The sequence below is a fragment of the Zootoca vivipara genome, chromosome 12 (genome assembly GCF_965207765.1).
Source record: "Zootoca vivipara chromosome 12, rZooViv2.hap1.1, whole genome shotgun sequence".
In the NCBI taxonomy this organism is placed as follows: Eukaryota; Metazoa; Chordata; class Lepidosauria; order Squamata; family Lacertidae; genus Zootoca; species Zootoca vivipara.
In genome coordinates this window covers 26213415-26356386 of record NC_142595.1, presented here as the reverse complement: position 1 = coordinate 26356386, position 142972 = coordinate 26213415, and the positions used below count along the sequence as shown (strand labels likewise).

Genomic DNA, 142972 nt, shown 5'->3' with positions numbered 1-142972 from the left:
AATGAGCGATGGATCTCAGTTTAGCTTGGCGTTCCTGTAGCTACACATACAAGGGTTGGCCCTACAAGGAGGCAGAGTGAAGCAGCAGCCTCAGGCGGCAGATGCTGAGGGAGGGGTGTGTGGCCAGAGCTATGAGTGCCATGTGATCTGCCTTATGCCCCCTACATTATCCTGCTGCCCTCAAGTGCTGAGGAAGACACTGTCCTTTCACCAGTATTGGAGTAAGATAAAACTGCCAGTCCAATTGGCTTCTGTGCATGTCTTGGGGGAGGTGCCTTCTTGCCCTTCGCCTCAGGCGGCAAAACGCCTTGAGCCGGCCCTGCCTTCGGACATGGTACGTACGGACACCTGCTGTTCTCACCCTCACTCCTATTGAGTTCTGAATTAGATCTGACACCAAAACAGTCTAAGATCCTCTGCCAACCTCTTCCCTAATCCCAGTGCCGTTAGTGTGATTGGGAAGAAGAAAAGAGAAAGGCTGCTCACCTTGGGGGAGGATATCTTGATATAGACGATAATTGGTGCTAATGAGGTCTTGGACAGTTGAGCCGGGTGATTGATGGTGTCTGCATCCAGGGCTACCAGCTGCAGGGTGCGGGCCAGTTCAAAGATGCGCTCGATCTCACTCTGCACTTCAGCTATTGAGGCAGAGGGCAAGCGGCAGGGAAAAGGAAGACATGGTCAACATCGCTGTGCAAAGAAACTGCAGCATCATTCATACCTCCCTTTTGCTATTCCAGATCTTGTTTAGCATTAAAGGCTCTACTTCTGCAGCCTGCCCAGATTTCGCCATAATTCATTATTCTCACTTACAGGTTAAGACGCTACAGGTTGCAGTATGTATGCACTTATGCAAAATGTTGCCCTTGTAAAAAAAAAAAATGCAGGTCAACTCTTCTGTCCCCAAGGACAGAAAACCATTCCTTGGGCTCCTGAATAGTCAATAGTCAGCCCAGTCCACAGATCTGTGTTTGATTCCTGGCAGCACTGTGGCAAAGCAAGAGGAGGTGGTGGCCGTAAGAGTTTGGGGGGCAAATTTCTGACCTGGAGAACACATTCCGTTCCCCTGTGCAAAAGCCAATGAAATGAATGGGAACTGCACAGCACCCATTCATTTCAATGGGGATTGTGTAGGAAAACATCCCCATGGATTGTTCCTTAATGAAAGTATGTGTGTGTGCTGTGCAGCTGCCATTTTGATTTTCTACTTCAGGCATGTGTAAAGTGGCTGGCTGGCACACAAAGATCCCCTTGCTCTCCTCCCCACAAAAAAAAAATTGCCTGCAGGTACTCTGGGTGCTACTTTGGGCTGTCCACTAGCTGCTCTGCATGTGTGACACTGGATATGGGGGGTTCTTATTGGTGCCCAGGAGCATCTTGTGTTCTTGGGGATGTGGCCCTGCAGGTCCCAGCATGAGATCCAGTGTGGCGAGTGTCAGACTGGAGAGACCCAGATTCAAATCCCTTGGGCCAGTCCCTTTCTCGTTCAGTCTTGCCTGTCTCACAGGATAGTTGTGAGGATCAAAAGGGAGAGAACTACGTGCACCACCTCGAGGAAAGGTAAACAATAAGTTCCTTTCAATGGACTGTGCTGATTGCCCCTCACTTTTTCTCCAGTGGGCACGATCCAGCCAAAGCCCAGAATTTTGAATATCTCATGGGTTCCAACGAGGAGCCAATATGTGATTTAGGCTGCCATCCTATACTTGCATACCTGGGAGTAAGTCCCACTGAACTCAATAGGTCTTGCCTTCCAAGTAGACATGCATAGGAGTGCACAGTTGTTCTCTTCTCATTAATATCAATGGCCTCTGAGATTGCTTAGCTAAATTTCTTAACTAGGCTGTACCGAAACAAAAAATAGTCCCTTCTCCTTTTTTAGTCCCTGAGCAATTTCCCCCAGCAATAAATGTTTACTTATTTTCATTTATAATATTCCAATTCACCCGCCCACCCCCAACAGCAACTCCACATTTTAAAAAAAATACTCTGGTAAAGAGCCTAGCAATTGAAAAGATAGTGAGGATGCTGAGACGGCGGTGACTCACCATTTTTTCACTTTTCAAACACGAGGGCGAATTTCAAAATGAACAAAAAAAACCACAGCTGATCGCGTTTGGGCGAAGCCAAAGCGTAGGTGCGCTTTTTGTTCTGTGTTTTTGAAATTCCCCCCTCCCCCTCCTCTCCCAGAAGGAAAAGCTGTTTTCGATCTTTTTCCCATTTCAACAAAACATCTTTCCCATTCTGCGGAGGGGGAAGTTAAAGCAAGTTAAATTGGCACTGGGGGGGGGCAACCGAGAGCTTGCGGGGGCTAAAGGTTACGTACCCAAGACATCTGTATCAGGAGCAGAGAAAGGAAGAGGAGGCACAGACACAGGGGAAAGAAAATTGTGGGAAGCGGGGGGAGGAGGGAAAAAAAAAGAGAAGAGTGAGTTGGATTTGTTGGGGAGCAGTAAAAAAGAAAAAAGAAAAAAAAGATGCCCCAAAGTCTGGTGCCATAGCAGGGGGGGGGGGACTGAAAACAGAGAAGGCGGCTGATCTCCCTTTCCACCTGTTTGACGATGAGAGGTATTAATTAAGGAGCATCCTGTTCCCCCTCCCCTTGCCCCATGCACATAGGTAGGTTTAGACAAGATGTCAACATATCCCATGATGAACTCGAATGTGGACAACACTTCTGACACCGAAACCAGGACTTTTGGGAACAGTTTCCACACTGTGCATTATGATGTGGGGTGGGGTGGGGGGGTAGAGACTCTCACAAGCACACCCAAGTGTGTCCCTCTCCAACCCAGGATACAGATATTTCATGATACGGAAACAGCCCTGGTGCCCAGCTCAAAAAAATCGCTGAGGTCTTTCTTCTAATGGGGCAGTTTTGTTGGTCCCAACTGCCCCTGAGATCTGGCTGTCAGGGGCGTAGCATGGGTTGCTGGCACCCAGGGTGAGGCAAGTGTTGGGCCGCCCTGGTGGACTGGGAAGCTGCCAGTCCCTTCTCTGGCCAACGTCTAGCCAAGGGAATCTCCAGCAGTGCTTTCTCACCTTCCTCTTCCTTCCTCCTCGGTGGGCGGCACTGGTGCCCTCCCACCCTCTCAGCCGGTCCAGGTATCCCTTCACCTGGCCATGAGGAGGAGGTGCTGCCCCAGACTTGAAGGCCTGGGTGTGGTTCCAGCCTCAATGAGGGGGCCTGTTGTGGGGGCACCTGGTTGTGCCCCCTCAGAAATGTAGCCCCCCACCCACGTTACGCCACTGCTGGCTGGTCTTTTACTAAGAGGCAAGTATTTAAGTATGATAGGCCCTCCCTGTGGAACTCCTTGCCTCCTTGCCAATAGAGGTTTGGCGGGAGCAGTGTCTTCTAAAAACGGTGTTTTTCAGATGGGCTTTTCACACCTGACATTCCCTGCCAACCATCTCTTACTGATATGGTTGACGTGCACAGTGCTATATACACCTGCTTGTGGTATTTTATAACATAGCATGGCTTACAAATACGTACATATATAAATAAGTTCATGATCGGGTGAGAGGAGTTCTGCCAGGGACAGGGAGAGAAAGGGCATTGCTGCAAAGCATCCAGGAAAAGCTGCTCCTGGCTGATACAGATCAGAGGAAAGGCAGGCTAAGAAAAGCTTTTGAAAACGCGTGCCGTGCAAGGTGTTAGGTGCCATGCAATCACAAAGTCAAAGTCACCATTTTTGCCTCCCTCTTTCCACGCCATAGCTGCCAACTTTTCCCTTTTCTCGTGAGGAATCCTATTTGGGAAAAGGGAATTTCCCTTTAAAAAAGGGAAAAGTTGACAGCTATGTTCCACGCGGGTAAGGCCCTGGGAGAAAATGTTGAGAGACAGCAAAGAGCCAAGCTTTTCTCCCAAGGTCTCAGCGCAGCCTTACCCAGGCTAGAGCGGGTGCTGGAGCGTTCGATGATGGTGTGTTTGCTGGGGTTGTTGAGGACAGAGCGCTTGGCCAAGGAGATATCAGCTGTCACACGTGTGATGGATATTCTGTGAAAGACAGGAGTAGAGGCTCAAGGGGGCAAAGGTCATTCCCTCCAGGCACCACTGATTACCAGGACTCTTTGATCCTTGTCGCTGTGCTACAACACAGGGAATCTTAACTACCTACTAGTGAATGCTTAGTCGTTTTAGTGTCCACCTAACAAACCCCCAAAACCTTAGGTTTCTAAGGGCGCTTCCAGATGACCTGTCTAGCAAGCATTTATTCCAATTTGCTTGGGGGGGGGGGAGGTTAGAAGATGCTGCAGCAAAGCAAGTGTCACCCCACACTGTGTAGTGCAGTTCCCCCTTCACTTTCCTTATCGTAGCATGTCTGATTTTTTGGGAAGGTGGGGTTGTTGCATGAGACCTCCCAAACAACTATAATTGCTCAGCCTGAATTTGAGGGTATGTGACTGAATCCCACCTGAAAATAGCAACAGTCTGGAAGTGCCCTACAACTTCACAAACTAGGAAAACAGCTTTTTCGTTTTTGTTTTTAAGGCAATTGGGTCTAGCTGTGTACGGCGGTACCTCGGTTTAAGTACACAATTGGTTCCGGAAGTCTGTACTTAACCTGAAGCGTACTTAACCTGAAGCGAACTTTCCCATTGAAAGTAATGGAAAGTGGATTAATCCGTTCCAGACGGGCCCGCGGAGTACTTAAACTGAAAGTACTCAAACCGAAGCGTACTTAAACCAAGGTATGACTGTATGCACAAAAACTGGAGCACCTTAGCAAAAGTTTCTGGTCTTCGTGTCCAGGAAATGGGGAAGAAGCATTTGGAAATGGACCGATGGTAATGGGGACTGCATAAAACTTATTGTGGGAGGCAGAAAATCTGCCCCCCCCCATTTCCGTTGGTTTCCCCTATGGTAACTCCAGCACCAGGATCTTGATACAAGGACCACAGAACAAATGGAAGACATCGGATCCCCACCCCGTCCCCAAGGCTTCTGCTCACACCTGCCATCGAATCGGCGTTTCAGGAAATCAAACAAAGCTTTCTGCATCATGTCTGTCACCTGGGAAGGTAAAGGGGGTTGGGGTTGGGCAGAAAGACAGAGAGGAGGAGGAGGAGGAGAAGAAAAGTCAGAAATCACAAGAGTCACATGCATAAACGTGGGTGGGGAAGAAAACAAGGTGCATCTTGCTTGTGTTAGTTCTTGGTAAAGGCTCATCAAAACGGAGACCCACCCCCAAGCTTCCCTACCTATTTCCACCACTTCAGACTCGTAGGTGCTAAAGTCACAGCTGGATGCCCACCCATTGGCAGAGAGATCGAGAGGATTACTAAGAGCAGAGTGAGGAGCCAATCAATGAGAGGGCACTGGTGGCCGAGATAGGAGGGATGACCTGTAGGAGGTAAGCTCAAAGGAACAGAATTGAGAGGAGCCACAGCAACTCAGGACATGTCAGTCCTGTTGCCAGGCAGATATCCTGGACAGGGCTTGAATGATGGACTGGGAGATGAGGACACATGCCAATCTATGGCAGCCCAATTCTCTTGAAAAGCAACATAGCCCCTCAGTCCTACTTTCTATGCATGCCCTAACCCGCTCCCCATGCTCTCTCTAAAGGCCTCACCTCATACCCTTTCAAGGATGGGCCTACAAGAATGATGGGCCGCATGGAAGGAACCACGTCATAGGGTGGCACATGCTCCGCCTGAGAAGAAAGGAGAGAGAAGAAAACATTAGATTTGCTCCAGATCAGTGCCGCAGGCACCATAGCTTTTTGGAAGCCTAGCAATTTCAGTGATTCTTCTAAAGGGGGGAACAGCACCTTCATTTTGTGGGCATGGGGGAGGAAAGCTGAGTTATGGGTGGCAGGAAGAAGGGTTGCTGAAGGATCTCAGCCTTCCAGATCCGACACCAACACTAGCCTGAGTGCTGGACATTCAAGATGGACCTAACAGAAGACCTTCATGCAGCTGCAACCAAGGTTTGCTTTTGAGCTTACCTTAAAGAAACAGGGGCCTGTATCTGGGGGGGGGAGCAAATCTCACACACAAACTTTGGGGTTTCATGGTCAGCTTCCTCACAGTTGCCAACTTTGCAGGGGAAAAGCCCGCTGGAATTAGGCAGGGCCCACAGGGAGCCACCACCGCTGTCATCTCGTCTGATTATTTCATAAGCTTACTTACCAATTTCTGCTTCTGCTTGCCTATGTCCAGTGATCGCCATTAATGGGCGGGGTGGGGGCACAGGGGAGGGGAAAGGAGAGACAGGCAAGAGAAAACAAACAAGGCATGCGTGTTACTGACAGCTCACTCCAGCAGAAGCACAGGCAAGGCACAAGAGAGAGAGAAAAAACTAGTGCTGAGAAAAGCAGAAAGGTGGCGGCTTTTCAGAGTTTGCCTTGATTTAGGATTGCGTCCTTTTCCTCCATGTTGTCCTGGCCCACCTGGTGGACAGACATGGCTCATGGTGGCATGCCCATGAACCTCTCAAAACCCAAATGACACATTGGCCAGAGCCACCGCTGGCAACATGATTGGCCTGGTGGCTCCTTTTGCCATCGCAGGGAGCCGTCAGGAAGCAGGGAAGAAGTGGTGCTGGAGAGAGGCCCTGGTCCTTTTGCAGCCAGCCACTCTACACTCAATGCTCCCCTCCACCCAGACAAACTTCTTCCCATCCACCCGTATTTCAGATCCTTGCAACACCGCGGAGGGAAGTTTCAGGCGTACGGTGGCTGGCAGGGAAAGCACTCCCTTCTCTGCTGCAAAGCAGCCCTTGGGCTCCTAGTGTAAAATACAGTTTGGCCCTCTGAGGATTCCCATCTTGAACCCTGAGGTTGCTTAGCAACCAGCATCCCTCCAGACAACTTCCTCCCACTATTTGATCCGCAAGGAGGAAAAGAAGGGCCTGTGGAGGCAAATGCCATACCTCGATGGAATTTACAGGGCAAGGGTGGGTCACCAGTAGGAATGCCCCTCTTATGTGGAGTGGGAAAGCCACTGGAACATCCCATATTCGTGCTTTATTATGGGGTGTTCCAGTCCTACGTCAAAGTGAAGGGAAATGGCTTGACTATTTCATTCACTTCTCTCCCATGCTGGAACGTTCCATTGCTATAATTCCCACAGGTAAGGGGATGGATTATAAGAAGTGGAGCGTTCTTAGTATCCACATAAGGGAGGGACGCATGGAACATACCACTTGCATGTTTCCCATGGGGGGTGATTGGGACCTTTGACTTTCAAGGGTTTACACTGGGAAAAAGAAATGGGAGAATCATAGAATTGTAGAGTTGGAAGGGAACCCTGAGGGTCATCTGGGTCAACCCAATGCAATGCAGGAATCCTGCCCACAGTCATTCCTGGATGAAGAGGATTACTAGAGCATTGCATTGTTATCCTTCCCAGGGGACGGAGGGATCACTGTTCGATTACTAGATTTCTCAGGATGCTTAAGGCAGGGGGAAGAGGGGAAAGGAAGCACATTATATTGGACACATCTTCCACCAAAGCCCAAGTGAGGGTATGAGTTGGTTGCCAATGCATCTTTTAACTCATACAAGGATGGAGAATGTGTGATCACTGGAACATACCCTTCTGAAACATGCCTTTTATATGCTCAGGCAGGTGACAAACACAATCACGTATACACTTTATAACCATTGTCCATGTTGGTCTTTTCCTCGTAATATGCAACAAATCGGCTCGGGGTGTGCATCCCCCCAGCTTATGCTCTCCGCCAATGGGAGATCAGGACCTCAAACCCACTTCCAGAACATGCCACTCCTATCACCCCCATCATTTGCATGAAAGCGCTTGATCTCTGGGCAGAAACAAGCCTACACACACAGGCAGGCATACTTAGGATGGCACAGCAAGCAGGTGCAAGGCAAGGGGGGCACCATTACCTTCTTAAAGAAGGGGCGGCGCTTGGTGGTGGAGGGGGGCGTGGTGACGCTGCTAACACTAGTCTTGGGGGTTCGGTGGTTCTCCTCGGTGGCCTCCTCCTCCTCCTCTAAGTCAAGGGCGTCTGGGTCATAAGCTAAGTTAGTCATGTCCAAGGTACCTGGGAGGAGGATGGAGGGTGAGGGAGGAAGGAGATAAAAGGTAGGGGAGGAAAGGGGAAAAGAAAAAAAAACAGGGGGAAAATGCAACAACAACAACAACCAAAGAATGAAAAGCACTAATGGAATAGGGCGAGAAAAACAAATGAGAAGGAACACCCAGAAACAAAATAAATAAACTGATTTGTGTATCCAGAAGAGGAGCATAAATAAATAAATGGAATGGAATGGAAAACTCCAAATTTCCACAGTAAATGAGCATACGGGGGAGAGGGAGGTGGCGATTAGGCAATGAGAAGCCTGCCATGTGGCTATTAGGATAGAATTTAGGCCTCGTCTATACATGGATTAAAGCCCTGAACTGACGGCATGGATTGTACCGCTTCAGATGGGGATCCTGTGTTTTGTTTTTGAAAATCCTCCCAAGTTAAAAAATATTTCCTTGCAACAGTGGTGGTGGTGGGGACTAGTACAGCCAGGGAGCAGGCTGGACTGGAACCTCCTCTGCCCACTGCATTAGTTTTTGATCAGCAAGGAGTTGTTGTTTTTTAAGTGGGAGAGGATTCAAATACCTGTATGACATCCCCACCTACAGGATGAACTGGAAAAGTCTAACACGACCACCTCTTTCCGTTGCAGGTGCAGGTGAGCAATGCCCTTCTGATGCTTCGAACACTCCTCGTCCCACAGAAATATGCAAAAGTATCCATCTGGGATGGTGGTGGCAGTTATGCCGTTCTCTGCTGGGCGTGAGTAGCCTTACCAGTGGCAGGCGGGGTGGGTCTCCGGGGGCCAGTCACCACATCTCCCAGGCTGGAGGTGGAGTTGTCTCCTGATTTACTGCAAGACAGAAGAGCCATTAACGTGAGGCAGGGAAAGAGGAAGAGGTTTTGGGATGGGGAAGAGCTGTGACAAGGGGGAAGAGCCTCTGAGTCCAAGCTCAGAACTTTTTCACTTGCAAAAAAATTAACTTCTGTATCCAAGTAAGGCTTCATTGTCCTTGGATGCCCATCCATCAACATGGCATTCTGCCCTGTTAACACAATGGACTTGCACCACAGATCTACGCTCCAGTTTCAGATTAGCTCAACTGTCAAGTGTCCCATCCCTTAGACACTACACAGAATGAATTGGCATTAGCCATGGGGACTACAAGAATGAAATAGGCATGAACTGGTGTAAATTGCACGGAGGCTAAGGCAGAGTTGGTCTCCCATTTGTCTTCAAAGGACAGACAAGGCTAGCTCAAGTGGATTGGGCATCCACTTAGAGAGACTTTCACATGGATCTTAAGATCCACATTTTGCAGTCGGGGTCAGGGTGTGTTAGACTAGTGGGATGCATGTCCGTTTTACTCATTTTAGTTTTACTCTGGAGAACACGTTTCAGAAAATAACCACAGGCCTCTAGAGGAAAGATGGTCTGAAATTGACAGACATCTATTCACTCTTAAGTGAATGTTGTGACGTGGGGTTTGTGATTTCAGCTCTCTTGACATAACATGCTGGAGACAGTTCTCTAGTAACACTTCTTTATTAAAGACTGAGGTCTGAGGAGAGCAAAGCTACATTTATAGGGACAGGGAACTAGCTAGAAGGGGATACATTTTGGAGGGAACAATATCAGGCAATCACAGTGCTGCCTTTTGGAGGAAACCAATAAGACAGAGGATCCAAATACAGCAGCTTAAATGAACCAATAGTAGCTGTACCCTCTGGAACCAAAAGGCAGATACTTTATCCTAATGCAAATACAGACAATAATAACACAGATATAAAATCCATTGACTCAATACACAACACACACACCCCTAGTGAGCACAGCAGACGTAATCCCTCAGGTACTGTGGGGTCCTACAACTTCTACTTGATCTCCTGACAACAGGTGTTGCAGGTTCTGGATTGGGTGTTACCTGTGGTGGAGGGGCTGCTATAGGGGTTTCGTCAGGAACAGATGGAGTCCCAGACATCTCAGGGTCCCCTACCTGTACCTCGTCATCCTGAGGACTAGCAGACCCTGGTTCATTTGCTGAAGCCCCTGGTGACTGCACCTCTGGGCCATCTTCACTCTGGTCTCGCAGCTGTGCGTCATTAGCCAGGGATGAATTATCTGACTCCTCCCTGCTGAGCGCCCGGCGCCTCAGCTGATCTATATGTCTCTTCCAAACTTGCCCATTTTCCAAGGTCACATAATAGGACACAGGTCCACTAGCCCGGGTGATCACACCGGCCACCCACCGCGGACCTCGTGAATAGTTCCTCACCCAGACCAGATCTTCAGGGGCGAGATACCTTGTTGTGTCAGTCTCAGCCTGGGGGGTTGCTCTTGAATTACGGTTTGGCATTTTATCTGGGTGGACATAATCCAGCACCGTTACCAGTCTTCTACCTAAGAGCAGCTCGGCTGGCGACTTGCCCGTCGCCGTACACGGCGTCGCATGCTGCAAAAATAACATTCGCGCAATGCGAGCCGACCAGTTACCCTCCATTAAGCGCGCAATGGATTCTTTGGCTGTTCTTACCATGCGCTCAGCCTGCCCATTGGAGGATGGGTGAAAGGGCGCGGATGTGACCCCTCTTATGAAGTTATCAGCCAAGAATGCCCTGAATTCTTGGGATACAAAAGCTGCCCCATTATCTGATACAATGGTCTCAGGTAACCCATGGGTTGCAAAGAGCTGCCTCAACACCTTGATTACGGCAGCTGCTGCCATGCTAGGGACCATCGCCACTTCTAACCATTTGGAATATGCATCAACGATAACCAAAAAGACCTTCCCTTGGAATGGCCCAGCAAAATCTATGTGCAGCCGGCTCCAGGGAGTCCTGGACTGCTCCCACCAGTGGACTGGTGCTCTGGCCACTTCTGGCCGCACCTCTTGGCATGCCTTGCATGTTCGTACCCATTGTTCTATGTTCTGGTCCATTCCAGGCCACCACACATAACATCGGGCTAGCGACTTCATCCTGACCATTCCCGGGTGTCCCATGTGAAGCGTCTCAAGAACCCTGTTTCTCAGTGGTGCTGGGATGATCACCCTATCTCCCCATAGGAGACAACCCTTATGCATGGACAATTCGTGCTGCCTTGTCGCATAAGGCCTGAATTTTTCTTCATGCGGACCACCTGGCCACCCCCTCCCCACCCAAGTGAGCACACGGGAGAGAACAGCATCTTTCCTCGTTTTCTCAGCTATATCAGTAGCTGTTACAGGAGCCCCCGGAAGTGTTTCTAGCATCATAATGTGCTCCGCCGGAGCAGGATCCTCATTGCTCCCGCCAGGAAGGGGCAATCGACTCAGCGCATCAGCGTGGCACAACTGTTTCCCCGGCACATGGGTCAAGGTGTACTGGAACCCATTCAGGAATATTGACCAACGCAACATTCTGGGGGAGAGAATTTGTGGCGTTTGTTTGGTTGGGTTGAACAACCCTAACAGTGGTTTGTGGTCCGTTTCAATGGAGAAATGGCGACCGTACAAATAATCATAGAACCTTTTGATTCCTGACACAATTGCTAGTGCCTCTTTATCAATTTGAGCATAGTTGCGCTCCGTGGGTGACAACGTACGGGAATAGAAAGAGATGGGCTTTTCCGACCCATCCGGTTCCCTATGACTCAGCACAGCCCCCAGGCCGTATTGAGAGGCATCACATGCCAGGACCAGCGGCTTCGACTCATCATAATGAGCAAGGACGCTCCTGCTACTCAGCATTTCTCGCAAGGAGTCAAAAGCCTTCTGCTGCTCCCGCCCCCATCGCCACACATTCTTTTTCTGCAAAAGTCTATGTAATGGTTCAGCTACCGAAGCTTTCTGGGGTAAGAACGAATGATAAAAGTTAATAAGTCCCAGGAATGACTGCAACTCCGTCTTGTTCTGTGGTTGTGGTGCCTCGATGATGGCCTTAATCTTAGCATCTGTGGGGTGGATGCCTGATGCATCAATTTTAAACCCCAAGAAATCCACAGTTGGCACCCCAAAACTGCATTTTTCTTTTTTTAGTTGCAACCCCACCTCCTTGAACTTGAGCAACACTGCACGGACACGCGCAACCAGTTCCTGTGGGTCTTTTCCAGCAATCAAAACGTCATCAAAAAATGGCAAGACCCCCGGCAGACCTCTTAACAGGCATTCCATGAGCCCTTGAAAAATCCCTGGGGCCACACAAACTCCGAACTGTAATCTGTTAACTCTGAACGCCCCTTTATGTGTGACAATAGTCTGTGCTTCCGCTGATTGTGGGGTTACTGGCAGCTGTTGGTAAGCTTATGCCAGGTCAATTTTGGCGAACACCTTGCCCCCAGCCAGTTTAGCCAACAGATGTGATACGACTGGAATGGGGTATGAGTTTCCCCTGAGTGCCTTATTGATAATACATTTGTAATCTGCACATATCCTGACTTCCCCATTTGCTTTAAGGGGCGTGACGATTGGAGTCTCCCACTTAGCAGAGTCCACGGGTGAGAGAACTCCCTGCTTGACCAATTTATCCAGCTCTGCCTCGATCTTGGGTTGCAGTGCAAATGGCACTCGCCTTGGTTTGAGTCGGATTGGAGCCACCCCGGGGTCCAACTCGAAGTCAACTCTCCATTAAAGAGACCAGCAAATTCCTTGCATAATACGTCGCTCATCTCAGGGCAGGTTTGGATTGAATTAAGCCCTGAGATACTCAGTCCCAGGGCGGGGAACCAGTCAGTGCCCAGGAGACTGGGGCGACTGCCCTTCGCAATCACCAGTTTGAGTACAGCCTGTTTGTCCCGGAACTGTACTCTCACGGCACACATTCCCATAACATGGATGCGGCCTGCTGAGTACGACTGCAAGGTTGCCGGGAAGGGCTCCAGAGGGGGCAACTTACCCCTGGGGAAGAATGTTTTCGCGGTCTGGTCCGACACGATGGTGAATGCAGATCCGGAGTCCACCTCCATGTTGCACTGCTGACCCTCAATCTTCACCTTGACGTGTGCCTTGCCTTGCGCTGGAAACTGCACGGCCCTCCCGTTGATCTCCGTTACGTAGTGGCAGTCCTTTAGAAAACGAGTTGCTGTGGGCGGTCTGCGATGCTCCAGTCGCTCCCGACGCCGCCGATCTACAGGCCCTGGCGATGTGACCCGTCTTTCCGCACGTCCGGCACATAGCATCCCTGAAACGACAACTCTTCCTTTCATGGTTTCCGCCACAACCTGGGCAACTGCCTTGGTGATCTCTGTGCACTGTGCAGGCCTGACGCACCGACTCGACCCCACGGACTGGGCTCTGGCTTGGAGTAGCCTCTAGCTCGTCCATGGCATGCACAACTTCTATCTGTGGCTTAGTGGCCTTGCGACTGGCATCAAGCTCCTCTCTTTCATAATTCTCCGTGGCGGTGGCCTCCTTCAAGGCTGAAGCAAGGGTAACCTCTTCTTTAGCCACGATGCGTCTTCTGGCTTTCTTGCTGCTCAGACCCCCAATAAACCGATCCAGGAGAGTCTCTTCCAGATTTTGGAAGCCGCAGTGCTGAGCGAGCTTCCGGAGTTCAGCCAGAAATGTGGATACAGACTCCCCAGCACGCTGCTGCCTCTTATGGAACTCCATCCGCCGGGCCATCTTGGTCTCAGTAGGCGCCAAGTGGCTCGTTAGGCAGGCAAGAATATCTTTGAGAGATGTCTCACTCAGCTTCGCTGGAGCAAGCAATGCCTTGGCCAGCTTGAAGGTCTCGGGCCCACAGTAGCTCAGGAATGTGGCCCTTCTTTTGCTGGCATCGGTGATCCCTTGAGCCACTGCGAAGAACTCGAAGCATTCGACATAGTCTTCCCAGGTGTGGGGCTCTGATGGCTGGAAGGGCTCCAATACCCTTGGACTCTCCATTGTCCTAGCGGGCAGGGTCGTCTTCTCAGCTGGCCAGTGAGTCTTGTTCTCAGCTGCAATCCGGACTCTGAGGCAGGGTTGTGTTTAACCGCTCCCCAGCATTCCGGATCCCACCTTCGTCGCCAGTTGTTGTGACGTGGGGTTTGTGATTTCAGCTCTCTTGACATAATATGCTGGAGACAGTTCTCTAGTAACAGCTCTTTATTAAAGTGAACAAGACTGACTGTGAGGGCAGGAAGGCTACATTTATAGGGACAGGGAACTAGCTAGAAAGGGATACATTTTGGAGGGAACAATATCAGGCAATCACAGTGCTGCCTTTTGGAGGGAACCAATAAGACAGAGGATCCAAATACAGCAGCTTAAATGAACCAATAGTAGCGGTACCCTCTGGAACCAAAAGGCAGATACTTTATCCTAATGCAAATACAGACAATAATAACACAGATATAAAATCCATTGACTCAATACACAACAGTGAATACAAAATCTCTTAAGGTCAATGTAGATAAAGTCCTCAGATTTTTTCTCTTTTGATAAAAGCAAGTTGCTAGCTCTCTTGATTGTGGAGGAAGGTTGGCTATGCAAGGACGGTACCTGGGAGCTGCCGTTTGTTAAGGGTCCTGAGAGCTGTTAGGAGGCCTCCTTTATCCCTCCCAGATCTACAATTCCCAGAGCTCCCTGGGAAGAGGAACTGATTATTAAATCTGTGCAAACTGTAGCTCTGGAAGTGGAATAAAGGGGCCTTCAAACAACTCTCAGCACCCTTCACAAACCACGGCTCCCAGAATTATTGGGGGGGGGGGATACATGACTGGTTAAAGTGGTTTCCCTGTTCTGTAAATGTATGGTGTGAATGTGGCCTAAAGTCCATCCTGGCAGGTATTGCCAAGTATGCCTGGTAGAAGCCATGGAGCTTTTTAGGAAGAGGATTTCTCAGCCCTGTTACGAGACAGCCTTTCCCGGAAGATGGCAGGGGCTGAATGTGGGACCTTCTATGCAGAGGATTCTGGGTGGCTCAGGAGCCTCCTCCTCCTCCTGCATCCCAACCCACCTGGAGCTGAGTCGGTGCTGCCTCATCTTTTGCTCCTGTAGCATCCGCATGTTCTCCAGCTTGACGGGGCTGGGGATGAAGCCGACCTCGCAGCCTTCTTTGACCAGGCGTCCGATCCACCAGTCATTGTTGTATTTCTGGAGCGCAGGGGGGCAAAACATCCAAAGCGTGAGACACCCGGAGCAGGCGTGGAGAGATGAGGCTGTAGCTTGTGGGTGTGCATGTGTGAGTGGATGGACCACCAGCTTGCCCCACCAGATCACCCCTCACTGTCGCTCGCACATTTGGACCCCATGCAGAGAAGGGAGATGCTCAAGAGAGCCTCTCACAGCCCCTTTCTTGCCCAGCTGCTGCACAACTTAAAGAGTAATGGGGTGGGGGGACAGGAGACCAGGGTCCTGTGTGACACATTGTACCTCTTTGATATGAAGGAAGTCTTTGGGTTCAAAGGAAATAGACAGGCCTTGGACCGGCACATCGTCATTGGGAGATGGATTGTAGCCCACGTTCGTTCTCACAGCAAATGCCACTGGTTTGGTCTGCAAAACGAAAATACAGAGGTGTTTTTAGCAAAGCAGGGGGAACACAGGTAAATTGTGCCCTATCCAAATCCCTTTTCCAACAAAGGAAAATTTATTTCCAGTTACAAAAAAACCCCTACACATTTCTGCCTTTTTAACAGGTCACTAAGGGAGAAACACCCTTCTTTACTAAGCAAGGGGAGAGAGGCATCGATGAATGTGTTCTTCTTAACCCTTCTGGCTATGAAGAAACACTTTCAAGCCAATGGGCATTGATGCATCTGAACCCAGAAGAGTGACTGAATGAAATCGCCAGAAGTTGGAAACTGGGGCTCCAATGCTCAGAATAGCGTCTCGTTCTTCCTCATGGCAAGCAGAAGCACCAGACATGATTCAAAACAGCAACATATAAAGCTCAGTGGGACATCATCTGCTTTGTATGCAGGAGGTCATAGAATTGTCGAGTTGGAAGGGACCCCAAGGGTCATCTAGTCCAACCCCCTGCAATGCAGCCCTGGGTTCAAACCCCAGTGTTTCCAAGTGGGCCTGGAGAGTCACTTCCAGCCTGTGTCAGCATCACAGAGCAAAATGGACCATTGGTCTGACTCAGTGTAAGGCAGCTTCCTACGTTCCTAATGATGCAAAACAAAGAGTGCATGTTTGTTCAACAGGAAAAGCCACACCAAAATGTCCAAGGTAGGCCAGGGGGCTTTTTCCACAGAATGGCTGGTTTTATGCTCTGCTTAGCTCACTGTCAAGGAGGAGGTGGTGGGAAAGCAAGCAGCCGCTCCTGGCATGAATTCTACCTGAAGCAGCAAGGCAGAGTTGTCCCCCACCCCACCCCCAGGCCCCACAGTTAACCCGAGCCTAGTCAACAGATAGCTATGAGACCCGCTGATGAAGGCAAAGGATGAGACTTGCTGGCTGAAAGCCCAGAGTCAGAGAGCTAGGGATGTTCTGGGTGCCAGCCACTCCCTCCCAGATCATCCTGGCAGCAAGGAGTTTGGACCAGATCCCGGCGGTCAAAACACCTCAGGCATCCTAATTGTGAGGGCTGCTGCGGCAACAGGCTGCGCCAAGAGCCAGTAAAGAAAGGGGGGGATTGGGAGGCTTAATTAGCTAATTGCATCCGTCAAAGTCCCAGGGCTGCCGTGAAAGTGGGAATCGCTGCTCCAGGGAAGGGAAGGATGGCTTGTGTGATTAGGGCAGAAATGGCAGGACCTCCTCATCACTACTTCCCCTGCTGGCCCAAGCAAGTGGGAAATTCTGGAAAGACCAGCTGCGAATCCCCACAAGGTTGAAATACACCACAGGGGAGGGCCCCCTTACACTGGCCACTCACCCACCTCACTTTGGGATTCTGCCTTCCTTCCCTATGACACTTTAAATAACCAGATCCCAACAACCCCCCTCCCACAACCAGGGGAAAAACCCGAGAGTCTCTGCTCTCATACTCTGTTTGGATTTCAATCGTTAAATCCTGGTCCTTTCCTAAAGATGTAGGAACAGCTCAAAATTTGCTATGTGCACTCTATTTTAACTAGGCAGAGGTCACCTGCAGAGGTGTTTGTTGGCATCAATAAGGCCTCCCTCCTCCCTACTGAAATGAGGCCTGAAAGAAGCATAGAATAGGCTGCAGTGGATGCTTGGTTTGGGGTATATGTGTTTGTGGGGAGGCACGGCACCTATGACAATTCCTCTGATTTGCAAACACCCTCTTGCTTCCTATTCTTCAGTAACCCATCCGCATTGCTCTTCCAGATCCAAGGGTTAAGGCCCCACATCTCAGCTTCCAGTCCACGTTCTAAGTGAATACTTGATGGACGAATGGATTTTCTTGAGCAGCCTCTGGGCAATTTTCTGCGGTTGTGGCACCTGCTGCAGAAACATGCAACCTTAGGAAGGCAAGCCAGAGCAAGACACCTGTAGGGTACATAACAGAGTGTGCTGAAAGGAGGTCTGGGGCCCTGCCAACCCGCAGCAGAGCCCCCTGGCTTTTGCGGCGTTGCTTCCTGGGGCCAGTTCGCTTCAATCGAGAACATGACTCAAGCTTCCTCTTCCCTCTTCTGCCTCCTGGCGTGATAAAACATTACCATGGCCATTAGCCAAATGAATTTGCGGGTGCCTGGCCAGCCTGAGATTTATGGGCATCGATGGGCTTGAGCCGGTTGTGAAGAACATGGTGAGCCATGTGGCAGTCTGAAAGCGAGCATGGTAGGGTGATTGGAGTTATAGCCTAGTGCCAAAAACACCTGGGTTCAAATCTTCACTCAGCCATGACGTTCAATGGGCCAGTCACCATCTCTCCATCTGATTTGACACCACAAGGTTGTTGTCAGGAAAAACAGGGGAAGATACCATTTATAAAGTTAGCCCATTGGTTCCCAAATTCAGCATTGCTCACCAGTGACCCTCCAGGTTTCAGGCGTAAGTCCTTCCCAGCCCTGCCTGCAGATACCTGGATCTGAATCTAGGAGTTTCTTCATGCCAGCCATAGACCAGATGGCCCTCGGGATCCCTTCCAACTCTATGATTCCCACTTGACCCACTGAGTCACAGCCCTTCTCACATTTAGCGTAGGATAAGAGGGGAAGAACCACACACACTGCCCTGAGCTCCTTGGAGAGAAGATGGGATATTGAACACAGTAAAACAAAATTTAAAAATAGAAGTCTCTTTGGGACCATCAGAATGCCTTTCAGCAAAACAAGTTGACGTTTGCACGGAATGCTCTGTTATCAGTTGCACCTATGGAAAAAGGTGCCACCCATGTGACTCACTGGAGTTTCTGCAGAAACAGAAAGCTGGGATGGGCAAAAGAATGACAAACAAACAGAGGGGGAAAGTAGTAGGTCCCAGCAGAATCCCACGTTGGGTGCCTTGTTTGGTCCTGTCACATGCAAGATACACAACAGAAACTGAGGTCTCTGATTCCTAGACTAAGCACATTTTATCCATTTGAAAGTGATTTTGTGTAACTTGGATTGCCCATTTTAACGCATGCTGGCTATTGTGACATAATATCAACACACTCTCATTCATGATCTCCATTACCTGGCATCCCTTTTTCACTCCTGGCATTGACCCTTCTTCTGTGGGAGTGGAGAGCGGGACCCAGAGTTTCTCGATGGAGGGGTGCCTTTATGTATGGCTCTCCCCAACTCCACTCTTGCTCACGAGACCCAATTAAAGAGCACGTGCATGGCTTCAAAATCATTTTCAATCCAGCTCTGCTCTTTGATGCCCAAGTGGCATCCATAACACACAGCTTCATTCGCCAGCTCTGGCTGGTGATCCAGCTGCCACCCGAAAGAGAGAGATTGCTTCTGGCTGCAGTAATCCATGCTCTAACAGCATCCAAGCTGGACCACTATAATGCACACTGCATGGGCTTGTCTATGGAGAGGATTTGGAAATTTTATCCGGTAATAGAATAGCCAAGGCTATTCACTGAGGATAAAGCCTATTACACTGCCATGAAAGAGCAGCACTAGCTGCCAGTTTGTTCCTGTGCGCCATTCAAATGGATAGTGTGATTTGAAGCTTTTAGAATGAGCTTGGGGAACCTGTGGCCCAAGATAGCCCTTGGCCTAATTTCATGCAGGTAGTGGGAGCCTAAGGAATAGAAGGAAGGCGGGAGCGGGGGATGATGAGAAGAAAGCTGAAATAGATGCAGCGATCGAAGGAAGAAAGAGAAACTTATGTAAGAATTCATGTAGACCTCTGGAAAAAAAGAATTATCTAACCTTCTCCTTGCAACTTGGTGGATGGAGGAGGAAGAGGGGGCAGGAAAGGAGGGGCTCTGTCCACTTTAGGTTTTGGCTCTGGCCCTACTCACTGCTGGCTCCAGCTCCTCCCGCTGCTGGCATTGTATCCAGAACACAGAATCCGTATCCAGAATCCTTAGCTCAATAACCCCTTTAGCATTTTGATGGAAGCTCTCCTGCAGGGATATTTTGCAGCCAGGGGTTCAGAGGTAGAGGCCTACTGAGTCCAAAAGCACAGCGGCAATCGGCCAACTAGCCGAAGCAAAATATGGAGCAACGGAAATCAATGTGTAGTCCTGGTTTGTGTGTGCATGAACACTGAGCCCAAAAGTCAGTTAACTGATCCCACTGAGGCTTCCATAAGCCGGCCGGGCATCATTGCGGTTAATGTCCCCCCCACTTAAATTGCAAGGGTTGGTAACAGACAGCTTGTTTAATTAACGTAAGGCAGTGTGGGCAAGAGTCGGCATTTTGAAACTCGCCTTAACAAATCGTACACCGGCTGTGACCACCCCTGGAAGGGACACGTCCCTGGAGAACACCTGTAAAAGAGGCCAACTATGCTGTGGGCGTGGCAGGAAGCTACAGGAAGAAACAACCCACAGAAATAAAGCAAAAATTAAAATGAGGGAGAGTGGCAGAGTGGAAGGAAGGAAGACCTGAAGTCCACAGATCCAGCAAGACCACCCACTGCTGAGTCAGGCAGGGTTGCAACCATGGCATTCCCTCCCAGCAGGTGTAGGCTGTGATGGGTTGTTTCCTTGGTGGGGACAAAACAAACCCCCTACTTTCCTCTCTCACATGCTGGAAGATGGGCCATCGGGATAAGCTGCTCCCCACAGACTCTCACATGGATCTCAATGGGACTCTGTCTTGAATCAGATCCTGATGCCAGATAGCTTTCTCCAGCAGGCTGCATTACGAAAACCATCTCCCCCAACCCTACCCTGCAATTTCTCTAGGATGCTTGAAGTTACTTTACCTTTGCCTTCTCCAGCTGTGCTAGGGCTTGGCGCTCTGCCTCCTTGCGCAGGGCCTCACGATCTTCCTCCAACGACACATCGGAATCAGAGGGCCGACTGGTGTAGGACTCAGCAGAACCCTAAAGGGAGGAGGAGAAAAGAGGGGTGGTGATGGGGTGGGTTAGGCTAGGAGACAGGAAGCTGCCTTATACCAAGTCAAACCATCAGTCCATCTAGTGCTGTCCATTCTGACTGGCAGTGGCTCTCCAGGGTTTCAAAAGCAGGTGTCTGTCCTAATCCTACCCGAAGATGCTGTGGGTTGAACCTTCTACATGCAAAGCAGATGCTCCACTGCTGGAAATCAACAAGGACTCTGCCTCCCAGGTCCTCATGCGACCTTAAGGCAAGGCCTTTGTTAACCAAGCAGGTATAACCAGATGCTGGCAGCCTGTGCTTCCTCCCCATCTCTTGTCTCACACCTGAGCCAGCAACATCATCTGCCTGCTGGTTAGGTCTCTGGAAAGCATTTCGCTGCATCCTGGCATTGCATCCTGTCATTCCTGGGCAGCATAAGCAGCCCAGCCAGAGCACTGTTCGTAGGGGAATGAATCCCATCTGCTGCTTTCAAACTAGAGAGTACCTACTGCTGTTGAGCCATAAGGCTAGCGAGGTTGTTTGCCTTTGGAATCTGAGCTTAGACTACACCCAGAATATTGGACAGCACTCGTGAATTTAGTCGTGTTGACTACAGTGTTTTTAACGTTCTTCTCCTGCGCTGGACAAAGGGCGCAGGAAGTTGCTGACCAGATGCAACATCAACAAGGGACAACTAGGGATGAAATCTGCATCCAGATGGAAAACAGAAGGATGGGTGCCATCACTAAGAACACACAGCGCAAGTCCTATACAGTACAGTGGTACCTCGGTTTATGAACACAATTGGTTCTGGAAGTCTGTTCATAAACTGAAGCGTTCATAAACTGAAGCGAACTTTCCCATTGAAAGTAATGGAAAGTGGATTAATCCGTTCCAGACGGTCCGCGGAGTAACCGTTCATAAACTGAAGCAAACTTTCCCATTGAAAGTAATGGAAAGTGGATTAATCCGTTCCAGACGGGTCCGCGAAGTACTTAAACTGAAGCGTTCATAAACTGAAACATGGGTGTAATTGGTTCCGGAAGTCTGTTCATAAACTGAAGCGTTCATAAACTGAAGCGAACTTTCCCATTAAAAGTAATGGAAAGTGAATTAATCCGTTCCAGATGGGTCCGCGGCGTTCATAAACCGAAAATTCATAAACCGAGGTGTTCATAAACCGAGGTTCCACTGTACACTGGTCTCACAAAAAGGCAGCAAATTGTTAGTTACCTAACAATTAACTAATTGCTCATGGGCTTTTCTTCCTCAGGTGCCAAAATAACTGGCCTTGGTCCTGGGCACAGTGAAGCTTGGTTGAAAAGGGGTTGCCAACATCCGTTCCTCCGCTTCAGGCAACACAATAACTTTCTATTCATTTCTTTTAACTTATAGTATAAAACATGGAAAGAGAATACTGTACTGAGTCAGCTCTGCATAACTAGGAGCGACTGAGCGAGGTTTCAGTTACGTTTATTTGTATCTAGTCATCAAGACCGTCACAAAATAAAAATTGAGCAGTATGGAAATAACTAACACAGGGTAATATCAGGAGATTTTACCTCGCACACAAATAGAACTACAACACAGACCAGCTTAAAATGACGGGATTTCCCTGGCAGATCACAGCAGGACCCGCTGAAAGGGAAAATGGTCCTTCTTTTAACAAATACAGTATTAAAACAAAATAAATGTATTTGTGCCAATCTGAATAAAATTATGCGAAACCCAAATTAATAAATTAAAGCATAAAAGCACATAACTGAATAAAAGCAAAGGATAATTCTTGGAGGCATTTGCCTATTTTATATGGTCTCTTGGCACAGGCGGTTTCTGTTCCATGGAATATATATTTTTCTGTAAGAAGGTAGATTTTTAAATATATATTTTTAATAAGCCACACCTTCACCCAAAAATCATTTTCAGGGTGGTATACATGAACATTTACAATCTATAAGCACAAACTGGAACATAACCAACACCACAATGTAATTGAGAAGGTAATGTTTCTGAGAGTTCAGTGTGTGTGTGTGTGTGTGTGTGTGTGTGTGTGTGTGTTGGTTGGTGAATCTGCCTGATTTAAACCAGTCAGCCAGGCTTCGAATAATGCTGGAATGGCAGTAGAGGGAACTGCATAGACTCTAAAGTAGTTTTTAAAGCAATTTTTAAAAAAACTTGAAAAAATCACGAAAAAGCCACAGGTTGGAGGATAACGAATGGTACCACGTTGCCTAAGAAAGCATGTGTGTGTGTGTGTGTGTGTGTGTGTGTGTGTGTGTGTACTTACATTGGCAAATAAAATAAAAAATACTATAATGCTATCTTATCATAAAAGTACTTGATAGGATTCTTGCTTCTCTTTCCAGCCTAGTCCTTCCTAAACTTACCTAGAGGTTAATACCGCAGGGTTTGCTGGGCCTTATTCCCAAGAAAGAGCACACAAAACTTAAGCAGGTGATTTTCTTGACAGTTACTGAATCTTGGCATACCCGTTCCCAAGTGAGGACACCACACATAGTCCCCTCATATATAGCTATGACCAGATTTTGGTTTTCCTTCACAAAGTTATCCTCTGCCTTCTTAACAAAGCAATAAAAAGGCCTAAACTGAATTGTTGTGGGATTTTTCTGTTCATCTGTAACCTGCCATCGCTCTTGATTATTTTCTTTCGAAAGAGACATTTTCTTCCTGTGAATGGCTCATTAAGGCTCAAAATGAGAAGGGCCTTATTTCCCTTTTTCTGAAGAGAGGTAGCTTGACTGGGGTGAGAGTGAGGGGCTGAAATGTCACCGTTAATTAGCAAGCCCCCCTATGAGGCTAGGAGAGGAAAAGTAGGCTCACTGCAAGGACTAAGATGGACTCTTAAGGGGGTCAGAACTCCACAGGCAGCTGTCAATCAATGTGGAAGGAAAGGATGGAAGGGGCTCACCTCCACCCCATTCTATGCAGACAACTTCTTGAGAACAAAAGCCAAATCTACTGGCGTCTCTCCAACAGAAGTGGTTTGCTTTTTAAAATATGCGTTGAACTCCAGGGGGATACAATCTATTTAATTATCTGCAATTGATCTCCTTCCCTCTACTCCCTTGCTGTGAAAGATGCAAACACAAAACAGGTCCTCATCAAATGCAGTCACAACAGAATAAGAGGCAGAACCCAAATGCACGTCACAGCACTCCCCCCAAACCAAAAAGAGAAACTATGCTGTTGAGAAGGTGGAGCAGATTTATAAATAAGGAAAGCCTTTCCATGCCAGTTTCCCAGAAGGCAAGTGAGACCAGAGAGTGGGCATCACTACAAATTGTAAAGTTGCAAGGAGAGGAATCATAGCAGCCTGCAAAGATGGCACTTCCTAGCAAAGAGCTACAACAGCTTTGGATAGAGACGGCTAAAGCTACAAAGAACACCTCCACCTAACCCAAAGCCAGCTAGCCATGGGTGGTCCTGAGCAAAACATAGCTGAGCAAAACACACACTCTCTCTGTTCTCCTAAATGCCCACAACTTAACTTTTTGCCCTCCAATTCTACTCCAAAATTGGGAAGCCCACATAGTGGTAGCTTCTCTGAGCTTGACAGGATGAGATTACTCAGGAGTCAGCAAACTTTTTCAGCAGGGGGCCGGTCCACTGTCCCTCAGAGCTTGTGGGGGCCCGGACTATATTTTGAAGAAAATAATATTGAACAAATTCCTATGCCCCATAAGCAACCCAGAGTTGCATTTTAAATAAAAGGACACATTCTACTCATGTCAAAACACGCTGATTCCCGGACTGTCCATGGGCCGGATTTAGAAGGCGATTGGGCCGGATCCAGCACCCGGGCCTTAGTTTGCATACCCATGGGTTACTTAAAGAGAGATGGGGAGGGGGAGTCTGCACACACAGAACGCACAAGATCCCAGACCTCCAAAAGGTGTGCTTGCACCTCAGGTGTAGCAACCTCAGCCTGATGTTCACCAACATCTGGAATTAAGGAGGAGGTGAGGTTACAATAGATCTACCCAAACTCCTTCCCCCTATAATAAAACCCTGAATATTCTTTACATAAATGACAGTGTTTTAGGAATCTACATCATCTTCTGTAGTGATCATGCCTAGACAGAAACCCGGAAACATCCCTACTAACGAAACACACACCACACAAAACTTTTCCTGACAAAACCAATATTTGGGAAAAGATGGAGCCAGGAACATCCCCACAGTACAAATGAAGAGACCTGCCAGAGTGGCAGTCAAGGACTAATCCCCACAGAAGGGATTTGGGACCAGGATGTCACATTATCCTCTTTTGGGGACCTTTTGATTTATCTAGTAGAGGAGAACATTCTTTGAAAAGAGAGAAGGGTGGAAAGGAAGAGCTGAGATTCAGAGAGCAAACGGGATTCAGAGTGGAAGGCGAACATAAAAGAATGAAAAAACCATGGTGCTGATGAGAGGAGGACCCCCCCCCCAAGATGAGCTAGCAACAGGCAGGCATGGATAGTGCGGGGAAGGACCCAAATCAGCCAGGACGCATTACTCACCGCTTCTGAATCATCATCCAGCTCGTACAAGGACATCCTGGCAGGTGGCGGCCCTAATAAGGTGAGGGGCACCAGAAGCACCTCCCCAATTGGGCAAAGAGGAGGTCAGAGGATGGGGAAGCTCGACACTTCCAGAAAGACAGAGGCTGAAGGCACCTAAAGAGCCAATGATGTTAAATCCAGATGAAGAGTTGGCTGTCTATGTCCACCCCCACAACCCTGCCTGCCACACTTTTGGAAAAAGAGAGAGAGAGAAGAAAGGAAAACCTGGTTGAGAGGCTTGCTGGTTTGGTAGCTTAGCCTCATGTGCTACAGGCAGGAGATGAAAAGAGCCAAGAGCTGGTGACGTGCCTCTGAGATGCAATTGGCTTACTCATTTATGTGTCATTTATTAGCAAAGCTGGTGTGTGGCCAGGGCTGTGCATGTGTGCCTGTGTGTGTGTGTGTGTGTGCCTGGTCTCACTATTTAAGAACTTGGAAATTTTCAGAGTGGGTCCGGTGGTGGAAATGTTTTAGAGCACATTGGAACTTGGGTTGTTTCAATGAGAAACAGGTCTGTTTACATGAACCATTGTTTCATGTTAATAACTCCAGTCTCTGTCTTTCCAAAGTAAAAAGGAGCCTTGCATGCTTGTGGTTTTCTGGATCACAAGCACTGGGTCTTTCTAAAAGAACAAGGTTCTACAGCCATGTACACCCTATACCTTTAAAGCACATCAGAAGCACATTTTCCCTCCAAAGAATTCTAGCTTACCCCTCGGAGTGTTACAATTCCCAGCAAACTTTAACCAACTGCAGTGCCCTGAATTCTTTGAAGGAAAGAATGTTTTGCTTTCAATGTGTTTTAAAGGTAACAGTGTGTGCACACATGCTAGATTTCAGACTTATGAATAAGTAAAAAGTGAAGGTAGAGTTCAAAGAAGTCTGAGACCTCAGGGGACCTAAATGGCACTAAATGACCTCTGGGGACTTAACTGGCCAGGAAGCAAGATGTGTCTGATCTACTGTAAATGATCTTCACCCATGTTTGCAGGAGCTGGGCACTCTGCATCCAGCTATGACGATGCGCTCTAAACAAACTGGTTTGTGAACAGTGTGCTGGAGTAAGACCGGCACAAGGATTTCGTGGCCAAATATCAAGGAGTTCTTCCTGCACAGTCTCACAATCCTAGTTCCCCAAACCGTGTACCAATGCATCTCACTTGAAATCTAATGACAAAATGGAAAGGTCGCTGTGCTGACCCAGAAGAAAATGCAGTCTCTTTATTAGGCCAGCCCATTTTGTGGTATTTTGGTTTGCCTAATCAAAGTGTTGCCCTAATGTGGATTTTGGGATGTTAAAATAGTTACTTTTTAACCGAAAGTTACCTTTTCCAAAACATCCATGCCATACACCTTCACTTAAGTATTTCAGATATCTTTTCCTTTCTATCTCAATGCAGTTTACATTACACACCCAACCTTATTTTATCCTCAGAACAATCCCTGACAGTGCATGACTTCCCAGAAACCAGCTTGCAAGTTTCAAAGCTGGAACAGGAATTTGAACTTGGATCTTCTACTTCCAAACACTTCCAAACGCTAACTGCCCTGGTGGATTCTCTTGCCCTCCAAAGCCCCATTGCCCGTCCTTTCCACATTCACGCTACTACTCCAACCCCTGGCATTTTTTTACTTCCAATATTATGCAATTAAATAAAAGAACACAAACATCTTAAAACCAAACGGAGTTTGCTGCATTTGCATAACACATTCCAGGAACAGAGTTTCTGTCTTGGGTTTGTTTTTAAAAAGAACACCCTGAACATCTTACATCTATTTCACGCAAGATACTAAACTGGCTTTCAGCTGTCTAGTGTCATATGTGCCTGCTGTTAAAACAGGGCAGAACGTAATTGGGGGGGGGGGGAGAGAGAGAATACACATTGTCACCAGTGCCATTTTTTCTGTTACAAATATACTTAATTGGAAGCAGATTTAAAGCTGCAATCCTATGCCCCCTTCTATGGGCATAAGCCACACCAAACTCAACAAGGCATATTTCTGAGTACTGTAGATATGTCCAGCATGGTGCCATGAGTCTCACATGCAAAAACTGTCAAAGCGAACATTGACTATTCAGCAGCTCAGAAGAGATGAGGGTGAGTGAGCACTAATATACACAGGGAGGCATTTTATATTAAGTCACACCACGGGTCATTGAGTTCTATATTATCTTGTAATGATAGCAGTGGCTCTCCGGGGTTTCAGTCTTTCCCGACCCTACCTGGAGATGCTGGGGATTGAACCTGGGACCTTTTGCTTTCAAAGCATTCGCTCTGCCAATGAGGTCTATGCCCCCCTCTCAGTACAAATTATACATCTTTTCTGCAACACACACCATATTGTTGCACAGCATGCAAGAATTGCATCCTGCCTGTCTACACTCACAGCCTTCTCCTCCTCCACTTCACATGCCAATTGAAACTAAAGAAGATCCTAAATCTTCTTGGAATAAGAGAAAGGATGATCCCCTATCACTTAAGCCAGACCCTCCAAGTGTCCCTATTTCCAGGGACGTCCCTGATTGAGAGAAGGTGTCCCGGTTTCTGATTTGATCCCTGAATGTCCCGCTTTTCCTTAGGATGCCCCTATTTTCATGGGAGAAATGTTGGAGGGTATGGAACTATTATTAAACTTCCCTGTATAGGGAAGTTTTTTAAATGTTTAATGTTTTATTATGTTTTTATATATGTTGGAAGCTGCCCAGGGTGCTGGGGCAGCCCAATACGATGTGTGGGGTATAAATAATAAAATTATCATTATGGAATGGGATGTCCCTATTTTCATCGGAGAATTGTTGGAGGGTCTGCTTAAGCACCACCTCCCCTGCCTCCCCAAGCACCAGGCATCCTCTTTAGCAAAAAGAGGAGCATCTACTGTAGGTCTGGATAGGCTTTTCTGTGAATTACAAAGAGCTCTGGCTGTGGGTTGCCAGATATACTGGAGTTTGAGCGTCGGGGACAATACAACCATTCTTACTCTCTTCCAGAGCACATGTCAGAATTAATGAATAATGTCCCTTTGTGTGGTCAAAACCACCAGGTAATGAATGGATTAGGAAAAGGAACGGTGATAGGTATATCACTGGGAAGGGGAAACAAAGAGTCTATAACATTTTGTTCCAGGGATCAATAAATCCAAAATTGCCACAATTCCCTGTTGCTCTACTCACAGCTGCTGACATGGATTCTTTGTCACCACAACAGATATAATAAAAGTGCATTCAAATAATGGCAGATTTCCTCTCCGCCCACTCCATTTTGCCCTGCTAAACTACACATACAAGAAAGGTGATTTCATACACGTCTTCCAGCTCTCAAACAGTACCACTTTCAGGGTTGAAACATTTCAGGAGAGACCCCAAAGTTCTTACATCTAAGCAGGGGTTAGTAACAGCCTGCCAACCAAATAAGTACAGTTGGAAGAAATATGAACATTAAAAATACATTTGGAACAGACCAGCAGCTAATCCACATCTAAATAAAAAGATCCACTGTACCAACCACGACGATACGTTAGAGCTGTAAGGGGAGATTTGCAGAAGGGCTTTAATATCCTTGCAGGGGACCGGGGCAGGAGGTGGGTTTCCTGGGCAATGGAGTGGGCAGAAGATGGGCCTGCTAGGGAATGGAGTATAGAGAATTGGGGGAGGGTGCAATGAGTAGGGGAAGAAGTGCCAGATTAACAGGTTTTCTAGCACAGTGGGATGGAAGACCCCATGAAGTCTATTTTGAGCTCAGAGCCCGAAGGCGGGGTGGGGGGCAAGCTAATGGCAGAGTGGATGATGGATGGCACGGCACAGAAAAGGGGTCTCCCTCCTGAGGCCTGTGAGGGTGAGGGGGTGCAAGTGCTCACCAGAACGGGCCTGGGGTGGTCCTTGTCGCCGGGCGTCTCCATGCTGCCTGGGCCTGGTATTATGTGGACAGAGGTGGCTCTGCCTGATGGCTGGGGGCTCGGGTTACAAACATACTGCAACATTTGCAAACTGCTGGGGTATATTTAGCCCAGGGACTGAACATCCCAGCAGTGGGGGTGGGGGTACAAGGCTATGCCAGGAGTCATTCTGGTTGACTCCTCTATTGGAGCCAATTCTCTGAGTTGGTGGAGGGTGGGGTGGGGGTGTTAGTAAGTAAGAAAGAGAAGAGCCTTGAGGAGAGCCAGGCATTTTAAGGGAAGCCTCTGCAATATGGGATATTAGGGGTTAGAATAGCTTATTCTGCTTTGTAAACCCAGCTCTTCCAACAGACCTGACTTGATGGCAGGGAAGCGGGGACCCAACTCATTTTAAAAGTCTCAGTTTCAATTTTATCAGGAGGCTCCAGATTCCCACCCACCCACCTCCATGGTCAGTAACTCGCTGTGTAGGTATACATCAAAAGCTTATATGCTAAGCTCAGGTTCATATGGGGACACTACTTTCCAAGTAACGCCAAGGATGCTTCAGATTCTGCACAAATCTAATTGTGCAAGTCAATGAAATGCTTGCCGATTATTCTTATTTTGAATGAAGCCATTTAGCTTGCATGCTTTCTTCTGAACTCAGTGTTCGGGAGGGGGGCTACAAAGGGGGTGCGTGCGTAACAAATGGTGTGCTTAATAGGCTACTGTGTAAATACAAGGCAATTGGTACTTATTGACAAGGCAGTGTGGCTGGGGGTTGTGCATGATAGAAGTTTAGTTCCGGGACTGGCCCAAAGGTTTCTGATGCCCTAGGACAGAGGTTTGCAACCTTTTTGAGTCCACGGCTCCCTTGACCAACTCCATTCTTTCTGCGGCACCCCTGTGGGGCTCAGGAGTCCAGTTATGTCACCCCTTGCCTGCAGAGCTGGCAGCTTCTCACCCCTTTTTGAACACCCACCCTTGTGGAGTGTTCCCTAAGCCTCCTCTCCTCTCCCCTCTCCTTTGGAGTCCTCTGGGCAACTGCAGCTGCTGCCCCATGTCTCTGAGCTGCCCCCCTGCCTCAAAGAGAGGTGACCCACAGGGGCCTGGGAAGCACCCCCTGGCCTGCCCCAGAGGCACCATTCGCCTGGGGAGCTGGTAGCCAGGGCTGCTGCAACAAACAGGCCATGCAAGCCTTTGGGAGGCAGAGACGCAAGAGGGCATCAGAGGAGGGAGGGAAGGAAAGAGGGACAGAGGCCAGTGTTGCCCACAGCACCCCTGGCTATCATTCAAGGCACCCCAGGGGGTCATGGCACATGGGTTGAAAACCACTGCCCTAGGAGAATTCAAATTTTGCCCTTGACGCTTTAGGATTACATGTATGCTAAGCAGCCACAAATAGCACATTAAATGATAGCACAACATAGCATATAAAAAGAGATGACTGGGATATTATTTTCTCATTTTCATTCATAATGCCTGCCACTCCTTATTCTCTCCCCTTCACAACTGCATGTGTGTCCTGGGTGGCTGACTCAGAGCAGAAAGCTTTTGATCGTGTCACGTGGAATGCATCAAGCTTATGAGCTAAAAAGCTGTGTCTGTGCAGCTCGTACAAATGTACATCCAGAAGATCCCTTTTGAAGACACAGGATTGGTTTGGATGTCACAATAAACCAGGGATGGTGAACCTAGGATCCTCCAAATGCTGTTGGACTACAACTGCCACAATTCCAGACTATTGGCCATGCTTGCTGGGGCTGATAGAAGCTGGATTCCGACAACATCTTGGAGAGCCACAGATTCCCCATCCTTTTGATAAATCATGATTGTTCCTGAATGGAACAAGCCTAGGTGAGCCTTCAGCTCCTACACAGCAATAAGGAGGAGTTTAGAGGCTTCCATATCTCCATTTTTTAAATTTAACTGCAGTGCAGCTTGATGTTTTATCTAAACCCAACACGCTGGTTTGCTTCAAACTGAATTATGAAGCTTACATTTTGCATCTAACCATAGTTAAGATTAGATACACTAAAGGGTTTGGGTGTAACACTAAACTGTGGTTAGCCAAAAACTGAAGTGAAAGCTCCTGAGTGTTTCCTCTCCTGAGAGGAGAGGAGAACATGGAGCACAGGAGGCTCAAGCTTGTCCCCAATGTGGTAAGCCATAGTTTACTGTGATATCTGAATGTAGCCAAGGCAGATGTACCCAGAACTTTGGCGATCAGCCTAGTTTGTCTCCGTAGCTGGGCCATTCCTGAGCAGCTCTATAACGTACAGCAAATCTATCTAAACATTATAGCCATAAACGTTCCATGATCTAACAAATACAGTCTTCACGAACAGTCTGATCTGCTTTACAGGGTGTGTAAAATATTGTGTTGATGGAGGATGCAGGTTGTGTATGTAAGGGGTGGGGAGAGGATAGGGGTAGCAGAAATCCTATTTATCATGCATAGCCCAAATGGGGTCCCCATTCATCAGCCTAACCCCAGCTAGGTTTTTCTTCTTGGATGCAAGCTCTCCTGCTGCTTTTGTGGTCCTCTTGATGGTGGCTAATTTGGCTTCTAGAATTCTGACAGAAATTTGATTTTAGAGAATTCTAAAATCAATTTAGATTTTCGAATTCTACAGACACAAAAATAAACAGTGCATGTAACTGCTTTAATCTGCCATGGAGAAGCACTTGTTTGTTTCTCCCCAATTCAAGGTCAATTCCTTCTCTGGCAGCCTTAATTTTCCACCTTGATTCAATAACCCTGCTGGGGCTTCACTTGAATACTAAGGAATGAGCAAGGCTTTCCTAGCCACATCTTCTGCATCTCTTTCCCCCCTGTCATAAGGATTCTTCCAACATCTAGCATAATTAAAAGCTCCAATTCCTTGGCCCTTCCTGGGAAATGGTTGAGTAAGGATTTATTTCATCACTTTCAAATGTATACATAATGCTTGCATTCAGAGCTCAGAGCAGCGTATTAGCCTCACCAGAGTCCTCACTGCATGCCAGTGCACCAAGTGGCCTAAAGGTCACCCAAAAGAATACAAAAACAAATATATTAATAAAAAGCATTAAAATTAAACGCAAGACTGAGAGATAAGAAAATTAACTTGCCCAAAGCCACGTTCGTGGAGTGGAGTGGGGTTTTAACTTAGCTTTCCTACAGTCGGTAGCGCATGAGACTCTTAATCTCAGTGTCCTGGGTTCGAGCCCCAAGTTGGGCAAAAGATTCCTGCAGTGCAGGGAGTTGGACTAGATGATTCTAACGGTCCCTTCCAACTCTATGATCCCATGATTCTATGTAAAACCAACAATCCTTAGTGTTAGGTAATCACATCAACTCTCTTGCTTCAAGATCATAACACTGGCTGTGTACACACTATATATTTAGAGCACATTCTTTCCTTGCAAAGAATTATGGGCACTGTAATTTCTTAAGGGTTCCTGGGAACTGTAACTCTGTGAGGGGTAAATGGCAGTGCCCAGAATTCTTGGCAGGGAAAGGCTTCGAATGTGCATCAGAAGTATTTTATAGTGTGTACGCAGCCACTGTTTCTACGCCTCATTCTCCTAGCCACCTTTCCCCAGTCTCAGAGTAACAAGCTGGAAGAAGAAGAAGAAGAAGAAGAAGAAGAAGAAGAAGAAGAAGAAGAAGAAGAAGAAGAAGAAGAAGAAGAAGAAGAAGAAGAAGAAGGGAGAGGGGGCCAGCCCTTCACCTTCATAATTTGGGATGTGGCTTGTCAATTTGTCTTCTTGGCTATGGGCATCAGAAGTCATACACTGCCCTCTTCTGGGCAAAGGAGAGAAACTCATATTCAGAAGACAGAAGAGGAAGGGCATGAGGTGATAACGGACATTTGGAGTGCCCCCCCCCCCGGTATTTGGAGCCCCAAGTTTATAATTCCCCTCCCAGCCAGTAGGAGCCCCTGCCTTTCCCCTTGTCCCAATTTCCCTCTCAGACGGTGTCCTTGCAAAATCTCAAAAATAAACCTTTTGCTGTGATTTGTTCCTCCTTTCCTCTCCAGACCCTGCAGCAGCATTGAGAACCACAAAAGGGCCTCGACTGTGGACGGAGGGAACGCTCAGCGTGCAAGCGCTTTTAAAAAAGTGCTCTGGTGCTCTGCTGGAGGCCTGCTCAAGGAATCTCCACCATAGCAACGGCCTCCTACGTCATCACTATGGCAACACAAGTTCAGGTCACAGATTCCCCATCCCTCCCTCCCAGCAGCTCTCCTTTGATTCCCCAATTCTTTCTATTCACACATTAGAAAACGGGTGTGGGTGAGGGAACCACAGGGCCTGGGTTAGAGACGGATGTGTTATAAAGGGGGCAGGCTATTAGGCCACAACTTGGTCATGATGATGCTGAAGGAACAGGACCTTCATAGATAATTTTGGTTTTTTTGCTTTTTTAGTCCTTAATTTCTCCATTTAAGCAGACCCTCAGTATTACGCAAGAGGCAAATTTACCCCTGCCTCCGTATTACCGTATTAACACTCCAATTTCAACAAAATGATGCTTTTAACTTAGATTCTAGAGGAACCAGTGAGACTTTGGTTACAATCAGAACTTCACTTGCCAAGGCCCAATGAATTCAATAGGATTTACTTCTGAGCTGCAGCATGAGCTTTCCTCGGCAACAACCTATTGTGGAAATCTTTTTAAAGAAGATTTCCAGTCCTTGTAACTGTTGTCAAAATGTGAAAAGGAATAAATAAATAAATGGGCAAGGCACGGTGACGTCTACAAAGCCAGAGAGGAGACTCACAGAGACTCACCACAACTTGAGCCTGAGTTGTTTCCTGACACAATAGGAATTAGGTCACATTTTGTGGCCAGGACTAGAGTGATAGAAGCGTTGTTTTCAAGATTTAGAAATGTTTTCTGATGTTAACCTGGCCAAAGACTTTAGGATGGGGGGGGGGGTTACAAATGGAATGTAGCTACTGCCCCCACTAGTTCCTGCCCCTGAAGTGCTTCTGTCACCAAACTCTATTCCCTCCCTCCATTCTGCCACTGCTCATCCAAAAAGATGCATTTAAAAAAACAACAACTTGGATCTTCAAGGCAGAATAAGTCATGCAATACAAAACATGCAGGTTTGCTTAATTAGAATACTTTTAAAAATACTAGAATTTGTCAAAGTTGTACAGAATTTGAAATTTGTGTGACCATGTGATGTTGAGTACAAACAGCTGTAGCCTTGGCTAAAGTTCATAGCCAGTCCTGAAAAGCAAAAGGAGTGTAGCAACTCTAAAATGCAATTGAATAACTTAAGTATGAACTCATGGGACAACCCTGGTACAGATAAAGTTAAAGGTAAAGGTAAAGGGACCCCTGACCATTAGGTCCAGTCGCGGATGACTCTGGGGTTGCGGCGCTCATCTCACTTTACTGGCCAAGGGAGCCGGCGTACAGCTTCCGGGTCATGTGGCCAGCATGACTAAGCCGCTTTCTGGCGAACCAGAGCAGCGCACAGAAACACCATTTACCTTCCTGCTGGAGCAGTACCTATTTATCTACTTGCACTTTGACGTGCTTTCGAACTGCTAGGTTGGCAGGAGCAGGGATTTGAACTGCCAACCTTCTGATCAGCAAGCCCTAGGCTCTGTGGTTTAGACCATAGCGCCACCCGTGTCCCACAGATAAAGTTACCAGATAAAGTATCTTTCTAGCATAGACAGAGAGCACAGAGTAGTGATTCCACCTGGCAAGGGGATGGAAATATACACATCTCACCTCAGGCGCCTGTTGCCTTTTAAGTAGAAGACCATGGATTCTGGTCTGATGCAATGTTTCAACCACAGAGTCACCATCAGAGGAAACAAGGTTTCTCGCACTTACTTTGTACCTTCTTTCTTAGAAATCTACTACACAATGGCTGAGTTTCTTTCTCACTCAGTTCCAGACACTCAACCAGATGGGGGATCGCTATGGCAACCTCACTGCTTCCCTACGTGAGGGACAAAGAGGTTTCTGTTTGTCCTCAATTTGCAGAGGCAACTAAATGCAAGAGTGGCCAAAATTAGAACCAACACATTGGGTGGGTTGGAGAGGTGCAGTTCCTGGCACCTTCCACCCAGGTGTCAAATTTGGGGGCCAGTAATCCAACTATGAAAACACTGGACATCCAGCAAGTAATACTTGGAACAGAACCTTAGACTCTCGCAGATGGGCTTATGCCTTACTAATAATCCCTTTGCGTAAACATACAGTAAATAGCAATGAAACAAAACACTGCTTAACAGTGATGAGCTGAAGCAGGGGTGGAGAACCTCTTTCAGCCCGAGGGCTGCATTACCTTCTGGGGGCCACATGCCAGTTGGGGGTGCACAGGCAAAGATGGGCAGAGCAACGGGTGCAAAATTTACCTTTGCACAGCAGGTTGGTTTCTACGCACATTCAGACACCTCTCTGTCTCCTCCATCCACCAAAGCAGGTATGGGGCGTGGCCTAGAGAGAGGAGGTGTGGTCCCAAGGGCCAGACAGAGATGGGGCCTGTGGGTCTGAGGTTCCCCACCCCTGAGTTAAAGCTTCAACAGCCAAGTTAGCAGCCAAGCTGAAGGATGAAAGGAAATGGCCTGTCTTTGATCTCAAACTGCGCTTCTGAAAATTTTCCTATGTGGGGTAAAAAGGCACAAGGAGCCAACAGATATCAGTGCCATCCCCTTTGTTAGTTTACTCTATAGGAGGCATGGACTGATTTCCAGAATCTTAGCTTCCTCATCACCTCTACGCAGATTGCTCTCTTTGCTGCCTTGGCTTCTGTAAGCATTTAGATCCTCCTCCATACGATGCAGCTGCAGCTTTCTAACAAAGCAGTTTACTCAGAAGTCAGGCCCACTGAGTTCAGTGGGAGTTGCTCCCAGGTAAGTGGGTGTAGAATTGTACTTGTTCACAGAGCCCTTGGGGGGGGGACCAAGTGGATCTATGGCAGTGTTTCCCAACCAGTGTGCCTCCAGATGTTTTGGGACTACAACTCCCATCATTCCTGACCACTGGTCTTGCTAGCTAGGGATGATGGGAGTTGTAGTCCCAAAACATCTGGAGGCACACTGGTTGGGAAACACTGATCTATGGCATCTATGTTAGAGAGCACAATTTTCATTCTTAGGCATAGTTTTTCCCAGTGCCTTTTTTCTAGAAAAATAGGTGCCATGAAGTTGTTACCACACTTTTTAACAACAACAGAAGAGGTTCCCGTACTGCATACACTTGAGTATCCCCTGAAAAAAAGCACTGCTTCTTCCTGGTTATTGTACACGGGGAAATGTGTGGATTTGCTGCCACCCACGATTGGAAATACATTCCTCATTGCCCAGAGCAAAACATTTTGAGAGGAGGAAGGTGCCAAGAGAGTTAGAGAGAATTCCTAATTCTGCATCAATGACATTTAAAAGTAAGTGTTCAGAATAAACATTGTCAAATGATGTAATTCGGCTTTTTAATAATTGCATGAGATCTTGCGCCAATCCACTGGTTGTACAGTGGTACCTTGCAAGACGAATGCCTCGCGCAACGAAAAACACGCTAGACGAAAGCGTTTTGCGATCTTTTTGTTGACTTGCAAGACTAAGTTTTCTATGGCCATGCTCCGCAAGACGATTTTTTTGCTTTTTTTTTTTTTGCTTTGCTTTGCTTACATTGGAAAACTGCAAGACGAAATTTTCACAATACAAAACGACTCGCGGAACGAATTAATTTCGTCTTGCGAGGCACCACTGTATTAGCATTTCCTTTGGCAATGGACAAGGAACAGGAAGGCAAGGGAAGCAGAGAGATGTAGCAAGATAAAAGAGAGAAAGAGCCTGTAAGCCATGGAGAATGACTAGGCATGTGCTTGGGAAGGAATCTCTTTGCCCCTGACTCCCATCCCCATAATCCTGAAAGCTGTCTCCAAACTCCTCATTCAGTTTCTCATTCTTGAGTTACGCCTTCGTAGCAGGTGGGAGAAATAGCAAACTTGCAATGAAAATGCTGCCCGCTGGAGGGAGATTCTCAAATTCAGAGAAATCACAGCAGGGCACATTGAAATTAATGTGCGCTGCTCTTTCAAATGCCATGTACTAATAATCAGCAAACAGCACGTGAGAGCTATGAATTCCCTCAGTTATAAACTTCACATTTCGCTCCTGCAGCCTTTTGATTCCCACTCCCCTCCCTCTGCTTGAGCTTACCTGCCTGACGAAACTGTTTGAAGTCGTGTCAGATGAGGTGCTGCCATCGGAGCGTTTGAAGCGATTCTTCCTTTTGCTATATTTCCCCTAGGAGGTTAAAGAGGATGCAAAGATCAGAGAGTGTGCAAAGGTGGTAGAAATAAATGCAAGCACAGACCTAGGTAAGTGTATGCAACTCACCGCTAAACCAAAGCTACAGAACAGAACAAAACAAAACTAGTTTTGCATTGTTCTCCTTGGCTTGCTCCCCCAATACCATATTGTTGGACCCCAACTACCATTGGCCCCAACTAGCATGGTCAATGAACAGGGGTGATGGAGGGCCAGAGGTTTACCAGACCTGAGCGAAACAGTACAGTATCTTGATCTTCTCAAGGAAGGCAAAAACACTGGACAACAAATAGGTAAAATACATTCAGTACCAGAAGTCTGCTATGTGCTGAAAGCAACAGGCACAGCTTCCTGCTTGGAGAGTTTATATCTACCTATGTAAGATGGGCATATAGAGAATAGTGTCTGACGAAGGTAAAGGGAGAGGGGGTGGATGGGGTTAGCCAACAAACCCACACATCACATGATTGTTTAGGGAGACTTTTAATGTTTAATATATTATTTTATTTCATTTTTCTGTTGGAAGCCACCCAGAGTGGCTGGGGAAACCCAGCCAGATGGGCGGGGTATAAATAATAAATTGTTGTTGTTGTTGTCCCAGCATGGACCAAAATGATTATAAATCATGATGAGCTGTAATTGTTTTGATACTCAAATCAGAATCCTCTCCACCCTCACACAGGGGCAGCTGGACATCAGCCACAGTAATCAGAGAGGATCTTCTCCGATATGCATAAGGAGGCAATTGCATTTACCTGAGTACCAGGCCTTGGCAGTTGTCAAAACAAGACTGAATAGGGTTTTCAGACTCCATTTATGTTTTTATTTCCATTTATGTTCCATTTATGTTTTTATTTGCTACTTCTCTCCCACACATACCCATTTTCTCTCATATATCCTTGTGCCTAACCCTAATCAGAGTGTGGGTGCCTGTGAGGAGATGGAAAAAACAGGCGCTCTCTCTCTCTCTCTCTCTCTCTCTCACACACACACACACACACACACACACACCACTTGACCCTGCATGGCCCTGCCATAAAACCATCTGACACATCCATCTGCTCTTCAGAGTCCTGGATGGTCTTGCCACCCACCCACAGCATCATAGGCCAGACACCAATTATCAGAGCGCAGGGAGATGGTAGTGGAAGGCTATCCAAACACTAATTAACTTGCAAAGCATATTAGCAAGCATAACGGGAAGCCACACCTCACAGAAGGCCCTGGATCAAAACAATCAAAAATTGCTTCAAAGCTGCAAAAGGAAAGGAACTCCACACACAAGGGTAGATGCAAAAGATGACCTTCCTTTTAGTCTGCGGTAACTTAAGAGGCGCTGATTCTGCACTTGCATTTGACTAACGCAGATTAGGATCGCCACTCCAAAACTCCACACAAACATGCCCAGAGTTATATATGCAACTGATTCATTGCGAAGGAGTAGCTCAGCTGGGATATTTTTTGTACTCAAACCTGCTACAGGCACAGAAGGGTTAAAAAGGAATGTCAGAATATTCATTTCTACTTAATGGGAGGGGCAACTGAGAACAGCACTGCAAAATTCATGAGCTGTGTATGGGTCACGTCAGACGCAAGGACTCTGCCACTCGGATCCAATGCTAAGGATGCCAGAAGTTGGCCTAAGGATGGCCATGTTGCCTGGGGGTAATGGGAGTTGTAGTCAAAAACATCTGCATGGTACCAGGTTGGTGAAGGCTGTTGAAAGCAACAGATCAGTGCTCTATAGGCCAGGCCCTGAGATAGGCAGGGAAGGGCCTGTTGGTGTCGCCACCACTGGTGCTGCCCAGTTGGCACTGACCCATAACATAACACAAGGGAGAAACGTGCTGAGAGGAAGGCACGCTTGGCAAATCCACACCGTGATCAACTCCCGCCTGGAAACCAATTTCCCCACTGTGGAAGGACGTGTGGATCCAGAATTAGCCTCCACAGTCACTTACGAACCCATTGTTAAAATCGTGTTTATGGGAGACAATCTTCGCCAAAGAATAAGAAGACAACATTCTTGGTGGCAGCTCCCCATTCATAGAATGCCCTCTCTGGTGAGATGCAGCTGCTTAATTTTCAGCAAGAACTCAAAAATATTGATGGCTGAAACATAAACCAGGGACTTTATGGCTTAAAGAAACCGCCCCTTGGAACCTTAACATTATTAGCTGGGGGGGGCTGTTTTACGTGTTTTTAGATGTTTTAAATTGTTTTTTGTTTTGGACCAGGCTTCCTCAAACTAGGCCCTCCAGGTGTTTTTGGCCTACAACTCCCATGATCCCTAGCTATCAGGACCAGTGATCAGGAATGATGGGAATTGTAGTCTCAAAACATCGAGGAAGCTGTTTTGGACCATCCAAGGATTGTTGTAGAGCTGTGGAACCTGGGGCCCGCCAAGTGTAGTTGGCCTCCAGCTCCCAAGAGCCCCAGTTAGGGATGATAGGAGCTCCAGCCAAGGAACACCAGGAGATCACAGGCTTCCTTACCCAGTTGTACAAACTGCCGAGATGATTATGAGAAATTCTTGGAGAATTTAGAGAAAGCCCCTGATCAATTGCAAATGTTGCTATAATATTGCAGGCCGTGGGACATTTCCCTCACATATGAGGCCGGAAAGGATGGAGAGAACTAAGCACAGTTTTCAGTGGGTGGGAGTCTGGGAGAGACCAGGAAGATAACTTGGAAAGGCCAGCAAAAGAACAGGAGCAGGGAGGTAAGTGTAGGACTCAAAGCAAAAAGAGAAAGAGAGGAGGAATCTCTCTCCTGCATCCTCAGGTGTGTTAAGTATCAGGCAGCCTCTTACCATATTCCCCACAGTCCTGCTTCCTTCCCTGCCCAGTTCATCATCCTCTGCTGCTCACGGCAGTGTTTCCCTCTTTCTCTTTATATAGAAAGCAAGCATCACTAGGTTCCTTTTTTGGATAGGGGGGAAATAAATGTACTTCATGCTTCCACCTGCTTCTAAGAATCACAGCTCCATCCCATGCCTGCCTTTTTTTTTTTTTGCAGAGGGACAGTCCTTCACAGAAGTCCCCAGAAAAATCCAGACCCTTCTCTCTAGGGTGTGTTGAGAGAGGGAGTGTGGAGGGGGGGGCAGGCCTGGAATGAACCAGGCACTTCCCAAGTATGTCTCAGGGAGAGGGAGAGGGACAGCTGGCAGAGGAGAAGGCAGTTGTTACCAGGCCCCCGCAGACATGGTTCTCGTAGTTCTAAGGCCAGGCAGGGCAAGGCAAGGAGGCAGAGACCAGAGGGCTGGGTATTTTTAGGCCTTTCCTCCCCACTTGTTCTAATTAAGGCACGTGCGTCATTCATAGCTGCAGAGAGCAGTCGGGATCCACCACCTGGGGGGTGGGGGTGGGACCACAGAGAGGGACAAAAGGAGGGAAAGGGGTAGACTCACTCAGGACATTCCACACACCAAGAGAGTGGGTGGAGCACTACTCTCTGCGAGTTTCAGGTGAAATGGGGGAATTGCTGGTGCTAAGGTTGGGGTGGTGGTGGTGGGGAGGTATTGCTGCTGCACTGAGCTAGACCGAACTACTTAAGGACCACATATTTCACCATCACATCAATAGGAGCAAACATGTACTCTAATGTAGAGGTGGCCAACGTTACACCCTTCAGGTGTTGTTTGGAGCACAGCTGCCATCAGCCCCAGCCAACGTGGCCCAGGATCAGGGATGATAGGAGTTGTCGTTCAACAACATCTAGAGGGCACAATTTTGGCTAAGATGGCCTTATAGTGTCACCAGAAGCCTTGGCTTCATACTCCCATCAAAACTCTCTTATCCATCATTCAGCTTGGGGTATATCTCCTCTGAGGTCTCCCTTCAAGCTTTCTCACACTCCCTTGAAGCTCATAAATAGGCTTTAGAACCTGGAATCTTGACTACAACAACAAACAACAACAACAACAACGGATCCTCTTTTTCTGTACTTGGTTGTCTGTAAATTCCAACCTCCCTACATGTACCAGTGACTTACTTGATAGCTATGTTTTGTTCTTTTTCTTTGGTAAGCATACTTGAATAAAATTGGTAAAAATATAAAATGAAAGAAAAAGAATCCAGAATCTCCCATTTCTTAGATCTCACAAACAGGACCAGGTAGGTGCATTTGCTTAGTACATTCTGCCACTGAGATCCACTTACTCTGTCATTATCCACCCAAGCTGGAAAGAGAGAGGGAGGCTGGACACTTTGGCCTCTCATATTATCTAAAACTGACCTGCTGTCCAATCTCAGTTGTCGTCTCCCAGCACCTACATTTGCTCACTAGAGTCAAATACATTAGTACCCCTTCCCTAAAATGAATCAAACAAGGTCTTGGCAACCTCCTTACATGCTCCATCAGAACCACAGGTTCACACTAACCCTTGTCTCCCTGGGCCAATCCTCTACCCCTAGGACAAGAGTGAAGCAGCAGGTAATAGTGGACTTGCTAGGGGAGCACTGCCAGTTTTCAGTAGACCACTTGCAGCAGGAGTGGGGGATCTATGGCCTTTCAGATATTGCTGGACTGCAACCATCACCCCTGACTACAGGCCAGGTTAGCTGGGGCTGATGGGAGTCCGACAACATCTGGTGGGCTAGAGGTTCCTTACTGCTTGCTGGGATTCTTGGAGAGAATGATGAACTAAGCAAACCTCAGCCTGAGCCATTGAGGCGCTTCTTATGTGCTTCAGGAAGAGTGCGTACAAAAGATGACAACTATGATGAACAAGAGAAGCAGCGAGACAGCCATCTTGCACTTTGAGATAATGGAACAGGGACGTTTGAGTCAGAGGTTACAATCATTCCAGCAGTGCACAAACAAGCCCTTAATCTGTATGAGTTTATGTTGCAAACCCACTTAGGGGGCCATTATAATAAAATATAGTAAATAAACAAGGACACACTACCCAGAGCGCCTCAGTGTAGTGTTGCTATGCCTGAACTGTTAAAAAGGGCTGAGTATGCATTTTTGCTATATAAATTTGAGCATACAGCAGCAGACGACAAGAATTGTAGATAAAACAGAAATAGTTAGACCATACAAGATTGATGTTGGCTTATCCTCACCCTAGAATTTTCTTACCCCATAGAGAAGACTGATACCCCCCTCCTTAGTCCTTTCTGAAATTTGTTGATAGATCCACCAATGTCCTATTGGCTGTAGTAGCTGCCTGGCGATAGAGAGGTGGGGGAGAAGCTCTGGGTGGTCTTGTGTGTTTAGCGCCAAGTTTCCTCAAGAGATTGGTACACTCCCAAACCAACCCATGGAGATTCCATGAGCACCTTCTCCATGTGGAGCTGTGTGTGCCACCCAAATACCTCAAATCATTACTCCTCTTTTTCTAGATGACAGGAATCTGAGTCATGGGAGATGGTGCTGGAAGTCAGCGGCAGAGAGCAGGAACAAGTGGTCCTCATCTCCCAAGATGTTTTAGCCTAGTCTTCGCCAAGCTGGTGTTCTCCAGATGTTTTGGACTACATCCAAGTTGTGGTCCAAAACATCTGGAGAGTACCAAGCTGGCCAAGGCTGCTTTAGCCTCTAGTCCCTCACCTGAAACAGGAACAGATCTCAGGGGCTATGGTGCTTAACATATCTGGTGCAATCCCTTTCTTCATTTGATGCAGCCCCTTCTAGACCCGGCACAGGCCACAGCAAGAAGATCCTTTGGTCTGGCTTTCTGCAAAATGTTTGGATGGATGGACGTGCATTGCTTTAATCTCATCTGTTTGCACGGAAAGGCACAGCAGCAACAGCATGAAAAGCAATGCATTTTTTCCACTAAGTGGGTGCCCTTGGCGTCTGGGAGCCGATCCCTTAATGGAAGAGGCAAGGGAGCGGCTATTAACTGATCCCAAGCGGGAGGAGAAGGGCTATGCAAGGTACGTTCCTGGTGCGCCTCTATGTAGCTAGGGAAGCTTCTAAAAAACCACCGCCACCCTCAAATATGCCATTCTCTCCTTCCAACTCCATGACTCACATCTTTCTACCTTTGGCTCAATGCCCCCCCCCAGGTGCCTGTGTGTCCAGGATCAAAGTCAGGATCCAGGAAAACATAAAAGCTACCCTCTCCCTGCCTCGACGACCCCATCCCCCTCAATAACACTCGGGGCGGGGGTGGTGAGAAACGGGCGAAAGCCAGGACCGAGGGTGGATCAGCCCATGTCTGGGAAGGATGCCTGGCAGTGGCTGTCGCTTACGATTAAAGGTCTCTCACGTTCACTATTTGGTCTCCTTCCCTCTCCTCCTTCCGATTTCCTCCCCGCGCAAAGATCTCCACCCGTCCAAAGTTCCCCACGCCCTAACGCCAGGAGTCCTCCACCCAGCGGGCTGGCAGGAGAAGGCAACGGATCGGGCTGCGCCGCTGCTCACCTGGAGGCCCGGGTTGTCCAAGACCTCCATCTGGATGTCTTGGCTGGAGCTGTAAGGTGTGCGTGACATGCCGCCGTCCTGCACCATGGAGATGTCCGTGCGCCCTCGGCTGCGCTCACGCCGGACTCATGGTGGAAGCTGGAGGTGGCTGGGCGCGCCTTTCGCCTGCCAAGAAAGCCAGCCTCTTCCTCCTCCTCCTCCTCCTCCTCCTCCTCCTCCTCCTCCTCCTCCTCCTCCTCCACCACCACCACCTCTTCCTCCTCCTCCTGCCGCCACCCACCCCCACCCGCTAAGCCCGTAGCCTCGGCATGGCCCCTCCTGGTCCGAGACGCGGCGAGGAGCGAGCAGGCACCCTCCGCCGGCCGCCCTGATGGATGAGCGCAGCGTTCCAATCAGAGGGCATCGCCGACGGACGGCTTCCTGGCAACTGGCGAGGGCTGGCTGGCTGGCTGGCTGCTGCCTCCCGCTCCCCCGGGGGAAGAAAGGAGCGGGTGGGTGTGGTCTGAGCCAAAGTGCGGCCGAGCAGATGGCGGGGAGGGAGGGAGAGCGAAGATGGAGACTCTGCTTGGCACTGGCTGCCAGCCAGCCACACCCCCACCCCGCGCACCGAGATCCTATCAAGATCTACCTGCTGCAGCAGCTGCTGCTGTTGCCGCCGCTCCAGACTACCTATGCAGCCTATTCAGCTATTCTCTCTTATCTTCTAGTCCTAGCATTCACCCCCCCTCTAAACACACACTCTTCTGTTTAATAGGGGGGTGGATGCACACGACCATTTTTTTTCTCCCAGTTGCCAGCTCTTTTCTATCTTTCTCACTACTCAGGCTCGGTACACATCAATATTGCTAAGAAACACAATATCACAATCTTTAAATTTTGGAAAGCCAAAAGACATACCTGCTGCCAGTAGGAGGGGAGTTTCTTCTTCCTCCCACCCCAGCAGATGTTCCTCCATCAGTGACCATCACTGTTTCTTCCTTCCACCAGTTCCTTCTTTCTTCTGCCCTTAGGGAATCCCACTTGTCCTCCAGGTGGTGGTCTCTTCCTAGCACTTTTCTCCCACAATCTCAAGTGGCGAATGGGTAAGCTAGGGTCCCTCTCTGAATTCAATTATTGGTGGGGTGGGGGTGGGCAGGAATTGGCAATCTGTCTCCACTCTAGGAAATTGGATTATCTTTCTGTGCCATTGCATGTGAACATAAGAGCCTGCTGGATCAGGCCAATGGCCCATCTAGTTCAGCATTCTGTTCTAACTGCAGCTACCAAGATGTGCTTAGGAATCACACAAACAGGACCTGACCCCAGCAGCACTCTCCTTTGCTTGTGATCTCCAGTAAATGGTATTCAGAGGCATACTGCCTCTGACAGTGGAGGTAGAACATAGCCATCCTAGGCAGCGGTAGCCATTGAGCGCCTTATCCTCCTCGACTTTGTCAAATTCTCTTTTAAAGTCATCCAAACTGGTGCCGATCACGGCCTCCTGTAGGAACAAAAGTCCGTAGTTTAACAATGCACTGTGTGAGAACTTTCTCTTGACTATCTCAAATCTTCCAACATTTCAGCATTCTGCAACAGGTGCCTTTAAACATTCGTCAGCTTTGTATCTAATCTTTTGAACGTGCCATTTTACCAGTGCATAAATTATACCTCAGATACTGGACAAAGATTTTTGTAAGCAGATGTTGCAAGACAGCTTGGCTTATTTCTGTGCTAAGAAAACTTTGCAAAACCTTAGCTTCTAAAGATTGGAAGCTTTGCAAAGATGCTGTGCAAGTCTTTAGTTCCAAGACCGGCAATCAAGCAGGAAGCCTTAGAATTCATTGAGTACTGGTAGTTTGATGACCTCTTCTTGGCTTTTGAATCCTTGACATTGCCCCTCTTGCTGGCACAGAAAGAGGATGAATTAGTGTTGAACTTCCTCTAATAAATGTTTATCTCCTGGTTTATCTCCTAGTCACTCTCTTGGGAGGTTAGCTCATCCCTATTGAATATAAGTGTGTGTGTGCCTGTGCCAGTTCTCACTTTGTAATCGTCTGCAGCAGGTTTCTGCAGGAAAGAGATTTGGCCTGTTTTGCTGCAGCTGCTCTCAAGGTTTCATGTCTTTAGTTGGTTCCTTCACCAGCAGCCATGCTCTCCCAAGGGACCAAGTAACAAAGAAAGGGTTGCAATGGAAAAACAGGCAGGATTTTTTTTAAAAGCAAAAGAAACTGCTGAGGGAGTTTCAGGTTGGAAGACTGCAGCAGGTGTGTGAAGGAAACTGGGGAGTTTGAAAGAGTTGCAGTCTGTAAATACACTTAACCCACATGGGAAACATATTCCGGGTTGTGCAAGGACATAGGCTACATATGGCTTTTGTAGTTTGGTACAGTGTTGCAATTACTGCAAAATGCTAGCATGGATTCTTAAGGGGGGTAGCAGGATAATCCATCTCAAAACTGACCACTAGCGAGAGTAGAAATGAAAAGGAGTCTTCTGAAGTTTATGAATGTTCTGGCAATAGCTATTTGATGTAAACCAACCCTACCTGATGTTTACTACTTTTAAAACTGATAAGGAAGGACACCAATACTCAAGAGAACACTCAGACATCTAATTCTCATTCTGAGGAAGGCCATCTTCCACCAGGCCAAGAGACAAGTCAAAAGGTGCTTCTGGATTGTCCCTATTTTCAGGTGGGGTTAAATCAGGCTTCCTCAACCTCGGCCCTCCAGGTGTTTTTGGCCTACAACTCCCATGATCCCTAGCTAGCAGGACCAGTGGTCAGGGATGATGGGAATTGTAGTCTCAAAACATCTGGAGGGCCAAGGTTGAGGAAGCCTGGATAAATCACATACCAGGGAATTCGGGTTGTACAGTGAGAAAGCCTTGCACAACAAACCTGTTCCCTACAAAGATCAAATTGTTCGCGATAAGGAACTTGACAGGAAATTGTACTGGAAAGTGTGGGCAATACTTGTGTTGATGCAACATCTAACCTCCCTGAGAACAAATCTGAATGCATAGGTAGTCTAGAAGTGTCCGAAGTTTAAGTTTCTGATTCTTCATGCAACGTGAGAGCGATTGCACAACTTTTCCTAAGAACAGCAAGGATCATGGTTGGGCCACCTAATTCAGCATTGTCTGCACTGACTGGCAGTGGCTATGAAGGGTTTCAGACAGGAGCCTGCCTTTCCCATTCCTACCTGGGGTACACTAGATACTGCACCTGAGACCTTTTGCATGCAAAGCAGATGCTGTACCACTGAGCTATGGCCCTTCCCCACATGCTTCATCACACTCTCTTCACTTTAAAATGAACACTGAAAATGTTACATTTTATGGATACAAGGTGGGTGGGAAGAGTCAAACTTGAAGTTGACATGAATTCCCCAGTGAATAATAACAAAATCAGTAGAAAAAGATTGTCACATTTAATTTCACTCCACCATTCAATAACACAAATAAACCTCAGTCCAGTTACCAAAGTTCTAGGGTTTATTTTTTAACTATCTGAGCTTACACCTTGCCATAGCCTGGATGCTCAGAGCACATAACATTGTTGAACCACATTACAATAAAAATAAAACTTATTGTGTGGGCACACACTTAACTCTAGTGGCCAATTGCCTGTTTTATAAACATGCTTCGGCTAGGGCTTTACTAAGCATCAAGGTGAAAGGTGTTTGAAAAATGTAATTCAGCTATTACTTCCTTTATGTTCCAGGTCAGTACAGATAAGGATCACCAGGACAGAGACATAGGAAATAGGACACAGAACAGGAAGATTTAATGTTCAGTTTTAAAAACTTGCAATCAGGTGAAGGTAATAATATTATTAACAACAACAATAAAAATAATAACACTATTTTAAACAATCATATGTTATCAATCAGTTTACTTTTCAGTAACACTGGAATTCTAGGCATATTTCCCAGGAAACGTTTCAAATGGGGTTACTTCTGAGTAAACACATTTTGGGAAGGGCAGAGCAACTGCTTTGCCTCCCAGGTTCAGTCCTGGCATCTCCACACAAGGGCTGGAACTAGAATGTCAAAAATCCTGGAAAGCTGCTTCCAGTCAGTGGATGCCTGATGATCGTCTTCCAAAGCAACTACCATAGCTGCCAAGTTATCCCTTTTTTAAAGGGATTTTCCCTTATGCTGAATAGGCTTCCTCGTGAGAAAAGGGAAAACTTGGCAGCTATGAACTACTCTTCTGAACTTAAAAATGGAAAGCTTAATGCTGGTGGTCAACAAAAGAGGATTAAAGACTCAAGGCAAATCAAAAAAAAAAATGTAGTATCAACACAGACAACTGGGAAACACTGGCCTGCGAGCGCTCCAGTTGGAGAACAGCCTTTACCAAAGGTGTCCTGGGCTTTGAAAACACTCGAACTCAGGATGCAAGGGAGAAACGTGCTAAGAGGAAGGCACGCCTGGCAAATCCACACCGTGATCAACTCCCGCCCAGAAACCAATGTCCCCACTGTGGAAGGATGTGTGGATCCAGAATTGGCCTCCACAGTCACTTACGAACTCCTTGTTAAAACTGTGTTTATGGAAGACAATCTTACTCGGCTACGAGTGATCGCCAAGGAAGAAGAAGAAGCCAATAATGCGTAAGATGCACTAGTGCTCTGATTCCAGTAGAAGTTGGCTTCCTATGTAGACAGTAACACTACTACGTATTTACATCCAGTGGTAATGTAATGGCAAGCCTCTTTCCTTATTATTTATTTATTTATTTATTTATTTATTTATTTATTTATTTGTGTCATTTCATTTATAGCCTATCCTTTTCTCCGAGGGAGATCAAGGTGACACACCTGTTTATCCCCCTCCTCTCAATGAATCCCCACAACCCCCCTTGTGAGGCAGGTTTGGTTGAGAGGCAGCGACTGGCCCAGGGTCATCTAGCGAGCTTCATGGCTGAGTGGGGATTTGAACCCTAGTCTCCCAGGTCCCAGCCCGACCCTGTAATTGGCTTTTTTTTGTCCTTGTTGTTTTTATACATCTGCATGGAGTTTAAGATAGCATAGATAGTTGTCTACCCCTCCCCGCTTTTACCCACACAAGGATGGACTGGGAGGTAAGGTAGGCTGAGTAAGTCATTGACCCCAGGTCACCCACTGAGTTTCAAGGCCAAATGAGCTATTAGGGACTTCAACTCCCATCAGACTCAGGCACAGCCAGCATAACTTGATGGGAATTAAAGTCAAAATACGTGGTGAAGGTTGCCTTAGTCCAGGCATAGGCAAACTCGGTCCTCCAGATGTTTGGGGACTACAGTTCCCATCATCCACTGGTCCTGTTAGGTAGGGATCATGGGAGTTGTAGTCCCAAAACATCTGGTGGGCTCAGTTTGCCTATGCCTGCCCTAGTCCTACTCTCTGATCAAGCAGTAGGCCTACATCACTATATATATTTACTCAGCATTCAGATGCCACAATGGGTATTTTAAGATGCCCAATGAAAACATACCGGTGAACAAACCAAAATAAAAAGATAAAGCACCGTGTAAGAATTAATTCAGCGCTAGGGAAACCAGTTGTCAGAAAGGGAAAGGGGAGAGTGTTTCAGAACACATCTAATATTGCTGTTCTGCTTCAATGCCTTATCACATGCGCCCAAGCCACAACCTTATTTGCTGTCAACCGCCCCTTCTCCCCGTCAGTCAGTCAACGAAAACAACCCCAGTAAACATATTAAGGATTTCACCGAATACATCAGAAATTGCAACATACTACACGCATCGCGCAGGCGCACTCTTTTCAAACAAGCGCGGACATGTTTTGGGCTATCAGAGTCGCAGCGCAAAGGCGGTTGGATTTAGCCATAGACTTAGAAATGTAAAGCAGCACACGGGAAATAACTTTCGGGTTTACGTTGGGCGCCATTTTTTTAGTCTCTTCCGAAAGGGAGGTGAGGGCTGCCTGCAGGAAAACAGGGTTTTCGCGTAAGTGTGATTGACCAGACTCCGGCAAAAGGTTGCAGCAATGGACAGCATTTTCTACTTTTCCTAATTCAGACCTTTAGTGGGTCTGCAGGAGTCACTAGCTGCAAGTTAAAGGCTGTTTTGCATAAGTGAGTTTTAGCTGGAAATCTAAATCAGCCCTACCCCACACCAAATAATTTGCCCTATTAATAGGCTACATTGCAAATCCTAAGCCGCTCTCTGTGCCACAGCAGCCCATCCTGCAAATAGAGAGTAAATGGACCGTATTGGTACTGTCCTATTTTAGCATGCGGGTGGGACGCTGTTTTCAAACACAGTTAAAATAAAATGTGGATTTCTCCATTTATGGGCGGCTCTCAGGCCCAGAGGGAGAAAGAGGAAGCCTCAGAAATCATCAAATTTAATATCTCCAGTATGAAGAGAAAGTATCCACTTGTTTCTTTTCTGCAAGCACCTCACAGCAAAACTATGGCATAATCTTTCCGGGCATGCGCAAAACGCTTTCTCTCTCTTGGCTCAGGCGCAGAACCCTCCCGGAAGCGCCTCCCCAAGCGAGCATACGCCTAGACATTCGCGCAGGCGCAGTTGAGCTTTAGGCCATACCACTTTCAGCTCCATTGGGGGGAAAAAGAATTTGTTGTTCCTGTTGTTTAAACCGCTTACCGCAGCCGCCTTAACTCTCACATTTTCCTCCAGTTTGTCGTTTAACGCGAAGAAGTTTCAATCCTGCTGGGGACCGAAGGCGAGTCGATGAAGGCGGAGTGAAAAGGAAAGAGAGGGGTGAGTGGTACAGCCCACTGACGCGTCGGCTAGTAGGCTGGCCCGTGCGCGCTTCCTTCCTTCCTTTCTTTTTAGTGCCGTCGGCGCCGCCGCCATGAGGTAAGGAGCTGCGGAGTAGTAGGCGGCGGTGGGGGGGCCTTCAGTCTCCGTGAGGAGTTTGGGGAGGAAAGGCCGAGGGTCGACGAGTGAAGGAAGGGGAGAGAACAAAAGCCAATAGAGAGGGGCTGCTTCGTTGCGGGCGCGCGACACCGTTACGGAGGGACGGTTGGGAGACGCGGCCTAGTAGCGCGTGAAGGCGGCGGCGGCGGCGGCGGCGGCTGGGGGTTCTAAAAGGGAGGAGCCTCCGCGGCTGCCACGAGGAGCCGGAAGAGCCGAATATGCTATCTTAAACTCCATGCAGATGTATAAAAACAAAATTGGCGGGTTGGGTGGGGGTCCTCTCTCCTTTGGATGGTTCGAAGTGGGCGGTGGGCGTTAAGAGGCGCGATGGGGCCCGAAAACTGAGGAAAGCAATTGAGGATCATAGAGTTGTAGAGCTGGAAGGGAGGTCCACGTCCCCATGGGCCATCTAGTCAAGCCCTTTCCAATGCACGGATCGCAACCTTGGCAGGTGGCCTCTATACAACCTCCGATGGGAAACCTCCAGTGAGGAGAGAGGCCGTCACATCGTCCGAGGGAGACCCTTACCACTGTCGAACAGCTCTTCCTGCCACAAAGTCATTTCTTAATATTTAGTTGGGAGCATCGCAACAAAAGGAGGGGGAAAATTTATTTGTTGCAATTATATACCATTTTCTTTCCTCCGAGGAACTCGAAGGTGGTGTTGAGGCTCCCCTCGTTTAATCCCCACGATCAACCTTGTGGGATGGGTTAGACGGGCAGGCAGTGACTGGCTCACTATTTATTTATTTTATATGCTTATTAAATCTGCCTTTATCTGAAGATTTCAGGGCAGTTCACAGCATAAACATACAAGATAAAAACACAAAATACATAATAAAAGTGAGCAAAATAAAAGCAAATCTATAACCCCCCCCCCCACACAATCACATTTAAAAGGACATACACTGTTAATCAGCCAAAATCCTGATTGAAAAGGAATGTTTTCCCCTGGCACCCAAATATGTATAATGAAGAACCGAACCCTGGCTTCCTAGGTCCAAGTCATGCCACTAACCACTATACCACACTGGCTCTCAATGTTTCTGCTTCGCATGCATTGTTTCCATAATTTTTTCAGCCTTTCTGGAAGATAATTACACCCCCTTCCCCATAGTGCAGATAGTGTTTCATGAGAGGAGAGTGGTCAGCTGAAGGCTGCCCGGTGTGTTCCATAGCTGTGCAAGAGTTAGAATATCCAAACTCTCATCTCTCCCTTGCATACACATCTGGATCTCTGGATCTCTGACATCACATATCACCAAAGCAAAAAAAAAAGTTATTACAAATGTTATAAAGGTGTGCCATGGCTTGCAGATGGTTGGTGGCTGTTGCTTCTTTACCACCACAATAACCCACTCCTGATTCGAAAACATCTTAATAAATAATACTATTGGATTTTGATATCCTGTACTGTACTTTAGCAGTACTGTGTTATGTTAATAAAGTGTGCACTGGAGTTATAGGAAGGAGTCCTCATATAGCGAACTTATTTTTTCTCTCAGAGTAATTGGGTTAAAATCAGATTAAAGGAGGGCAGTTATATGCTCATCAGGGTACTGGACAGATAGACTTAACTTGCTGCCCACCCCAGTATTTCCTGCCCCCCCTTTGTGTCACCACTACCAAAATTAGTGGAGTCTTGGGGGGGGGGGAGAATAATTTGCTGGGAGCCTAGATTGGGTCCCCAGTGTCTAGGCTCATTGCTCAGAGTCCTGTATAGTTTGCTTATTTTAGTTATGCAGATGAGCAGTTAATTTTGGCTACTTTGGGATAACACTCCCATCTAATACCTCCACAAGTCAGGATAATTTTCTTGTTGCTCTTTGAAATCTCTAACCTTGTATGTTTGTCCTCAGTATGTTAAGGCTTCAGAAGAGGCTGGCCTCCAGCGTCCTACGCTGCGGCAAGAAGAAAGTCTGGTTGGATCCCAACGAGACCAATGAAATTGCAAATGCCAACTCTCGTAAGTGAACATTTGCCATGTCACAGAGGCACATGAGTATGTACAGCTTGCTTACATTGTTGGTACTTCTTGTAGCAGATGCTAGTTTTTGCTGATACAGTGGAACCTCTGTTCCTGAACGCCTCCGTTCTCGTACATTTTGGTTCTCAAACGCCAAAAACCCAGAAGTAAATGCTTCACTTATTGAACGTTTTTCGTAACCCAAATGTGTGACGCAGCTTCCGCTGAGTGCAAGAAGCTCTTGCAATCAGTTTTGTTTAAAACCATAACAAACATCTGTTCATAGTGCAAGCCACTAGCTTAGTAGCACTTTCTTACTCTTTTATGTAGACTTTCCTTAGCTTACCTGTCTTTAGTTAATTCAACAGACCAGAAAATAGACAATGCCTGTGAATCAGATGGATTTTAACTTGGAAACTGAGATGTAGACATTGGCATAAACGTAGTTTTGCTTACTTATGTGGAAATAGATTTGCAGATTCTCCTTGGTGATACAGTATTAGTTATTTTTTCTGATTATTGTTTCCCCCTGTCTTCTAGGTCAACAGATCAGGAAACTGATCAAAGATGGCCTGATAATCCGCAAGCCAGTTACTGTTCACTCACGAGCACGGTGCCGGAAAAACACTTTGGCTCGCCGTAAGGGCAGGCACATGGGCATTGGTAAGAGTTGGTTTCCATCAATTTTTAGAATCTCCAATTTAGAGGCAGTTTAGTTTAGGCAGATGATGTAGCAACAAGGCATCAGATACCTTTAATTCTACACTTGGGATGCTTTTACAGAAATGCAAACATTTTTGTACTCTTAGCACAGATCACTGAATCATTCTGCCTAAAATTTTCCTTTGCTCTCCAGGTAAGAGAAAAGGTACAGCCAATGCCCGTATGCCTGAGAAGGTTACTTGGATGAGAAGGATGAGGATTTTGAGACGTCTGCTTCGCAGATACAGGGAATCCAAAAAGATTGATCGCCATATGTAAGTCTGGCAAACAAATACATTTGTCAATTTTGTCACCTGAAGCATCTCTGGCATTTTCTGCCTACTAATGTGGCTAACTTTTTATATGCGTCTATTCCAATGGTGAGAGCCAAACCATGCCAGTTTATGGAAGGCTTACTGAATAGTGTGCTAGGTTTCAGAGTTTATTTAAATTGAATTTAAGGCATTATGGAGCCCACATACTTGATGCCAAGGCAAAGCCACTTACAGTTTGTCCAGGGGACATTGCTTTCTGTTAAGGCGTTAATTTTTCTTCAGAGCTATGGAGTGGCATACTCAGTCCTTGCTGTTTCTGCCATATTTTCCAGGTACCACAGCTTGTACTTGAAGGTGAAAGGTAACGTGTTCAAAAACAAGCGGATCCTGATGGAGCACATCCACAAGCTGAAGGCAGACAAGGCTCGCAAGAAGCTTCTGGCGTAAGTGTTTTCTCATTTTGCTACTGGACACTTGCTTCCTTTGAGTAAAATCATTTCCCTCCTTTGCTCTCCCTCCCTGAATAAAGACCTGTTCTTAGCATAGCAGTACTAAAATTCTTAAAGTAGCAATAAAAAGGTGTTGCAGGCTGAAGAATGAGCGTTTATAGCACAAACTCCACAAGTAATCATCTTGCAGTGGTGAGTCATCTGAGGTATTAGAGTTTGCTCTCTCTACTCTTCTGTTACTTGCAATGGGGCTTCTGTTGAAGGGGTTCCCTCATCTTGATTGTTTGTCTGGCTCCATCACTGAGTTGGGAAGTGATGTTTCTTTGTTGCCTCCAAGTTAATTCGCTAATTGGCTTTTTAGTGTAAGTTGGCAGCAGTGACAAACATTTCTCTATGGGGAAATGTTTGGTTAGTAGACAGGATAAAAATGCTCCAAAAATAAAATTTAAAAACCACAAAGTTATCAAGGGAGCTAGCACTCTATATTAAAAACAATGAAATAGGCAACAGTACAGTAGTTGTTAGGGAAGGGACAAAAGTTCTCTTCAAATGTTCCTGCTGTCAGACTGCAGACAAATCTGGATTCATATACATACTCAGTGACTTTGCTGACAGCAATGAAGTGAATCTGTTGTTGCTGTGCTTTTCACGGGCCTTCCTTTGCTTTTCAGTGACCAGGCGGAAGCCCGTAGGTCCAAGACCAAGGAGGCCCGTAAGCGCCGTGAAGAACGCCTGCAAGCCAAGAAGGAAGAGATCATCAAGACCCTGTCCAAGGAGGAAGAAACCAAGAAGTAACTTCTGCCTTTCTGTGTACATAGTGCTCAAAGGGTATCTAATAAATCTCTTTAACAACCCACCTGTGTCTAGTAGTTTTTCCTAGATAAGTGGGAAGGTGATCTTAGAATAAATACCCATTTTGGGGATAACATGGCAGCTTGGCCTAAATCTTTGTCCACAAAGAATTTTAAAAGCTTGTACAATTATTCAAGGTGCGTTGGTTGAAATATTTCTGTAAGTTGGTTTCTAATTTTCTGTTTCATATGTTTCCCAAACAAGTGTGGATACTCATCATTTGCTAACAATTAAACCAGGTGTTGCCAACGTTTTTTGGCCATGGGCTATCATCCATGGGCCGGACATGCGCAGAAGCGATTTCCGGTGCCACGCTGCCCATGTCCGGGGCGCTGGAAATGGCTTCTGCGCATGTCCGCAGCACTGGAAATCGCTTCTGTGTCTTCCAGTGTCTGCGCAAGCGCCATTTCCGGCTTGGCGAGTCGCCGCGCTGCGCTGGTTTAGCGCAGCACACGGGGGCTTGCCAAGCGGGCGGCTCAGTAACTGGGTGGCTTGTGGGCTGGAGGTTGCTGATGTATGAATTAAACCTTGTTGGTTTCAAACTAGAGGCTTTAGTCAGGCAGCTTGTGTGCCTTATGCACTACATAATTTATATCTGCTTTAGGGGAGAGTAGTTATAGTTTCAGATGATTTCCTATACATTTCTTGGGACACTAAAGCCCTATTTGGACATTCAACCCAGTTTTTTTTAAAAATAACAATTTATTAAATTTTCCAATTAATACACATTTATAAACGTCCAATCAAAACACACACATATTCAAAACATCGCAATAACATACATTACTCTTTTGATCTTTTTCACTATCTTCTATTTACTATGCTCCGCCGAGCTTGACTTCCCTCCCTCCCGTCAATAGGTTTTCTGGTCCTCACAGTTCCTTTATACCTTCCCTTTAAAGTCATTTCGCAGGGTTTATTTCAACCCTGCAAGTGTTTTTAAGCTTCTACAGTTTGTTTCCATGTAGTCCACATATTTACTCCAGTCTTTTAGGAACCTTGTTTCCCCCTGGTTCCGGATCCCACTAGTAAGTCTCACTAATTCCACATAGTCCCATCATTTTTGTCTGCCACTCTCCAATCGTCGGTAAGTCCTGCATCTTTCATTTTTGGGCTAATAAAGTTCTAGCCGCGGTAGTTGCATACAGAAATAATACATTGTCCTCTTAATTTCCGGGCCTGTCATTCCTAACAAGAATGATTCGGGTTTTTTAGGGAAGGTATATTTAAAAATCTTTTTCAATTCATTATATATCATTTCCCAAAATTCTTTTTTTTTTTTACTGGCCCTGCTAACATTTTTTTTTAAACATACTTTTTATTAATTTTACAAAATACAAAAAAAAATGGTACATACATAAACACCTTTTCCACCTCCTTCCTACCCACCCACATGGGTCCTCCCCTGCCACAGAAGTATCCCATGTATGTGAACAGTCAGAGATGGTCCATTTTATGCTTGGATTTCTGTCCTCCTCCCCCTCCCCTGACCCCAAAGCCCCCCCCTGCCACCAGGGAGCTCCAGCAAACCAGGGCAGTACGCAGGAGGCCATCCATCCAACCATCTATTGTCATACCAAAAAAAGAAAAAATAGAAATAGGAAAAAAGAGAAAAAAGAAAAGGCAAAAAAAGAGAGAAAAAAAACAATACAAAACAGAAAAAATTTTCTTACATTCATAATTGTAAAACCATATTTTGTGGGCTTCCCCTCCCCCCCTTCCCCGGTTTTCATCCCTTTTTTATCATCTGCAACAGTTTCTTACTTTATAAAAATACACCTTTGTATCTTATACAACTTATAAATCAATTATTAACATTTTCATCTAATATTCAAATCACTGAAAAATCAAACTCCCATTTTATCTTCCCGTGCCTAATTTTTTCTCCCTCTATAAGCCTCCATATTTTCACATTTTTCCAAAATCCATTCACCTTTAAAACTATAACTATTCTCAATTTAACCTTACATCCCCGATTACCGGCTCCACCCCCCCAATCCAGCAAATTCCATAATCAGCAGACCAGTTATAAACCTGTTAATCCATCCTTATAATCACAACATCACTTTCCCTTCACCCCACCCCCTGTTTACAGTCTTTTGCCATCCAGGCCACCATGCAGGACCCCTGAATTTCTTCTCTGCATATTTTTTCCTTCTTCCCTGTGGGCGTTCTGGAGTTCCAATAATACCAATCGTGCCCCCCTCAAAGGCAGGGCACTCCATCCAACTTTTTGTAGAGTAAAGTCATCATTTTTTTCGTGGTGTGCTTCATTTTGTGTTGAATCATCACAGTCCTCATCTTCATCTTTTCCTTCCAAATCACAGTCACCATCATTGTCATTCTCACATTCATCTTTTTCAGTGTCAAAAGCTTCATCTTCTAAAAAATCATATTCTGCCATCACCATCTGAAATTTTTGCTGTAACTCTTGCCGTCGTGTCTCCTCTTGACATATCTCTATTCTTGTTTCCCACATTAAGGTCAAAACAGACCGCTGGAACTCAGGGGAACACTTTTTTGTTGACATAATTCAATCCTGCCAAGGTCAAAACTTGTCACGTGGGGTGGAATATGATCACAGTTTATTTTCTCGACTCCATTTTAACAAGCTGGCTGCATTCTTCAAGTCTTATTAACAATAAAGTTCGAACTCACATTTCACAAACATTTAAACCAGAAAAGAAATTCCACAAAGTCCAGAAATACAAAGTGAAATAAAAATTGACTTATAAATCCTGATCAACTCACTGGGTTGTCTGGGCTGCCGGCTCCCGAGGAAAAGAAAGGTTTTTCTTAGTCTTTACCTCTTGCTGCAGGGCACTCGTAAACCACAGTCTCTCTCCCCTTTCACCCTGCATCAAAGGGGAGATTCTCTTTGATGCCTTTGAGGGATCCTTTTGAATTGCAAATCTTCTGTTTACGGCTTCGGGTTTCTATTTACTGTCTCTTTTGTTGCCGTGGGGGGGGGGTGGCTTCCTCTTTTCTCCCCTCCCAGATCCAAATTGTTTTATAATCCAAATCATGAGGTTACTTACAGTCTTTTCCAATCGTTTTATTTTCGGAAGAATCCAGCGCTCTCCGCCTTCGGCTTGAAGCTTCTCCCTGCTAGAATAACGTTGCCGCTCAAAATGGCCCCCGCGACTTCTACCCTCCTCGCTCCGGAGCTCTTATTAGAGCTAGCCGAAGGATTGGGGAGTCCGGATTGGGGCTGTGCCGAGCAAATTTGCCCCCGGGACGCCCTTCCCGAGGTTCTAAGGGGCGCAGCGTCGCTCTCGCTGCCCTCCCCACTCCTAGCAGGGACGGGCCGTCTCGGAGACGAGACGAAACCCCGCCGATCGGGTTCTTTAACCTTATCGCATTTCCACCACATATGATAAAAGTCTCCTTCCTTCTCCTTACATTTCCAGCACATTTTGTTACCCATCCTATACATTTTAGATAATTTTACTGGAGTTAAATACCATCTATATATCATCTTCCAAAAATTCTCTTTCAAGGCGGTACATGCGGTAAATTTTAACGTTTGATTCCATAATTTCAACCACGTATCATACTCAACATTATGCCCAAAATCTTTTGCCCATTTAATCATCACCTCTTTTGTCAGTTCATCTTTTGTATACCATTCTAACAACAGATCATACATTTTTGACAATAATTTTGTTTTGCCTTCTAACAGCTCTATATGGAATTTGGATCTTTTGTCCTCAAATCCTATCTTTTTATCTTTTGAAAATATATCATTTATTTGGTGGTATTGCAACCAACTAGTCAAGGAATCTTTGATTTCTTCATATGTTTTCAACTTCCATCCTTGTTCTGATTTCCTAAAAATTTTTTCATATGTTGGTCTCTCTCCTTCCATATTAACCTTTTTTACTGTGAATACCTCCACTGGTGAGATCCACCATGGGGTCTTAGTCTCTAACAGCGGTTTGTTCCTTTCCCATACTTCATACAGTGATCTTCTTATCACATGGTTCATGAATCCTTTATGTGTTTTTTTCCTATCATACCATAAATATGCATGCCAACCGGCTCTGTTGTTGTATCCTTCCAGATCTAGCAAGTCCGTATTTCCTAATGTTATCCAATCTTTTATCCAACAGAGACAGGACGCCTCAAAGTATGTTCTTAAGTCTGGCATGGAGAATCCGCCTCTTTCCTTCTTATCAATCAAAATTTTATATTTTATTCTTGGTTTCTTCCCCTGCCAGACGACATTCAACCCAGTTTTAGTCGTCTGAGAAGTCAAGTGGGGATATATGTGCTGGCCTTGCTCCCCCACTTCCACCACCCTCCATGAGTTAGGCAAGGTATGTATAGGGAGACTGCTGAAGGTGTGTGAGCTCCCCGTATAATTTAGAACCCTGCATGATCAGTGCTCTAAATTGTATAGGGAACTTATACAAGCACATTGAGCAGGCTCCCTGTTTCATATCTTACCAGCAACACCTGCAGAGTGCTAGGACTGCACCAGTGAAGTGACCTGGATGGTGGAGAGAACCAAGCATGTTCCTGAGCGTTCCACAAAGCAGGAATTGAATGCCTGAATAGGGCCTCAAGCAAGCTTACCTGATTTGAAGGTGCAAGTACTCAAAACTTAAAAGGAAGCAAGGATGGATCTTTATTGGACATAAACAGCCTCTCTTGGGTAGGAAGCCAAAGATTCAGTTTTAAGGATAAATTTGGCACAACATTCAGATATTTAAAAAACTGGTATCTGATCTTTATTTTATCTTTAAAAAAATCCTTGATCCACACCACATGTGCTTTGTGGTGGTGACGTTACTTTTAATTGATATAATAGATCACTTCTGCAACATGCAGCGTTGATTTTACGTTTCTGGCTGCCTGACTTGCAGAAGCTGACACTTGGATATTTCATAGCCCTGTTGGTACTTGCACATTTAGAAATTGCAGGCATTGTATTGAATTGGACAATCAGGGCTCCAATAAAGGGCAATTCTTACTTTGAACTGATGCTTTCAGCAGTTGAGATTCAGAGAAGCTAAAATAAGGAAGTATCTACTAATCCTTTTTCAGCTTTCTACCTTCAGAGAACCCTTTGCTCTTTGGCTTCTCTTACAAGGAGCCCCTGCTATGCATACTCCCCATATTCTACAATAAATACAGTGCTCAGTTTGTGAGATTGTTAGACTTGTTAGCCTTATATGAATTAAGTGAAGCTGAATGCAATCCCCTGCAGCTGTATATTGGAGGGAAAGAGCAGTGAGAGCAGACAAGCTGTCTTTCATAGGAAAGATGATGTCATCAGTCTCATTGAGAAATGTCTGCTGGGCTGCTCAGATACCCCAGGGTTCACAACAACACTTAATATAAACTTAGCCGAAATGTATTACAGAGCAACAGACAGGCTAGCTTCCCCAGTGATGCAGGAAGCTACTTATTTTTTTTAAAAAAAACACCCCACAGCTTTTAAATTCAGAAATGTCCAGCTGGTGGACAAAACAGTTAAAACATACCATAAACAATAAAAGTGATACAAGTGGTAATATGAAACAGCTGCACATTTATGTTTGGAAAGGAAGCTTATTAATTAGTCTTTAAGCTATCGTAGTGTTCTTGAAGCACCGTGTGTTTAAGATCTGTTTCTGTTGCCACTTGTTTCAGTAACGCCATGCTTTATTACCAATTTCAATTTTTTAAAAAAGCAATTGAGAAACTATTGGTAGAAAAACGTCTTACTGACGACGAACTGGCCAAGGGTTTACATGCAAAATAGACAACACTAGGTTGGAATGTGGAGTTTCTGAAATGGCATTTAAAATGGGAATAGAGCAGTTTGAAATGGCATGTTCTATCAATTTCTAAATCCCTGTTCACGTATGAAACTACCCTTAGGCTGAGAGATACTGACTATCCCAACTTTCTTGGCAGTGTTTGTGTGAGGTTAATGTGGGATACCACCCTGATGTAACCTTGTAGGAAGGATGGGATTGAGTTGTGATAATGAAAAATAAATGGATGGAAGAGAATATATGGTAGTGTCTCGGTCAATATATCTCCAGCCAGTTACTGCATGATGTGGCCTGGTCAATGGGAATGCAGGTACACAGAAGGTGCTGTGTCAGTTTCCGGCAGGGGAAGTGTGAAGTGTGAATCTGTTCATTTGGAACTTCTAAAACATCCATTGCACGTCTCCCCGCCCCCGCCGAATACATTAACAATTCCAGCACATGTTAACACAAAACAATGACCAGCAGGAATTTCAATAAGCCAAAGAATCCAATTAACTCTACTCAATTAGGTTGTGAATTTTAATTCCCAAGGATGACTTTCAAAATGTACGTTGTACAAGTTTTGCTTTAGGCTTGATTCTGACATTGACAGTTCAACCTTCATAACCAACGTTAATTTCAAATGTGAAATCAAGTTTTGTTTGGGTCCAGAGGTGTGCCACATTGAAAGGTAGCCCTTTGCCCATCCATTTTGGTTGACATTCAAACTGCTGGCCTTCCTCCCCCTCTGCTGCATTTATTACTTGAGGCAATCTGAGTACCTGTAATAACCAGAAACTAACATGATCCCATCTGCCAAGTGTTGTCTGTTAATTACCTAATTAATCCCAACATAGACAAAGAAGATCAAGACAATTAACCCTTGGCATGAATGAGGGGCACATTCTAGGCACATTCCTGGATTTACTGAAGCTATCCTAGTTTCTGATTTGATCCCATAATGTCCTGCTTTTCCTTAGGAGGTCCCTATTTTCATCAGAAGGTATGGAATTATGCAACCCCTGAGCCAAGGAGATACAACCTTTAGAAGACATCTGAAGGCAGCCCTGTATAGGGACTTTAAAATTTTTTTTTTAAAAAAATTTTCTTTATATACATGGGAAGCCGCTCAGAGTGGCTGGGGCACCCCAGTCAGATGGGTGGGGTATAAATAAAAACATGACGGTGATTATGATGGAATAGAACATCCCTATTTTCATCGGAGAAATGTTGGAGGGTATGGGGTAGGCCACTGATTTCCCTCTTTTCTGGGCAAAAAAACAGAAAATTAGAAGTATTAACTTTGCCCGAGCAGTTGTGTGCCAAAGACAAAGGCTTCCTAATGCCAAAGGCAATCAACAATGTAATAAGCCTAGCAGCTGAAGCAATGATTGCAAACAAACAAACAAACCAAAAACAAAACTGTTGAAGGGAATCCTTGTTAAACATCAGTAGATCTCCAGTAAGAGAAATAATAGCTGATGGGGTTCCCTAGAACAGCTTTTCCCTGCCTGTGTATCACAGCCTGCAAGTAGGTCATAGGGTTTTATATGTAAGCCCAATATAATTACTGCTTTTTAAGTACAGTAGACACGATGAATACCGCTTAACAACTTTTTGTTTCGTTGGCATGTTGTTACAGTGCTGTGCTGACAGTTGTAACTGAACATCAGAAACTCTCGAGTCCTACATTTTAACACCTGGGAATTGCTCTCTGGTGGCAGATCTGGTGACAGTTGTTATAATTTCCTTTATTTATATCCCTTGGGTGCTGCAAGCGGTGGTTATAAAATAGGCAAACCTGGCAGCTAAAATGTGTGAAACAGAGAGCAGGCTGCTGAAGAGCTACGATCCGAAATCCATGTGACGATAAAACTGATGGGTCACAATTCCAGGTGAATTTGGACTTGAGGGTCACCATACCAAAAAGGTGGGGAAGCACTGCCCTAAAAAACAGCTTGCCTGAAACTCATTATTTTCTCCTGCAATCTTGGGTGTGTGTCATGTTCCTGTAGAAGAATGGTGAGGCCTGACAAGAGTTGGTCAGTGTCCTCTGCAAAATGAAGGTTCGCTTGAAGTGGCATCATCAACCTGCATATGGGCTATGGACAACAGGTGACGGGCCTCACAAGGCCAAAAGTCCCTTCATACAAATGCATTCCTTGCAGAAAGAACACTGGATTTCGGGGAAAGCAAAAACTCTTCTCTGTGATGCATAATTTTTCTATGTGCAGCAGATGTTTTTGTAAGGAGGAGCATTCAGGCTTTGTGAGTCCCCTTCACCTGCAGCTGCAAATCTCAGGCTTCTACTTCAGCACTGGATATAGGATGCTGGTCTTCTTCAGTCTATGATCTTACATTCTTAAACTTTCAGGTTTGGAGCATAACTTTTTTCTTCTTCTTCACCCTATTGGTCTTGAATCTGGTGGTTTCTTACCCCTGACCGACTGCCCCCCGCCCTGGCCAAACCATGCTTTTCAGCATCTGCATAAAACTGCTGTGAGATCACCTGAGGATTTGGAGCAAGGCATAACCAGAATTCTGATTGCACAGAGCCTTCTTGGGGGTGGCACTCATTAATGGAAAGCAGCTCACCTGGCACCTACATATTTAACTTTTTGATGCCCAAGGTTTTGATTTCTGGGCTTTAAAACAGGTGGAGAATGTTCATTTGGAGGTAATCTGTCAGAGGTAATATGGGTGGGGCTCAGAGCCAAAAGTATGTGAGAAACCTACCCCCCCCCCCCTGCAATCCTCTTCCCCTCCCTAGGCCACCTGCATGAAATCAGACCAAAGACTTCAAGTTGCCCAGCCCTGCTTAAAACAAAACAAAACAAAACAAAACAAAAAAGCTAAAAGCAAAACTCACAAACATACATTGAATTGGCTGTATACAGTATTCTTCTTTTTTATTGTAGCTTTCTGGAATGATTTTTTAAAAAACCTGAATGTTAATCGTGTGTTCAGTGGGGCTTACTCCCAGGTAACTGTGTATATGATTGCAGCCTTTGCTCTCACCCTTGTCGTTCCCCTTAGGAAGCAGAAGAGGGCAGCAGAAAACCACATTTCTTCTCTTCCCTTCCTTGCTGGGTAAGGAATTGCTCTTCTCTAGCAACTAGCGCTAAAATGTTGGATGCAAGGTTCTGGGTGACACAGAACTCTTCTCTAGGTGCAAGTGCCTATCAATTTTCTCCTTTTTTTGGAAAAAGAAAATGCTTAAAATTTATTTAGTGCTTTTAAGTATTCAAAACATTACCTTCTGAAATCCATAGAACAACCTCGGAGGGCCTGGTACTCTGGATTCTGTCTGAGCTTCAGGCCCAAGAGGGCTCTGATATATCTCCTTGTTGCAAACTTTTTGACTGATACGCCTCCTGGTGCCTCTCCCTTCACGCTAGCAACAACTGATGGTTAGTGAATATTTAGTACTGGAGGGTGAGGTTGGGGGCCACTCTTAAAGATGGTAATGTGCTTCAAAATAGGGTAAGCCAGCTGCCGGCAGGATGAATCACATGCCCAGAAATGAGGCATCCAACTGGCAATGGGAGCTGGAGCTGAGGGGTGAGCAAGCAGAGGCAGGTGGCTGCACTTTGAATGAATGAATGAATGAATGACAGAGGGAGGAAAACGAAGGTAGATGGGATGAATGGGTTATAAAAAGTGGAGACAGAGAAAGAGACGGGAGGAATGCAGAAGATTTAAGATGGGGGCCAAGAGGGAGAAAGGGAGAGAGATTAAAGAGTGAGGGGTGTGAGACAGAAGTGAGGTGAGGAGGAACAGAAGTAGCTGGAGTTGGGGCCCAGGAAGTCTCCAGTGGAAAGCTTAAAGCAGGGGTCAGCAAACTTTTTCAGCAGGGGGCCAGTCCACTGTCCCTCAGACCTTGTGGGGGGGTGGTGGACTATTTTGAAAAAAATCATGAACGAATTCTTATGCCCCACAAATAACCCAGAGATTTATTTTAAATAGAAGGACACATTCTACTCATGTAAAAACACCAGGCAGGCCCCACAAATAACCCAGAGATGCATTTTAAATAGAAGGACACATTCTACTCATGTAAAAACATGCTGACTCCTGGGCCGTCCGTGGGCTGGATTTAGAAGGCGATTGGGCCGCATCCGGCCCCCGGGCCTTAGTTTGGGAAGCCCTGGCTTAAAGGATTTTAGAGGGGATTGCACAGCCTGGGGAAAGGCCAGCTGGACCTGCCCTCTGGAAACATAGCCCCTTCAAACTCATAGACTCTTATATCCACCCTGAATGACAACTCCCATAGCCTTGTAAAGCATTTTTATTTTTAATAACTGGTATATGACCGTAATAAAGCTTGATTGGGGATTGCACAGGGGCAGGGAACAGTTCTTGCCTGAGGAAATAAAAAACGGACAGTCAGCGATGATAAGGGCACCCAGGTTTGCGAGAGTAAGGGGCTGATCAGGTGGTCACTTAAAGTAAGAGGCACACTAGGGTTCTCCTTGACACTGACAGGTTGGATGTGACACCAGCCTTTGGGGTCCCTCTCTACTCATCTCTGTTGACTTCAGCCTCGATGGCACCAACGCCAGTCTCTTTCTAACCTCTTCCTTCCTTTCACTTCCCTTCGCTCCCTGTCGATTAGTGACTTTGCGAGTCCAGTTTCGGGAGTGCGTTTCCCAATCTTACAATGCTTCCAAGCCACATCCCAGCCTGGATTTGGAACTCCCTTTTTATCCATAGCTATTAGCTTCCAACTAGTCCTATCTTCTCTCTCCCCCCCCCCCCTGCCTGACTTCTACATGCCAGGGAAGCCCGGTGACAACTGCTTGAGCGTCGAGCCAAAAACGCCACTGTGACAAAAGATGTTTCCCTAATAAATCACCTGCTCTTTATTATACCTCCACCGAAGAGTGACAAGGACAGGCTGCACTGTTCCCTGGAAGAGATGGCGGAGCTGGGATGCACCACATGGCTTCTAGTCACCAGTTCAGGAAAGGGCAGAAATGAGACATTCAGACACAAGGTATGCAACACAAGGTCTGCTCTTCCCTTGAATAAATAAAAGAGATTAAAAAATCTGGCTGGAGCATTTTTAATGGTCCTTTCGCAGCCTTTCCTCACCTATCTCCTTCTCTTCCCATACCATTTCACCTCTCCCTTGCCTGTCTCTTTCTCTTCCACCCATCTGTGTCTCTGACTACCTTACCTCTGAATGAGAAACAGGAATTTGCTCTTAGATCAGGCATAGGCAACCTCTGCCCTCCAGATGTTTAGGGACTACAACTCCCATCATCCCTAACTAACAGGACCAGTGGTCAGGGATGATGGGGATTGTAGTCTCAAAACATCTGGAGAGCCAAGTTTGCCTATGCCTGTCTTAAAAGGTAAAGGGTAAAGGGACCCCTGACCATTAGGTCCAGTCGTGACCGACTCTGGGGTTGTGGCGCTCATCTCGCTTTATTGGCTGAGTACAGCTTCCGGGTCATGTGGCCAGCATGACAAAGCTGCTTCTGGAGAACCAGAGCAGTACACAGAAATGCCATTTACCTTCCTGCTGTAGTGGTACCTATTTACTTACTTGCACTTTGACGTGCTTTCGAACTGCTAGGTGAGCAGGAGCAGAGACCAAGCAACGGGAGCTCACCCCGTCACGGGGATTCAAACCGCCAACCTTTTGATCAGCAAGCCCTAGGCTCAGTGGTTTAACCCAAAGCGCCACCCGCATCCCTATCTTAGATAGGGACTTAGATAGTGCCTGTCTTAGAGTCAAACTAGTAGTCAATCTAGCTCAAATACTGCCTTCTCTGACTGGCAGCAGCCCTCCAGAGTTTCAGACCGGGGACTCTATCCCAGCCCAATCTAGAGTTGCCAGGGATTGGCCAGGGGACTTTCTGTATGCAGAGTGCAAATATTCTACCACTGAGCTGTGTCTCTTCCTCTTTCTTTCTCTCCCACTTACCTTCCCCTTGACACATGCAGTTTTGATGGGGCGGGGATTCTGACCCCGTGTCCGTTGCAACTCAATTATTCTATCAGGATGCTGTTGTTTACATTATCGGGGGTAGGTGGGCTGAATGGCCTTTTAGGTCCTTGCAACCCCTGTGGGTTCTATGATTCACTGCACAATACGATACTAGACAGATCCGTAAAGTTATTGCAGAAATGCATTCTCATTATTATAAACTCCCCCTCCCCCTTTGTGGCCTTTTTAGTTACCTCTTTGAGGTGCCTTCTACCTCTCTAAGTCCTGGATCATCTCACACACACACACACACACACACACACACACACACACACACACACAATTATATATATATTTTTACAAAAGCATCGAGTCATTCTCTCAACACAGTCCTGCACATCCACTTTTAACTATAAAAAAAAACCACTTCTGGCTATATATTTCTCCCCGTCCCTTTTGATCTGGCAAGCCCTGAGCCCCAGAAGATTGGCTTTAGGCATTTTGGCACGCAGCTCCAGTGGATGTGCTGACGGGCTATTAATAGACAGAAATCGGGCTGACAGCGTCTCAATCCGTGACCTGCCCCCTGGAGTGGGACACACTGCGGCAAAGAGACCTGCAGTTCATCGCAGTGAAGCGTGCAGCTTTTGCTGCTGTCCTGTCCTGTCCTCTCCATGTCGTGTAAGCACCCGAACCTGCCACCCCTTGTTTTCTGCACCACTGTTCATGGGGCTCAGCAGGCTGGAGCACAGACAAAAGATGCTCTTATTTTCAAGTGATGGACCCCCCCTCCCTCCCCCCTTCTCCTCTTAAACCTCCCTCCATTGAGAGCTTCCCACTGGCGCTTTCCCTGCCATTCTCCCCAGCCTTCCCCTCTGAAGCTATAGTTTTCTTGCTAGAGTTTCCCAAGGACGAAGCTGGGACTGGCTGACGTTAATCAGAATGGTTTGCATAACAAAAGGCAAGGAGAAGGAAAAAGGAGAAAGGGGAGGAAAAACACCCAGCAAAATTGATTTGTTTCAGAGCGCTCATGATTCACTTTCGAGAATGTCTGGAGATAGATATGGGCCCTTGCCAGGGCATAGGAAAAGGTTACGAAGCCAGTTGTAGCTTCTAATCCAGGGTTGGGAAGGCTCCAGGCTTCATCGTATCTATTTGGAACCCCAAGATCTACTGACCAGCCTCTGGTGCAAAAGTCAGATAATTGGAATGCAAGAACCGAGTGCCTCTCTGAGCACATTCTGAACCTGGGAGTTTTTCCTTTTGGTCCCAGAACAGAACAGAACTCACGGTCATTTCACATAAAAGTCCGTTCCTGTTTAGGTGTCTTCACGCGGGTGGCGCTGTGGTCTAAACCTGGGCTGGGCTTGCCGATTTGAAAGTTGGAGGTTGGAATCCCTGCGACAGGGTGAGCTCCCATTGCTCTGTCCCAGCTCCTGGTAACCTAGCACTTCAAAGGCACACCAGTACAAGTAGATAGATAGGTACCACTGCGGTGGAAAGGTAAATTGTGGTTTCCGTCACGGTGTTCCGTTGCACCAGAAACGGTTTAGTCATGCTGGCCACATGACCCGGAAAGCTGTCTGTGGACAAACTCGGCCTGAAAGTAAGATAGGCGCCGCAACCCCATAGTCGCCTTTGACTGGACTTAACCATCCAGGGGTCCTTTACCTTTACCTTCTACCTTATTCATTTCAGCCAACTAATTTAGATGGGGATAAAGTAACATTGTTGTTGCAATCGACAAACAACCGAGAGTCAGAAACCCTTGCGATCTACTGCAAATATCCCAGAGATCGACCAGTAAACCTGGATCTAACTTAAGAATGTTAGAAGAGCCTTCTCGACCAGGCCAGTGGCCCATCTACCCCAGCATCCTGTTCTCACAGTGGCCAACCAAATGCTCATGGGATGTACATGAGAAGGACCGCAGCACAAGATCAGTCTCCCCTCCTGTGCTATCCAGCAACAGGTTCTCAAAAGCATACCAAATACAACCAAGGAGGCAGAGCATATCCTCCAGTATTTATCCAATGCTAATAGGGACACCCTATTCCATTATTATTATTATTATTATTATTATTATTATTATTATTATTATTATTATTTACACCCCATCCATCTCACTGGGTTGCCCCAGCCACTCTGGGCAGCTTCCAACATGTAATAAAACATTAAACTTCCCTTTACAGGGCTGCTTTCAGATCTCTTCTAAAGGTTTTCTCGTTACTTATCTCCTTGGCTCAGGTGTCACATAGCTCTATACCCTCCAATATTTCTCTAATGAAAATAGGGACATCCTAAGCAAAAGCCGGATCAAATCAGAAAGCAGGACAGCTTCTGTAAATCCGGGACTCTCCCTGGAAAATAGAGACACTTGGAGGGTCTGGCATAGCTTCCATTGTCGCTAGTGCTACTGATATCCTCCATGAATTTGTTGAATCCTCTTTTAAAGCCTCCTAAGCTGGTGGACCCAGGTGGCGCTGTGCTTAAACCACTGAGCCTAGGGCTTGCTGATCAGAAGGTCGGCGGTTCGAATCCCTGTGACGGGGTGAGCTCCTGTTGCTTGGTCCCAGCTCCTGCCAACCTAGCAGTTCGAAAGCACGTCAAAATGCAAGTAGATAAATAAGAACCGCTACAGCGGGAAGGTAAACAGCATTCCCATGTGCTGCTCTGGTTTGCCAGAAGCGGCTTTGTCATGCTGGCCACATGACCTGGAAGCTATACGCCAGCTCCCTCGGCCAATAATGCGAGATGAGCGCGCAACCCCAGAGTCGGTCACGACTGGACCTAATGGTCAGGGGTCCCTTTACCTTTAAGCTGGTAGACAGGGACGCATGTGGCGCTGTGGATTAAACCACAGAGCCTAGGGCTTGCTGATCAGAAGGTTGGCGGTTCGAATCCCTGCGATGGGGTGAGCTCCCGTTGCTCGGTCCCAGCTCCTGCCAACCTAGCAGTTCAAAAGCATGGCAAAGTGCAAGTAGATAAATAGGTACCACTCTAAGCGGGAAGGTAAACGGTGTTTCCGTGCACTACTCTGGTTCGCCAGATGCAGCTTAGTCATGCTGGCCACATGACCTGGAAGCTGTATGCCGGCTCCCTCGGCCAATAACGCAGCCCCAGAGTGGGTCACGACTGGACCTAATGGGCAGGGGTCCCTTTACCTTTACCTTTAAGCTGGTGGACATTACTCCCTCCTGCAGGAGGGAGTTCCATAGTTTATTACCGGGTATCTGTCCCGAACCTTCTGCCTATACCTGTTCTAGTAAGAGTGTGATTCTGTCAGGCTTCTTAATTAATCTGAGCTAGGATTTAGGCCTGTTTGGAATATGCCATGTGAGAACCAGTTCTTAAGAGCTAGTGGAATCCTGGGAAACAGCTGTCTGTGTTTACTTCCGAGGGCAAGAAAACCTCCAGCGAGAAACCAGAGGCATTAAAACAAAAGTGAGTCACAATGTGACAGCCCATCTCCCTAAGGGAATAGTCTGAAGGGAATACACTGCACCAATGCTCTCTGGGATGTTTTGAGGGTTTTAAAGAGACACTTGGCCATCATTTCCCTCCCTGACCCTGCTTCTGGCCCTTCCTCTGCTTCTGCTCACACAGGCAGATCACCTCCTCCGCCTTCCTCAATGTGGCAGCCTGACTGGATGCTGTTTGGGAAGCTTCCGCTCAAGAGACGCTAACACAAACTGATGGGAGGGATTCTGCTGACCCTCCAGGCGCTTCCTCCATCTCTGCCGCTGTGGCTTGGCATCCCGTATCCTAGTGTGCTCATGGCAAACTGCATACATTTCTGAAGTGAGAAGTACCAGGCCACCCACCCAACTGCCCAGAGGAAGTCCTGCTCCCTGTCTGCCAGGGATCTCCCGGGAACAGCGGGGGTGGCCTTGAGTTCCCCCTATGATTGGCCAGGGATGTGTGTTGAGTCCTCCTTGGTTCATCTGGCAACAGCAACCACTGCTGCTATAAGTGATGAAAGGAGGAGAGGCGCAGTTCTGGGACTTGGCAACTACCCGGTAACAGCAGTGTCCATCTTCTTGTGTCTTGAGAGCTGAGCTTAGCTGTACAGAAAGGAGCTGAGAACTCGTAAGTGGGGTGAATCGTGAGACAGGAGACAGAGCTGAGCTTGATAAGGCCTTACTCGCCTTATAAAAACACCTCAGGGGTCCATGTTATTGAATTGATCTCTCCAGGCTTGGCCCAAGACAGCAAGGAAAAGGAACAAAACAGAGGCTTGTGGTCAATGCCAGCACTTCTGTGAGGCGAGGTGAAGCCATTTTCCTCAGGCGGTGCTCTGAAGCCCTGGCCTACTGGGCAGCAAGTCAGTTTGTTAAGTCTCCAGTCCAGGATCAATCCACATGTCCAAAGTCCAAACTAAAGCACAGTCCCACAGACCCTAGAGCAGGCATCCCCAAACTTCGGCCCTCCAGATGTTTCGGACTACAATTCCCATCATCCCTGACCACTGGTCCTGTTAGCTAGGGATCATGGGAGTTGTAGGCCAAAACATCTGGAGGGCCACACATGCTTGCAATATAGCAGGCATAGGCAACCTTGGCTCTCCAGATGTTTTGGAACTACAACTCCCATGCTCCCTAGCTAACAGGGCTAGTGGTCAGGGATCATGGGAGTTGTAGTTCCAAAACCTTGGAGAGCCAAGGTTGCCTATGCCTGCCCTAGAGCATCCAAACTGGCCATCAACATGGACAGCTGATGAGACCCAGCCCCAGCTGATCAGCCCCAGCCCCTCAGCTCTGCTTCCCTTTTGTACTTTGCATGATAATTGCAGCACCTGGGCTTGACGAGGCAGGTGACCCTCACCTGTTCTAATCCTGCTCCAGCTGAGGAATCATACCCCTCCTCCAGAGCTAGCGAGCCCCACCTGGCCAGCTAGGGGGCTGGGCTGTGGGCCCTTGCCTGCCTCAGCCTCCTAGAGTGCCATTCTCTGTCAGGAGGCAGACTTCAGGCAGCTCACTTGGCTAACTGCTGAGTGAAACCAGACGTGCAGAGAGCTTATTTTCAGTACTTCTATTAGAATCAAATATGGAGACCATGGAATGTATTCCCTCAAAGCTGAGCTGTTGCCCAGAATGCCTGCTTCTTTCCCCCAGTAGCTAACTTCCTAGCTCTCAGCCCCCTCCTGCGGTCTACGGTGTGGTGGCGGCACAGGTGAGGCTGTGATGGTGGGGCAGGCGCAATGTGGATGTGCCCACTGGGTCAAGGAGGGGCACCAGATCTGCGGGTGTTAACAGTCGGGGTGTCAATGGAGCATTTTGCCTACAAAAATGCCCTGAGTCACCCCTGCCTGAGGTACCCGGAAGCTTGGCGCATTTGTTACAGGATCAGCATTCACAGAATCCTAGAACAGCATTCACCGATTCCTAGAACCGTAGAGTTGGAAGGGATCCCAGGGGTCATCTAGTCCAACCCCCCGCAATGCAGGAATCTCAGCGAAAGCATCCACGAGAGATAGATATCCAACCTCTGTGACCTCACTCGCAGGCTGATGCTCACGTTTTTCCTATCCTGGAGCCACGCAGTACATGTGCAGGAGCAAGATTCGCCTGGCCTTGACTGCTTAAACGCAGCAATGAGCAGCAATGAGGAATGTAATAGAATCACTCGAGCGCCATCTTCTAAAAGCGAGCCGCTCATGATCTCTGCCCTCGGATACAGCACAACTTGTAGCGTTATGCTAGGAGCGCTGGTATTCTGCCAGCCGGACACATTACTTGCCTGAATGAAAACATCTCATGGTGGTTGTTTTTTTTTTTACTAAGAGTATGTTCACATTAAAGGTAAAGGGACCCCTGACCATTAGGTCCAGTCGTGACCGACTCTGGGGTTGCAGCGCTCATCTCGCTTTATTGGCCGAGGGAGCCAGCGTACAGCTTCCAGGTCATGTGGCCAGCATGACAAAGCCGCTTCTGGCGAACCAGAGCAGCACAACGGAAATGCCGTTTACCTTCCCTATTTATCTACTTGCACTTTGATGTGCTTTCGAATTGCTAGGTTGGCAGAAGCTGGGACCGAGCAATGGGAGCTCACCCTGTCGCCGGGATTCGAACTGCCGACCTTTTGATTGGCAAGCCCTAGGCTCAGTGGTTTAACCCACAGCGCCACCTGCGTCCCATGTTCACATTAGCAGCTTAAAATAAACCAAAGTCATCCTGCTTACCCACTGATTTTCAAGCCGTATTTACATGACGTTGCTCACTTTGGAAAGGGAGCAGGGATGTCTTTACCTGACAAGCGTGGCGTTTTTGGTTCTCCCTCCACCCTATCGGACTCCTGTTCATAAAGCTGTTGTGCATGGGCGCCGATCTGTGCATATCCGACGACCCTCTCAAATGTTAACAACATTCTGAAGTGTGAAGTGCACATGGCGCAAATGTTCTAGTTGGACTGAAGCAGGTTTTGGGGGAAAACCTGCATCAAACAGCAGTATCTGTCGAGAAGTGACAGGATCAATATGGATTTGTGGTTCATGTTGTGCGAATGCGGTTTCAAAAACCTAGCGCACTGGATGACGAGTGAACACACCTTAAGAGATGTGGGAGAAAGCATTTGTGGCACTTCCGATCAAACGGAGGCGTCAACCACAAAGCTTTTAGGAAAGCCAAACAATTTATTTTTGTGATTGGGATGGAGGAAAGCCATTAGAGTTGAAATGGCTCCTAACTGGCATAATATATCTGATGTTCAGCCTTTCTCACATAGGAAGGAGGAGCAGAAAGACCACACTGCTCAAACACAGAATTCTCTATGCAGTAACCCACGCAACCTCAATACTACACTCTCTGAGTGTGGATCCTTTTGTAATTGAAAAGGGATTCTGCAGTCAGTGGCGTAGCATGGGGGGCACCGGGGTGGTTGCCCCGGGCGCAAATTTGTTAGGGGCACAAAATTTCAGCACCCGGTGCTGTCTCAATACGCCTGCACCCTTTAGTCTCTGGGCTCTGTTGGAAATGGCTTCTCCATGTTGAACCAGGAAGTGACCTCTCCAGACAACGGAATGACTCTTCTTATCTCTGTGGCTGCCATCTCCTGGGTGATGCAGATGCCATAAAGCAGTTGGATGTGCATGTGTACATGCCCCAGTCCCGAATGGGGCAACTGTGCCCTGAAGGATCAGGTGCGGAGCCTGGGAGTCATTTTGGACTCACAGCTGTCCATGGAGGCGCAGGTCAATTGTGTGTCCAGGGCAGCTGTCTACCAGCTCCATCTGGTACACAGGCTGAGACCCTATCTGCCCATGGACTGTTCCACCATGGTGTTATCTCCTGCCTGGACTACTGCAACGCGCTCTACGTGGGGCTACCTTTGAAGGTGACCTGGAAAGTATAACTAATCCAGAATGCGATCCAGAATGCGACAGCTAGACTGGTGACTGGGAACAGCCGCCAAGACCACATAACACCGGTCTTGAAAAACCTACATTGGCTCCCAGTATGTTTCCGAGCACAATTCAAAGTTTTGGTGCTGACCTTTAAAACCCCAAACGGCCTCGGCCCAGTATACCTGAAGGAGCGTCTCCACCCCCATTGTTCTGCCTGGACCCTGAAGTCCAGCGTGGAGGGCCTTCTGGTGGTTCCCTCACTGCGAGAAGCCAAGTTACAGGGAACCAGACAGAGGGCCTTCTCGGTAGTGGCGCCCGCCCTATGGAATTCCCTCCCATCAGATGTCAAAGAAATAAACAAGTACAGTATCTGACGTTTAGAAGACATCTGAGTGGCTGGGGAAACCCAGCCAGATGGGCGGGGTATAAATAATAAATTACTACAACAATAACAACAACTACTACTACTACTACTACCATCACTACTACTACTACAATGTGTACCCTCCCTCCCACCACTCCTTCCACGGAGCCCCGGGTGCTTGCAACCCATGCTACGCCACTGTCTGCAAGTAGCAGCAGGATTGTGGGAGCCCAGCACTTTTAGTAGTATAAACCTCGTTAGAAAAACCCCTAAGGGATAGGGGACCCTCAAAATAGTCTAATGAGGGCTGAGTATGCTCCATGGTCCTAAGAAGTGCCTGTTGGATCAGGCCAATGGCTCATTTAGTCCTGCATCCTCTTCTCACAGTGGCTAACCAGGTGCCTGTAGGAAACCTGCAGAACCTGAGCACAAGAGCCCTCTCACCTCTCGTGGCTTCCAGCAACTGGTGTTCAGAAGAATGGTCACAGAATCTGGCGTGTTTGTTGGTGGTGGGGAGGATCAGAAAATCAATGAGTAGGGGGAGGAGAGGGGGAACGGAATGGAGCATTGTGAAAGGGGGCATGGCTGGCTGGCACCTTGAACAGCAGCACTCCACTCTGTAACATTTTGTTTCTGCTCACACCTTATGCTCCAATCTAATGGGTACAGAGAAGCAACTTGAACCACTTGCATTAAAAGATAACTGGCAGAGCAGCATTCCAGGAGATGCGTTCAGAATCAAGATAGGTTTTAAGGCATAAATCCCTGAATGGTCTAGGATTGCAGTATCTGAAAACCTGCCTTCTCCTCTATAAAGCTTTTGTTCATTTATTGAGGGCATCGTTTGAGCTCTTGCTCAAAGTGCTGCCCTCTTTAGAGGTCAGGTAGCTGGCTACTAGGCTTAGGGGGGCTTCCTCTGTAATAGTACCCCAATTATGAAATACCCTTCCCAAGATTGCCTCCTCTCAAGATTGCATAGCGCAGAAGCAATCAATTCGGCTGCGCGGCTCTTTAGTATGTGTGAGGAGGAGTAACTCAAGGTTACCCAGAACAGCTGTAATGGAGCCAGGCTTTTAAAAATTCTTCCCTACCCTGTCTTTGTGTCAGAACCAGCTCTGCCTAGATAGTAAGCACAGGCTCAGCAGCCTTGCAGGAGAAAGGGCTGATCATGTCACCAGATGGCGTGTCTTTATAATAAATCATCCATCGTTGGTGCTTAGCTGGGAGCGCCCAATGTGTCCAGAGATGAATGAACACCACCACCAGTCACAGCTGGGAGCCTGGCAGGCCTGAGCAGTTAAAGCGATGGAGATCATGGGGACCAGAATTGTTGGGTTCAATTCCCAGATTCTGCAAGATGGGGGGGGGGGAGAAGAAGCCATAATAACAACAACAACAACAACAACAACAACAACAACAACAACAATTTATTATTTATACCCCACCCATCTGGCTGGGTTTCCCCAGCCACTCTGGGCGGCTTCCAACCGAATATTAAAAACAGTACAGCATCAAACATTAAAAACTTCCCTAAACAGGGCTGCCTTCAGTTGTCTTCTGAAAGTAGAATAGGTACTTATTGCCTTGACATCTGCTGGGAGGGCGTTCCACAGGGCGGATGCCACTACCGAGAAGGCCCTCTGTCTGGTTCCCTGTAACCTCACTTCTCGCAATGAGGGAACTGCCAGAAGGCCCTCGGTGCTGGATCTCAGTGTCCGGGCTGAATGGTGGGGGTGGAGACGCTCCTTCAGGTATACAGGACCGAGGCCGTTTAGGGCTTTAAAGGTCAGCACCAACACTTTGAATTGTGCTCGGAAACGTACTGGGAGCCACAGAAGCTTTGGGTCCTGCCCATTTGGAGACCTATGCAAGAACATTTTTAGGGGGCAAGTCCAACCTCCCCTCCCCTTAGCCTTGCAGAGCCACTACCCACCCCTGCTTTTCACACAGTCAGTGTGTGTGTGTGTGTGTGTGTGTGTGTGTGTGTGTGTGTGTGTGTGATGGAGAGAGATCAGGCCCAACGTTGCATGCTAGCAGAGAGGCTGGCTTGAGATCCAGTGGATTCTGGGCTGGCTCTACCCTTGCCACACCCTGTTTTTGGGGCTTTCTGCTGGCTCCGACCACCCACTGGCTTGCTCAGTTTAGCCAGGAGACCAAGGCAGAGGGTCATGACCACACACCCTCCAACCTCTGCCCTTCCCAGCCTGGCATTAAGGGTTTGGGGACTGCTTAGTCTGTGTGAACAATGTGGCACCCTCATTTCAGATACAGAAACTCTTTGCATTGGTAGTGGAATTTTCATTTTAACCTCATGAGAGCAGCAGGCTAGATTAGGGGACACAGGCAGATTGTCTTCCAACACTTTGCCACTACTCCTTGTCCCCACAAATCTGCCACCTGAGCCAGCCGCTTCACGTCAGGGCTAAGAAGACACACACAACTATTTTTATTGTATCCACTGTTTAGTGCAAGTCTGCTAGGATGGGAAAGTTGTGTCTCAACAAACAATGACATCAAAAATTGGCTGGGAGCACATAGGCAGGCACAGATACCCACAATGGAGCTCAGGTTTCCAGACCTCAGGAAGTCTGGGGCAGTACTACTGGTAATTGAGGCTGGGTAACAACACTGTTGTCTTTTTTGGTTGCCTGCTGAAAACCTTTATCTTTCAACAAGCAGAGGTCTTTCACTATCTATTTCTACACTGGAATTGTTCAAAGAAGAAGAAGAAGAAGAAGAAGAAGAAGAAGAAGAAGAAGAAGAAGAAGAAGAAGAAGAAGAAGAAGAAGAAGAAGAAGAGTAGTAGTAGTAGTTTGGATTTGATATCCTGCTTTATCACTACCCTAAGGAGTCTCAAAGCGGTTAACATTCTCCTTTCCCTTCCTCCCCCACAAGAAACACTCTGTGAGGTGAGTGGGGCTGAGAGACTTCAGAGAAGTGTGACTAGCCCAAGGTCAACCAGCAGCTGCATGTGGAGGAGCGGAGACGCGAACCCGGTTCCCCAGATTACAAGTCTACTGCTCTTAACCACTACACCACACTGGCTCTCTCAAAGTTTGTCTTTGGTTGGTTTGTTCTTAAGATGTTCTGATTGTTTTATCACTTGCCTGTTTGCCACACTGGGAGGACAGGTGGCATATAAATGTATTAAATCACAAGCTATGCAAAAATATCCCATCAAACACCATCAGCTAATGTGGATGTGAAACACCGAACTGAAAGAGGTCATGTGTGGATGAACTTGCACAAAAGCCCACACAGATCTGTGCTGTCCCCGGGTGCAGTTGACACTCTGGCGTGTAGGTCAGCCTTTATATTAAGAAAGCTGGAGATTCCTTCTAGGCGATGAACTGGGTAAAATAGTCAAGTGAAGCCAAATTGCATCATAGCAGTTAGTCCCAGTGACCAGAGGGCATGAAAATCCTTGTAAAATCAGGGGCTCTTGCTCCGTCCAACTCTTCTCAGGACTTGCATAAGGGATCAGCCCGACAAAAGCAGGCTTATCTCTAGTGTATAAGAGAGTCAGCTGCCTACAAAGTTTTGCTGCCAAAGTGAATAAACCAAGATAAGAAGCAAGGGGTGTGTCGCTGAACCACACTGGCATTCCTTGTCCATGGTGCTGATTGAAAATAATAATCATGGGCCAATAATTTCTACGTGCACCTGATAGGGTTGCTAGCCAGCTAGTTTACCCGTAAAACTATGTGCAGTCAGGAAATCAGTTGTGTGTCTGAAAAGCCGGTGAACTCCAGGTCGTGTCACGTTCCACTCATGATGACCCACCATATTCTGCGAAGCTCCACCCCGTGGTCCGTCAAGTGCTACCCTGATTGGGCACCTGATCCACTTGATTGCATTTCAGTTCCACTCCTGGGCTACTACATTCCATCCTGTCTTACTCCAATACCCCCACTTGGGAGTGACACACCGAGATCGACAAGACTGCATAGCGTAACCATGCGGTAGCAGTGGCAGGGCCGGCCCTACCATTAAGTAGAGTGAGGTGGCTGCTTCAGGCGGCAGATGCTGGGGAGCAGGCAATGGTGGCGAGGCATTGTAGGACGTGTGTAGCAGTGTGTGCCACACAACCTGCCTTGCATTTCTAAACAAGCCTGCTGCTGTCAGGTGCAGTGGGAGACACTGTCCATTTACCTGCACTGAAATAAAAGCCACTTACTCATCCAGTTGGCTTCTGTGAATTAGGGGATGCTTGCTTCAGACAGCAAAATGTCCTGGTCTGGTTCTGAGCAGTGGCGACGGTGGGTTGGTTCTATTTCACACTGCAGGTTTAGCCCGACTGCTTTTAAAAGAAGGGCTTTAATAGTGCTGTATGCTGTTTTTACTATCAGCATTGCAATAGATTTATTTTTACATCTTTTTAATCCTACTAGAGATTAATTACTTTTCAACTAGTATCTTTTTATGGTTTTAGCTATACAGTGGAACCTTGGTTTTCGAGTGTCTCGGAAGCCAAACGTTTCAGTTTTCGAATGCCAAAAACCCGGAAGTAATTGCTTCCGTTTTCGAATGCGCCTTGGAAGTCAAACGGTTTCCGAGGTGTGTTTTCTCCATTGAAATTCCCGGCCACCTATTGTGCCTTGGTTGTCGAATGTTTCGGAAGTCGAATGAACTTCCGGAACGGATTACATTCAACAACCAAGTTTCCACTGTATCTGCATTTTATCCACGTTTGTTTTAATTTTTGTGAGCCTCCTTGAGTCCTGGTACTTGGAAAGAGTCTAATAATAATGATGATAGCCTTAAGAACATAAGGAACACAAGCTGCCTTACACAGAGTCAGGTCCTTGGGTCCATCTGACTCAATAATGTCTACACTGACTGGCAGGGTAGCTCAGTTGGTGGAACATGAGACTCTTAATCTCAGGGTCATGGGTTCAAGCCCCACTTTGGGCAAAATAATAATAATCCTGCATTTCAGGGGGTTGGACTAGATGACCCTCATGGTCCCTTCCAATTCTACGATTCTATGATTCCAGAAAGCTGACAGGATTTCAGGCAGAAATCTCTCCCAGTCCTACCTGGAGATGCTGGGGATTGAACCTGCAGTCTTCTTCCTGCCAAGCAGATGCTCTGCTGATTAGCCAAGGCCCCTCTGATGACGCTGTTCCTTTTCTGGATGGAGCCATCAAACCACACTTGTCTCCCACCCCCGTCCCCGTTTCTTTGCTAAGAAACTGAGGGTTAAAAGAAGCGACACCCCTCTGGAGCTGCTTTGCCATAGCCATCCATCAGCTTTTGCTCACTGGTGCCAAACAAGCCCTCCCAAAATGAAAGGCCTGTCTAGTCTGAAGGGGGACACGGAAGGCATGACAGATTGGCACAGGCTTTTAACCTTTCAGAAAGTGCCTCGCTTCTGCGGCGGGAGGTGCTCTCTGCAAGACAAATCAGTCTCCAAGTGAGACAAGACAAAAGGGCAGCTGGCCTGACACGGTGGCTTGACGGGAATGGCAATAAACACTGAAGGGAACGCGGCCCTCCCTTGTCGCAAGCCTCTGCGGATTGGTGTGGCGGCTGTAAACCAGCATAGGTTTGGTTCCTCATTTCAAACGGAGGCATGGAAATGCAGGCCTCGTAGTCCTATATGGTGTCTATGTCTTCTTCTGCAAGCGGACAGGATGCAGCAGGAACCGTTTCCTACTTTAACACCTGCCGCTGCAATGGTACTCCGGGCTTGCTTTGCACGATCGAGATGCAGCCGTGGAGATCGCAAGGTTGTTACTTGAGACGGCAACCTGTGTCGGCACACAGGTGATGCTCCAGTGTATGCTTTCTGAGGGCAAAGGCGACAGACATGTTCTCTTCCTCCCCTCAGAAGCCTGTGAGGTAGGCTAAGCAGAACCTAGCAAGAACCCTCCGAGAGTTGCTGACTGGTCAAAGGCCACTCAGGGAGCTTTCACACTGAGTGGGGACTTGAACCCAAGTCCTAGGCTCACCCTCTAACCATTATACCGCACTGCCTCTCTACTGGAGTGACACTCTCTTGCTGTTTCTTTGTGAGCTAGAGGCAGTAACTTATTTTACATCAGATATGCCCATTTTTATTTTCTCTTCCTGCCCCAATCCAGGCTCTCATGCGTAGGCTTTGGCAAACAAACAGAACAGAAGGCAAGCACAATGGGATAGGCTGGTGGCTTTCCTTTGCAACAAGTTTTCCTGACATTGGGAATGCATCAAATCAGCACTGAGGAATCTTTTTTCTGTTAAGGGTCGCAGTCCCTTGAAGGTCCCTCAAAAGGTGGTGGACTCTCTTTCATTGGAGATTTTTAAACAGTTGGCCACCTGTTAGGGACTGTGGTGGGGGCCACTCTGAGTTCCTGAAGAGGCAGTTCTGGAATAGGTGGATTAATGGCTTGATTCAATTCATACAAATACAGGAGAGGGAGAGATAGATTTTGATATTGGCAGCAGCTTTCTGCTCTCTTTGCACTCGTCTCCAAATTCCAAGCCACCCCTCTGCTGCTGAACACATTTAGTTGTGCAACCAATCCCAACCCAACGTTGACTTATATTTGCCTATTTAACTATTTGTACCCTGCCTAATATTGACTTGAAAGTCACCGTGGTGGGTTAATGACAAGATGGATCGCAGCAAGGGTGACCCAAGGAAAAGGCCTGCCTTGGCCTGATTGGCTTTAGATGCCCCCAAACTAATATGGAAGGAGCAAGGCATCATCACTTTGGTAGTGATAATGTTAAGGTCCACATATCTCCATGCCCAGAAATGCAGAACAGTAAGTGAAGGGTGAAATACTAACTTCAGTCACAGAGAATGTTTTGCTACCGTAACAGTAGCCCAGGCAAAGGAGCTGACCTCCAGAGAAAGACTGAGCTGGTGTGTGTGTGTGGGGGGGGACGGGACTGCATCAAGCCTATATTTATCCAACCGAAAGGCAACAGAGCAGACACTCCTTCCAGCTGGCAAGAAGGAAAAAGGAAACCACAAGGTATTTGGTGCATTGTCGTCATGTTTAATCCAGGATTTAGTTCATAGCCAACCAGGTTCTTTGGCCATCAAAATTCAGTTCTAACGCCATGCATTCCTCCACAAATACAAATGTGCCGTTTTGCAAACCTACCTTTCTACAGTGCAGCCGGCGAGAATCCGGATGTTATTGCTTAGGTGCATGGGATCCCAGGTAGGGAATCGAGTGTGCTACGGGGACTCTGTACAACAAGGGTATCAAGAATGCGTGTGTGTGTGTGTTCATGACTGGCCTCTCAGTCTACACAAGTTGGAGGGATAAAATGCTTTGATTTAGCATTAGCTTGAAGCCACCTTCCTGTTGCTGCAGCAAACTGGCCACATCCAAGCAGAAAGAGGCGTGACAACTTAGGAGCTCCAGCAGCAAGCAGCTACACATAATTCCTGGCAAAGTAGACGCTTCCCAAGTTTCCACACCACTTCATCACATCTATTTATAGGTGACTGAACATGTTTTGTTAAAAGCATCTGTTCATTTGCTTGCTCCAGTCTCGCCAGTTTAGGCTGCAGCCTCACAATATACGCTTTCCTGGGAGTAAGCCCCGTTGAACTCAGCGGGGTTTACATCTGAGTAGAGATGCATAGGACTGCGCTGCTGGTAACGTCAAACGTTTTTACAAGGAAAAAAGCCAATGCTGTGATTTGCCGACAGTGCAAGAAACAAACACCACGTCCTTCAATACACTTGAGCGTCTTCCATTTGACGCTATGGAATACACCTTTGGAGAGCCATACCAAGTCCACTAGAGTCAGCTTAGCAGCTGATATGAGAGACATTGTAGTGTTGGGGGTGGGGGAGAAGGCTGTGTTACTGGAGCCAACGTCCCATTATGTAAGGAAAAGTAAACATAGAAATTATTATTAAGTCCTATGAAGTCTCTCATCCATGCTCGGTATACTGGGCTGGATCCAAGATAAGTTAGTCACACTTTAGATTCATTGGGTTTCAATGAGGCTAAAGTTAGCCTTCATGACTAACTTGTTCCACTGTTTAAAGTACAGCTACCCTAGGGCTCATTCACATTCCCTGTGCCTAGAAAGCACTGGTCTAAGCCATGGATGTGATCAAGTAAATAATAATAATAATAATAATAATAATAATAATAATAATAATAATAATAATAAACATGACCAAATGCATCACAGAGAACTCGGTTCTGTCTCCCCTGACATAAAGCCAGCCCCCCATTCCCTAAAATAAACCCTGGCTTCACCCATGGTCCAAGCAGTTTTCCATTTGCCTTGCTGCTTTCCCCAGGAAAGCCTACTCCGTACAGCTTCAATCCATGGAAAACCTGGTTGACATTTGCTCCGATTCAGTGGTAAAGAGCAGGTTTTCCCAGGGGGGGAATCAGTAGGACAAGCAGAAGTGTGGAGGTACCCTTGGTTGGGATCCAGCTCACTGCTTACAAGGCCGCAGATGTTGGGTATTTGGGGTTTGGCAAGCCGGAGCATGACGAGCCCAACAATCCCACCTGCAAACAATGATATACCCTCTTAGATGGAGTGAATGCACCATGGAGTATATGCCATGCATCTCAAGAACGTGTGTGTCCTCCAAGGGACCAAGACCATGGCTGAATGCCCAGGAACCAGCATGTGCTAAATGAGGCCTGAGATATCCCTAAGCCGATAGGAAAGGAAGGAGAAACAATTCAAGCAGTACTGTGCTGTGGAAAATTCAGCACAAGGTGAATGTGTGTGTGTGTGTGTGTACGTGCAAAAAATGACCATGGAAAACAACTCCCCACCCCAAGAAAACCCCTCACATTTGAAATCACTTTACATGGTTTTTCAAAAAGAATTTGTTTTGGTCTATCCCAGCATTCTTCCATTATAGTCTGAAAACTTGGTGGTGGGTTCAGCCTTCTGAAAAAGCAAGAGAAACCATTTGGCTTATGTGAGCTATTCTCTGAATTACATCCTATGCCCTTTTAAAATGTGTTTTTTTTGTGTGTGTGTGGCAGGGAGGGAGCTATTGGGTTGTTGTTGTTATTATGTATTTTGTGGTTTTATATCTTAATTTTATTCTGTGAACCGCCCTGAGGACCCCCCCCACCCCGGGTATAGGGCAGTATATAAATTCTAATAATAATAATAATAATAATAATAATAATAATAATAATAATATTCTCAATACAGAAAAGTCCACAATTTACATTCCAAGGATTGTGCCTAAAGTCAAAATTGCAAGTTGTGGGCTTACTGTACATTACCGGGGAAATGTATCCACAGACCTGACTTGGAAAATAAGACTGATGCAACATTCCTGTTTCTGTGTTTAAGGGACTACTTCTATAAGTGAGCCAGTGCACTGAAAATGTTACACGGGTGGTTTAGTGCCCTGGAATTATCTGTTCAATCCTGCTGGGCTCCTACTGCTCCAGAGCAGATTCCACCAGAATTTGAAAAAGTTCTTACCCCATGTTCTCTTTTTCTAGCCCTGCAAGCAATCACAGCACAATGGAAAAAATATGCGAAATTAGAGGCTTGCTTGTTCAGACATGTATAAACATTGTTTGATTTCACTAGCCTCCTGGTGAGTGAACTGACTTTGCTGAAGGGTGATACTGAAATTCTGTCTGTGGACTTTGATATCTGTGGTGGCTAATTCACACTTCAAAGGAGGTTTTAGGGTAGCGAGACTGGTTCAGCCACACTGGGTGCCTTCACCATAATAATGCCGTAGAACGAACACGAGATGCATGTGTGGGAATTTGAGCGTCGCACAGGGGACCGCTGAAATTTGAGAGCTCAAAGTCTGCCACTGCACACTTGCAAGCCATCACTTGGTGTTGCAGAAATCCTGCAATGAGCACTGCATGTATGGATCAAAGCCAAAATAGTGGCTTCTTTCCTCAGCCGCTCTTTCAAGAGAATATGGGGCAGAAATTCGAATGGGGGGGGGAAAGGTTCTCTGCGCACACCCACTACCATTAAAAAACCATTTTACATATACCTGAAAGGAACAGTGGGAAATCCCATCACACAGAGTGCCCTGGCTTCAAACACATGTCTGAAAGTCTTCTTGAACTTCTGAAAGGGCAATGCTTTGGTGTATGTAAAGTAAAATGGTAAAGGACCCATGGATGGTGAAGTCCAATCAAAGGCAACTATGGGGTGTGGCGCTCATCTCGCTTTCAGGCTGAGGGAGGCAGCGTTTGTCCACAGACAGCTTTCAGGGTCATCTGGCCCGCATGACTAAACTGCTTCTGGCGCAGCGGAACACCGTGAAGGAAACCAGAGTGCACGGAAACACTGTTTGCCTTCCCACCGCAGCGGTACCTATTTATCTACTTGTACTGTTGTGCTTTCAAACTGCTAGGTTGGCAGCAGCTGGGACAGAGCAACAGGAGCTCCCTCCCTCATGTGGATTCGAACTGCCTACCTTCCGATTGGCAAGACCAAGAGGCTCAGTGGTTTAGACCACAGCGCCACCTGCGTATGTGGCAGGGAATGTATGACAAGGGGAGGAAATGATGAACTTGCACCAGCAGAAAGACCCAGATCTCAATCTCAATCTCTTTTTAATGGTGCCAGTGCCATCCTACTGGCTACAGCAGGCATCCCCAAACTGCGGGCCCCCAGATGTTTTGGCCTACAACTCCCATGATCCCTAACTAACAGGACCAGTGGTCAGGGATGATGGGAATTGTAGTCCAAAACATCTGGAGGGCCGAAGTTTGGGGATGCCTGGGCTAGAGTATTGGACCTAAGTATGGGAGATTCAGGCTCATCTACCACTTTTGCCATGGGTTGCAATGCTGGTTCCTTTTTGGCAAATCAAGGTATGACCATTTCAAAGCATTTTGCATTCTGAAAGTGCTACAGAAATACTAAGAACGGCATTCTGATTACAACCACAGTTAGTTCCTGATTTCCCACTTTGCAGATTGGAATGAGTTTTGAAATGGGGAAGACTGAGGATGCAATAGACCAGGCTAATGGATTAGATCAAACACAATGAGGATCGGCATTTCGGTTTCCTGGAAGCAAAGAAATACCTATCTCCCGTCAGGCTCAGGCCATTTAAAAAAAGGTAGAGAGGGGAAACTCTCAGACAGGCCTGATTCATACATGGTGTGGGCCACAGACGAAAGTGCTTCCCTCTGTCCATGTTCTTTGTAAATGCAATGCCCATCATGCACTTACCACGAGCACTGGGTTATTTGCATGCAGTTAGCAGATCAGGGACCCCTGACTTCTATGCCTATAGTGTGCTGAGCGTGAATGGTTCAGTAGCACACAATGCATCTTAACGGGGCAGGGCGCATGTGGCATGTTGACACAGGCAAATGCTGTGCCTCAGAAACATGGGATTTGGCAGGCGTGCCTCCTTCTCAACCATTTCATCCAGTGATGAAAAATACCAGCTGAGTCAAACTGCAGATGCTGGACAACGAGGCTGTACTGATTAACTCTCTCCAATGGCTGGGACTGAAGTCATCTTATCTTCCTTCCTTCCGTTGTTCTTTATATATATATATATATATACAAAAGTACATTTACAAAGGACAAATAGCCGGAAGCATGCTGGAAAAGTGAGGGAAGATGGGATGGTCAGGGTCTCTGAACTCCTCACATGAGCAATGCCGCGACATTCTCGGTGTAGGTCAGAAATGCATCCAGCTGAGGAAGTTCCCTGAGAAAATGGTCCACACGGCTGTCAGTCATGCAGTGGGGGTAGGCCACCACATGCTGGGGGTGGGTGGGGCACAAACGGAGGTCAAGGAATAGCCGGGGAGCCAGGAGCGAAGGCAGCACCTCACATCAAGGAACACACCCACCCACTCCGCACGTAACTATCGGTTCCCAGGAGCTCACTGTGGCTCAGGCTCTGCGGGGAAGACTTTGAGTACATGACAAACGAGAGGCTGCGTGGAATTGCTCCGCCTCTTTTTTTCTTTTTTGGCAGGGGGCTGCCCCAATCCTGAGCGACAGCCACCTCCCAACACATATATATACTCACACACACACAAATATACAGACAGCCCTGAAGGTTTTAGAACTGATACAGGGACAGACAGACGACAACACACTCAGGCGGCCTCTCCCTGCCCAAAGGCGGCCTTTTCACATGCGACATAGAATTATCAGGGAGCGTGTCTGAATGAGGGAGTGGTTTGGGCAGCGGGAGGGAGTGGTATGCCAAGATATAAAGAGTCCCCCTCGGGTCAGGCGAGCTGATGTCAACCAGCATCTGTTGCCGTGGAAGTGTGACCCGGAGGCAAAGTGGGGGGCGGGGAAACGGGCGTGAATTACAGCGGTGGAAATCTCCCTCACACTCAGCACCCATAAGAGCTGCCTGAAACGACCTTCGAAAGGGGTGGTGGAAAGCAAAAGCGGGCTTGAGCACACATGTCCAAGCCCAGCTGGGGGCAAGCGAGAGATCACGCAGGTCCTGGCGCTCAAGCCAGTCCCTCCCCCAGTCCTCTTCCCTTGTCCAAACCAAAGCCATATCCTCAGTCCATCTAGAAGATTCCATGAAATAGTGATTAGCCAGGTGCTCAGGGTTGGGATGGGCTGGAGAGCAAGGCAGGGCTGCCCCCGCCTTGCTGCTGCTGCTGCCGTCATCTCTTTTTTTTACTCTTCTGCCTTGCTTTGCGTGCTCATCCTGCCTTCAAATTTCTGTGAGTGCGTCAGCAGGCACCAGCCCTCGCTTTTTGCCACTCGTCACCTTGATGAAGCCCTCATTCTCCTTGGACTTCCCCACACCAACACAGATCTGGGAGGAACAGAAGATGACGGAACGGAAGGTGAGCAAACAGGTCAAGATTTTATAATGCAGAATGCAGCCGGAACAACAACAAAGCCAGTCCTTCCTTATTTACTAGGTGGCGCAGGAACTGGCATCCTCAAAATCTCAGGTGTTTTGGTGTTTGTTTGTTTTTGTAATCTTCTTTAAGGAAGCAAGTTTCTAGTCCCAATGGTTGCAAAGAAAAGCTGGAGGCAAAATGCTTACAACAAACGGAGAGTGTGCATTATGAATACTCAGCTCCCTGAGTTATAATGGACAAAGTTCCCCTTGATATTCTCGTGGTAAAATGTGGGTCTGGACAAGGCAACTGTTAGGTGGTTGACTGGCCAAACCCAATGAGTGCTAACAAATGGTTCTTCGTCATTCTGGGGGGAAAGGGGCAAGTAGGGTGCTGCAGGATAGCTAACGCTGCAGAAGACAGCATCAGGATTCTTGGTGACCTTAACAGATCAGAGAACTGGGCCCAAACTAGCAACATGAATTTCAATAAGGATAAATGTCTACCCTTAGGCAGGAAGAAACAGTTGCACAAATAGAAGATGGAGCACATGTGGTTTTACAGCAGTACATGCAGTGAAAAGGATCTGGGGTCTTAGTAAACCACAAGCTTAACATGAGTCAAGAGTGTAATGCAGCAGCAAAAAGAAGCTAATGCTACTCTAGGCTGCATCAACAAAAGTATAGTGTCCAGATCAAGTGATGTAATAGTACCACTCTATTCTGCCTTGGTCGGAACCACACCTGGAGTACTGTGTCCAGTTTGGGGTATGGCAATTTAAGTGGGATATTGACAAGCTGCAACGTGTGGAGAGGAGGGCAACCAAGATTATCAAGGGTCTGGAAACCAAGCCTTATGAGGAATGGTTGAAGGAGCTGGGTAACAGGAGACTGACAGCCATCTTCAAATATCTCATGGGCTGTCACATGGAAGATGGAGCAAGCTTGTTTTCTTCTGCTCTGGAGACCAGAAGATTTCAACGGATTCAAGTCATTAGAAAGGAGATTCCGACTAAACAACTTTCTGACGATATGATCTGTTCAACAGTGGAACGGACTCCCTCAGGAGGCGGTGGACTGTCCTTCCTTGGAGGTTTGTAAGCAGAGGTTGGATGGTCACCTGTCATGGATGCTTTAGTTTAGATTCCTATAGTTTAGATTGCAGGGGGCTGGACTTGGGGGCCCTTTCCCACTCTATGATTCTGTGATTCTCTCCCTTACAAATGAAACAAGCCTCCGATTTTATCCCTCAGCACCATAAAAATCCTTGCACAATCCAGCAGCGGTGCAGATAAAGGAATAACAACAAGGTCGCAATTTCCCACTTCATTGACTTCATATACACGTTGAACATGGTGAACTGATTGTATCCTGCCAGCGATTATGCAGAGGCATTTGCTATCCATACATTCCCTTATGGGAAAAAATAGAATTGATATTTCTACAGTGGCCCATTATGACATAGAAGGGGTTCCCCCCCCCCTTTGTCCCCGGTGGTGTGACTCGAGAGACCTTGTCGCATCTATTGTGATGACTATGTTCTTGGTTGATCACGTATACAATCCGTACAAGGAGTCAACACCGCCAGTGGTTATCACTGTAACATTTGAGTTGAACACTCCTGTGCATTCCAAGTCCCCCATCCCTCTTGAACTAACAAGGACCTGCTAATGATCTACTCAAAGCCACTCGATCCGCCTGCTTGATATGCCATCCTGCTGGTCTCAGTGGGCCAAGTGCCAGCAGACAGCATCTTCCAGTGCATCTTAATACACACTTCAGGCAAAGCACAGCAAAGCATGCAAATCTCAGACGTGGAAGAAGCAGGTGGCTTCACACTTGGAGCAAAACGAATGAGACCCAGAAAATTCTGAGGCAAACCATAGGAGGAGGAGGTGCAAGGGACTCTGTGGAGCTCCTCACCTTCTCCTTCAGGGTCTGCACTCTCGTCCTCCTCATTTTTCTTCTTCTTCTTCTTCTTGGGGGTTTAATAGGGAACTCTCCTTCTGACTGGTTGCTTCTAAGGCAGGGGTCAGCAAACTTTTTCAGCAGGGGGCCAGTCCACTGTCCCTCAGACATTGTGGGGGGGCCCGGACTATATGGGGGGGGGAATGAACAAATTCCTATGCCCCACAAATAAGCCAGAGATTCATTTTAAATAAAAGCACACATTCTACTCATGTTGAAAACAAGCTGATTTCTGGACTGTCTGCGGGCCGGATTTAGAAGGTAATTGGGCTGGATCCGGCCCCTGGGCCTTAGTTTGCCTACCCATGTTCTAAGGAGTAGTAGTTGTCGGAGGAGGCAAACTCTTCTTCTATTGCTGGGCTGTGACTAAGTGCCTCTTGTGGCTCACAATCAGGAGAGAGCACTGATAAGCCAGGGAAAAAAATGTAAAAAGGATCCATACTAGACTCCACTTGAGACATCTAGCTCGCCTTCAAGTGACAGAAATGTGGCATTTTAGATTGAACTTTCGTATTTGCATAAACATTGAGCTAGTCCTCTAGAAAGTGGAGTGGGGGATTATTGGGCTGTTTTTGTTATGTATTTTGTGTTTTCTATATTGCAGTTTTATGTTGAGAACCTCCCTGTGGCCTGCGGGTATAGGGCAGCATACAAATTTAATAAATAAGAATGATAATACAGTCGTACCTCAGAAGTTGAACGGAATCCATTCCGGAAGCCCATTCGACTTCCAAAACGTTCGGAAACCAAATCACGGCTTCTGATTGGCCACAGGAAGCTCCTGCTGCCAATCAGAAACCGCGGAAGCCCCGTCGGACATTCAGGTTCCAAAAGAATGTTCGCAAACCGGAACAATCGCTTCCGGGTTTGTGGCGTTCAGCGGCCAAAACGTCAGAGTTCCAGGGCATTCAGGTTCCAAGGTACGACTGTAATTGATGCAGTCTAGAAGAGCATTACCTTTTTTTGCTGCCTCATCACACTGTTAACTCATGTTAAGCTTGTGGTCTACTAAGACCCCTAGATCCTTTTCACATGTACAACTAGTAAGCCAGTTGTCCCTCACCTTTCATTTGTGCAGGCTGGTTCTTCCTACTTAAGAACTACCAACCCCCAGAGGAGCTCATGCCCTGTATGCTAGTGGGACTGCTTTGGGGGGTGGGGTGGCGTGTCTCCTCCAAGGGCAGGCAATTTGGCAGAGATCCGGCAGCAAGAGAGATTGAATGCTCCAGACGTACCCGATGGGAGAGAACTGTGACATTAGTTCAGTCCTGGCACACAGATTGGAATCATTACAATCTCTCCTGTTTTAAAATTGATAGCATTTCATATTGCTTTTGCAATATTTGGTTTCTGCAATGTTAGATGCAACGCGACAAATAACTGAGTAAAGTGACACCATCCCTCGAGAGAGTAAGTACCATTGCTCAGTTAACCAAAAGGCAACTCACCGTATTTACTCATATCCAATGCCCCATCGAATCTAATGCGCACCTCAATTGTCAGAACCTTGAAACCAAAGAGAGTCTTTGCTGGCGAATGTAAATGTGCCATCGAATCTAATGGGCACCTTAATTATTGCAAAGTAATCGGCCAAAAAAGGTGAGCATTAGATTCGAGTAAATACGGTAATATGAGTCAAAGCACAAAGCACCTCAATCTTTCTCTACAACCTACCTCTATAGCCCATCTGATAGCTCAGTCCGGCAGAGTGTGATACTCATAATCTCAGGGTCGTGGGTTTGAGTCCCATGTATGCAAAAGAAAGGAAGGGTCTGGCATAGCTGACCATGTTAACAGGCCACTTGCGAAGCCAATTTGGTGACATGAACTAGGCTTTGAGAAAAAACACATTAGCAGATATGTAGCTAATTATGTATGAGATGCCACGCCTTGGAAAGCCAAAATTCCGCAAACTTACATGTGATGTTTTGTTTTGTTTTGTTTTAACTGCAAATAGCAGTCACTGGGGAGTCTGATCAAGACTGGAGCTGTGGCATACAGGGAGAGGGACTTTAACACTTCCTGCCCTGCTGCAGTTCTGACCAATATCACCCCTCTGAAACTGCTCTTTACATTGACCGCAAAGCTCCCATTGGAGGCAAGTTAATGTCATGTGCTTAGCATCTCGTATAGCTCCAGGCAGAACGCAGGATGCAAAAGTGTGATTCCCCCTAGAGTTTTCTTCAAAACTACAAGGACTAGAAACTTGCTTTTTTTTTTTTAAATGACACTTGGGATTTTCAGATGTCTACAATGTACAGATACTTTGTGGGCAAAGAAGACCCCAAAAAGGATGTTTGCTCCTACCTGATTTTCCTTAACGCTGAGCTGCCCCTGTTCCTTACTTCCATAGAAAGTCTTGCAGCATCTCCAGACTGTTTCACCTGGGCGGACCCGCTGCACAAAATTGGCTGGAAAGAAACCCACGCGGTCGCCCATCTTCCCCTAGGATACAAAAAAGAAAAAGTGAGCTATACATACCATCCAGCATTGTCTCTAAAGGCCCATTTGGCCTTCGTGGCTAAGAGAGCCTATTTGCAGCTCCAGTTGGTTTACTAATTACAGCTCTTCGGGGAGAGAGAGAGAGAGAGAGAGAGAGGGAGGGAGGGAGGGAGGGAGGGAGGGAGGGAGGGAGGGAGAGCTTGGAACCCGTGATCCAAACTCTGGTTGGGCTACTGAAGTGCATTTTACATGGAGATGCCCTGAAAAAACAGTTGGGCAGTTGAAATGGGTACAGATGGCAGCAACATCGGTCAGACTCATTTTACCCCATTCCTATGCGATCTGCACTGCCTGCCAATTTGCTTCTGAACGCAATTCAAAGAGCTTATGCTTACATACAAGTCCTTAAATGCATTGAGCCCCAAATATCTGGAGGAGAATCTCCTCCTGTATAGATCTGCTTCGTTGCTGAAACCAGCCAGGGAGGTCCTGTTAGCAGCATCGCTGCTCTCTGAGCTCAAGAAGGTGGCAGAGCATGAGAGGGCCTTCTCTGTGGTGGCTCCCAGCTTGATGAATTCCCTCCCTTTCCAAGGAGCAATATTGCATAGCCATGATACATATTTCAGTTACAGCTAAAGAAGCACCTCTTTGCCCCAGGCCTTCGGCAGGGAATGAAAGAGTAAACTTTCAGTTTACTGTTCCCCTCTTCTTTTAATTGTCATTGTAATGCTCTTATTCAACTCTCATTGCAATGCTGGTTGATTTGGGCAAGATTGATAGTGGTGTTCTCAGTAGGGGTCCAATTGGGCAAGGCTGTGGGATCTGCCAGAGTTTCTTAGCAGGGGGTGGAAATTTGCAAGGTTCTGCAGTTTGTTTCTTTCTTTCTTTGCAATTCTCTGCCCTCTTACTCAATGGGAAATTTCTGAGGCAGAAAAAATTAAGTTACATTTCCCTTTCTTTTTAAAAATTTGTCCTATTTGATACTTTGTTAATAAAACAATTTTTAGAAAATTCGGGGGGAGCAGGAAAGAGATGTAATAGTCTGCCCTTCAAACCATGAAAGGCCAGTGTGGTGTAGTGGTTAAGAGCGGTAGACTCGTAATCTGGGGAACCGGGTTCGCGTCTCTGCTCCTCCACATGCTGGGTGACCTTGGGCTAGTCACACTTCTTTGAAGTCTCTCAGCCCCACTCACCTCACAGAGTGTTTCTTGTGGGGGAGGAAGGGAAAGGAGAATGTTAGCCACTTTGAGACTCCTTAGGGTAGTGATAAAGCGCAATATCAAATCCAAACTCTTCTTCTTCTTCACTTCTTTTTTTCTGATATGTCCCGGCTGGTTATGGGGTCATGAGAAAGACACTCTCTACATGCTCAGATGCACACTCTTCTCCTTTATCATTACTTCAGGGCTGAGCTCTGGGCACCCGAAACAGGTCCAGACAGAGGCTTGCTCTCAACGCTGCAGGAACTCTTGCCTTTCCAACCTCACGTGGCATCAAACATCAAGAGAAGGTGGATAAAATTAGATATTTCCACAATATCACACTGGGGCTTTCTGAAGAAGCACAGGAAAAGCAGCTGAGTCAGAGTGGACAGGGCAACAGAGGGCAAGGCTCCATCTTCTGACTCTTTATGGGCAGCCCAGAGGCTCTGGAAGTGTGAAGAAGGATGCTCTTGGAACCTGCCATGTTGCTATAGCAACGGGGACAAGGAACCTAATGTGTGTCTGGCTGCCTCAGAGGCCAAGGCCTTTCCCTGAGGGCCTATAAAGTGCATATGAGAGAGAGGGGGGGGAAACTGGAGGGAGGGAGGTGTGTTAAGGACGCTGTGGGCTTGTGGGTATAGACAGAGGAACCTGCAAAAAGCAGAACCTACAGAACAAGATGTGTACATTTGCAACTGTGATTGAGGGGGTCCTGAAGGGGGAAAAAAGCATGGTAGCAAAATAGATAATAGGTTTTTTAAAAAATTGGACATAGGAGGCACAGGTTCGAATCTCTGCGCCCTCTTCCTTTATCTCTCAGGGATGTCCTTTATTTATGGAGAGAATATTTATATCCTGCTTTTTTATTATTTATTGCATTTATACCCTTTCTTCCCTCCAAGGAGCTCAAGGCAGCCTCAAGGCACTTCTCTCCGTCTCCGTTTTATCCTTCCAGCAACCCCATGAGGTAGGCTAGGCTGAGAGGGAGCATGCGACTGGGCCCCATGGGCGAATGGCAATTTGAACCCTGGTCTCCCAGGTCCTAGTCCGGGGCTCTAACCACTACACCACACTGGTTCTTCAGCCAAGAGATCCCAGAGTGGTTTACGCAGTAAAACTGGAGAAAACAACTAGGATGCTTCGGTTCTGCTCACCTTCCACCAGTCCTCATTGGAATCATCCATCAACATAATTCGATCTCCAGGCCTGAGGAGAGACAGAGAAAGTCATGACTGAGCTCCATGACAGTTCACCTTTACAAAAAGAGCGGCAAATAAATAAATAAATAAATAAATAAATAAATAAATAAATAAATACAACAAATAAAAGAGGGGAGTCTCCAAAATGGCACTTTCTTTTCTTTTTTAAAAAAGTATTCATACATTTCACTGATTTTACACTCATTTTTTACATTTCAAAACTGGACTTCCTTCCCCCTCTTTCTGCGGTTCCTGAAATTTATTTTTAATACCTTCTGCATATCCAAATTAACTGACTCATTTATTTATCTTCTTTAAATATATGCTCTTATAAAGCTGCAGGTTATTATAATAATCGTTATTATAATAATCCTGCCAGTGTTTTTATCTGTTTGCAATTTGCCTGTAAATATTCAAGAAACCATTTCCATTCTTTTACAAACAGTTTGTTATCTTGATTTCGTATTCTTCCGGTAAGTTTCGCCATTTCCGTATTTCCCATACGTTTTTGTATCCAGTCCCAGCAAAGGAAGAATGGATACAAAATGGCACTTTCAGTCCGCTAGCTACAGAGATCTGCCGATTCCTAGAGGGGCCTGGAACTGGTGCAGTGGGGGAAGTAAACAAAACCAAAACCGCCTCCATCTTCTGCCCTCGCACGTGGATAGGGCTTCAGAGGCATATAGCGCAGGCAGGCATGGGGAACCTTTGGCCCTCCAGTTGTCGTGGAACTACAACTCCCATCAATCCCAGCAGGCCTGGCCCAATGGCTAGGAGTGATGGGAGTTGTAGTTCAGAAACACCTGAGGGCCAAGGGTTCTGCTGCTCCACCTCTCCCTTCATGCCACCCTACCTAGGATTGCTCTGTTAATAGTTAATAGACTGGCCAGAACTTATTGTTATTCCCAAATTGTGGGTGTGTCTCGGTGGCAGTGTGTTTCCATAGGCCAGCAAGCAAGTTCCGTTGGCCAAGGGGTCCCACGATCCAAATAATCACCAGCTTCTGAACCAATGGGCTCTCAAGATGGGCCAAGGGGGGCATACTTACTTCAGGGGTAAATCGTTGATCTCCTGAGGCAAAAATTTGTAGAGAGCGACATACGAGTACATGGGCGAGACCTCCTTTCGCGCACAGCCTTGAGTTGACTGCAGGAGGAAGAAAGAACCGTAAGGAAAAACAGGGCTTGGAAGTTTTAGCCCAGGCCTCGGGCATTTTTTTATTTTCATTTTTGCAACTAGGGCTGCCAACTTAAAAAAAAAACCAGTCTTTTTTTTGCTCCTGTACCTTTGGAGAGCAGCACGAACTGAAGGTATAATCCTGCTTCTCTCAATGCTGTAAGAAGTAGCACCTGCACACAAGGTTGTGATCAGTTGGCAACCCCTATTGCTGTGTGCTATTTTAAACAACAGACTCCATTCTGGAGCAAACAGCTACATCGTTCCTGTCCATTTTTCACTAGAGGCAGGAAAAGAACACACCCTTAGGTGCCTTGCAAGACAGGTTCTGTTGTGGGTGAGTGCACTTTAGCCTTTTTTTAAGCAAAAACTGGAAAAGGTTAAAAATACTTTTTTATTAAAATAAATAAATCAAAACCTTCCCCAGCCAAGGTGAGGGAAGTGCAATACAATATCTGCAGCGGCTTTTCATCTGTCTTCCCAAATGTGCTTTAGCACAATGCGAAGGGAAAAGGATCTCGCTATTCTCCATTTTCAGGGCTGGGTTAGGGCTTCAAAAGGGAATGGCACATGGTGGGAGGGATATAGCAGGGAAGTGGTAGAATGCAGGAGGAAGTGATGTTGACGACATACGGATGAAGGAAGAATTCACCTGTTGCCCTGGGCTCTTTTCTTCCGGCGTAGTGCCCTCACTCTCTGCTGGTGCTGAGAAAACTGAAACAAAACGAGTGGTGGGATATCAGGCTTTGCAAGTTCTCAAGGAGTGTAGCAGACGGATTGGCTTTTCTCTATATCACCTGCAGGAGCCTGCTGCCATGCACAATTCCTCTCTCCCGCGCAAGGTTATGCTACAGCCATTGGAGACTACCTAGGATTCTGCCGCGTGGGGAGGGGTCAACACCAACCCAAAGTGACACTGGTTCCCATCAGAGAGTTAACGGCTAAGAGTAGGCACACATTTAGGACCTGGCTTTTGGTTTTCTCTCGCCCCACTTTATTCCTCCCCTGCGGCAGAACAGAGATCTATCCAGAGAAATAGAGAATTTTAAAATTCCAGATTTGGGCATAGCTATATTTAGGCACCCGCAAAGCAAAAGTTAGCATTGGAGCTACGATTCCGTACTCTTTCTAATGTGGGTTTTGTTTGGGGTACAAAATGCAATTTATTTATTTTTAAAAGTGGCTTTTAAGCGCATGCATGCAATATTCACAACAGATGACATTGCAGAACAGTCCGAAGGCTCTCCCCACCCCACCTCCCAACACAATATGGATTGAATTTTCCATGGAACCGGCACCGACAGGGCAACTTTTTAATGTTTTAAAAAGTGACATGAGCACATCATTTGTTTATTTTTTCACGTGAGTCTGTTAGACAGACCAGAAACTTTTGGCTTTGCTGCAACCTTTTGCAACTGATGCCTCCCCCCCCCCCATGCATTAAGCTCTCCTTGTGTGGGTTAACTTCTGGTGAGAGCAAGTGAGATGGGAATTCTTATCTCTATCATTCCCGTTAATCAAAAAACAGTGGCTCTACTCACCGTCATCAGGTTGACTTTCCTCTGTTGCCTTCCCAGCACCTTCTGGGTCCTCAGCCACTTCTTCCTTCTCATTCTAGAAGAGAGATGCGCACACACACACAAACACACACGGACATGAGGGAGCAGAATTGAGTAGGAAACAGTTCCTTAATGGTGCAGGACCTACACCTCTGTGTTCATGTGGCTGAGGGGACTTGCGTGGTTTGCCCCATTTAGAAGCCTCGGCTTGCAGCCATGGAAAACGGCCAGATAACTAGACAAAAGCTTTTCGTATTGTGTCTATTAGGCAATAATTATATTGTTGTTGTTGTTTTTAAATAGTACAGCACCTAAAAATTGTGGGCAATTATTAATTAGACTTGTAAAACACAGGTGACTTTTAAGCCTGGCAATCCGCTTCTATTCTTTCCTAGAAACTCAAGTGGGGAGCACACAAAGGGTAAGATCAAAACCACCCCCATTCTGTTGCCATCTTCCATCAAAAAAAGAAAGGATGGTGTGGGGAGTATAACGTATTTCCCATAAAATTGTATTTAAAAGAATTAAAAGAATTTTTGGGAGGGGGGTTATAATTCAAAATGAATTTTGTTCCATTCCTTGTTCCTTCTCACTCCTGGCCCCACTAAAACCCAAGTCACAAATCATAAGGAGAACTGGAGTTTTTCCCCTACAAGCTTGAAGAGTCTAGATCCTGGCTTGATACAAACAATTGTGTGTATTGCTTTATTGGTTTCGTATTGGCTTCCACCTGAAGGGCCAATCAGGGACTGCTAGTTATACCTGTCTTGTGCTAGCTCCTCCTCCTCTTTCCGGTGCACCCTTCCCCTGCAATCCTTCCCACAACCATGCCCTTGATCTCAGACGTGGGATTCCCACAACCCCTGGAACCTTCACCTGTGACCTCTCCTGTCTACCCAAATGCATCTTTTGCACATGGCATGACCATACCAGGCTCCTGGTGGGGGACTCTGAGGTGCTGCTGAAGCTGGAGCGATTCATGTAGGCCAGTGAAGTGCCATAGCGCAGGGTCTCGTAAATGGGGTCCACCTTTCCACTGGGGCCTGCTGGTGAAGGGAAGACCACTCAGAGCTGGATTCTCAAAGCAGGAGTCAGGGGCAATGGCAGCCGCCTCATATCAAGTCAGTCTACCCCACTATTCTGAGTTTATCTATCTGCCCCCAATCTCTCTCACACACCAGAATTTGTAAACTGCAAAAATTTTCTATAGACCCACTCTGTCCTGCTCGTCCTAACCCTAAATTCATGGTAGTTTCATTTTCTAGAGGGGTAAAGTCCTCTGCATTATATCAACATTGGAAGGCTAGGACTCAACCTGTAAAATAATTTGAGGCTCAGCTAAGAAGAGTTTGGATTTGATATGCCACTTTATCACTATCCGAAGGAGTCTCAAAGTGGCTAACAATCTCCTTTCCCTTCCTCCCCCACAACAAACACTCTGTGAGGTGAGTGAGGCTGAGAGACTTCAGAGAAGTGTGACTAGCCCAAGGTCACCCAGCAGCTGCATGAGGAGGAGCGGAGATGCGAACCCGGTTCCCCAGATTACAAGTCTACCGCTCTTAACCACTACACCACACTGGCTCTCAGCAGCTCGACCCAATTTTACTTATTTTAACAACGCGGCAGGTTTGCGACATTGCTCATGATCAAGCAGATCTCCACCAACCGAGACTTATCCACTCCCCACTTTCAAGTTCCACCCACAAAAGGGTAGAGTTGGCTCCCATGAATCCCAAAGTACCCCACTGCCTCTGTAAATCGCAACAGCATGAAAGTCAAATGACTCCCCTTCCCTGTCCCCACCCCCAGAAGCTATCTAATAACAGAAGCATAACTTCTTCCTACTGTTGTGGATCTGGGAAAAGCCTCAAATCCAAAAGACCAACTGTCTTCCCCAAAGGCTGAGTTGCTGTCAGTCCTTTTACAAGTCCATTGCCCAACCAGCCCTCTGTGGACCAGTCCACTCCTACCTGTAGGGGGAGACTCCTTGGGGGCTGCTGGCGGGGGCTGCGGCTCGTGCACCAGCATCGGGGAGCTGAGATTGCGTCGGAAAGAGGTTGCCTGCTGAGGAGCAGAAGTGGGAAGAATGTGAGCGGATTCCGTGAATATACCAGACTGTGGGCACATTCTGCCTTCCATGAGCGGAGGGCGTTAGGCAAGGCAGATAGGGAACCAATTTTGCCCTATTGGCTATTAGGAGCCTGCTAGCCACGTGACTTTTCCAGCGTCCAGCAGCTCAGACAGAGAGAGTGCAAGGCTAGAGGAATGGCCACACAGAACTCCGCACCTGAGCTGTCGAAAATGGGGATTTCCCAGTTTTGCACTCTCTGCTCCCAGAAGCTGGTCTGCGGAGTCTCTCCAAAAGTAGGCTACTCGCCCAAGCAAGCTATTCGCTGCTGTGAACTTCTCAGTGCACATGAGAGCTACGAGAAGTTAAGTCGAGAAACGGGAGCAGGCTCTAAGTTGACAGCAGATCTGCAGTTTGAATTACTACCAGCAAACACCAGTAAACATGTCAATACATTGAGACTAAACTACTGAAGAAGCCCAGAAAAGTTAGGGAGCGCGCTATCTGCCTACCCCAACGAATTGGTCCCATTGTGAGCAAATCAGCAGTCTTCCAACAACACGAACTGCTTGGGCGAAACAGCGGGAGAACTCCAGCACCCTGTCTTTTCTACAACCTTACAGACTGAGCTTTTAGCACCCTACGGCAGGCATCCCCAAACTTCGGCCCTCCAGATGTTTTGGACTACAATTCCCATCTTCCTCGACCACTGGTCCTGTTAGCTAGGGATCATGGGAGTTGTAGGCCAAAACAACTGGAGGGCCGCAGTTTGGGGATGCCTGCCCTACGGCTACTGGGAACAACGTTTTCTCTTGAACTCATTTGGAATAAACAAAGAAGATGAAAAACCAGGCCAAGAATTTGTAAGAACTTTGCTATATCGGACATTATAAGTTCACTTTATTTTGCGTAGCTTGAAAGTAATTGTCTCTTGTTCACAAATCAGACAAAGAATGCAAAATTTCTTTTGAAACAATTGTTGCCAACGTGTTGTACGCGTTGCATTGCCTTCTTTTTGTGGCAATTGCTAAGCCACACAGTGTGGGCCCTTGTGCCTTGTCTTGGTTGTCTCGGTCACAAAGGGAGTGCAGTACTTCTTCTCCCTTCAGCAGGGCTGACATTGGCAGCTCATAAACTGCAGCTGTCTCTGTCTCTTTCCATTGGGTGCTGACTCGTGTAAGCCACTTACCGTCTTGCCGGGACACTGCTGGTGGGAAACCTCTTCTGAACACCACAAATGAACGCTAGCTTTGCATGTCTTGCATCGGAGGCCTTGCTTGGAGTTCCCTGTGAGGCAAAACAAACCCACAGAGATATTTTAGGTCCTTATGGAGGGTAAGGGGCTTGGGCTAGGTCCCTTCTACAATTCTGTGGCTATATACCGGTATATACAAGTCCTCATGACTCACAATGGCTATATATTGTACCTCTGGGACCAGAGGCACAATGTCTCTGGGTGCCAGTTGCTGGTGGAGAACAGTGGGAGAGGGATGCTCTGCTCATGCGTTTCCCATAAGTAGCTGGTTGGTCCCTGTGGGATGCTAGACTAGATGGCCCTTTGGCCTGATCCAACTGGAATCTTATTATGTTCACAAGGTCCTATGCAGGTGGTGTGTGTGTGTGTGTGTGTGTGTGTGTGTGTGTGAACTGGGGTTGAGAAAATTTCCACAAGAAAGGAGACAAAGGGAGGAAGGGCCATAGTTCAGTGGTGCAGCACATGTTCTGCATGCAAAAGGTCCCACGTTCAATCCCCGGCAGGCCTGGAAGAAACCCTGGAGGAGCTGCTGTCAGCTGTTGCCAAAACAACTGGGCTTAGATGGGCCAAAGGTCTGGGGCGGCATAATGCAGCTTCCTAGGATCCCAATTAGTCAGGCGCCAGGCGCATTTTGCAACTGGGGATTGTCAGATTGCGAGCGCTTTGAGAAGTCTGGCTGCCATGTACGGCGACTGAGACTCAAGAATGAAATTGCCGCTGCTGGCTTCAAAGTAGGATCGCTGCTGCACAGCAAAGTGCCGCTTCCCCGGCCTCAGCACAAGTCACCCTTGTAAAAAAAAGGACTAAATGGCAACTAGACTTTCTATTTTTCCACCCATAACCCAGGAGCCATGTGGCGAATAGCTTTTCTATCCTTGTTTCTAACACTGCCTAAGAGTAGCCTGATAGAAAGCACCGTCTATTGTACAGAGAGATGCAGCTGTTTCCCACACTTCGCTTCCTCCTGCGATAAGATGCTTCGAGGTGCCCGCTTACCGGGTCAGTTTCTTTGTGAGAACTGGAGGCGTTTTTGAAACACTTGCTCATTTACGAACAAAGATGTCGAGGAACTGGCAGTAGCAGGCAAGTCCCTATATGCAGAAAGCAAACGGCATGGCCACCACTGAGCACCTCCTGCCCCAATTCCCCCTCTAGCAGCCTCTCGCCAGCCAGCTGCAGAATCTAGGATGTTTCCTTCGCTGGCTGCATCCCAGCTGCGAAGCTCTTTCCCTCCAGCCTCCACTCGCAAGCAGATGAGTTATGTTAGCACCCGGCAGCCACCGAGGCTCATTTGCGCCAGGATCTTCTAGCGTCAAATAACTAATGCTTATTAAGGATGCAAAAGCTAGGGCCGAAAAGGTCATCTCCACATCTAGCCATAATGCAACATTTGAAGACAGCCACGTATGCCGGTGGTAAAGGGCAGGAGAGAAGGATGACAAGAGTTGAGGGTACCTCGTTCGTGTGTGTAGACACACATGTATTAGCAAGAACTGCAAAGTGCAAGTCAGGACCTGAGAGCAAGAGGCCTTCAAACTACATACCTACGATAAGCTGGTGGCAGATTTCGCAAGGGCTGTGCTTCTTGAAGATGTGTTCTTGGAAGCTGTGCGTCTTAATGGGCTTGAGGGGGGCCAGAGCCCTGGGGGTCGCTCTGGGAGAGTGTTCTGCCTCCGTGAGGGCCGGCGGTGGAGACGGGGGCGGCAGAGAATCTGGGGGGCTGAGGAGCACGTCGGAGGGGAGCTTGAACTCGCTGTTGGAGCGCAGGAAGAAGTTCTCGACGCTCTTGCTCCGCAGGATGGTTTTGAGAGAGAGGGAGCGCTTGAAACGCTGCAGCTAAAAGGCAGATGGGAGAGAGGGTGGGAAAAAAATAAGAAAAGCTATGCTTTGCAGAGAGGGGGACTTTACACACAAGTAGAAAGTTTGCCGAACTTTCTCTGGGCCGTTACTGGACCTCCCAAGCCTTGAGAGCAAACAACCGCGTTGGAAACAACTATAAGAAGTGCTCAAAATGTGTAATATATTTGTCCTTTAGATTTATTTAGAAGCCACTTCTAACCTGCTTAATACTCAAAAAGCTCTCCAAGCAGTATGTACCAATGCAAGACAAAAGCACCACGGAAACAGATACAAACACAAAAACAGTATAGTATTATAAAAACAAACTTTCAGTAATAACAGGGGAGTCTCTCATCTTGCAGGTCAGGGAAAGCACATGCGAAAAAGGTTCTGAAGCCAGCAGTTGTATGAGGCTTCATATATGGCAGAGGGAAGGGAATTCAAGTGGGAAAGGGCAAAACACCTAATAAAAACAAAAACAACCCAATAGTCCCCCCCCAAACCCCACATTTTAAAAGGGCATGGGATGTAAATCAGATCAACCAAAGGCCTGGTTAAAAAGGAACATTTTTGCCTGGTGCCTAAAGGTGTAAAATGAAGGCGCCAGGCGAACTTCTCTGGGGAGAACATTCCACAGACGGGGAGACACTGCAGAGAAGGCCCCGTTCTCGTGTTGCCACCCTCTAAACCTCTCAAAGAGGCGGCACACAAAGGAGGGCCCCGGAAGATGATCTCAGGATCCAGGTAGGTTCATATGGAAAGAGGCAGTCCTAGCTTTGTAGTCCTTATGATATGCCTAACAAAAATTGCCAGCAAACGCCCATCGTATTTCCCCAAACTGAGGCTCAGAGGCAACTGTTCAGTGCGGCCCAGTGGGTTTATAGCTGGGCTGACATTTGAACTGTGGATGCCTTGACTTATATTGGAAGAAAGGCACCAACTTGAATAAAATATTGTGGGCGGCTCAGGTAAGCCCCGCCCCATAAGCTGGTAAAATGTACTCCTAGCCACAGCAACCACATGTGCTTCCACTGATATTGCCAAATCCAGGAGGACCCACAAGCTGCAAGTGTGGTTTCTCAGAAGAACTGCAATCCCTTCCAGAACAGACTCCAGACCACCAGGCTTCCCCACCCACAGCACCAGGGCCGTCTTACCCATAGGCACTAGGGTAGCAGGGCACCCGGGTGCCAGGCTCTCAGGGATGCCAGGCCGAGAGTCCGGGGCCTGAGAGTTGAGTCCGAGGAAGAGCCCGTCTGTTGGTTGGAGCGCTGCGGTGGACTATTCTTCTGCGGGCAGCTCTGCGCCGCGCGTTTGGGGGCGACTGAGCCAGTAAGACGCTGAGGCGGCTGGCCGGCTCCGCCTGCCTGCGCGCCTGGGATTGGGTAACCTGGGGGGGTGGGGCGGACAGATCGTTGCACCCTGGCACCATATATGCTTAAGACAACCCTGCATAGCACCTCTGCCTTGCCTGAGCTCATTTCAGCCTTTCGCTCTCATCCAACCCCAAACACCTGTTTAAGAGCTCTACGTCAGGCATCCCCAAACTGCGGCCCTCCAGATGTATTGGCCTACAACTCCCATGGTCCCTAGCTAACAGGACCAGTGGTCGGGGAAGATGGGAATTGTAGTCCAAAACATCTGGAGGGCCGAAGTTTGGGGATGCCTGCTCTACAGCCTCAGTGTGGGGACCAGGCAGAAGCAATAGATTAGAGCTACATCAATACATGTGGCAGTTTAACTCTGTTCAAACTAGATGAGAACCGGGAGACATGTGTCCTGGATTTTTTTAAAAAAATATCCAGTTATAAAGGTCTCCGAATTAGATTGCAGGGGGGAGGAAGAGGCAGGGGGAGTCAAAGGCACGGAAGGAGGGGGATACTTAACCCTGCAGGCCATCTCTCTCCTAAAAGCCACCCTTCTCCCTACGCCGCTTTTCTTCCTGCAGGGAAGACTCTACCATGGAAAGGCAAAGGCTCTTAACTTGCTGCAAGGAGGATTTTGTATGCTTTTCCCGCCTGCCTCGGCATGGCAATAATAAAGCAAGGAAGACACAGACAAGAGACAGCAATTAAGCACACTCGGGGCAGTTTATGGGCCTGGAGGAACAGGCCAGCTCATCGCAGCAACAGCCCGTTGCTTATTGCTATGGGCAGGAGTTCCGACACAGATGCTGCAATGTCTAGGCTCTGGCGCACTCCATGCCCTTTGCTTTTTCTCATCTATTCCCAACCAGTAATGGCAGATCAGCCAGCAAGCTGACTCAGCTAAGTCTGTTACACAACAGCTGGCTAGTGGCTGTGTTGGAGTCCAGGGCCGGCAAAAAGGCAACAGAGGATATCTTGGTTATATTGCCACCTCATGTTGAGCAAAGGGCATGCCCAATCCGGAAGCCCAGTGCTCGTTTTTCAGTGCGTAGGTATTAATAGTGCTGAACCCAGAATCAAAGCTATTAGCTACAACCCACACTTCTGTGGTTTGGGAAAGGGCCATTGCTCAGGGTAGAGAAGGTAGAACAGGGGTCAGCAAACTTTTTCAACAGGGGGTCGGTCCACTGTCCCTCAGACTTTTTGGGGGGCTGGACTATATTTTGAAAAAAAATATGAACGAATTCATATGCCCCACAAATAACCCAGAGATGCATTTTAAATAAAAGAACACATTCTACTCATGCAATAACATGCTGATTCCCGGACCATCCGCAGGCCGGATTGAGAAGGTGATTGGGCCGCATCCGGCCCCCAGGCCTTAGTTTGGGAACACCTGAGGTAGAGCATCTTGTTTTGCATGCAGGAGGGTCCCAGGTTCAATCCCTAGCATCTCTAAAAAAGACTGGAGCTGCCGACCAGCGCAGACAACACTGAGGTTGATGTGAGGTCTGACTCAGTATATTCCTATGTACCTGCTTAGCACTTTTAAGCAGTTTAGTCTTCACTGTTGTTATGTATGTTGTTCCTTTTGTGGCAACTGTTACGCTCATTTTAAGCCATTTATTTTGTGCTTTTATCCAGTGTTTTCATCTTGTGAACCGCTCTGAGATCTTCAGCTGAAGGGCAGTATATGAATGTAATAAATAATAATAATAATAATAATAATAATAATAATAATAATAATAATTTTACAGACTGGGGAAGGAGCCCAAGACGGAAGAGTGTGCCCTGGCGGTGCAAGAAACCCATGGCAGAGGCATTAGCTGTCAAGTCTCCCGTTTTTCACGGGAAACCCCGTATTTAAACCCGTTTCCCGCTGTTATCCTGAATTGAAAAAAATCCCGTAAATCCCCCGATTTAGAAAGCAGCTCCTACCGGCCAGAGAGGCTCCTTTTGCGCATGTCTGGACATGTGCAGAACCGATATCGGATGCCGCTCCGCCCATGTCTGGGCACCAGAAATCGGGCAGCGCCGGCACTGGAAGTCACTTCTACGCATGTCTGGACATACGTAGAAGTGACTTCTGGTGCCGCGCCGCTGCTGATCCCTTATTTTTCAATCCGGGAGTTGACGGCTATGGGCAGAGGTGGGATTTGAACCCAGACCCAAGTCCTGATTTCTCCCCAGTGATCCAAGCGGCTGCTGGTGCTGCTGATTTATTGCTGATCTCATGGCATATGCCTTGCATCTAAAAGGAACGGGGCGGAGTGGGGGGAGGGAGGAATAAAACAGCGTGGCAATAGTTGTGCCAGGAAGGAAAAATTAGCTGATTAGCTGCCGACAACACAGGAAAAGAAGCATTAAGGAAGGTTGGCAATTAGATGGCAATTTAGCAGGGGTATTTTTAGGGTCAGGAACCAGCTGAGTGTACAGAGCTGAGAAAGGGAAAGCAAGTTTCGAGAGGGGGGGAAGGGAGGCTGCCCCAGCTGCAAGGTGCTTCCTTATGCCCTAGATGCCAAAACAGAAGAGGCGGAGCTCCCCAGCACCTGCTGCCTGAACGGCTCGGGGCCATTCCGAGGTCTGGCAGATGGGGGACAGCTGCATGCAGCCCAGAAAGCGGTTTGCAGCGCAAGGCTGGAGTGCAAAGGCAGGTCAGAATCTTGCAGGGAACTTTGGCTGAATGTTGTTGCTGCTACTGCTGCCGCCACCAGCAGCCAAACTAAATACTTTCCTGCTGTAGGCACAAAACCTAGGGACTCCTGCTCCGTTTGGAATGTTGGGAAAGGAGTTGCGTCGATGGGGAGGGAGCAGAATTACCTTCACATTTCATGCTATCCTAAGGGGTGCAAGGGTGAGAAGAAAAAAGGCACACACACCCCAAGCAGGTTTGCCTGCAGCCTCCTGGAATGATGTAGCCCCAGGCAATTGCCTGCACTGCTTAATGGGTTAGGCTGGCCCTGGAGACAGACCCAGCATGTAGGGGGGGGAGAGAGAGAGCACAGAGTGCCGCTGCGTTTATGTAGCTTAGCTGCTTCAGGCACCTTTTCCAGCTACTGTTCCAGAGGGAAAAGAATCCATTTGCCACATAAACTGGTCACCATCCAAGCACACATAACACCTTCTCCAGTTTTACTCCTTTAAAAACAAGGCAAGCCCCTGAAACTGTTTATATAGCAATGGAAAATGTGCAAAGCACTTAAAAGACCTGCGTGAGAAGGAACCCCCCCCCCGACTGCCACCCTGTGAAAACAGGGTGTCACTATTCTCAGGGCTGCGTTGCACTAGAGAAATATGAAACACTGGCTTAGATTCAGTTACCTGTGTAAGTTCTATATTTGTTTGATTCTTTTAAAGGGTTATTCTGTATCATTCTGCGGTGCTCACTCTGCTTTTGCTAGTGACAAGGAGCTAGTGACAATGAGACCTGCCCCTAATGCAGCCACTTCTCTGGCTTTGGAGATTTCAACTGGTATTGCCAATGCACTTTAAAGTGCATTTTCACAATCATAAGGGCTATTTAATTAATAATAAAGTTGGATTTTGCACCCGGTACTGAATTCTGAACCTATTCTGATCTCCCATGGAAGTGAAACATACACGGGATTGATTTTTATTCCCATTTTACAAATGGGCCACTGAGGCTGAAAAATCGTTATGGATTGCCCGTAGCTATATGCTACGGGTGGTCTGAAGAGTCACAGCAAGCCTGCAGGGTCTCTTAACTTCTGATTTTTACCAGAATCCTGCAAAACACACAGACATCCAAACAAGAAGACCAGGAGACGGTGCCTTGCTTCAGTATGCAACTGAACAATAACATCACTTATTACATGTGGGCAGGATGAACCAAGTGGCAGCTAAACCACAACTGATTCTTTGGAACAATCTGAAGCGCCTTTTGCAGATTTAGGACTTGAACCCAGGAGGGTTTGGTGTGACTTGGTCTCCTGTCGAAAAATGGTAATGATGACAGTGCCCTTAAGCATGTGCAGAGTGTAACTTCCGAACCACTGGAGAGTTTGAGAAATCACATCCCAGGAAATCACAGCCCCATGCCTGAGCCAGCAGGATGGGCGTGCAACAGATCCCTTTTAAACCATATTTGTTTAAAAAGCAAAGTTTGACTGGGAAGGTCAAGCCCCAAAAAGGGATTGCACACAACCAACACAGGTTTTAAAGCCTGCATGCAACTCTGGTTCTGGGATGTCTTTGAGAAGGAGGTACTCCGCACCTGCTCAGAGGCACTCTATTTTTACTGCTGCTTTGCGTGGCTTTCAAAGCAGGCCGCGGGACTGAGCCCTGGCTCTCGAAGCCCAGTATGTGAAAACAGGAGAGCAATGAAAGTACAGGGAAGCATAAAGCACTGGGGAAGGAGTGGCAGGGGGTCAAGGTGAGAGAGAAGGGGAGAGAGTGCCTGCTCACCATACTGAGGCTGCCTTTCTGCTGCATCAGCAGGGGACCCAGCTGGCTCTGCAGTCTGAGCTTAAAAGCTTTCAGCTCCACTTACGGCTGATGAGCCGGGCCCATTGGAGCGAGAGCGAGAGAGCTAGAGGAAAAAGAGACACCACCGCCATGCTCCCAAGCCAGGCACTGCTAATGGAAGCCGCAACACCTCACATGGTCCCAGGGAGCAGCAGCTCCTGCTGGCTGAGCAACGAGGGCGTTTGCAAAAGGCAGCTGGGAGCTGGTGGCTGGGCCTGAAATGCACCTTGGTGCTTGCCCCGTGAGCACATAGGCTGCAAGGAGCCCAGCCTGCCAAGGGGTCAGACTCTGCGACACGGCTATTTGTACTTTTTAACCTTTGCCATGTGCCAAGTGCTGCATAGAACAGGGGCATAGCAGGGGCTTCTGGGGCAATGGCACTGGGTGCATTTTTCCAGGGAGGACGACACTGCACATTTGGCTCCTCATGCCGCCTTACGAGCCCCAAGCTGCTTTGCGAAGCTGGGATGATCCATGGGGCATGTCGTCTAGCCAGGATCCCCCCTGCATGGGCTTGCTTGACTTAGGTGAGGGAAGGGTCACTCTGGCATCAGCAAGGGCTGGGCTGGCGCAATGGGCTCCATTCAACCTCTGTGCCCCACTTCGGGCACAGCAGATCATGCTACACCACTGGCACAAAGCACAGAGAAGTGGAATTGTTCCTTGCTGAAGGCAGAAAAGGAGAAGGTTGAGAGAGGGGACAGGGTTGGTGTCAGGCAACTTGTGGCCCATGGTCTAATTCAGGCATCCCCAAACTTCGGCCCTCCAGATGCTTTGGATTACAATTCCCATCATCCCTGACCACTGGTCCTGTTAGCTAGGGTTCATGGGAGTTGTAGGCCAAAACATCTGGAGGGCCGCAGCTTGGGGGTGCCTGGTCTAATTGCATGTAGCCTTCCAGAAGCTATGGGATCTCTCTTGCTCTCCAGATCACCACTTAAGAGTTGCTGCAGGTGGCACTGTGGGTTAAACCACAGAGCTTAGGGCTTGCCAATCAGAAGGTCGGCGGTTCGAATCCCCGCGACGGGTTGAGCTCCCATTGCTCGGTCCCAGCTCCTGCCAACCTAGCAGTTCGAAAGCACGCCAAAAAAGTGCAAGTAGAGTGGGAAGGTAAATGGCGTTTCCATGTGCTGCTCTGGTTCACCAGAAGCGGTTTTGTCATGCTGGCCACAGGACCTGGAAGCTGTACGCCGGCTCCTTCGGCCAATAACACGAGATGAGCGCCACAACCCCAGAGTCGGTCACGACTGGACCTAATAGTCAGGGGTCCCTTTACCTTTACGAACTCCACCCACTTTGGTTCTAGCTCCACCCACTTTTGGTCTGCTCCGCCCATGGGCATAGCCAGTATTTGAGGGGGGCAGAACTTCAGTTTGCTATGTATGTTTATTGATGGGGGCAGCTGCCCTTCCTTGCCCTACCTTGGCTACGCCCATGGCTCTGCCCACTCTCAGCTGATCTCCCCTAAGGTGACAGTAGAAAAATTCCCCGCTCCTGATGTAGGGAGCCTTGGGCCACAGCAAAGATGCAGGCAAGGGAGCTCTGCCACATCTCCCTGTCCAACTCTACCTTTAAGAATGCTGCTCCTTTGCTCATGCAATTAACTTATGGAACTCCCTGCTGCAAGATATATAGGCAGCCAGGTCTATCCATGGCTATTCGCCACAACAGAAGGGGCGGGGGAGGAACAGGACATTCCTGGATGAAATCAGAAGCTGGGAAGGCTTCTATAAATCCACGAACGTCCCAGAACATATGATGGGTCTGTTTTTTGCAGGGAGCCATGCTCATTAAACGTATTGCGTGGATGTGTGACCACAGGGTGGGGAAAAGTGAAGAAGCTTCAACGTAAAGGACTGGGAACTTGAATAAGCCGTGAAAAGGTTACCTCTTGAATCTCTTTCCAAGGCAGCGCCCTGGAATGCACAGATAGCGATGGAGGGAGCGGCAGTGTCAGGCACGTCCACAGCCTTTTTCTCCCCACTGGGAAGACCCACCCCACAGATTTAATACACACGACTTCCCCCAAAGGACCCTGGGAACAAAACTGTGAAGGATGCTGGGAAGACTAACTCTGTGACAGGGAAACTGCAGTTTGCAGAATTCTCTCTCTGTGTGTGGTGGGGAGTAACGTACTTTAAATGTGCTTTTGGGGGGTGTTTCAAATGTATGTTGCGGATCTGTCCATGTGAAATAAGAGTGCCAGCCCCCACACATATAAAACTAAGGCTAATGTTTCTGGCATTGGTGCCTTTCATTTATAAAACAAAGCACCAGCTGGAGACATGCTCAGACTTTGTGGAAAAGCTGAAAAGAGGCCCAGCTTCAAAGCCTGGATTCAATCCCATGTGTTCTGTTCCGAAGAAAAGAGCTCTGCAAAGGATACACCACTCTGCTCCCACTCTTCAGAAACACCACACGCCCTCTCCCCGCGCAGGGAAGGCAGATCAAGGTTGCGTCTGTACAACCCATTTTTTCCAGCATACATCCTGATTTGCTTGCAGGGAAGTTCTTTGACGTCTGCCGTTTATTGAGCACTCGTTTTGATTCCCACCTGCTCCAAGCAGGAGGCTATACAATGCATTCAGCAAATGCTATTCCCACAAATTTTGTGGGTGTTTCCCCATCACTTTCCTTACTGCACAAGGCCCAACTGTGCAACCTGAATTTTCCAGGATGCAGTTACACCCTCCAAAACGGCAACAGTCTGTGTCACTGCAGAGCAGGCATGTCAAACCTGCGGCCCTCCAGATGTTTTTGGACTACAATTCCCATCTTCCCCAACCACTGGTCCTGCTAGCTAGGGATCATGGGAGTTGTAGGCCAAAACATCTGGAGGGCCGCAGGTTTGACATGCCTGCTGTAGAGCTATAGCGCCACTCCTTTGCTGTCAAGGACCTGAAAATTTGAGAACTTGCTCAGAGTCAAATGACCCGGGCAGTTCCTTAGAAGCTTTCAGTTCCAGTTCTTGCAGAGGGTGTTAAGAGGCTTTTCTGAATAAAACACTTTCTTTAAAAACTATTCCCCATTCTTGGTACCTGTTATTGGACACAAACATTACAGTCTGGAAGCGGCTGCTAAGTCCGTCAGCTGTTTAGACAGGAGGAACTGTAGCCTCTTGGGCAGAAGCAAGAGAAAAGTTTGGCTGTGTACACACCATACCTTTAAAGTACTTCCCCGCCCCCAATAAGCCTGGAAACTGTAGTTTGCCTCTCACAGAGCTCCAATTCCCAGCATCCTTGACAAACTACACTTCACATGATTCTCTGGGGTGTGCTTGCGTGCTTTAAAAGCACACAGCCTTTCAGGTTTTCCTCCAGACGTATGGTTGCCAGAGAAAAGCTATGAGTACGTGAAAAAGCACAGGTGGAATTTGAGTAAGGGAACAAGACTGGAAGCCACAATGAGGACTAGAAACTCCCCCCCCCCAAGAAAGCACTAGACCCTAGGATCTGGCAGAAGAGACTGCATGCTACACAGCACTGCAGCCTATTTTTGAGGAGTAATATAGGCATACTGGCCTCCCCCACACCACCCCAAATTTACTTCTATTGAGGGTGGGGGCAGTCCTGCCTTTCACCCAGCGCCCGCATTATGCATGTCTAAGCTCAGGACAAGAAAACAGCTTCCATGCTCCTGCTTCCTAAACAGGAGGCGCTGCCATTTCTCCCTTACTCACCCTCTGCAACGATCCTAGGATCCTGCCAAGACACAGCGAAAAATCCTAATATTTCTTGACATATGGCTCCAGCCCCTACGAGCTATTTTTAACCCAGCTGCTGTGAAAACAACTTGGCATATAAAAGTCTCATGGGAGATTCAGCTCCCACCCTTTCAAAATAATAAAAAAAAACCTCCTCCCCCATATTTATGAAACCATATACAATGTTTAACTTCCTGCTGTGCTCACCTCCCCACCGTCACCCGGTTATGTCTCCCACACAGAGCTCAAACATAGACTCACATCTTTGGGGATGTTTTCAACTACTCTTCCCTTCTCCTCTGACATCCACAGTTGCCAAACCCTGCTGCTCCCCCCACCCCCACCCCGTCCCCGCCATTGCCGACCAAAGTGTTCAGGATGCGCATGCCCATGTGGGGTTGATCTTTTCCATGCTCCTCTGCCAGCCTTCTGCCTCAATGTTCTGCCTCTTTCCCCTGCCAATTCAACAAGGACTCGGCTAAAACATCCCCCCCCCATTTCTTCACACATCTCATCCTTAAAGATGGCTTGTTGTCCGCACTGGGGTATCACGTGGAACCAAAGTTGGTCCTGTTTTGATTAATTTAGCATCATCCACTGCAAAGAACTGCAATCTCGCACATTTCTCCCTCTGAATTTGAATGTCCCTGGTCTGGGGATAATCCGGTAAGTTGTGTGTGCGTGTGTGGGAGCGGGGGACGACAACTCCAAACCGCTGCACACTTTGGAAAGTTAAGACACTTTGCATCAGTATCCCCCCCCCCCTTATGGGTGGCTCAATCCTTTAATTTATGCTAGCTTTCAATATCTCAAGTGCTGTTACGTGGAGGGTGGAGCAACCTTGCTTTCTCTTGCTCTGGAGGCTAGGACATGAACCAATGGCTTCGAGTTACAAGAAAGCAGATTCCAAGTAAATATCAGGAGCTAAGAGCTGCTTGACAGCGAACAGTCTCCCTAAAGGGGTGGAGAGAGGGAGGGAGGGCCCCTGAGTGCATCTTGCCTGAGAGTCCCTCCAGTCTGTCCCCCTCCCCATCTGTATCCTTTCATAACTGTAGACCTTCTCTAGGCCAAGGGCAGAATTCTTTCTGTCCACTGTATGCAAAACTGTAGCTCCATATTCAAACTCCTCCCCACTGTCTGAGAAAGCCCTTTTGACAGATGGCAAGATTGACGTATATGGCTATGCAAAATTCCAAACCTCTGAATTCCCAAACCAGTTCCTCAAAGAAAATATGGGTGGGGGAGGATCTTGAGGAGGAGAACAGCTAACAAAGAGTTTCCTTACCCACTCTGCTCAAAATTGCAGCCTATTGAGCTTGCTTTTCATTAATACAAACCACCACCTAGGGTTTTGTTATGTGTATTTGCATGCAACATCTGATTTGCCCCCTCACTTTTCCCACCCTAGGTTCATATTCAGTCCTATTTGCTTTCTCCGTTTTTGTTCAGAATGTAAAACTTGCTTAAGATTGCCGAGAATAGCTTTCCTTTACTAAAACGGCAAGTTTCTCGACCTCATGACTGAAAACATTTTTGGAAAGGTTCCAGTGTTTCGGGACAGTGGCTATCTATTCTTACCTACCTTGTGTGCCATGCCTGTTACTGACCCATAGCCTCCCCTGCTCTCATCTTCTATGGGCCCCCAAACTCCAAACCGCAAGCCTTTCTAGATCACTGCATTTGCAGCATAACAAGTCTGGCAGGAGAGTGTCCAGATGTCTCTTCAAGGCACAGCTCTCTTCGTGGGTGTGGTGCTGGTGCTGGGGAATCTTTGTTGCTGTTTAGTCATTTAGTCATGTCCGACTCTTCATGACCCCATGGACCAGAGCACGCCAGGCACTCCTGTCTTCCACTGCCTCCCGCAGTTTGGTCAGATTCACGTTGGTAGCTTCAAGAATCATCTCGTCTTCTGTTGTCCCCCTTCTCCTTGTGCCCTCAATCTTTCCCAACATCAGGGGCTTTTCAAGGGAGTCTTCTATTCTCATGAGGTGGCCAAAGTATTGGAGCCTCAGCTTCAGGATCTTCCAGTGAGCACTCAGGGCTGATTTCCTTCAGAATGGATAGGTATGATCTTCTAGCAGTCCATGGGACTCTCAAGAGTCTCCTCCAGCACCATAATTCAAAAGCATCAATTCTTCGGCGATCAGCCCTCTTCATGGTCCAGCTCTCCCTTCCATACATCACTACTGGGAAAACCGTAGCTTTAACTATACGGACTTTTGTTGGCAAGGTGCTCTGGTCCATGGGGTCACGAAGAGTCGGACACGACTAAACGACCAAACAACAACAACATAGTTTCTACACTAGAAATCTGCAACTAACGGGCCCAGCTTTCTAATGTTTTCCGTTTGACAACCAACTCACTGTACAAAAGCAAGCTTAGCATCTAACCAAACAATTAAACAAAAAAACATGGAGCAGGTGCAATTTTAGATGGCAGATAACCACCCAGTGTCCCTATGCCACAGCTCCTGCGTTTGTGGCAATGGCCAAATGGTTATTGTTTCTCACTTCACGTCTAGATCCTCCCTGTAGCTGCAAGTGTCCAGGTTAAATTCCTTCCCATTCTCTTGAAGGGCACTGACTCCTACGAGGAGGAGCCCTTTTGCTTGCAAATGGGAGCAAACAGATTGCATAGAAAGTGGCTACTTTTGCACTGTGCCGGCAACAGCGAAAAACGTGGCTGGATTTTGTTAACTCCTAAAGTAATTGACCGTGATCCGGATCCAGCTGGTGATTTCTGATTTCACGTGTCTAAAAGGCCTGCTGTGATCAATTGGGTAGTTCGCTTTGCGGAAGAAATTGCTTACAGCTGCTCAGACTTGGACATTACTGTCAGTGTCAGTCCCGGCAGTAACTAGGACTGGGGCTGCTCCTTCAGCTGTCTGGTAGGTGGCATTCAACGTCAGGCGCAGTTTGGGGACTGAATCAGCCTTGGTCGCCAGGATGCCAACAAAGTTGAATCCCAAGGCATTAGGGATCCAAGGTACGACTGTATTAACTTAACAATTACTATAATGATGTACTATATCTTTTTTCTATCACTTTTTAAAAAACAGCCACATTTTATGTGCTGTATTTAAATTTTTAAAAATAAAAAAGGATTGCCGTATGGAAGCACAGCTAAATCTGGCCCTGTTCCTAGATGCCTAAGCGGCAGTCAGGAGTGCTTCCCCCCATTTCTGTCTTATATCCAGGTTGCGCTGTATTTCTTTTCTTTGAGAACCTGACCCGGTCATTTATATCCTGGCCACCTCCAGGCTAGATTACTGCATTATGTTGTTTGTAGGGCTGCCCTTGAAGACAGCATGGAAACTTCCATTGGTTCAATGTGCAACTCCCAAGGTTCTGAACAGAGCTAATCAACCAGATTCAGATCATATGACACTGATCTTATACGCCAGCTAGTCTGGTTGCCTGTTTGCTCCCAGGTGCTGTTTTTGACCTTTAAAGCCCTCCATGCAGGCTTTGACAAAACCACTGCCAGGGTAATTATGGTGAGAGGCCCTCCCTGCTCTGAAAAGACAGGGAGGAAGCTGAGCCACTAGCTCTGCAAGGGAAAGCATGCTCAGTTCCTCTTATCTGTGCTGAATCGATGGGAGCTAGCGGGAAAAGGGAGAGGGAATAGAAGGTGGAGCCAGATTCTCCTTTTGGGGTCTGAAACGCTCACAGCAGCTAAGGAAAAGTTAGAGCAGAAAGCGCTCTTTCTAACTGTGAGAGATGAAATACCAATAAAGTCCAAAGAAATACAAATACAGTACGAGGAAAAGGAATAAGCAGAACCTGGGAATAAGTACGAGGAAAAGGAATAAGCAGAAACTGCGCTTTCCCTTTGGCCCTCCCATTTTTAATTTCCAACTACCCTTGTCCAACGCATGGAAGAAATGCAATGCAACGCTGACGAGGAGGGAGTGAAAGCGGGCACAACTTAGACGAGCAAAGGTGGGACGTTTATAGCACCCATGCCTGCCCCACCAGTCTCTTCCCGGTTCACTAACCTACTGAGTGATCAGGACCTTCGACCTCTCCAGCATCACTCAGCTGCCCACACCATGGCTGAACAGAGGTTTGAGCACAGCTCTCTCAGACTCAGCTCCAAGCCAAATGTTCTATTTACACTTGCTCTTAAGGGATCTAAACAACAAGAGCCTTCGTTTTTTTCATCTTCTGTTTCTCCCTACCCCATGTTTTTTGTTAAATTTGCAAACACACACACAAACGGATTTAAATTTCCCAATGCTGGTTCTAACCCTCTTTCAGACCCTGCTATCAGATCTAAAATCAGGGATGGGGAACTTGTAGTCTAACAACATTTGGAGGGCCACAACTTCCATCAGCCTTCAGGACCATCAGTCATATCGGCTAGGGCAGAAGAGAGCTGGAGTCTGGCAACATCTATAGCAGGCATTCCCAAACTGCGGCCCTCCAGATGTTTTGGCCTACAACTCCCATGATCCCTAGCTAAGAAGACCAGTGGTCAGGGATGATGAGAATCGTAGTCCAAAACATCTGGAGGGCCAAAGTTTGGGGATGCCTGGGTTAAAGAAAGGAGAGCTAAAAAAAAAAGACCTCAGGGTACCAGATTGACCGATGTATTCGACTCTGCACACAGGAGTTTCATATGTTCATGATAGGGGAGAGTACCTCTGAGCATGAACAGAGTTTATTTCTTCCGTCACCAAGCAGCCAAACCACTCTGGGAATTATTCTGGGTGCAAGCTTTTAGAGTCTAGGAAGTGATTCTGCTACAATCCTTAGCTCCAGCACCTCTCCTTTCAGAGAAATCTAAGGCCAATTCCATGTGAAGTTTAAAGCCTTTTATTTATAAATTTACTTCCAACCTTGAAGAGGGGCAGGGGAAGCACAGTTCAGCCGAAACGTCTCACTGTGTCTGTTCTGTCAGATTCTTTGCGTTGCTTAAGGGGCTGCGGTGAAGGCCACAGAAAGATATTCCTTACGCATCTTAAAGACGCAGGACGATCCTTGATATACCGTACACATCCTTGATGTAGGTACCTTTTTTTCCCAAAGACGCTTTGACCTCAAACCAGATCAAGGAGTAACAGAAGGGTTTGCTTGTTCTTCTGTCACTTAAAACACACACAAAAAATGCCACACCTTAAAATAAAGGAGCCTAGAAATTGCCTTTGGAAATGTAACACTAACAAAACTAACCATGTCCGCTTAAAAACACACTATAGGATCAGGCAAGCAGAGAGCTCCAGAGACGTCACGGGACAAGCCAGAGAAATCTCTTATAGTTCTCCACATGTGCTCAGAAGCTTTGAGGTGGTTAATGGTGGTTTTCTTTCCACTCCCCGTTTGCCTTCTTCTGGCCCATCATTCCCCCCCCCCTCTTCCCTATTTTCTCCCTGCCACCCTCCCCCTGCCAACGCTCCCTTAGAAGGCATTGCAACCTGAATCCACAGCAGGCTGCCTGCTCAAGGCTGGGCTTGGTGAACAAAAGGTCTTAAAAAGGAAGGGGGAAAAAAAGATTGAGACAAGGAGGGGAAGCAGGAAGGGCATCTGTACTTTGTTCCTGATTATTATTAAGCCAGCGCAGCAAATTGAAGAGGCACTGGCAAGGCTGCTTTCAAGGATCCCAAATTAACAGGAATAGTCCTTTATATAAAAATATGTTCCTAGGAAGAGAAGAGACATGGTCGATAAATTTCATCCCTGTTTCATTTTGCCTTTGGTGGAGACACAGGGGATGTTTCTAGTTTCAGCCCCCCGGATCAGGCCCAATCGCCTTCTCAATCCGGCCTGCAGACGGTCCTGCGAATCAGCATGTTTTTACATGAGTAGAATGTGTCCTTTTATTTAAAATGCATCTCTGGGTTATTTGAGGGGCATATGAATTCATTCATTCATCCCCCCCCCCAAATATAGTCTGGCTCCCCACAAGGTCTGAGGGACAGTGGACTGTCCCCCTGATGGAAAAGTTTGCTGACCCCTGGGTTTAGACGTTAGATCTCTGAAAGGAAGCAGGGCAGATGCATGTTCAATATTTACCCACGCATGTAAACGTACTCACTCACACAGGTGTAAGCAGCCAGCCAGCTGCTTCCGTTTCACCTCCCTCCTTTCACTCCCAAGACCAGATAAGAAATGAGCATATTCAGAAACATTTCTCTCTCTCCCCCCCCCGTTTTATTTTCTATGAGAAACATTTCTGTTCCTCTCCAACTCGCCCCCCCCCAGCTCAGAGCAGTCTCCATGGCATACTTCCCCCATGTTCCCCGTACAACAACCCTGTGAGGTAGGTAAGGCTGAGAATGAATGGCTTAAGCAGGCATCCCCAAACTTCGGCCCTCCAGATGTTTTGGCAGGGCCGGCTCTAGGTGTAGGCTGGGTGGCGCGGGGCGCCAGGGCGCCGGCCCGGCAGGGGGGCGCCGTGCTGAGCCCTGCGCCCACCCACCAGCCGCGCCAAGAAACGGGGCGGAGCGGAGCGGGGGCGCCGGAGCGATCGCGGCGCCAGGGCGCGCGACACGCTTGAGATGGCCCTGTGTTTTGGACTACAATTCTCATCTTCCCTGACCACTGGTCCTGTTAGCTAGGGATCATGGGAGTTGTAGGCCAAAATATCTGGAGGGCCGTAGTTTGGGGATGCCTGGCTTAAGGTCACCCAGTGAGCTTCAAGGCCTAGTGGAGATTCAAACCCAAGTTTTCCCAGCCTTTGGGCATTAATCTAGCTAATGTACCACAGAGTTTGCATTTGTAGCTATTCTGTAAGGAGGACACAGATTATTCTGCTCAACATTTAAAAAATGCATATACAGTACTGTATGTTTTAAACAGAAGCACCAGTGGCACCTGCAACAAAATATTGCAGTACAGCATGCTCCTGTTGGGGATGCCAGCCAGTCATGCCTTCTTGCAGGATACTCCATTCCCCCCCTCAATTCCCCTTTCCAAGCCTCCCTCCCCAACAGTTAGCCAGCATGCCATGGTCACCGAACATGATCAGCCATCACTGGGGTGTTTTGGGATCCCCTCCCTAAAGATTTCCTTCTACTCCTGCAAACCATGGAGGGGTCTTTTGTTTCTGTTTTGCCAAAGCTCACCAATACCTCCCCTCTTCTGCACAGAGGCTACACAAGGATCCACTTCCAGAGAATGAGTTAACTATGCCTGGATAGCTCAGCTGGTTAGGGCGTGGTGCTGACAACGCCAAGGTTGCAAGTTCGATCCCTGTATGGGACAGCTGCATATTCCTGCATTGCAAGGGGTTGGATAAGATGACCCTCAGGGTGCCTTCCAACTCCACAATTCTATGATTCTGTTAGTCAATAGGATAACATTTATGGTCACACCCTGCTCCAGGAGCCAGCACAGAAGAGAGTGTAGTTGTCGAACAGGCAAAGAAGAGCCTTCTGGAATGCACAGTCATTGAAGGGAGGTACCGGTAGATCTGAGGCAGTGATTGGTTGCGTAACAACCAGGGTGTCAGAAGTGCACAAGGAGGATCTTCATGGTGGAGGGTGGGAGTAGCTCTTCCATGAGTTCCAAGTAGAAGAGCTGTGGGAATCCAGATTGTGGGCTCCATTGAAGAGGAGCAGACCAGAATATGATCAGGCCCACAGTGACCCTAGGGAGGTGTGGACTAAATCATAGAAACTGCGTAGGCCCCAACTGGCGTGTTGTGTTTGTGGGCAGGCCTATGCACCGCAAAGGAGCCTGTGCAGAAGACCATTCTTGGTGGTACTATACCCTCCCGCCTCCCATGTTAATTAACAGGGACAGGAAGTGTTATTTGCATTCTTCCACCACAGGTGCCAAAAAGGTTAGGAGTCAAGCTTGGCCTGAGGAGAGGAGAATTATTCTCTTGCCATCACCACTGAGCAATTGCAGCATCCTCCCCCACCACCACATGTGGGGCTGGGTGTGCTTGTGGGTGCCTGTGTGTATTCACAGCGTGAGGGGAAGGGGTCAGGATTACAAGTTGGGACACATTTTGCCTCAGGCATGAAACAGCCTCCTCAATCCACATCTTATCACCAGGGCTGGAGTACAGCTCTGTTCTCTTTTGGACCCCAATACTGGTGAAGAACCCCAGAGTTGTATGCGACTGGACCTAACGGTCAGGGGTCCCTTTACCTTTACCTAAAAGCCTCATGATTCTCCCTCCCAGCCTGTACTTTCTGTCCCTGATTAGTATCAAAACTGCTCTCCATCTCTTTGACTAGGTAGAAAAAGACCTTTAGAAAGGCTCCCGGGGGCAGCTGATTGGCTACTTCAGGCTAGCTCACGCCCCCAGCAAAGCACGACTCTTCTGCTGCACAGTGTTTATTTCTACATTCATTGCATTCATTTCCCATCTTTGCTCCGTGGAAAAGAGGAGGGGGTCAGCCAGTCTGACCACACCTAGCCCCCTAAGTTCCCCTGGAGGCACACAGGGGCAGAGTAAAACAGCTGCCTCAGAGGTGCAGGTGCTGGAAGGCAGGGAGCAGAAGAGATGTGCTGAAGGACAGGGCTACTGTGTGTCTGTGTGTGCTATGGGGCTTGCACATGGTGCCCCCCTAAACTAGCATGGTGCCCTCAGGTGTGGTGGAGGACGCCTGTCTGTCACTATTACCGAGGTAAGATTTCCACTGCCTTCTGTACATGCTTTGTCTCACTTGAACCCAAGTCTCTCTCCCTCCCCATTCTCTGGACGATTTATACAGTCCATGGAATCAAGTGGTAAAGCCCTCCCTGGACTGTTCCACCGCTGGTTGCCGCTGGGTGGGTTGGATCTTTGAGTAGCCCACCACCCAAGACACCCACCCAAATCTCTTTGTCCAGAGAAAACCAGCTTGTTGGGGAGAAGGCTAGGATGATCCTTTCTCCCCCATATACATTGTGTGTGTGTGTGTGTGTGTGTGTGTGTGTGTGTGTGTGTGTGTGTGTTCCGGGAGTCACCACCACCACACACACACAAACATAGGGGAGCCTTCAAAATACCCTACTTCATCACCAACCTGGAGTGGTACAGTCCAGAACAAGGCTCAGCACTTGGAGGAGGTATAAAGAGATCAAGAGATGGCCAGACAGCCAGTGTGATGCAGTGGTTAGAGAGCTGGACTAGGACCTGGGAGGCCACAGTTCGATCCCCACTCAGCCATGGAGACTTTGAACCAGTTGCTCGCTCTCAGCCTAACCAACCTCCTATGGTTGTTGTGAGGACAAAATGGGAGGGTGGTGGTGGTGATGGTGAAGTATGCATGCCACCTTTAACTCCTTGGGGGAAAGGCAGGATACAAAGGTAAATTAAAAAATAAAATAAAACAAAAGACAAAGCGCCATTTCCCCCCAGTCTCAAAAATGGCCCACCAGTGATCTACCTCGCAGATTCTGCGCATGGAGCAGCAGTGAGGAGGGATCAAGGTTTACAAATTAATTACAAGTTAATCACAAATGATTAATAACAAAGAGGAGCAACAGCCACTCAGTACACAGACTTGCGAGCCATCTGGGAGTACCTCACCCACGCAAGGAACCTGCGGAACACTGCGTCTCGACCCCCCCCCCCCAATCTCTTCCCACACTTAACTTCCGAGCAAGTGAACTGCAGGGCAAAGTAGCACCATGTCCTGTTGTGTTTGCATAAGACAAATGCACACACACACACACACACACACACAGGCTGTGCTGGGACTTCTCAGGGGTGGATTAAAAAAAACCCCTCTGCAGCATCACAGCTTGTCCTCCCTCGATTTCAAATCTACTTGGGATATTAGATGAATTAGCAGCCGACGTCACAGCACTGACATCAGCAGAGATGCTGTCATCAGAGCAGGCGGGAGATCTAGCCTGTGTATTCACACAACACAGACTTTCCCTCCTCCTCGGCTCATGTAGACGTTAATATCAAATTGGAGCGGGGGTGGAATGCACATGATGAGAGAGTTAAAATAAGAAGCCTGCCCACCCCCACCCCCCAATTTCTTACGTCTTAGCCTAGACTGAGGTTCTGGTCTGCATTTGCAAGTATCCATCAGTGCCTGCCCCTACCATAACCAGCCGAGATCCTGCTGTCTGGGGTGAAATAGGACACCAGCTAAGAACTCTTGATTCTGTCCCCATTCTGACTCTTAGGGTGCATGGACAGCTTCAGCATTCTCCAGGGGCGTATGGAAGTCCCTAAATCTATGATCAGTAATTGCAAGAATGGAGAAAGAAGCAGGCGCCTGAACATGCACAGAGTGCTTTTTTTTTGTTCAAACCACAATGGAGAGGAAGGAGGGAGGTGGGCTCTAGGAAATGTGTGAGAAGATGTAGGTGAGCCAGTGCCAGACACTTGCCCTTTCCAGCTTTAGAAAAACATAGAAACCACAACACTTTCCGTCGAGGAGGGGCCTATTAGTCAGTATAGCTAGCTGAGCCTCCATAAACAGGAGCAGCATTCCTTGGAATTCCAGATGCTGGGAGAGAAGCACCAAGAGAAGGCCCTTTAGTGCCCTATTCTGGAGCTACTTAGAAGCATCCAGTGGGCTGGATTCTGGACTAGGATCCTGCGCAGAAATCTGGAATAGATGCACTTTGCTCTGGTTCAGCCAGGCAATTAAAATATATAAATCTACATTTAGCAAAGCAATTCCCCCCTTCCTTCTCCACCCCTCCCCTCCAAAATTGGATCCCAAGACACTCTCCCCCCTCTAGGCTTTCAGCTGTGAAAGAACATAACCATTATAACAGCAAAGCCTACAATTAAAGCATGTGCTAATAAGTCACACTACTGCAGTGGAACACACACACAGGCCCACCAGGCTAAATTGCTGGTTTCCAAATCCCACCCCTCTCCCGCCATCATTAAGATGTTATTATGATTCCCACGCTAGTAACCTTTTGGAACGTGCTCCCCCTCCAATACACACACTGACACACACACACGTGTGTGTGTGTCTGAAACATCCTCCCCCCCCCCCGAAAACATACAAGGCTAAGTTAGGTAATTGGCCAATATCCTAGATGTATAGATAGATATACACTGCATTTTTTTTAGCCATTTGCCTTTTCAATGACTGAGGTCGATGGGGGGCATGAAGTCTATTTACAACACTGATTATATGGGGGGGGGCAGAACCCAGATAACATGACAGGTTCGGGTTGTATGGCATTTAGAAGTGCCATGTACTGTATCTATAGATAGATATGAAATCGTACGGCTTCCTATCCTGCCGTTTGATCTAGGAATCGATTCGGCATATATAAGACACATACAAGAGGTAACTTAAGATTCCCCCCCCTGAATAGAATCGTTCCTTACTGGGAAGCCAAGAACACACGTATATACACGCATACACACACGCCGCTCGACATCCAGAGAAGGAAATCGGTCACAAGACTGGGAAGAACCCGGTGGTTTGACTCCCCACCTCCGGCCCCCCACTGATCCCACAGCACCATAACCCTACAGCGCCCTATGCAAAGAGCGAGTGCACCGCATAGGAGAAATTAAGAGAGAGGGAGAGATATGTCCACGGGGGGGGGACCAACTCAGCCCCACACTGCGGTTGTGGAGCAAACGTAAAGGCGCGCTTTGGCGAGTGAGGAGGGGGCGGCCACAGACTCCTCGTTTACTGCAGGGAAAGGGAGGCACGAGCGGTTAAGGGAGATGGAGAGGAGACGCAAAGAGACACACGTACACACGCTCGAGTCTAGGGGAGAAATTGTTTGCAAACCAAAGCGATGGGCAGGTGGGTGGAGTGGAGATGCTCACAGAGGGAAGAGAGAGACACACGCACAACACAGCAGACGACCCAAAGCAAAACAGCGTCCCCAACCCAGCTCTAACCAAGGAGGATCAGGTTTGCGCTTTTAAAGGAGAAGAGCAGAGAGGCGGGCAAGAGAGAAAGTCTGCGCCACGGACCGCGCGGAGGGGAAGGCGGCGTCGAGGGAGCCTTGGGTACCTTCGTCTCGTGGAGGCTGGGAACGGTGCCCGGAGTCTGCTGCGGATCGCTGTTGTGCTGCTGCGGGTCATTTTCCTTCTCCGTGATCTCGGTCATGGTACAGAGGCGGCTGCTCCGGCCGTTGGGCGACCGGACCTGGGTCCGCGGTCCGGAGGAGGAGGAATGAACGAGGAGCAGATGCAACTTCGGGGTGTCTCCTCCTGCTCTCCACGAAGAGACCTTTTTCTTTCTTGTGCCTGGCTGAGAAGTCTTAATTCTTCTTGGTTCTCTGAATTAATTTTTTTTTAACCCCGGTTAGAATTATTTGGGGTTCTCTCCACCCACCCCGCTTCCTTGTATGAGGACGAAAGAAATGACCCCGTTATTAAAGAGGGGGGAAACCTCGCTCGCTCCCGCTAAACTCTTCTGAATGGGGAACGGAGGGTCTGTTTTGCCATTTGAGACCTCCCCTTTCACGCAGATTAAAACAAGCGAATTCGCGTCTTCTGCCACCCACCTCCCGGGCTCTGCAACAGAAACTGGACGAAGGCTGCGAAACGCTGGTCTCGCTCCTGCTGCCGCTTCCTCCAAGTTTGATTTCAGGAGCGCCTTGGCTCCTCCCCCTTTCTTGTATTATTGTGATCTCCCAACGCCCGCCCACCCACCCCTCCTTTTTACGAGTGGTTCATTAACCTCGCCTTTTTCTTTTGATATGCTAATACAGCACGTAGGAGGACGCTTTCCCATTGGTCCCTCCGGCGGGAGGGCAGGCGAGAGAGGCCGGGCGCCTCCACCAATGGGTGGGTCTTCGCTGAAAAGTTACGCGCGTATTTGCGAGAGAAGGGATGAAACTGCCTTGGGGTTTTGCAGGAGGTCGACACCAATCAGATTTCCTCAGTTTCACGCACTATGTTTCAGCGCTGGTGCCTTGAAGCTAAAGGATGCAGCGCCTTCTTTCTCAGCTGTCCAGACCTGGATTTTGACAAGTGGAATATCAGAAGAGTCCAGCTGGAGTCCAAGTAATCCTGTTCTCCTTGGTAGCCAACAGACGCCTTTGTTTATCTCCAGCATTTGCCTGGTATAGTGCCCCTTATTGACCTTCCTTTGCTATCATACCTGCTGCCAAAATTATTCAGCTCTCCTAGCTCTGACTCTGATGCTTCAACCTTTCACGGGTTTCCTGACCACTCCGAGATCAAGCATGAGCTCCTTGTCCCTCTCTTCAGGGGCCTCTCTCAGCTCTGATATTCAGATGCATCCTTGCTTGTGACCTAGCTGCCTCCAACTCCACTACTCTCCTCTGTTCGAAGGTCTCTTGCTCCCTCAAAAGGGCTCACCCTCTCTTCCCTTGCTGCCCTGTGCGCTTGGAAGTGCCTCCCAGGAAACCTGTTTGATGCCACCTCTTTTGCTTCCTTCAAATCCCTCTTCAAAATCCCTTCCTTTCCCAGGAAGCCTTTGGCACAACCTCCCCAATTTCTCTAGCCTGCAAGGATACTTTTGGAAGACCTGTCTGTTGATCATGCAATTCTGATTTGTTTGCAGGGAAGCCTAGAATGATGTGATCTCAAACAAGTGTCATCTTGCGCTTTCCAGTGCATTGCCCATTTACTCTATTTGCAAAAGGTCTGATCTTTTGGGAAAGTGGGTTTGTTGCACAAGGCCTGCCAGTCAGCTACAACTGCACAACCTGTACATTTCAGGAATACAGTACCTTCTGTAGATTTCAAAATGCTGCTTTCTCCTTTAGAGTTGACCTAAGCCTAAGCACGGGACCCAGGTGTCGCTGTGGTTAAATCACTGAGCCTAGGGCTTGCTGATCAGAAGGTCGGCGGTTCGAATCCCTGTGATGGGGTGAGCTCCCGTTGCTCGGTCCCAGCTCCTGCCAACCTAGCAGTTCGAAAGCACGTCAAAATGCAAGTAGATAAATAGGGACCGCTACAGCGGGAAGGTAAACGGTGTTTCCATGTGCTGCTCTGGTTTGCCAGAAGCGGCTTTGTCATGCTGGCCACATGACCTGGAAGCTATACACCGGCTTCCTCGGCCAATAATGCGAGATGAGCGCGCAACCCCAGAGTCGGTCACGACCGGACCTAATGGTCAGGGGTCCCTTTACCTTTACCTTTAAGCCTAAGCACATGCAGCTAAAACAAATGCACACTGCATCTCTATTGTCCCCTGCTTCCCCGCTTGTAAGCTCCTTCAGGCAGGGACCTGTCCTCTTGTACTCTACAAAGCACCATTCCCCCTGATGGGTCCATATAAGCAAAGAAAGAATAAATGATCTGCACCTCACTTTTCCCTTTCATACAGCAATGCCCAAGGCAGCATACAATCAAATGTAGTAAGAAGCACAAGTTACATAACGGGTATTATAATCACTATACCTTTACACACATTCCAGAAAAAAAACACATTCTTTACCTCAAAGAATTCTGGGCCCTGTAGTTTACCCCACACAGAGTTATAATTCCCAGCAACCACTGAATCATAGAATTGTAGAGCTGGAAGAGACCCCTGAGGTCATCCAGTCCAATCCCCTGCAATGCAGGAAACTCAACTAGATTATACATGACGGATGGCCACCCAGCCTCTGCTTAAAAACCACCTCTCGTAGGAGTCTGTTCCACTACCAACAGCTCTTACTGTCAGAAAGTTATTCCTGATGTTTCGTTGGAATCTCCTTCCTTATAACTTGGTTCACGTCCTTATACCCTTAAAGTACAGTGCCCAGAATTCTTTGAGGAGCGGCGGGATTGTGCTTCATATATGCTTTAAATGTATAGTGGGTACACAGTGGGTACATGTGGTCTAACCCACGGAGCCTAGGGCTTGCTGATCAGAAGGTTGGCGGTTCGAATCCCCGCAATGGGGTGAGCTCCCGTTGCTCGGTCCCTGCTCCTTCCCACCTAGCAGTTCGAAAGCACGTCAAAGTGCAAGTAGATAAATAGGTACCGCTCTGGCAGGAAGGTAAACGGCGTTTCTGTGTGCTGCTCTGGTTCGCCAGAAGCAGCTTTGTCATGCTGGCCACATGACCCGGAAGCTGTACGCCGGTTCCATCAGCCAATAAAGCAAGATGAGTGCCGCAACCCCAGAGTCGTCCGCGACTGGACCTAACGGTCAGGGGTCCCTTTACCTTTACCTAGCCTAAGACACCAGCAAATATCACAGTTTGGAAGATCATATCTAAGAAGAAGCTCCGCTAAAACTATAGGCTCCTTTGATGGTGAGGAATGACTGTCTGGGAGGAGATCAAGCTGGCATTCAAGGCAGTAGAGTAGATTATCCACCAATGGTTTCTAGGCAGTCTCCCATCCAGGTCCTGTCCAGGCCGATACCTGCTTAGCTTTAGCAATGCAACAACACACTTCCAGGCCATTCTCTAGGTCCTGTGTAGCAGACAAATGCAGTAGCTGGGAAAGCCAGCAATAGGAAAGTTTCTGGAGCCTACTCAAGACAAGTGTTCCAGAGCAAGGGAGAGCATTAAGTCTTTGAGATGCTGCAAGGAGAATAACAGGGATGCTATGACATTGCTTAACCTCTGCCCTTGGGTCTCTCTCTCATTAGTGTTGGCTGTGAGGCATGCCCCCCCCCAGCCTACTCAATGACTAGTGAGAATAAATGCTCCCTTGGGGAAGATGCAGGGATGAAGGTCAGAGGGGGGGGAGTAAGGGGGAGGGGCGCTGCTGCCTGGAATAACATATGTCTGGCAGAGTTAATGCACAAGGACGGCGGTAGCTGTATGAGTAAAATGTGGTGGGTAGCGGATAAAAAGGTGGGGTGAAGTCATCAGGCGGATGGGATGAACAGCCAAAAGCTCCCTCCCTCTTTTTTTTTCAATTGTGGGGGAAGAAAGCCATAAATTATCTTCACTCTGTTGAGGTTTCTTCTTTTTTCTTTTCTTTTTTTAAGAAAGATGAGTGTGTGGGAAGGAAATGAGCTATTGTCTTCACCAATGACCTTGCAATGAGCACCGCCATCACCAAAGCACCCTGAACCCCTCTCCATCTTTCCCACCCCCACCTAGCACACTCTCTCGCACTCTCTCTCTCCTGGGTAAATCACAGCAGCTGTTCAAAGAGAAAATTATCCCCAGCCCTATCTACAAGGAGAAGAGAAATCCCAAGTGCTGAGATCATTGTTTGCTAAAAGGAGCCAATTTCTTGATCAGATAAGAGGGGGTTGTTTTTGAAAAAACTAGGATGAGGAAGGAAAGATTAAAACAACAATAACACGCCAATCTGGAAAAGCGGATCAGAAGAAGGTGGCGATAGCAAAAGCAAGAGGAAACCTTTGCTTTTGTCACATCAAGCAACTTGTGGCATGATGGAAGGCTAGATTTGCTTTCAAGTTGAATTGTTGGGGAGGAGGGGTGCTCAATTTGTTCAATGCTTGTTCAAGCACACAATGAAAGGTTTCCCTGTTTCTTCTTTCAGAGTGACAAGGTGGGTGTGAGTCACAGATTTAGCCCTTTATACAATGGATGCTCTAAGGAATCATTAGTTTGCTCTTTGCTGAAGACCTTGTTTGAATGTAAGTACCACCAGAGTTTATGGACCCAGGTGGCGCTGTGGGTTAAACCACAGAGTCTAGGGCTTGCTGATCAGAAGGTCGGCGGTTCGAATCCCTGCAATGGGGTGAGCTCCCGTTGCTCGGTCCCAGCTCCTGCCCACCTAGCAGTTCGAAAGCACATCAAAATGCAAGTAGATAAATAGGGACCGCTCCGGCGGGAAGGTAAATAGCGTTTCCGTGCGCTGCTCTGGTTTGCCAGAAGCAGCTTAGTCATGCTGGCCACATGACCTGGAAGCTGTCTGCGGACAAACGCCGACTCCCTCGGCCTATAGAGCGAGATGAGCGCCGCAACCCCAGAGTCGGACACGACTGGACCTGACGGTCAGGGGCCCCTTTACCTTCACCTTTACCACCAGAGTTACTTGGAAGAGGGGGGAGGAACGGAACATAGGGACTCTAAGATCACAGGAAACTGCCTTTATACCGAGCCAGAACTTAGGTTCATCTAGTTTTGTATTGCCTACACTGATTGGCAGCAGTTCTCCAAGATTGTTAGGCAGGTTTCTCCCCCAGCCCAATCTGGAGATGCTACTGTAGGATTTGAACTCACACAGCTTTCTCTAAACGGGATGAGAATATGCTGGAATGTGAAGATTTGGCAAGGTTGCCGTTTGAATTTCCCATAAAAACGTGACTGAACAAAGGACGACAATCCCAGAGAACAGGAAGTGGCTTAATTTGCACGTGAAATCACACAGTTAATGCAAGGAAACACCTAAAAATAAAGTCATTAATATCCAACAGAACGTGGTTGTAGGCACAAGGTGCATGTACACAGGTAAGCAAATCCCTGTTTGCATGCTCCCACAAGAGCCAGTGAGGGCCACAGGTCTGGCCAGATGATCTTTTTGGGGGGAGGGGTTGCATCCACAGCCTGGCTGGCCTTGATAACATCCCCAAGACTGGTGCTGCAACAGTTTTTAATATTGATCAGTGCCAGTCCAGGATCACATGCAAGGGGGACAGCCGGAGGTCCAGCAAAATTTTGGTTTATTTTGTTCTGATCTGAGGGCTGCTCGCTGCCGGACTCAAATTGGAGGGAGGTGGGTGTGATGGTCAAAGTATTGAATGGGGATACAGTACTGTTGCAGCTTTGTTCAGCAGGGGGCAGGTTCTTTAAACTCCCCAAGAAAGATGCTAAATTCCAGATGTACAAAATGAAGGCAAGGGCTTAGCCTCAGATCTCGTTTGCACTTAAGCCCATGTCAAAGCGGGATGTGAAATGCTTCGACATCACCTGGTAACAAAAGGAAAATATCCAGAGCCGTGGGAAGCAACCAGATTTTGCTGAAATGGGCTGTTTGAAAAGACTCTGCATTCGTAGGCTGTTGTGCATTAATATGGGAATACACCGAGGGCCTTCTGGCGGTTCCCTCACTGTGAGAAGTGAAGTTACAGGGAACCAGGCAGAGGGCCTTCTCGGTAGTGGCGCCCGGCTTTGTGGAACACCCTCTCGTCAGATGTCAAGGAGATAAATAACCACAACTTTTAGAAGACATCTTCTCCTGAATCCTTGGCCCTACCTGGCAGTATTTCAAGTCCAAAGTCCAACCTGCAGGTCAAGCCTCAGAAGCAAAATCCAAAGGTCAGGAAACACAGTCCACGGGCAATCCGAGTAGCAGAGTCTGAAATCCATCAGTCAGAATACAGCCCAGAATCAAAACCAAAACACAGTCCCATAGAGATCCAGGAACATCCAAGGTGAGGTCCCTCAACATGGGCAGCAGATCTAGACCCAGCTCCTCAGCTCTGCTTCCCTTTTGTACTATGCATGCTGATTGCAGCACCTGGGCTTGACGAAGCAGGTGACCCTCACCTGTTCTAAACCTGCTCCAGCTGAGGAATCATACTCCTCCTCCAGAGCTATCAAGCCCCTCCTGGCCAGCTAGGGAGATGGGCTCTGGGCCTTTGTCTGCCTCAGCCTTCTAGAGGGCCACTCCTGCTGCTCCTATGCCTCACAGTGCATGTTCATGGGGACAGGGCCCCCTCTGGCTCTGGTGATGGGTCCTGCTGTTCTGGTTCCTGTGCATTGATCTCCTTCCCCTCGCCATCCTCTATCACCCGGTGAGTACTTCCTTCCCCATCCCTTGCTTGGCCTGGTGTGTCCCAGTCCCGGCTCCACCCCTCGCGGTGATCCTCTTCCTTCTCCCTGCCGTCCTGCCAGTTCACAAAACTTCTGAAGGCAGCCTTGTATGGGGAAGTTTTTAATGTTTGTGTTTTTATAACTCTTGGAAGCTGCCCAGACTGGGAAACCCAGTCAGATAAGCTGGGTACTAATACTAATACATACCGCCCTATACCCAGGGGTCTCAGGGCAGCTCACAGAACAATAATAATAAATTAATTAATTACTACTACTTGTACAAAGAGGTATCCTCTGTGTGTTTGCTCCCTCACATGGCATAGGACCCTTGGGGGCTGGAAGGTGCCTGCCAAATGCTGAACTCAGCTTTCGTGGGCCAGCCCCCCCGCCCGCCCCCCCACTTTGTCAAAGACATTAAATCCGGGTTTCCCAAACTTTGAGTCTCCAGCTGGTTTTCGGACTACAACTCCCACCACCCCTAGCTAGCAGGACCAGTGGTCAGGGACAGGATAGGAATTTCAGTCCAAAACCAGCTAGAGACCCAAGTTTGGGAAGCCCTGTATTAAATGGTACTCAAGTGGGTAGGTACAGGTGTCCAGAGCAATACTGCATATCAAGGTGAGTTGCTGCAAGTGCAGTGCAAACACACAGCAGCAGCAAAGCCAATCTGGTGTTCCTGCTGGTATGCTTGCACTGCGCCACTTTCCCTGCTACCTCAGTCCTCCTCCTCCCAGTAAGTAGTAGAGACTCATCTGCTGGGGAGGTCAGATGACCGTCTCCCCCATCTCTTTTGGAGTAGGGGGAGCTACCCATTTATCACCTATTCTCTTGTGCAGTTATACTATATTGTTTGGGATTGAAATATGTTTTCGAGCTGAAACAAAAAAAATTTCCTCGGAATGCTGCCTGTTGTTTTCCTCGGGTAATTTTTCAAATCTGAGATTTACTTGACATTATTTGCTAAATATTTTAGATTGATATTTGACATCACCCTTTATCCACCCCACCCCACCCCACCCCAAATCATTTGCAATATGAGGCCGGGGAATGCTAATCTGCCTTACAGGGCTTTTCAGGATTACTGAGACAATGTATGTAAAGCATCTTACATGTGATAAAAGTGCTTAGTGTTATACGAGGTGCTCTGCTCTTATGAAATGCTCTCCCCAGGGAAGCTTGCCTGGCTCTGGCACTAGACAAAATGTTTTATTTTCCTGGGCGCTTAGACAGTATGAATGGCCTGCCCTGAAGTAGCTGTTTCTGGTGTTCATTCTTCTGTGGAGTGGGCTCGATATTCCATGCTTCAGGTGATTTTGGATAAGCAGTTATATTGTTTTTATGGACATTTCTATGCGATTTTGAGTTTTATTTTTCTTGCGAATCACTTTGGGACTCGTTTCACTTATGCATAGCGATAAATGAAAGTAATAAGATGAACGGAGCTATACTTCTTTTGATGGTTGTCAGCTGAGAGCGTCAACAGGAGGGGAAGTGTAGATAAATAGCCTCGTTCCAGTATACCTAAAGGAGCATCTCCACCCCCATCGTTCTGCCCGGACACTGAGGTCCAGTACCGAGGGCCTTCTGGCGGTTCCCTCGTTGCGAGAAGCCAAGTTGCGGGGAACCAGGCAGAGGGTCTTCTCGGTGGTGGCGCCTGCCCTGTGGAACGCCCTCCCATCAGATGTCAAAGAGAAAAACAGCTACCAGATTTTTAGAAGACATCTGAAGGCAGCCCTGTTTAGGGAGGCTTTAGGGAGATTATTTTATTTCATTTTTCTGTTGGAAGCTGCCCAGAGTGGCTGGGGAATCCCAGCCAGATGGGCGGGGTATATAATAATTATTATTATTATTATTATTATTATTATTATTATTATTATTATTATTATTACACAGACCAATGGTCTTGCTTAGTATAAGGAAGTTTCCTCTGTTCCTGTTTAATCCTTCCTCTGCACCAATGTTTCTCAAACTATCTGATGTGGTAGACTGCCAATGTCCCAGGGACTGGAACCATATCTGGTCTCTGAATAAGCTCACCCGACCCTGGGCTACGGAGGGATTGCTACAGATTGATAGTCAGCAGTCCATGGGCCACCACTTTGAGGAGCACTGCTCTATATTATGGGTTCAGAGTGGCTGGCAGCCATCCCCTCTGCCGTCAAAAGCTGAGTCCCTGGTGTGTCTCTCTGGAATGCATTAGGTATCGCTGTACTGCCATGCCAGCGAGTTAATAGAAGTCTTGCCGTCATTTAAAAGGTCAGTGTTGGAACTCATTTGTCTGTGGAGCGAGATTCCTTTGCATGACCTCGTTTGGATAAATAAATCTATTTTATCACAATGATAACATAATAGCAGCCTGGAACAAGTACAGGAAGAAGCGGCCCCCTCAACGTCTCCCGCTGCATCTGTGATTAATGATGAACCTTTTTCGATTTGCATCGTCACCTTGGTCATTGTGAAATCAAGGAAATGTATAGTCTGCGTTGAAAGGTTGATCGTGTTCATCAACAATGCAATATTATCTTATGACCCAATTGCTGAACTGTTCTTGCTTGGCAGATTCCTTTTCTATTATTATCTGCAATTATGATCTTTTCTGCCTTCTCAGAAACAGAAATACAATACTGTAGATTAAGCTCTACAACAGAGTTTGAGAAACTGGTGCACACACAGATAATAAAAAAGATACCATCCAAAGTGCAGGCGATTATAGTTGAAATAGATACACAATGTAACATGACATATATACCTAAAAATGTGGGGAAGATTTATAAAGGAATACCTCCAATGAGGCCAGGATTATTTTCAGAACGATAACTAAACCTCAAAGTTACAACATAGTCACACCGAGCTATTTTAAGTCCCCAAAAGATATTTGAAATTTACAATACTGGAAATGATGATCATTTGCATTGTTAAACCGCAAAATCTGATTTTCTTTTACAATATAAGCACCATTAACTCAATGTATGAGCTGCTTTCCTACATAAGTCTCGAAATGGTATTGAACAGCGATAAAAATAATCTCAAGCTGACTTATAAAATTAAAAATCCAATACAAAGTACAAAGTTTAAGAATCTCATTTTTTTATTTAAAAAACCCAACCTTATAAAAGCATAACAAATCTCTGCTTTGCCACACCAACATAAGCCTGGGCACAAAACAAATAGCCCCCCCCCCCAAATCATAGAATCATAGAGTTGGAAGAGACCACAAGGGCCATCCAGTCCATCGCCTGCCAAGCAGGAAACTCTTAAATTCTGGAAAGGCCAGAGAGAAGAGAAAAATAAAAAAACTTGTCCTTGTGGGCTGTAGACAGTGGGGGGGGGGTAGTGGAAAGGTTCATTCCCCCATGGTGATTCTCCATGGAGTGCTGTTGGAGGGGGCATGTGAAGAAGGACCTCTTAAGATAACCACCCCTGGGGTAAGGAATTCTGCAAGGCGTTGGGGTCCTGAATCGTATAATAAGGCTTTAAAGCAGTGGCCACTGTATAAGGGTGGGTGGATTATGTTCTTAAGCGTTCTGAGAAACTAACCAACGGCTCATCCACACTTCTGCTTGTGTTGTGCTTGGAGGGAGAGGTGGTGTCAGAGCAATTTTTCCCTTGCCCCGCTCCTTTCTGAGGGAAAACCCGCTCTCTGGTGATAGATCGGAACAAATGGCAATCCACGGGAAATACCGAATTGCTGTTTGCTCCAGTTGAGCGCTAGAGAGCGGTGTCCCCCCCCATGGCAAGAAATAGGACAAGAGGAAGTGTGGTTAAGCCCTAAAAGCCAGTGGAAGTCTTCCAGCACCAATGCCAGTGCTGTCCCCATGTATTTTGCCACCTGAGGCAGAGATGCAAATGATTCCCACGCCAGGGAAAACACTGCCCCATGCAGTTATCCATTCCTGCCTTCATCTAACCCAGGAATGGGGACTCTGTGACCCTCCAAATGTTGTTGCACCCGAATTCTCATCCGCCTCAGCCAGTAGTGGGATAATGGGAATCCACAGACCCCCCCACCTCACCCCAATTCCTGACCTAACTTCAATTCCCACATCTGAAGCAGCTGGCTTCCTCTCATGGTAGTGCAGGCCCCGATTCCTGTCTGACTTCACTAACAGACAGACACATATAGCAGAAACCTGCCCATTTGTTTTCAGACCCCTGGAGATGAAATCTCCTTTCTCAAAGCCATGCGACCGGGAAAAAAGCATTTTTTAAAAAGCAATTATTTATTTCCTTATCAAACAAAACACTGCCACTTTCCAACAAAGTGTGTGTGTGTGTGTGTGTGTGTGTGTGTGTGTGTGTGTGTGAATATACATTCAAAAGCCAGGAAAAATAAGGTGGGATTGAAGAGGAAGAAAGCAACTCCACGATGGGATGTCTCTCTTGGTGGCTCCAAGAGGCTTAGGATGGCGGTGGCTCCGGAGAAGGTGTTCTCTGTGGCAGCTCCTAAGCTGTGGGACTCACTCCCCACAGAAGTGTGCCTAGTGCCTTCATTATTCAACTTTTGGCGAATATTAAAGGTGCATCTCTGTACCTTGACTTTTCACACCTGAGGTGTGTGTGTGTGTCTATTGCATATATTTTCCAAACATCCCATATCATTCTTTCCCATCTTATACAATGTTTTGTTTTGGACTTCCATCAACCCCGTCTGATGATTTTCAATCTTCCTCACTTACCGTATTCATAGTAATCATATACATTTTATTAATTTCACTATTACCTTTAACAACCCATCACTATTTATCCTTTTCATATATTCTCCTTGTAATGTTTCATATAGTCCTCCTTACAAAACTTCTTGCAGTCCTACTAGCGCGATCTGTTGTTTACAGTTGTTTTTCAAATAGTTCACAAATTTACTCCAGTCTTCCAAGAACATCTGGTCCCGTCGGTTTTGAATTCTCCCTGTCATCTTGTCCAACTCTGCGTAGTCCATCAATTTTGTCTGCCACTCCTCTTTCGTGCGATGTGAATTTTTGGATCCACATTATTTCTGTGACTGCAAACAGTTTTAAACTGGTTTTTTTAAAAAATGTTTTGATTGGTCTGGGACCTTAGGGTAAAGTGTAGGTAATTAGCAAGAGAAACAACAGCCACCATCAGAATGTGTCAGTGTCATGGGTGGGCTGGAGTGGTGGCAGGTACCAGCTGGGTGGGAATCACCAGGGGAATAAGGATCAGAGCCAAAGGAGTGGTGGTGGGACAGTGATGTGTGGTCAGAGGGAGAAGAGGGAGCAAGCTGGGTGGAGGTGTTGGAAGCTGAAGGGGTAACAGGCTTCAGTGAGCAGGGAGAGGTGGCAGAGAGCACTCTAGAATCAGAGGCAGAAGCAGAGGTTGGGGAGGAGAAGGGCCAAGAGGCAGAGACGAGGCAAACTGCTGAAGAAGCCAGGGGTATGAAGACTTATGAAGAGGGTGGAGCAAAGGCAGACCAGGTGAAGAATTCTCAGATTGCAAGGGAAGGACCTCGGGGATGAAGAGACTTAGGGAGCTGTGGAAAGGCTGGGGCCTTCAGTCCTTGCACCTGCTTCATTGGGGCAAGACCTGCAGGGAAGAGTTGCTGTGCTGAAGAGGCCTGAGCCATGCTGTTTCTTTGAATAAAGAGTTAACTGCACTGGCGCCTTGTGAGCTATTGCTTACCTGCGCCCGATTCTTGACCATCAGGGGAAACATGTATTGTGGCTGGGGGCACATGCGGCTCGTGGGCCACAGGTTGCCCACTTGTGCTTTAGAAGCGTTGTTTTAAAAATAACCAAGGAATGCATGAGGAATCAGTCTATGCAAATGCTAGCTGTTTTTGCTCTGCAGTGCCAGTCAGAAAGACAGTCATTCACCCCCCCCCCCAACTGCCAGAACAAATTAAAATTTGGACGTAATGAAATGTGAGAGAGAGTGAGTGTAAAGTGGTGGTGAGCATTCAATTAGGAAGCTGCGAGGCGTTTCTCTACTGGCTTTGTTCTTCTCCAGGCTGGTCTTCAAAGACCCCCTGACCTCTTATTCCGCAGACAAACACCAGCTGGATTGTGCTTGTTTTGTTGCTAAAGCCCTGCCGTTTCATTTAATATGGATGAGGCTGTCGGCTCTTCTCTGGCTGTGTGCGGCGGCTCAGCTGACAGACAGGCAAGGCTCAGAACAGAAGAAGGATGTGGCGAGATAGAGAGGTAGGGGCTGGCAAGGGGAATGAAGATTGACGGAAAGCAACATTGAAGGGGCACCGAGGGAAAAGATAAATACAGACATCAAGGCAACAGGAGTGGCAACAGAGAGACTGACAGACGAAAGGAGGAGAAAGACAGGTAGACAGTGGGAATGGAAACAGAGGAAAACAAGAGCTCCCCACCCCCAAATTTTGGGAGATGGAAGGAAAATGCAATGGCCAGTCCTGCACAGATTAGATGTTTCAGGTTTTTATGCCAGGCCTGGGCTGGGCGAAGTAACAGAACAACACAGTACCGCTAAGCATGCACAGAATGCAATTTCCCTTGCCAATGGGTCGCCAGATTCTGGGTAAAATAATGAAGCTACCAGCTCCTAGCTAAAATGATCTCACTCTCCATTTATAGAGAAGCAGGGGCGTTGTAGGTACAAAACAGGCAGCCACATGGCATTCAGCTCATCGGGAGTTCTCCTGCACAAACCCTGATGCAACGATCCTATTAATCCCAAGGAGGTTTGTGCAGGAGGCCTTCCCCATGGAATTATCCATTGTGAGCGCAGTGGACCCCCCCTTTTTTTGCTGCCTCGCTTCAACAGCAAGGCGCAGCAGCCCGGGTGTGCAAGCCATTGCCATGTTAATTAGAGGATTGCGCAGGTGGAAGGTGAAGAAAAAACCTGGACCAAGATGGTGAAGATGCGGAGAGCCGAAGGCTTGCAGCAGAATGGAGTGGAATCATATTGGGCGCACAGGCAAAGGCCATGTTCACATTAGCACATCCAGTGCGCTCCCACTGCGTTGTAGGGGTGGCAAAAATTCAAAGGCCATGCGTGTCGGGTGAAGACATCCTTATTCTCTCTCTCTGATGTGAACAGCTCTGTGCAAAACTCAAGTTTTAAAAGCAGCAAAGCGCGCCGGGGCGGGGGGCATATTAAGCTGCTTGCTTGAACACAACAGCAATCTCACAGAGCCCAAGCACTGAGGGGTAAGAGTATGCAGGATTGCAGTTTTAAGCTGCCACAAGACTATACGTCAGGCTTCCCCAACCTGGTGCCCTCCAGGTGTTTTTGACTGCAACTCCTATCATCCCTGAACATTGGCCATGCTGTCTGAGGCTGATGGGCTTCCGACACAGCTGGCGGGCACCTGGTTGGGCAAGGCTGCCATGCACACTTGACCTGGGAGCTCAACTTCTGTGAATAGACCCGTATTTCACTATTAGGCTTTTAAGCCTGTCCACTTACATATCAATGAAAGAAAGCCAGTGTCGTGTAGGGGTTCAGGTGGTTCAGTCTTGGACCTGGGAGACCAGGGTTCAAATACCCTGCACTCAGCCATGAAGCTCACCGGTTGACCTTGCCCCAGTCCCTGCCTCTCAGCCTAGCCTACCTCACAGGGTTGTTGTGGGGATTCAATGACTAGTTGGTGGTGGGGAACCAGGTAAGCCACCTTGAGTACCTTGGAGGAAAAGGGACATGAATGCAATAAATGAATGACTGAGGAGTCAGGCTGACATTACATTTGGGTGTGTTAATATATATGAATATTTGCAAATTTAGAAATGACTATAATTTAAGCAGAAATACACCCTGGCGGGGAAGACTTTGGCCAGGCGACCTGCTCAGCCTATTTTTCAGGGGCTACATGTTGATGGGCAACTTCAAGCCCTCGGCCCCTCCTCTCCCTCCCTCCTTAGGTTTTTTTTTTTTTTAACTTGGACCGCAACAGACACTTCCTCAGAGGACTGCCCTCAGACAGACCATCAAATAAAGGATTGTCCCCTGTAAAGCACGACACAAAGTCATGCTAACACTTACTAAGGAGTAAAACCCACTGCCAGCCGTGCCATGGAATGAAACAGGAGTCGGTGGACTTTTGTAATAGGGAGCCCCAAGCAAGGACAAAATCCCACCCCCCAATAATTCCTTTGGGTACAGTTGCTTTTCATGGATTTTCTCAGTAGCTACCTGCATAAATGGGGACCCAGGTGGCGCTGTGGGTTAAACCACAGAGCCTAGGGCTTGCTGATCAGAAGGTCGGCGGTTCGAATCCCTGTGATGGGGTGAGCTCCCTAGCAGTTTGAAAGCACGTCAAAAATGCAAGTAGATAAATAGGTACTGCTCCGGCGGGAAGGTAAACGGCATTTCCGTGTGCTGCTCTGGTTCGCGGCTTTGTCATGCTGGCCACATGACCTGGAAGCTGTACGCCGACTCCCTTGGCCAATAACGCGAGATGAGCGCGCAACCCCAGAGTCGGTCACGACTGGACCTAATGGTCAGGGGTCCCTTTACCTTTACCTTTTACCTGCATAAATATAGGTTTTAATTTTTAATTTTTTTGCACCCCCTCGGCTTGCCATCCTGTATGGGGGAACCGCTCGCACTGCCCTAAATCCAGCACGGCAGAAATTTTGGGATGGAATCGGAGGGTGGCTGCGACTCCAGATCCCTCCAGATCCCACTGGCGTAGTGGCATCTTCGGCATATAACGCAAGGCTGGCTGGTGTATTTTTTGTTTCCTCTTCCATTGCAGAAGCAAAAGGGAAATATAAACTGGGTCATGGAGCTCGAATCTTTTGCTGAGGAAGCATCCCAACCACCACTGCAGAGACCTCATGGCTCCTCCTCCTCTTCGCAGCCAGGGCAGGTGTGGCCGGGTATAAAAAGCTCCCAGCATCTGCTATATTTAGCTGCTGATTGTCATGCATGGATTTATTACCCGCCGCCGCTACAAAGCTGCAATGCAGCTAATTCTAGGATGCGAGCGTAGAAGAGCATTTGTGCATCCACAGAGGCCAGGAAGAGTACAGAATAAAAGAAGGCCCACCTGCAGCCACCTGAGCCTCGAGGAGATGAAGAGCTACACATTGATTTAGACCACAAACAGCTCCCCAATCTATAGGAAGTTTTTTCTTTGCTAACTCGGCATGCTATCTTTAGGGCTGTGTATCTTGTGCGGTTGTGGGATGCCCTGCTTCTCGAAGGTGGCTGCGTTTCAGCTGGTGTGGGTGGAGGATCAGGGCTACTTGGAGAGGTGGGGAAATCATGACCCCTTAGGGGAAAATGGTGAGAAACTATTATTCCAAAGTTGAGTTCATCTGGGACCGTGGCACTCATACCTTGCTTATTAATGGGCTTCCCGTAGGCATCTGGTACCAACATATCCTGGCCCCAAACTGGGATGCACGTCTTCCGGGCTGCACTCCCAGGTGAGTCATGTGATCCGTGTGAGAGTATGCAGACCCAAATCACGCGTTTTTGTGCTCTTGCAGTGCTAGGAAAAAAACCCACATTTTGGGGCGCCTATTAAGATCAAGCAGGCCCCTTCATTCTGCTCTTTTGGGCATCTGCTAAAAACATGTTTATACTAGCCTACCCAGATGCTTAGAAAGCTGAGGTAATTTTAATCTCTTCCGGTATTTTAACTTTTTCATGTTTTAAGGAAGGGTTGTAATTTCTTCTTCATCTTGATTTTACTTTTTTACCTTTTGTAAACCACTCTGAGGTTTTTTCTAACAATCAAGCAGCGTATAAATTTTATGAAATACAGTGGTACCTTGGGTTACAGACGCTTCAGGTTACAGACTCCGCTAACCCAGAAATAGAACCTCGGGTTAAGAACTTTGCTTCAGGATGAGAACAGAAATCGCACGGTGGCAGCGGGAAGCCCCATTAGCTAAAGTGGTACCTCAGGTTAAGAACAGTTTCAGCTTATGAACGGACCTCCAGAACGAATTAAGTTCTTAACCCGAGGTACCACTGTAAATGAATAACTAGAAGGGCCTTTGGCACGTACGATGTGCTTATGTGGGGCCAATGGCTAGCTCCATGATATCAGGGTATTACAAATATGAAATACTGCATATAAAATCTACAGGATGCGAGGAAATGTGTATACAGTGCTCTTTCTGGTGGTGTCCACATACTTAACATTAATGGGCAGCTTCAGACCAAAATGGCCACTTTCCAGTGCCAACAAAAACAAAAATAAGCCAGTTTTGACATACAGTGGTACCTCGGGTTACAAACAGTCCTGCTTACGAACGCTTCGGGGTACAAACTCCACAAACCTGGAAGTAGGTGTCCCGGGTTGCAAACTTTGCTCCAGGATACGAACGCAATCTGCTTCCCAGGCGGGAGGCCTATGTAGGGAATGCGCACCTCAGGTTAAGAACGCTTCGGGATAAGAACGGACTTCTGGAATGAATTAAGTTCGTAACCCGAGGTACCACTTTCCATTGCAACGCCTAGTTGGCAGAACGTGGGTCCCTTTGTGCAGGATTTGCACGTTACTTGGGCAGGCTTTCGACTTGCAAATGCTTTCAAGAGGAACACTCAAAGAAATCAGGAAGAAGAAGAGAAGTTTGAGCCTTCAGTCATTGCCACTATCGTCACCAGCAGCAGTGTCCAGAGAAGGTGGAAATAACAGGGCAGACAGCCCTGAAACACACTCATCCTGAACTTCGTTCCCTCCGTTAAATGCAGCCTCATTAGTGAAGACACGGGTAGCCCAGCTGGGCCCTGCCATTTCTTATTATCTCCCCGCCTGTGTTTCCGAACCTAAGCGGCAAGGAGTTAATGGTGTGAAGCAGCCCTGTCTGCTTGTCTCTCTTCGCTGATTGCCTCCCGTTCTCTTCTTTGGGTCGAGTGGGTGGAGGAGAGACTTGTTCAGCATTTGTTTTTAAATGTCCTTCACGAGGCTTGCCCCCACCTCCCTTAATGTCTTCAGAACTTCTTGATGCTTTGGAATGTTTTCAATAGGTTTTGGTTTTAATTTTAATTGTGTTGCGTTCCTACTTTGTCCATACTGCTAAACAGTCCTGTTTGAAGCGGGGCACCCCGGGATTATAGAAGCCAATCCCGTTTTCCGATTGGATTCCGGAATGTCCTGTTTTGTGGTCTGATGATCTGGCGCAAGTCGGCGTGAGAGCCAGGAGTGCCAGACCGGAAGACACTCCTTTTTCGCTCTGGTGTGAAAGCATCTTCCGTCTTGCACTTGCTCTTACATTTGCATGAGGGCTCAGGACCAAAAATGGAGCATCCTGATTTAGGCCCCAAGGATGTTGGAGGTTATGAGATCTTTTATTTATTCATTGCATTTATTTATCACCTTTTCCTCCAAGAAACTCAAGGGGGCAGACGTACCTAGTTCTTCCCCTCCACATTAATCCCCACAACAACCCTGCGAGGTGGGTTATGCTAAGAGGCAGTTGGCTGGCCTAAGTTTACCCAGCGAGCTTCACAGCCTAGCAGGGATTTGAACCCTTGTCTCCTAGGTCCTAGCCTGACACTCGAACCACTACACTGTGCTCGTTCTCAGGACCCACCTTATTCTTGTGGTTGTGTTTTGTTTTCACTGTTTTAATATTGATTTTAAAATTGTTCTAACTTGCCCTGGGACCTCCTGTTGAAGGGCAGGGGCAGGTAATAAACTGGACTGAATGAATTAACTAAATAAATAAAATCCAGGCTCATGTTTTGACCTTCTGGTGTGGGGGACGGGTCGATAATGTCAAAAGATTTCATAGTTGAAGCAAAAGTTGAACCAAGGACCTTCCAGCCCACACACTCTCAGACATGTCTCAACATTGCATTTCTCCCCACCATCCACGATAAGTTATGCTTATGATGCTTCCATCAAATTTCGGAGACTGTGACATTTTCATTTTTTCACACCCTGCTCTGGAAAAAGATGGTGTCTTTGCTGAATTTTCTCCGAATATTTTTCTGGAAGTTGTCATTCCATCCCCCTGCCAACAGCCCCTCTTAAAAACCCAGGACGATGCTAAGTCATTGCAGAGGGTGCAAAAAACGGTGGCCAAGCTGCCAGCAGAGTTGCTAGTGGTGCCATTTGCCACAGCAGCCCCCCCCAAAAAAAACCTCTTAAGGGGAAAAAAAGAAAAGTGCTTTGTTACTGGTATTGCTAATGGAAAGCTCTGAGCAAGTGCTAGAGAATTTCTCTTCCCTCTAAAGTAAGTTGGTGAAACACTCCCGTGCTCTCATCCCTTTTTCTCAGTCCACAAGATGGGCAGAGAATTTTGAGAGCACAGCAGGAGTCAAAGGTGTGACACTCTGGGCACTTCAGCAAAAACTGTCCCACTAGTGGTTACCTTAATTAATAAGTTGTTGTTTAGTCGTTTAGTCATGTCCGACTCTTCGTGACCCCATGGACCAGACCATGCCAGGCACTCCTGTCTTCCACTGCCTCCCACAGTTTGTTCAAACTCATGTTTGTAGCTTCAAGAACACTGTCCAGCCATCTCGTCCTCTGTCGTCCCCTTCTCCTTGTGCCCTCCCATCTTTCCCAACATCAGGGTCTTTTCCAGGGAGTCTTCTCTTCTCATGAGGTGGCCAAAGTATTGGAGCCTCAGCTTCAGGATCTGTCCTTCTAGTGAGCACTCGGGGCTGATTTCCTTCAGAATGGATAGGTTTGATCTTCTTGCAGTCCATGGGACTCTCAAGAGTCTCCTCCAGCACCATAATTCAAAAGGATCACTTCTTTGGCGATCAGCCTTCTTTATGGTCCAGCTCTCACTTCCATACATCACTACTGGGAAAACCATAGCTTAAACTATTCGGACCTTTGATGGCAAGGTGATGTCTCTGCTTTTTAAGATGATGTCTAGGTTTGTCATTGCTTTTCTCCCAAGAAGCAGGCGTCTTTTAATTTCGTGACTGCTGTCACCATCTGCAGTGATCAAGGAGCCCAGGAAATAAGTAACCCTCCCCAAATCAAGGTGTAGTGCTTAGCTAAAGGACGCAATGGGGCTTACTTCTGAGAAAACAGGCATAGGATTCCACTGTGGGTTACGAATCAGGAAGTCCCTGGTCCAAATCTGACACACTTTTATGAACACGGCCAATTAGAGTGAAGGCAATTTGGCCTGCATCTCAAATTTAGAGGCATTCGATAAGTTTTGCAACTTGTTTTGATGCACACAACTGGACCAAAATGTGACATTCTCCCTCAGCTTAGAGCTGCCAATTTAAGCAAGTGAGAGATACAATCTGGTAAATGACTTTGTTGTCGTTGATAACTGATAGAGCAGGCATCCCCAAACTTCAGCCCTCCAGATGTTTTGGCCTACAACTCCCATGATCCCTAGCTAACAAGACCAGTGGTCGGGGAAGATGGGAATTGTAGTCCAAAACATCTGGAGGACCGAAGTTTGGGGATGCCTGTATAGAGATTCTGTCACATTGAAAGGTTAGAAATGTTCATAAATATTAACTTTAGACTATGATGAACATGTTCTCTCACATCAGCTGATTATATAAACCTCTCACTCTTTTTTTGGGGAGGAGTTCCCTTTCTTCTTTTTGTGAGTTGTCAATTTTTAAATTTTTATTATAGCTAGGAGGTTTCAGAA

At 47.4% G+C, this 142972-nt stretch overlaps 3 protein-coding genes across 9 annotated transcripts in view; 1 reads left to right on the top strand and 2 right to left on the bottom strand.

Moving 5' to 3' along the window:
- Window positions 1-43836, bottom strand: part of CACNB1 (calcium voltage-gated channel auxiliary subunit beta 1) — a 53351-nt gene extending 9515 nt beyond the window's left edge. Inside the window, exons 1-11 of one of the 3 annotated variants that reach the window (XM_035134873.3) lie at window positions 43405-43836; window positions 36922-37008; window positions 20188-20307; window positions 15334-15456; window positions 14918-15054; window positions 8779-8855; window positions 6139-6158; window positions 5580-5660; window positions 4959-5017; window positions 3891-4000; window positions 487-638 (exon numbers count right to left, since the gene is read on the bottom strand). In XM_035134873.3, the coding sequence (XP_034990764.2) occupies window positions 487-638; window positions 3891-4000; window positions 4959-5017; window positions 5580-5660; window positions 6139-6158; window positions 8779-8855; window positions 14918-15054; window positions 15334-15456; window positions 20188-20307; window positions 36922-37008; window positions 43405-43491 (1053 nt within the window). In that variant the 5' untranslated portion in view covers window positions 43492-43836. Of the gene's footprint in view, window positions 1-486; window positions 639-3890; window positions 4001-4958; window positions 5018-5579; window positions 5661-6138; window positions 6159-7859; window positions 8018-8778; window positions 8856-14917; window positions 15055-15333; window positions 15457-20187; window positions 20308-28722; window positions 28924-36921; window positions 37009-43404 lie in introns of those variants that run through there. The other 2 variants (XM_035134869.3, XM_060281511.2) reach the window with 2 other exon arrangements.
- A 6355-nt stretch (window positions 43837-50191) lies between these two features.
- Window positions 50192-54523, top strand: RPL19 (ribosomal protein L19). Its single transcript, XM_035136619.3, has 6 exons — window positions 50192-50217; window positions 52137-52243; window positions 52784-52906; window positions 53100-53220; window positions 53553-53663; window positions 54341-54523. Exons 1-6 carry the CDS (start codon window positions 50213-50215, stop codon window positions 54462-54464), a joined length of 591 nt encoding a protein of 196 aa, XP_034992510.1. The 5' UTR covers window positions 50192-50212; the 3' UTR covers window positions 54465-54523.
- A 29896-nt stretch (window positions 54524-84419) lies between these two features.
- Window positions 84420-123410, bottom strand: STAC2 (SH3 and cysteine rich domain 2). Of its 5 annotated transcripts, none has more exons than XM_035136095.3 (11): window positions 122822-123410; window positions 101078-101369; window positions 99468-99565; window positions 98181-98274; window positions 97141-97256; window positions 96193-96265; window positions 95304-95365; window positions 94524-94621; window positions 93431-93482; window positions 90940-91077; window positions 84420-86634 (listed from the first exon to the last, which is right to left on the bottom strand). In XM_035136095.3, the coding sequence occupies exons 1-11, from the start codon at window positions 122915-122917 to the stop codon at window positions 86530-86532; spliced, it is 1224 nt and encodes a 407-aa protein (XP_034991986.2). In that variant the 5' UTR covers window positions 122918-123410; the 3' UTR covers window positions 84420-86529. The 5 variants fall into 5 exon arrangements, with proteins under 5 accessions (XP_034991986.2, XP_088511105.1, XP_060137493.1 ...); XM_088654979.1 differs by having other exon boundaries at window positions 97141-97253; window positions 122822-123407; XM_060281510.2 differs by having other exon boundaries at window positions 98181-98271; window positions 122822-123407.
- Window positions 123411-142972: the final 19562 nt, after the last annotated feature.

What these genes read in the sequence shown, in the direction of transcription:
- RPL19 (XM_035136619.3), top strand. An exon ending in GGGCAGGCACATGGGCATTG is followed by an intron (nt 52,907 to 53,099) that starts GTAAGAGTTGGT and finishes TTTGCTCTCCAG; the next exon opens with GTAAGAGAAAAGGTACAGCC. An exon ending in AAAAAGATTGATCGCCATAT is followed by an intron (nt 53,221 to 53,552) that starts GTAAGTCTGGCA and finishes CATATTTTCCAG; the next exon opens with GTACCACAGCTTGTACTTGA.
- STAC2 (XM_035136095.3), bottom strand. Translation starts at nt 122,917, where the DNA reads ATGACCGAGATCACGGAGAAGGAAAATGACCCGCAGCAGCACAACAGC. An exon ending in AGCAGTGTCCCGGCAAGACG is followed by an intron (nt 98,275 to 99,467) that starts GTAAGTGGCTTA and finishes TCTGCTCCTCAG; the next exon opens with CAGGCAACCTCTTTCCGACG. An exon ending in TCAGCGTTAAGGAAAATCAG is followed by an intron (nt 86,635 to 90,939) that starts GTAGGAGCAAAC and finishes TGTTCCTCCCAG; the next exon opens with ATCTGTGTTGGTGTGGGGAA.